Source organism: Amblyomma maculatum, chromosome 10, assembly GCF_055883805.1.
Source record: "Amblyomma maculatum isolate TAMU_Amacu chromosome 10, ASM5588380v1, whole genome shotgun sequence".
NCBI lineage: Eukaryota > Metazoa > Arthropoda > Arachnida > Ixodida > Ixodidae > Amblyomma > Amblyomma maculatum.
Genome location: NC_139353.1, coordinates 105,575,829 through 105,720,007, shown reverse-complemented (window position 1 = coordinate 105,720,007; position 144,179 = coordinate 105,575,829). Strand labels below are relative to the sequence as shown.

The 144,179-nt window shown below is 46.3% G+C and overlaps 2 protein-coding genes and 2 pseudogenes across 2 annotated transcripts; all 4 read left to right on the top strand.

Annotated features, from left to right (window-relative positions):
• The first annotated feature begins 48,539 nt into the window (after positions 1-48,539).
• On the top strand, positions 48,540-121,725 carry LOC146177187 (glutamate receptor ionotropic, delta-1-like; annotated as a pseudogene).
• LOC146177189 (uncharacterized) lies at positions 64,792-77,131 on the top strand. The gene is made up of 11 exons (XM_084583109.1): positions 64,792-64,946; positions 65,016-65,079; positions 67,486-67,675; positions 67,747-67,941; positions 68,026-68,115; positions 69,196-69,246; positions 70,254-70,286; positions 72,495-72,697; positions 73,989-74,148; positions 74,409-74,546; positions 76,006-77,131. The coding sequence occupies exons 3-11, from the start codon at positions 67,486-67,488 to the stop codon at positions 76,014-76,016; spliced, it is 1,071 nt and encodes a 356-aa protein (XP_084439235.1). The 5' UTR covers positions 64,792-64,946; positions 65,016-65,079; the 3' UTR covers positions 76,017-77,131.
• On the top strand, positions 65,515-67,414 carry LOC146177190 (uncharacterized; annotated as a pseudogene).
• LOC146177188 (uncharacterized) lies at positions 92,709-93,946 on the top strand. Its single transcript, XM_084580746.1, has 2 exons — positions 92,709-93,454; positions 93,916-93,946. The coding sequence occupies exons 1-2, from the start codon at positions 92,709-92,711 to the stop codon at positions 93,944-93,946; spliced, it is 777 nt and encodes a 258-aa protein (XP_084436872.1).
• Positions 121,726-144,179: the final 22,454 nt, after the last annotated feature.

Here is a 144,179-nt window from a genome sequence, read left to right as displayed (position 1 = left end):
TGCACCTTCGAGGCTCCGTACACTGTACGTGGGTACGTTTTATACAGCTTACACGTCTTATGTCGCATCTCTGTGAAATAACTCTTCTATGATATATTTATTTTTACTTCTTAAGTTTTCATCGATATATAAATCATTCCAAAAACACCTCCTCCAACTCGGATAGTTGAAATCGGTCTGCCTTGGTATTGTTTTATTTGTATTTGGCTTCAGTAATTCAGAAAAATGCCTTGTGCAAAACATAAAGTACGTATAGTAGGGTATGTAGAGGACATTATGAAACATATGCTGATCTAAAGCAAATGTCGCGGGTCGCCGATTTCTGTATGAGCTACTACCAAGCTCCAGTTTTCTAGAGTTAAACTCTGGCGGAGGGATAAAACCAGCGTGTAAAATAAGCGTGAAAAAGACCTGCTGACTGGACATGCGATAAAGCCCTAAAATGAAGGATGAAATGCATTAAGCAGGCGGGTAATGCAACCGAAAAGAAAAAAATATATATAGTGCAAGAAAGGAGTTGTGGACCGAATAAAACGATAAGAAAGATTGTGAAACGTCGAAAATAATAATAAGAAGACCTAACGATGCTTGTAGGCAGTAAAACACAGCAAGAAGAAAAAAATAAGTATAGGCAAAACAGAGAAACCGCAGAAGTTCTATTTCAAGCGATTCTGGTTCTGGGTATTTAATATGGGATGGTGTCAAAAGCGGCAATCATAGAAACTGACTGCTCGCGCAATTAATATGAGGTGCTTAAAAGCCATCTGTATGTGATCAGAGACGATAGATGCGACATGCGCAGTAACGAGTTGCAAGTACTGTCACCATGCGGCGCACCAGTAGCTGGCAGTGGCGTTGGAGGGAATTTCTACACAAGGTCCTTCAAAAACACGGAAAAACATATTCCTGTAACGGCAGTGTATAGTACGGCACAAATACGATAAATTGGTTGATATCGAAATTCTAGCTCCAAGGCTAGAATTTCGACGCTATATTGTGCTTGCTTACGTTTTCTTGAACATCATTGAAACATAGCTATTCAAGATACTATCAACGTTCACGGCAATATATAGACATTTTTTCACACCCATGTACGCCATCTTGCACCAGTGGCTACTGCGTTCTGATGCCCTTAGATGGAAAGAGGCGCCCTAGTAGCTTCTCCGGTCCCTATATCAAATTCGGATAAGTCTAACTACCAGAAAATTATTTATAAACTCTGGTAATATTTTAAAAAAGGCCGCATATTCGCTCATTTCAGACCAATTATAGAGTATGCCGGCGTTATGTGGGATCCGGTACACCGTACTCTCAATGATGTACCCCAGGGAACTGTCTCTCCTAAAGATTTGTCCTGGGTAGGTATGATCGCTTTCAGACCTGTACTGAGGTAAAGAAAAAAAGTTTGGCTGCGTGCCGCTTTGTGAGCAAAAAAGCCTGCTGCTGAAACGTTTTATTCAACTTACCATATCTAATTGGTAATCACTGCGTCTTATTGTTTTCGTCGACAGCGTTCTCTATCAGAACAGATCGCAGTCGGAAAGGTAAACATTACGCTTCCTGGAAAAATGCTTGCAAAAATTCGTGTTTCTGGGGTGAAGGCAATTAAAGATCGTTATGGTTTACATGTAGATGTGGTGTTCTGCAACTCAGCGGACGCATTTTACCTAGCTGTTCGCCTCCCCGCCCCCTGACGCAAAGCCAATGGCACTAGAGATAAATTTTCAAGTAAATAACGAATAATAGAATGAAACCTTTATAAGCTAAAGGTACTTCAAACACATGAGAAGGGCCTGTCGTCCTAAAGGAAAGGCATCCAAGTAAACAAATGCAACATTTCTTAGACTTCCTGTCCAAGCCTTCAGCACCCAACAAAAAGCAGACTGAAAAACCTTTAAACTGTCTTAAGAATACATGAACTAAGAAGATATAAAGGTAGCAGAATGAGACTTAGCATATATGTAAAAAAAGCTTAAAGGTAAGATATCTCAATTGCATCTAGTCAGCCAGAAGAGCACGAAGTTCAATTTTAAATTGATTGTCCATATTTACTTCAAGCGCTAAATATCAATTTCAGCGGTGAATGTTTCTGTAATCAATATCTCATTTGTGAGAACGTTTAAAGCGGAATTTGTACGGGGACTGCTAAATTTGTAATTATGTTAGCGATAGTTATAAACCGGACATGAAATCAGATATTTATCTCCCAAATCTTCTCTATTAACTGTAATTACATTTTTAATATTCATCGCTAGTTTAGTCTTGTGGCCATTTGAAAATTCTAAAAATTTATGGAGGGAAAATAAAACACATAATAAATTATTAAATGAACGTTTGGTATGGAAAGCGCGGATCTCTGCATCAAAGTCTAGATATTTTTCTCGTTTGCAGTGGTCGTTATAGCAGATGCAAGTAAGTCGTAATGCATCTAGGAGTGATAAAGGAAGCCATAAATTATTGGCTAAACCGGTCTACATGTGTGCTGTAGTGACAAACAGCAAGAATATGCATTGCACAATTGCAAGTAAAGGCACCTCAACTAAAGGTAGTCGAAGAGTAGGTATAGGCTCCTAATTATTGATGTAGTTGGAGAAAAAAATGGTTCAAAATGAGCCCAATGTAATAAAAATGGGGGGAAGCTGAAGCTTAGGACTTTAATGCTAGCGTTTAAAGCCCGATATTTTGAAGACGATGTATGGATGTAACATGTCATACAAAAGAGTTTTACTGGATAATAATGATTTGAATCAGGTGGCGACACGCGCCATGATTTGCTGCAGCGCCGCACGATCGAAGGAAAATTTCTAGTTAGCATCGCTTCGCAGGCAAGTAACACGGAAATGTTCTTTGCTACGTTAACTATTAGTTTCAGAATTAGTCTCTAACGACGCGCCTAAACATTAGCTGGCAGTCATAGGGCAATGCATACATTAGGACCACCTTATTTCGGAGAGAAGCAACGCTGCTCTGTGGCTGAGTGACTGCGTGTTCACCTCGAAATGCGAAGGAACAATTTCCGCCTCCGCGGGTTTCCGTAAACGTTTATTCTTTCTTTACGTTCTTGTAATTTTCGAGATACGGCCAAAACGCTGACACCGGCTTTTTGGAGACAAGTGGCTCATAACGCCATCGTGTTAATATGCGTCATACTTGCGTAACAGGCATAAAAATGTTGGTTCAAGCCCAGACTGGTAGCACCCAATTAGAGAAATAGAATTAGCCTAAAGGTACTAAAATGCACCGAATGTAATCAAACGAACAGCACTCCATATGGATGGAATAGAGCAAAGTGTTACGGCAAGTTAGTGAAAAAGTCAGTGGATAAAATAGCTAAATTGCTCCGAATGTAATAAGATAAAAAGTACTTGAATGGGAGGTCATATAGTTTGAATAGTGAAACCTAACAGATATATTAATTAGTTAATATAATTGGTGGACGATATGAGAGAAATTTCCACGGACGCAGAGGAAGCAACAGTAGTTGAACTACAGGAAGGAAAACCTTCAGAAAAAAATGTGTTCTGTAGGTTTATTTCAATTGTACTGCTGTTAAGCGGGGATCCAGGCACTGGTAGCGGGCATTGGTAGTGAGCAGGACCGGAGCGGGGGTGGCCTAGCTTGCAGTCAGCTGGTTTGCAAAATCACTTCCTCTTCCTCTTTCTCGGCGATACGCCCACCTAACCTGAACTTCTTCTTAACAATCTGGCCCCCGGAGAAAAGAGGAGCCATCCTGGCGACTCAAGGAGACGAAAGGAATGCGGGATCGTAGTAAGGCTTCAAACGGTCGACGTGAACAACATCACGCCCACGGCGGCGAAGGTCAGTGGAAGCGGCTAGCGGTTCAACTAGGTAACTGACGGGGGAAGTCTGTTCGAGCACTAGGTAGGGTCTGTGGTACTTGGAAATAAACTTGCTGGTCAGACCGGGTGGTGTCGATGGGACCCAGAGCCACACGTGAGCACTGGGAGAAAATTGGTGGACAGAGTGGTTGCTGTCGCTGGGCGCTTGTTTCTGGGCTTGCTCGTCCGAAGTGAGTGAGCGAGCCAGTTTGCGACATTCTTCAGCGTGCCTTGCAGCTGCTGAAAGCGATGTATACTCTAAGATATCAGGGCGGTAGGGAAGGATGGTGTCGAGTGGAGACGAAGGTTCACGCCCGTACAGCAGAAAAAATGGCGAGAATTCGGTAGTTGCTTGAACGGCGGTGTAGTAGGCGTAGGTTATAAAAGGGAGAATCTTGTCCTAATCGGAGTGATCGGAGGCGATGTACTTGGACGTCATGTCACCTAGTGTGCGATTGAAGCGCTCTGTCAGTCCGTTGGTTTGAGGGTGATACGCGCTGGCTGTCCGATGAATGGTTTGACTTTCGCGTAGGAGCGCTTCGACAACCTCGGATAGGAAAGATTTGCCTCGATCACTTAGAAGTTCACGCGGGGCCCCGTGCCGCAGAATGAAATTATGAAGAGGAAAGGACGCGATAGTGGGTCCGGTGGCATCCTGAAGTGCTGCTGTCTCCGCATAGCGAGTGAGGTGATCGACTGTCACGATTATCCAACGATTTCCTGCAGGTGTGTACGGCAGAGGTCGATACAAATCGATGCCAACACGATCAAATGGTCGGTATGGGCACGGAAGGTGCTGTAGTGGAGCCGGCTGATGGAGAGGAGGCGGCTTGCGACGTTGGCAATCGATGCACGAACGCACGTACTTACTGACGAAGGTATACATACCGCGCAAGTAAAAGCGCTGTCGCAACCGTTCATAAGTCTGAAATACACTCACATGGCCACACTGCGGTTCGTTATAGTAAGATGCGCAGATATCACTTCGGAGGTGGCGAGGTACGACGAGCAGCCACTTACGGCCATCTGGCATATAGTTGCGTCAATAGAGAAGACGGTCACGAAGGGCGAAATGCGGCGCTTGACGACGAAGGGCGCGAGGAGGCGGTGAAAGTGACGAGTTCGTTAGAAGATCGATTAGTGATGTAAGCCACGGATCCTTGCGCTGTTGTGATGGCATGTCGTCGATGGGCAAGGAAGACAAGGCAGAGCTGGAGGCAGGGGACAACGGAGCTTCAGGCGACACTGGCGAGCGAGATAAAGCGTCTGCGTCGGAATGCTTACGCCCTGTACGATAGATGACTGGGATATCACACTCTTGTAGTCTAAGCGACCAGCGGGCGAGACGGCCGGTGGGGTCTTTTAGTGAAGACAACCAACATAAAGCGTGGTGGTCCGTAACAACATCAAATGCGCGCCCATACAAGTATGGCCGAAATTTCTGAAGCGCCCAAATAATTGCCAAGCATTCCTTTTCTGTCACCGAGTAGTTGGCCTCGGCCTTGGTCGGCGTTCGACTTGCGTACGCCACAACGTATTCATCAACACGGGGTTTTCGTTGGGCAAGAACAGCGCCGAGGCCGGCGTCGCTGGCATCGGTGTGCACTTCGGTAGAAGCAGCCGGATCAAAATGGCACAATACGAGGGGTGAGGTAAGTATCGTGCGCAATTTCGTAAAAGCAGTATCGCAAGCCGGTGACCAGGCGGAAAGATCTTTGTCGCGTCAGAGGAGCAATGATGGTCGCAAAGTTCCGAACGAAACGCCTAAAATAGGAGCATAAGCCTATGAAGCTGCGAAGTTGCTTGATAGATGTTGGCTTCGGGAACTCAGCGACAGCGCGGAGTTTAGATGGATCAGGAAGGATGCTATCCTTGGACACTGAATGCTCTAAAGTAGTAAGTTGGCGAGCGGCGAAATGGCACTTTTTCAGATTGAACTGCAGACCAGCGTCGCTAAGACATTGCAAGACAGTTTCAAGGCGAGTTAGGTGGGCCGCGAAGTCGGGTGAAAATACGACGATGTCATCCAAGTAGCAGATACATGTGTGCTACTTCAAACCGCGGAGAATATTGTCCATCATGCGTTCGAAGGTGGCGGTCGCGTTACACAGGCCAAACGGCATGACGTTCAACTCATAGAGCCCGTCGGGAGTGACAAAAGCTGTCTTGGGGCGATCGTCTTCAGCCATTGGAACTTGCCAGTAGCCAGATCGTAAATCGATTGAAGAGAAAAATTCCGCTCCATGCAAAGTGTCCAGCGCGTCGTCTATGCGTGGCAGCGGATAGACGTCCTTTCTCGCGATCGCATTAAGTCGGCGGTAGTCCACACAGAATCGAATAGACCCGTCTTTCTTCTTGACTAAAACGACAGGGGACGCCCAAGGGCTACTGGAAGGCTTAATAACACCTCTACGGAGCATCTCATCGACTTGTTCATCAGTAATGCGGCGCTCTGAGGCTGATACACGATAAGGACGTTGGCGTAACGGGGCGTGCGTACCAGTATAGATGCGGTGGGAAACAGTCGATGTCCGACCCAAGGATGGCTGCTGGATGTCGAAGGAAGTTCGGAATCGGTTCAGCAAGTCGAAGAGCTTGGCGCGTTGATCTGGAGCGAGAGCACTGTCGATGGCTTTGTAAAAGGCAGCAAGAGGCGATGGAGGAGACGAGGAACGAGGTGGGCTAAGGGCACTTATGCTGTTGGAGATTGTGTCGGCACATGCGGAGAGAAGCGGCGGGACGGTAACAAAATTTTCTGATCGAACAGGGTCGGCCAGCCCAATGCACTCGCCACATTGCAACGTGAGTGGGTAGAACGAATCATTAGTAATGGCTAGTTCAGTGCGGCTGCTTCTTACACTCAGGACGGCGAAGGGCAGGGGAAGACAACGTCGTGAGACGAAAAGGGAAGATGGGGTGAAGAGCACTGTACAGTTATGAAGAGAGGCACAGTTTATAGGCACAATAGCAGCAAATAAAGGCGGGATATCAGTAGCATCCGAAACGTGACATTTGGCTTCCCCAAGAACATTAACAGTGGTCGGTGTGGTGCACAGCGGGGAAAGCTCTACTTCGGCACGAGCGCAATAAATTACGACACGATTGCGACACAAGAAGTCCCACCCTAAAATAATGTCATGAGAGCAGTCACGAAGAATGATAAAACTGATGACGTAGAGAACGTCCTGAATGGTGACTCGAGCCGTGCAGGTACCGAGCGGTTTGATGTGCTCAGCAGTGGCGGTGCGCAAAGAAACTCCAGAATACGGCAGAACAACTTTTCGTAACGAGCGGCACAGTCTAACGTCAATAACCGACACAGCAGCACCAGTATCTACAAGCGCAAGAGTACAAACATTTTCAATGGTAACGTCTATTAAATTGTTAGGTGGCGAACCAGGACTTTCACTGTTCGACGAAAGCGCAGCTCTTGCCTGCGGAACAGCGTCTAGTGGTTTTCCGGCATTGGCGAGGTAGAACGGCGGCGCATCGGCGACGAGAGCGACGGCACGGAGAGGTTGAGCGGTTGTCATAGGTTGAGCGGCTGTCACGCGAGAAGTGGTCAAAGTGAGACGAGGGCTGAGGGGGCGGCGGCTGCGCGTAGTTGACCGGGCTCTGATCGAAAGCGTACGGTGCCGGTCGACGGCGGCACAGGCGTGCAACATGGCCAGGGAGACCACATGCAAAGCAAATCGGCCGATTGTCAGCTGTGCGCTAAGGGCGTAGAATAGGTGGCGCACGACGCTGAATGAAAAATGCCCGCTGAGGCGAACCGTACGATGGAAAAGGCGCAGGAGTAGGTGGTCATGCGGCAACCTCAGCATAAGAGAGCGGACTGGGTGCGGGCGTCGGGACAGCGTCGGCATGAGTTAGCGGAGCTGTGAGTGGAGCGGCATGAAGAGGTGGTTGTCGAGGGGGCGGAAGTGCTTCGGCATCTTATTCCTGAATAACCTGGCGTATATTCGATGCGAGGTTTGAGCTGGATTGCGGAACGTTTGAAATTAATGATAATTGCCGGGCAACTTCTTCCCGTACGAAGTTTTTAATTTCCTGGATAAGTGCGGAGCTGACAGTGCCATCAAACATAGCCGCGATCGTGCCTTCAGGTTGTCGAGGGAAGATGCGTTGGCGACAATGTTCGTCGTAGCTTTGACACATCGTCACAACATCACTTACACTGCGGGGCTCTTTGGCCATGAGGATGTTGAATACGCCTTCATGGATGCCCATCATGATGTGGCGAATCTTCTGAGCTTCAGTCATCGACGAATTTACACGATGGCACAAATCTAAAACGTCTTCGATGTAGCTTGTGAAGGTTTCGCCTGTCTGCTGCACCCGCTCGCGCAAACGGTGTTCAGCGCGAAGCTTGCGGACCGCAGGGCGACCGAAGACATCCACAAAGCGAGATTTGAACGAGGCCCAAGTTGGAATGTCAGCCTCGTGATTTGTGAACCACAACTTTGCGACTTGCGTGAGGTAGAATATCACGTTGTTAAGCTTCAAGATGTCGTCCCACTTATTGTTGGTGCTTACGCGTTCATACGACGAAAGCCAGTCCTCCACGTCTTGATCGTCGGTACCGCTGAAAACCGGTGGGTCCGGCTGGCGAAGCACCCCGGAGCATGGAATAGAAGTGGCAGAGGTAGCGGGGCCGGTGGTGTTGCTGGAGTCAGTCGCGAGGTAGGAATTCGGCGGCTGCGGAGCTCCAGGGCGAGGAAATGGAATAGAAATCCCGCGACCACCACCAAGTGTTAAGCGGGGATCCAGGCACTGGTAGCGGGCACAAGTAGTGAGCAGGACCGGAGCGGGGGTGGCCTAGCTTGCAGTCAGCTGGTTCGCAAAATCACTTCCTCTTCCTCTTTCTCGGCGATACGGCCACCTAATCTGAACATCTTCTTAACACTGCATTTATTTAAGGGTGAATTCGTATCATTGTGCCCTATATTTAATATGCAGAATAAATACGTTATAAATATACTAGGAGTACAACACTGCCTACTTCTTAAAAAATCCTAAATATAAATATTTGGCAGCTTAGTGTATTTCTGTCATATTAAAAAAGTATTGCGTAAAGTTTGGCTTGTTATGCAGGGAGGAAATATGTCCTGAACATAGACTAATAGTGTACTTTCAATTATTTATTAATAAATTCATAATCTTTGTTTCTTTCATTCAGACAGTATACAAAAATGTGCCAAAAGTAAATTTCTAGCATGCTTCGAATACACTAACAATTCATCAGAATTACGATGCACTTTTCGAAACAGAAAAGACAAAAAAGATCAGGAGAATGCACCATAAACATACTCATGAATGCTGTAAGAAACGAAAACTCTTCCTGAGCAGACAAAAAATAAACAAAAAGCTATCATTCACTAATGTACCTATAAGTTACCTTGCGTGAGGAAATGTAAATGGAAGCTGAAATGATTTTCAAATTGCATGAAGTTCAGTGGTTGGAAAGAAAGGGCTTTATTAATCACGTGCGGTATTTATTTCTGAATTCTGTCGATAGAAAAAGCTCAAATCAGCTATTAAAAACGTGCCACGAGCACGTCCTCTTCCAAGCCGGGAGCGGCAGGGGCGGGACGCCGAAAACGTGGAACAGGAGGATGTGACGTCAATGCCGGAATGGCGGCGGCCAACGCCGGTCCCGCTGTTTACACGCTTGCTCCGTTCCATCCAGCGGTTTTCCTATCGACATATCAGCACAATCTGCTGCTGGTGAGGTTCGTTTTTTTTTTTGTACGCAAGCTTGCCATAAGACATATTGTAGAAACTCATGTAAATGGTTTTCTGAGAGGAACCGGAGCAGGCTCCCACTCCTAGCGTTGTCGGTGAGCCATTCAGAAACGTCCTCTTTCCTTGTTGTGGTCAGTTCCACTTCGCGCAGAATTTGCGTCCTTGATGCCCTTGCCCTGCACAAGTCCATAGCAGGTGGCGAACATCCACTTCTGCAGCTGGTGTGGAACACTTCGCGTCCGATGTCTGCTTGCGATTCCCATCGGCATTTTATCGGCGGGGTAAGGGCCGCCCCAGCTCTTATCCTTCTAAGGGAAATCTCCTCCAATCTCGTTAAGTCACAATGGAGTGGGAATGTAGACGGGGGAATGAGGGCACGTGTACTGTTCCTTAAAGAGGATGCTAAGATGGGGACAGCGGGGGGTGCATTAGTGTTTGGAGCTTCGTTTTCTCCAGTTCGGTCTTTATGTGCTAACGATTCCGCGTATTCAAAGGTTCTACGAGGTCGACCAAAGAGAGGCGGCTATTGTCGAGTAGCGCGCTCCGCGCTTCGAACTCCTCCGACGTTTTTGCTTAGTTGTAAAATAAACGTCGTTAGATGTTCGAGATGTATTTCCCCCTGTCATTAAACACACATTCTTAGTGTGGACGTAATTTAACTGGTAATGTATTATAGTTTGCCAGAAATTAAACTTTCAGCGCAGTGGTGGGTCTCTGAAATCAAAAAGAAAACTTTCCTGCCTTTGAAATCATTTGTTATGTGCACTGCAGATTTTCGTGCCGACGACGGTAATCGAAAATTGGCAGTGACTGCGGCCACTTCGGATCCTAATTAAATCAGTGCAGTGGTTATCGGGTGCCGCTCTTTCATTGTTCGCGCACTTATTAAGTTAATACCCTTGCAGCACGGCTAACTTCACCGCTGTTTCGCTTAACCGAAGGTACTGAATATAAAACGCGTGTCGCGGCTCACTTGTTACAGAGCTCGTCGCCGTTCTTGGCGACGGTAACAATTACAAATTAGGTGCAGCAAACGAAATGCACAATGTGGTGGTCGTCAGAACGAAGCTGCATTTGCAAAAGGTACTTTTAAAGCAGCGTTTTGAATGCACTACGGCTCGCACAGTCACAGCGGGCTCAAAGATCATCGGAAGGCAGCACTACATGACTCCACGTGCCGCGCTGGCTGCGTCTCTCGCAAGCCGTACGTGGATTCCTATCGCTGGCTTCAGAAAACTGCGCTAAGATTTATTGTTGCCTTAAATAATAAGCCCAGGGGTAAAAGAATATCACATATGTACTCTTATGGAGGTTCGCTGACCAGACCACTTCCTTTCCATTCATTTCTCCGACCACAAAGCCTCTTTCATGACAGCCAAGAAGTGTTGTGGATTCTTTCTTGAAGGAATACGTGTGAAAAAAAAAAGTTGTCCCTAATTGTAGATACTTGTCTTGCTCGAAATCGTTGCCTCAATCTATCAAAAAGGTAAAACAGCTGATGAGCTGCGCTCAAATGTCGCATTCTGAAGTAACATAATCGTCTGCAATTCTTTTGTAAACACCTGCTGTCCGAGTTTATTTCTGAAATTTTTAATCATGATAGTCGTGTTCAGTGAACTTAAAAGTGTTCAAGATTAGCAAATATGTTTCAGCCTCCCTTTAATGACGCATAACGTGAGCACTAGGCATCCTGTGACAATAGACGTCATCCCTAGTGGATGTAAATCTGGTGCTACTTATGAGATATATGTGTCAGGTATGTGCTCGTCACCTATTGTTAGCCCAGCGTTCCGAGTGTTGCCATGCAATTACTTGTTTAATGTAGCATAGAACTGTTACTCAAGTTATACATTGCTTGCAACAGAGATTATAGCTTATAGAAGAAGTGGGCATTTATAAATATGAATTTTAGTGGCGAGCAATACTCGAAGTGCACTTCAGAGGACTTAATTTCATAAGCTAAATATTACATTTTGTATACATTCCCCAGATGCTTAAATATATGTTGTTGTTTTTTTCACATATGTGAAATATGTTCGAAGCGCACTTCCAGGTTTAATATTTTTGTCATTTTAAAATACATATTGAATATAGAGCAAGACTTGAAAGGCACTTCAAGAGAATTATTTTATATTTACAAAGCTACATCTCAAATACATTCGCAGTGTGCTAAAATCACATATCTATTTTTCACTCTTTGAAGGATGCTTTAATCGCACTTTCAGGTCCAGAATTTTCGGCAGGTTTAAAAATACATTTCGTACACCGAACAAGACATGAAGTGTACTTCAGGGCAATTAATTTTATATTTACAAAACAATACTTTTAATGCATCGCCAACAGGCTAAAGCGAATACGTACTTTTCCCTATTTGAAATAAGCTCTAGTGCACTTTCATATATTGTAGCGTGTGCAACAGCAGCCGCTAGGCGGCAGCTCATTGAGAGTCTCGTGCGCGGACTGGAAGAAGTGGTCTCGTGGCGTTTTGAGAAGAAGCTGAAGTCGGCTGCTGTCTCTCAGTGCTCTCTGGACCTACTCTTCTGTGCCTTCTAGGTCAACCCCCCTATTAAAACCAACCTTCTGGTTACGGGCCTAAACGGCTACGTGACACTGGTGGAGGTGAGGCCTTGAATTACATGTCTCGGGCCTCTCGCAGCCGCTCATCGAGTCCCAACCGGCTTCCGCTCGTGTCGACACCCGTTCATCGCTGCAGCCGTCGCCTCCGAGGTCTGGCGCCGGAGTTCGCTCCTCTACCTGAACCGACGCCAGCTGATCAGCAGTTCGAGACATCTGTAATGGCACAGGCAAGTCAGCACCAGTTGCTGCTTCAGCAGCCTCGTACGCCCCCCAGTTTCCATGGCGCTACTGGGGAAGATGTCGATGACTGGATCGACCAGTTCGAGCGAGTGGCGCAATTCAATCAGTGGAGCCCTGCTCAGAAGCTGCACAATGTGTATTTCGCCCTTGAGGACTGCGCAAAAACATGGTATGAGAATAGGGAAGCCAGTCTTCAAAGCTGGGATTCCTTTCGCCAGCAGCTGCGGGACACTTTTTCCAGCCATGACCGCCGTGATCGCGCACGCCGCCTCCTAGAAGCTCGTGTGCAACTACCAAACGAGAGCGTGGCCATGTTCGCTGAGGACGTGACGCGTTTTTGCCGACGGGCTGATCCCGACATGACGGAATCAGCGAAGTTGCGCCACCTGATGCAGGGCGTAAAATAACCCCTCTTCGCTGGTCTGGTTCGGAGTCCACCTCAAACCGTCGCGGACTTCATCAATGAAGCTACCCTCATTGAGCGAGCCCTGCAGCAAAGATACCGGCGCACGGAGTCTGCCTGTGGTCAGCCCTTCAGCAGTGTGGCCATATTGAACGGATCCACTGACGATCACTCTCTGCGTGAGCTGATCCGCGAGGTAGTTCGCGAGGAGCTCCTCAAGTTCAACCTTGGATCACCTAACCCGACTGCCGTGGCTGTCACCGAAGCCGTGCGGGAAGAAATACGTCAGACATTGTCCCCGCCTGAGTCACCGTCGGAGCCACATTCTATGAACTACGCAGCGGCTCTTCGTCGGCCTGCAGTGCCTCCTGCGCAACAGCTTCGATTCAAAGCACAACCGCCACCCACTTTGCAGCCACCGTTCTACCAACCGTCCTTCCAGCCGCCATACCAGCAGAGCCTCGTCATACAGCCGTCCGCTCCTCAGCCACTATACTACCAGCCTTCCTACCAGCCGCCACCCCAGCAGAGCCCCGTCATGCAGCCACCGGTTCGGAAGGCAGACGTCTGGCGCACTCCTCGCCAGCGGCCGCTGTGCTACCACTGTGGAGAACCCGGCCACTTGTACCGTCGTTGTCCATACCGTGAGCTCGGTCTTCGGGGTTTTTCTCGGGATTCCCCGCGTCCCCGGGTCGGCGAACGCCCTCCAGAAATCGAGGAATACCTCGCAACCCGTGCAACCTCTTCAAGCAGCCGTACACAGTCTTCTCCCGCGCGCTACTCGTCACCTAGCCGCCGTGATTTTAATGATGCGCCGAGGCGCCGGTCGCCAAGCCCACACAGGGGAAACTGAAGGCGGCGACCTCAGGGGGGCAGGTTGCTGACGAACGGAACCGATATCCCGAAGACCCCCCCGTGACGACTCAGTCCGATGCTGTGACCAGGATGCCGCCGCCGCCACATGAATCCGAAACTCCCAATCAACCTCGAGCCGATCAAGTTGTTAGCGCCGACCTTTCCGTTCTCGTCGACGGACACCCAGTAACAGCTTTGGTAGACACCGGAGCAGACTTCTCAATAATAAGCAAAAATTTCGCAGATCGGCTCTCTAAGGTGAAAACTGAATGGCTGGGGCCGCAAATTCGTACTGCTGGCGGTCACCTTATGACGCCGATCGGACGATGCACTGCCCGAGTAACCATCGCCGATTCAGCCTTTGTAGCCGTTTTTGTTATCCTGCCACACTGCTGCAAGGATCTCATACTCGGCATGGACTTTTTACGTGAGCATGGGGCGATTATTAATGTTCCTCGCCGTACTGTAACGTTTTCGACGCCTGAAACGATGACCGCTGACTCAGAAAGACGCCACGCACCTTTACGCACCGTTGACGCGGATGTATTCATGCCGCCACGTTCGTCTGCTCTCGTCGCAGTCAGGTGCGACGATCAGTCCTGTGCTGCCGGTGTTGCCGAACAGAACATAGAGCTTCTGTTACATCATGGAGTCTGTGTTGCACGCGGTATAGTTCATCTGACTAATGGTCTAGCTCACGTACTGATTACGAGCTTCGGGAACGAACGGCAACGCATCGCTAAAGGCACCACGGTAGCTTACTTTGAAGGTGTCGCAGAAGCAGCCCACGGCTGCTTTGTTCTTGAGACCAACACGTCTGCCAGCCAAACGCCCAACTTCAACCCTGATGTGAATCCCGCTCTATCACCGGCAGAGAAGGACAGACTCGTTGGGCTACTCTTTCAGTTTCAAGACTGCTTCTCATCCGCCTCCGCGGTTAAACAGACGCCCTTGACCAAGCACCGCATAATAACCGACGACCGCACCCGACCAGTCAGACAGAACCCCTACCGAGTGTCACCGCGGGAACGCGAAGTCATTGCTCAACAGGTCGACGAGATGTTAAATGACGGTGTCATCCAGCCATCGAGGAGTCCCTGGGCTTCACCTGTTGTCCTCGTTAAGAAGAAAGACGGAAGTTTAAGGTTCTGTGTGGACTACCGTAAGCTCAATCAGGTCACAAAAAAAGACGTCTACCCGCTGCCACGCATTGATGACTCATTAGACCGGTTGCGCCACGCGCGCTACTTTTCATCGCTTGATCTCAAGAGCGGTTACTGGCAGATCGAAGTCGATGAACGTGATCGCGAGAAGACAGCGTTTGTCACGCCCGATGGACTTTATGAATTCAAAGTCCTACCTTTCGGATTGTGCTCCGCTCCAGCGACATTTCAGCGAATGATGGACGCAGTTCTACCTGGTCTTAAATGGCAGATGTGTCTAGTCTACCTGGACGACGTTGTTGTGTTTTCACCAACGTTCGAGGAACACCTCCAACGTCTCTCCGCTGTGCTACGGGCTATCAGATCTGCCGGCCTCACGTTAAAACCACAAAAGTGTCACTTTGGCTATGAAGAGCTCATGTTCTTGGGCCACGTCGTCAGCCATCGAGGAGTTCGTCCCGATCCCGCTAAAACAGCTGCCGTCACCAAATTCCCTACTCCATGTAACAAGAAGACAGTTCGCCGTTTCTTGGGCCTCTGCGCCTATTACCGCAGTTTTATTGAAAACTTTTCACGCATTGCCGCTCCGTTGACACGTCTCACCCGGGATGATGTCACCTTCACCTGGACGGACGAACAGCAAAAGGCATTCGACGAGTTACGGCACCGCTTGCAGACAACACCTGTACTTGCCCATTTCGATGCGAATGCCGAGACTCTGGTCCACACAGATGCCAGCAACGTGGGTCTAGGCGCTGTACTCGTCCAGTGGCAAGACGGTGCCGAGCGAGTTATCGCATACGCAAGCCGGACTTTGTCCCGTGCCGAATCAAACTATTCAACCACCGAAAAAGAACGTCTGGCCGTTGTATGGGCGGTGATGAAATTTCGACCCTATCTTTATGGCCGGCACTTTCGGGTTGTGAGTGACCACCACTCTCTGTGCTGGTTAACAAACTTGCGAGACCCCTCCGGACGCCTTGCACGATGGAGCTTACGGCTACAGGAGTTCGACATGACCATCGTGTATAAGTCTGGACGTCAGCACAACGACGCTGACTGCTTGTCCCGTTCACCTATCGAGGCTGCGCGGGAAGACGAAGAACCAGACTTTCCCCTTATCGCAGCCGTCGACGCGCTCACTGTTTCGCAGCAGCAACGTAATGATCCGGCTCTCGCACCACTTATTGATTTTCTAGAAGAGCGCACTACAGAAGTTCCCCGTCTCTTCGCCAGAACGCATTCGTCGTTTTGCATGCGAAACAATGTTTTATACAAGATCAACTTCGCTCCGACGGGAAGAGATTATCTCCTCGTCGTACCAGAGTCTCTTCGCGAAGAAATCTTACAGGCATGTCATGACGAGCCCACCGCGGGTCACCTGGGGTATGTTCGAACTCTGGCCCGAATTAAGAAGAGTTATTATTGGCCAAACCTTGCGGCCGCAGTACGCCATTACGTGAGAACATGCCATGATTGCCAGCGACGAAAAACACCGCCTGTGAAACCGGCCGGTTTACTACATCCTGTTCAAGTGCCAAGATACCCATTCGAACAAGTTGGCATGGATTTGTTGGGTCCTTTTCCAATTTCTGATTCCGGCAACAGGTGGATAATTGTCGCTACAGATTACCTTACGCGTTACGCTGAAACGAAGGCCCTCCAGCGTGGTACGGCAATCGAGGCAGCGAAATTTTTCATCGAACGCACAGTCCTCAGGCACGGCGCCCCGAGAGTTATAATAACGGACCGAGGCACTGCTTTCACTGCCAAGCTATTGGAATCTGTCATGCAGCTAAGCGGCACTACCCATCGCAGGTCAACAGCCTACCATCCACAAACTAATGGCTTGACAGAACGTCTGAACAATAATGCTCGAAGCCATGTTGCCCCACGACGGCCGTGACCTCGAAGTTGGCGCCGAGGAGTTCACTCAACGCGCAGAACAAGCGCGACAGCTGGCGAGGGCACGCATCCGGAACCAGCAAGGTCGAGACGCCCAGCGGTACGATCACCGCCACCGTGTAGTGACTTTCGAACCGGGCGACAGGGTGTGGCTCTGGACTCCGATTCGACGTCGGGGACTATCCGAAAAACTTCTGAAACAGTACTTTGGCCCATACAAAGTGCTCCGTCAGCTGAGCGACGTGACTTACGAAGTGCTTCCGGACGGCTTTTCTTCTACTCGTCGTCAGCAGAAATCCGAGGTTGCTCATGTCGTGCGCATGAAACCGTACTTTTCGCGAGAAAATTAGCGCACCGCCTACCGCATGTTTCTTGCTTTGTTTTTTTTTTCTGCTTTTGAATTCATCAAACTCGCATTTATTTTTTTAGAGAGGGGGTAATGTAGCGTGTGCAACAGCAGCCGCTAGGCGGCAGCTCATTGAGAGTCTCGTGCGCGGACTGGAAGAAGTGGTCTCGTGGCGTTTTGAGAAGAAGCTGAAGTCGGCTGCTGTCTCTCAGTGCTCTCTGGACCTACTCTTCTGTGCCTTCTAGGTCAACCCCCCTATTAAAACCAACCTTCTGGTTACGGGCCTAAACGGCTACGTGACAATATGTATTTTCGACGCATTTAAAAATATATTTCGAATATTCATTAGAAATTTAGCAAACCTATCTCTAATTTATTTTGAGCGCATTCTTGAGTTCATAGTGCGTTTTAAATACATCGCGAATATACCGCGCATGCTCCAAACCTATTATCTATGCTAAGGGAACTCTTACCAATATATCAGCAACCTGCCTTTAGCAAAAACGTTTTAGCTTATTTGTTGACATCAGCAGTGGCAAAAGGGCATAATTTGGGAGTGCCCACAATCTCCAGGGATAGGACAAAATATTACAAGTAGAGAAGCCTGGGATACCCTGCTGCGAAGCGCGGACCCTGCGATCCAGCACCGCACCCTCCATCTGACGGAAAAGGCCGCAACAAGCCAAGGGCTACCTGCCAGCCTCTAATCCGCGGGCGCACGACTCCCCGTCTTCCCCGGCACGCGTGCCGGGTGCGGGGAAGAGGACACCCATTTCTGCTGGAAATAAAAGTTGTGCAACCAACCAAGGGCACTGATGAGTTACAATGTATTATATTGGTCATATCAAGGGCGATGACGTCAAACAGGTTTTCTAAAAACTGATGGCACCAGAGAAGGGTCTCGAGAATGCGAGGTGGTCACCGAGCCCGCTATAGAGGAAAGGAAAACGCTAACATTTCTGAAGAGTCAGAGGTCACCGCTACCTTCGTCTGCACGCAATATGCACATGACAGCGGTGCGCCGGAAGTGTGGGAGGAATATATGATGGTGCGCGCGCTCAACGAAACAAGGAATGAACATTCCCATAGTATCACAAAATGCAATCGCAATAATTTTAGGTAGGAAAACTTAACAAACTCTTTGCATTGTTTTACACGGAATAATTGAGTGCCTTGTGCCACCACCGTGAGCGTTCCGAAGCGGTATAACGGGCTGCCTTATGTGAAGAATGTTTAGTGCCATGTGTTGCTATTATTCGCATTGCCATTTGTCTATGAAACGGTCACAACGTCATTGCATCATGACATTCGCAGGTTATATTTGCCGCCTGTTGTTACTATCATATATTCGTTCCATTGCATATATAGGCTAGCAGATGCTGTAAAAATTATCTAAGACCGAAAGAATAAAAGTCCATTTAGAGAAATCACGACACTTACCGAAAGCAGAACACACAACCGCAAGGAGGATGTACGCCTTCATTTTTCCATATGGTGGCAAAAACATGGGCACTTCATTCGCAGCTGCCACCTTTATGCTCCTAAGAACAATAGGAGAGATAAATGGCTTTTATCGACTGCCACAATACTTCCGGCTTGGGCGGAGAAGATAAACCCAGTTCGTGTAAAAGATGTTCGTGAATCCATACTTTGTAACTGTTTTCCAAGGAAGACACTTAGTCTTATTAACTATAAATCGCTATAATATCTTGTGCGATATAATTTCTATTGACAGAGCAATGATGTTCTTTTGAACAAAAAACCAAAATGAGGTTGGCTAATCAAAACGCGACCATGCTGAATCATACTGAGTTTCCCCAGAATAGTGTCAGTTGTGAACTTGGTACCTTTGCCATTATTGTGAAAATAAAATGTTTTGTTAAGAGCAAATATTTGAATCAATTACATAAACTCTTCTCAGCCGGTGGAGAAACGCAACTTGACAACTTTTTTGATAATGTAGCGTACAAACTATACTACAGCTATAAAGTAAACACTTAGAAGGGATGTTTCGCATGTTCTTTGAGTGGTGTTGCATTCTTGTAAAATAATTGTATTATACCTGAAAGCTGTCATAAAGATCGATGCATTCTTCTGAAATATCTTTATCTTTACGAAATGTACAATAGACACGTCTGAATTCGCCGGATAACAATGGCTTCGTGAACAGTGTTTAAGGATATGAAAATTCGCATGATTTATCTCTACTTTAATTTTTGTCTAACAATCTCAGGCATCACGCCAATATTATACCAGTACTATTGTTATCCGTGATAGCTTAATTCTCTCACGACAGTTTCAACGCCAGAGCACTGGAGTCTACCTCCGCAACCTTCAATTCCCACTGTGAAATCTCGCTCTCTATACGCGAACCGAAGCTAAAACCTCGTGTACTAGGTTCGAGCTAGACAAATTGACAAAGGGCATTTAAAATAGTTCACGGAACCCCCTGGAAGTATTTGTCCGTACGAAAACGCGCAAGACTAACCTGCCCTTAAGGGTGATTATTTAAAAAAATGAGCGTGGCAGAATAGCATGGCCTAGTTTCTGCAAGAAAACCTGAACCTGCTGAGCATGTGCGACCGTTTTGTAGCTAAAATTTTCCTCAGAAGAATTCGACTTTCTATCATCCTATCCCGACAAGAGCCTTCAGGCTTTCTAAACTGATGTCAAAGACTTGTAATACACACTGCCGCATGCCTCTCTGCTTGAATATGTTCGAGACAGCATCGGCCGCTTCGGGGTTGTCTTCTTCCAGACTGATTCCTGGGTTTTATGCGGCGGCTTTCCGAAACCTTTGCAGTTTTATCTGAAAAATACCTTTTTTGTCTTGGAATAACGAGCCCTTCCTACAGACGGAAGGTGTGTGTATTGGCTCCTGTATAGCAACGGTGCTTAGTGATCTCTTTTTAAGCTACCATGCAAGAGGCCTCCATCGCTACCTTGAGGGTTCAAAGGTGTTTAAGGTTTTCAGATTTGTGAATGACGTTTTTAATTGTTTATTGACTGTGACTGGACCTCCCTTAAGAATGAAGCTGGGCAGATTTTGGCAGCCTTGCAGAATAATCGCAGGCTACTAAAACGAACCCATGAACTACCATCTGACGGGAAAATACGCTTTCTTGACATTACCTTTTCAGTCACCGACAACCACATTTGCTGGAACTACGAACCTCGTGGCAATAAGCCCCTCTTAGCGTTTCGCTCCGCCTACTCAAAGCTGGTAAAACGGTGAGTCATTGCACTTCGCTTTAGAAACGCATTGACAAAATTTTGCCAAAACTGCATGCCCAGTAGTTTTCACGAACAAGTCAACCGGTTATCCGCCTTGGGCTACCCCGTTCCACTTCAAGTATCGGCAGCAGATCGCACCCTTAGGCACCTTCCCGCTCGTGAAAAAAACGCACAGAAATCTAGCGAAAGGAAAAAGGTGGCTGTGCTCCCTTACGTGCGAAGTGTCTCCCGCATCTTAAAAAAGACAGCGCCGAAAGCAGATGTGCTGTTGTGTTCCCCGCCCCTCATTTGAGGAAGCCCAACCCTTCATTCGAACGAGCATGTGGCAATAAATACCTAACCCCGTACGTGAACTGTGTAGATTGCGTTGTATATTGCATCCCTCTATTGTGTCGCATACAGTATGTTAAACGAACAGGCAATTATTTGTCTTAATTACCGGCAACGCCAGCACAAAAACAATGTCAAGAATTCTTGCGGCATGGCGACTAAACATAGCGGGCCGTCTAGATCTTGTTTCAGAAAATTATTCGCAGTATCGTGTCTGGATATATTTCAGGGTGGAATAATAAACCACGTATCAAGGCAAAGGACGAAGGCGGGAGTGTCAGAAGCAAGAGCTTCCATAGTGGTGGGCACCGGATTAACTTCGACTACCCGGGCATATTTAGCGTGCACTGAAATCACACATCACAACGACGCTTTTGCGTTTCTTCATCGAGCTGAGGCCGCCGCAATCGGGATTGAAGGCGGCTGAACGTGTTGTGATGTCAGTGCAGACAGGGCTGGGTAACATACAGTCCAGCCCACTTGTTACGAACTTGATCGTCACGCGGCATTTGTTCGTTGTATCCAAAGTTCGTACTAAGTGGACCACCTATAATACGAGCAAAAAGAGCAAGCGAGACGAAAGTTAACTTTATTTTTGAAAAAAGTCGGTGATGCATGTCTGCTTCTTCAAAGCTGATCGCATCACTGCCGTTTCTAATTTTTCCAGCGCGGTAATATATTCATCGCCAAGACCTCTGCTGGACACGAGTTCCTTAAGCGACGCGATGTAACCGATCGCGGTTGAAGCGTTCACAGCAACCGGCGGTAGAGCAGCATCCTCGTCATCATCCTCGTCGGTCTCTGGGCAGTCAGGAAGGGCTCGCACTTCACGCACAATAGCTTCGTCAGTGCATGGCTCCTCAATGTCGACGTCGTCATCAGCAGAAACGAAATCGTGCCAGGCGACGTTAGGTCCGGCCAGCTGCGTGTCAACGACGCGTTGCCACAAGTCCTCCTGCGACCGGCCTTCCGGTGGGTGATCTATGGCTTCCCCGGTGCCTGGGCCCATAAAACCTGCCTTGCGGAAGCAATTTGTTATGCACTCCGCGGTGAGTTCCATCCACGCCACTTAAATATCTCCACGGCGGCAAGCAAGCTGATGCGAACTGGCATGGCAGCGTCAATCGCGACCAACAAGAGTTGGATGACGCGCCGCCGGTAGCACACGTTGAACGCATGAATGATGCCCATAACCAGCGGGTGAATTTTGCAGGTTGCATCGGGAAGCAAGAAGAGCACTGTCACCGCACTCAAGGAAGGCTGCACATCGTGCGCCGCACAGTTATTCAGCACGAGCAGGACTTTCCTGTTTTTTCGTGCCATGTCGCAGTCGAACTCGACAAGCCATTCAGCAAATAAGTCACGACTCATCCAGGCTTTTGTATTGTTCTTGTAGCGTACGGGCACGTAGCTTCCAAAGCATCGCGGCTTACGTGACTTGCCAATGATAAAAAGCAACCGCCGGTCACTGCCGTCCGTATTGACACACAGAAGAACGGTTATGCGCAACTTGCTGTTCTTCCCTCCTGTGCACTTGCCGCTTTTCAAGGCATGCGTTTACAATGCCGACGCAGTCTCGTCGGCATTGTAAACGTCCTGTGGAGCATAGCTCGTGATTGTTGGGAGGTTGTCGGAAAGCCACGCATCGACGTCCTCGTTGTTCACAGACGCGGCCTCGCCGAAGACCGCATCGAAAACAATTCCGTGGCGAGCCTTAAACCGGTGAAGCCAACCATTGCCTGGGCTGAAATCGGGAAAGTCCAAAAGGAAGGCGAAGTATTTAGCCTTGGAGAGCATCAGCGGTCCACTGACCGGAACGTTGCGAGACCCGGTGTCAGCGAACCACTTCAGCAGTGCATCCTCAACGTCCGCGTAGGTCGCCTTCCGAAGGCGCTTTCTAGTCGTCGGGTTGGCATTCACGGTAGCACCAAGAATCTTTTCCTTGCCCTTAGCAATGGTTGAAATGGTCGATTTCGACAGTCCCTACTTCTTGACCAGTTCACAGTTTTGTGCACCTTGAGCAAGTTCATTAACAATGGCCATCTTCGTTGCAATGTCGACAGCTTTCCTTTTAGCACCTCAAGAGGTCGGCGTACAGTCCTCCATAACACCAGGCGCAAGTCAAGCCCTTGGGCTCTCGCGTTGAGGCAGCCTTCAACTCCCCGATCTGAGAAAGGCACGGATGCCACTTTCTCTTCCGTCACCGCGCGCGCGCGCTTATTCGTTTTCAGTTTTTAACGCGCGCTTTTTATTTTTTTTACTTACCGCAAAGGAGCCCCGGGGAACGCTTTTTGGGCTCTGTGTTCGCGTCGTGTCAGGGGAGCATAAAGTGCTCGAAATTCGCCAGCCGCGGGTTCGCAGTCGAGCGAAACCGCACCAAACACCGCCGGCTCGGTCAACTACGGGGGCCCGACAGCTTCGCGTTTGCTCTAACCGAGTGTTGAGGCCACAACAATTCGTTCTGTGTGAAACACTGTGCCATTGCCCCAATATATATTTTGACGGTAGCACCACCCTCGTTCGTACTAAGCGAGAGTTCGTTATATCTGCGGCTGTTATAAGTAGGCTGGACTGTACTTCAAAAAAGATCTCCGATACCGATATTCGACACCTTGAGAAATTGTATTTTCGACACCGATATAAGATGCATAATCGATTTTTATACAGATACTCGGTACTGTATCGGTGGTGAAATAAGTAACGGCGCTATGAAATGTTTCCGTGCTTTCTGCAATCTTTAGTCTATTATTATATCGTAGTTTTTCAGAAAAGGCACAAACGAATCCGACAGCAAGAAGTTATTCAAGCTCCTCTGCCTGGTCATCTGGCCTTGTAAGAACTTCACACTGGGTTGGAGCCATGGTTGCAATGCAGTGATCGCTTACACAAGCGGCCCAGCGAAACTTTTATTGTTACTACTGCTCTTCATACGAACCGAACGGCGGGCACCTGTCTGTATATACAAATATATCTGAACCTTTTTCTATTCCTTTTGATTTCATACGACACATTACTTACCCGCTGGCCCCAGCGTTTTCCCTTGTGCTAAAAGGCTCAAATTCGTGCGTTTAGAGAACTGAGCAGTTATTTTTCCATTATTACGATAGCGGACATTAGAAGCTGTGCATATTGTTCAGAGCTAGAAGGACAACGATAAAAATCAAGTGGCTGGACGTTTTTTTTTTTTTTTTGTCCGGAAAGAGCCCGATGGGGGCGTGCTAACATGAGGCAAATGAGAAAGCCTCGCTGCATACGTACACCACAGTGTATTAATGAATGAAGATCAGCGCCTAAGGCTGAGCCATAGACGCATCGATGCAAGGACATTGAATGTAGTCAGGTAACTCAAGTTTCAATGTTGTCGCTTGAGAACTACGGCTGGTTGTACATAAAAGATAGAGGTCTTTTTTTAGCTTTGCGGCTGATATTCTGTCAATCAACCGCGTAAATGCATTAAAAAAGTAACAATTTTCGCCTTTTAGATACAAATACATCTTTAAAAGTTTGTCATTCAAAGTATGCTAAAAGGTTTGACAAAATAAAGATGCTTGACAAAGCATAATTTGTTATACAAACTTATGTGCTGGAAATTACATTCATAACTTTCGTGCCGCGTATTGCGTAAAATTTTAGACGTAATATGTTTTCAAGAAAGAAAGTCTAGTGCAAGTCTAGTGCGCTGTTGCAAATAATGTTTTGTTTTCAAACACTGTAAACTACAAGAACGGCAGTTAGCCGACGGCATTGTGGCCGACGGAGGTCATGGAAGATCGTGTTCTTGCCGCTACGCAGAGCCGACACGCGGAGCGCAGGGCTTGCAGAAGGGTTGGGCATAATTTACTGCGTTCAACAGTATACCGAGCATACTGCTTGACGAGAATCAGATGCAGCAGAGGCGGACGTTTTCTTTTTTTTTTTTGGTGGGGAAGGGGGATGGCAAAGGATAGGAGAGCGGCTAGGGGTACAGGAGTGTGCATATCCCTTAATACGCGTTGCCTTCCTTGCTGTTTCCGCTTTATCCTTTTCTGCGGTTCCGTTGACGACTTAGCGGCTTTGTGGTACGCACTCAATGCTCACAAGTAAAGAACCTCGTGGACACCTACTTAACTTTGGCTCCTTTATTCTTAAAGGAAGGCAATCTTGAAATGTGGTTGATTCTGAGGGCACGGGATATTTGCAGGTAACTCAAGGAGTACTAGAAGCCGAGCTGTCTCTGGGCTTTTACTACCGCCTGTGCTTACACCCTCAACCCAAAGTCTAACAGCCGCTTCAATATTTGCAGTTTTGTTTCGTATCGAGTATCATTGAATTACATGATACACTAAATATGTATTTTCAATACTGATACTTTCGTTTTCAGTACACGGCACCTAAAACAGATACACAAAATGTATCTAAAGAAAATATCAAATACATGTATCTTCGATACTGCCCATGACTGAGTGCAGTTTAGAGATCCCCAGATTGTGGAAAATATTGCAATGTCGTCCGCTAGGGCGGCCCCCAATTTTACTTGTTGCAGTCCCGCCTTCCTCCCTTGCCTTGCGGCGCGGGTCAGATGTCCGCCCAGACGTGTGCCAGGCACTGCGCCTTCCCTTTCCTATAACTCAATCAAGCGATTTGTCAACAGAAATAGTTGCGGTTTAGCGAGAAATATGTGAAAAAAATAAACATTAAAACCAGCATTGTTCCCTATTTCAACTGAGCTATCGCCGACATTCAGTTCCACACTGTTAGCCTCCTCTAATATGTTCTCCCGGCCATAAAAGAAACCATGTCGTTCATCCCAAAATTACGACTAATAGTCTTAGTCAAAGAGATCTTATTGGGTAAAAATAACGCATAGTATTAGTCTTTATTTGTGATTTTCAGAGGAATTTATTGTTTTCTGTTGTTATTTGTTTTTTGATGTGCTGCTTGCCTAAATTATCAGAAATAATCGCCGGTTAGCGCTGAGCGCTGCGGCACACCGGCGGATCGGAGTAACTTGAGTGGCGCGCCTGCAGTGTATATGCCTAGCTTGCGGGCTGACGTGAGAGAGCCTTGTTCGGACGCGACTGGCAGTGCGTCATGCGCTACTGGCTGCAATGCAAGCGCGGCCACGATGCCGGCGCCATACCCGCTCTGGTTACCGGCAGATTGAAAGAGCTGGCACCAAAAGAAAGAAAGCAAGGATTCAAGTACTGCCGCCGAAAAGAGCGGAAAGGCAGGTGCTTGAAAGAATGCTGTCATCGAATGGTGAGGAAAAGAAGCGGCGATCCCAGCGGCACAAATGCACCCGTGCCGAGAAAATGCGCGATTGGTGCGCAAAGCGTAAGGAACGAGGCACATCGCTCAACAAAGCGAGCAACTTGTGCACGTCTATTCTTTCACGCACAAAGTGGAAATAAAGGTCTCATCTGTAGCGGAGGGAAGAGAGCCAAACCTCCCGAATACTTATGCTATTGCACCCGCCACTGCTTCGGTGGTGGACAACGGCTGTTGTTGTGGTGCTCGTCTTTCTCTTCCTCCTCTTTTTCCTTATCTTCTCTATTTTCTGTTCTGTCCGCACGAGGCAGCGGAGGTGGCTCAGCTACAAAGCCAGTAAGAGGCGCACGCATTTTCTTTTCCTTCTTCCTACAGCCGCAACAACAACCACTCACGTCGCACAGCACACGAACGCCATTTCATTTCACCTCCATGGAAACGCAGCCTCGGGTTGTCGGGATGGAACCCAGGTAGTGAGGTGGTGAAAGGTGGCTGTTCCTGGCCCTACGGTGCTGGAACTGGTAGGTCAACGCCGCCCAGTAGATGGCAAGACGTGTGTGCAATATGAGGCATTATGTACACTGTGTTTCTCAGCTGACTAGCCCAGTTACACCTCTGTGAAAAGAATATAGAAAATGAATCTAACCATTCACTTTGATATTGTCAGGTGCGCTTCATAACAATGTTTTCTATCATAAAAAGTATGTGTACTCTTGCCGTTGTCAGACTGGGAGGGGGAATGACACCCGAAGGTGCCGTGACCCAGAGTCACACATAACTCATCAGCCCATCATCATCCATTCAACACCTCCGGCAAGGTCCCCCTCCCCCAGGAACTGATCGGTAGGGAATGCTTATGGCAGGGGCCTCATAGAGAAACATCCTTACGTAAAGAGCGGATACTCCCGTAGGGCACTGCGGCCGAACTGCGGCTCTACCGTCAGCACCCCGAGCGGCTGGTCAGACCGGTAGTATCGTCCTTCAAGGTTTTAGGCTCGTGATTTCTCTCTATCTCGGTTTCAGTTTTGATAGCATTGCCTTCGAAACTGATTTACAATTGGCTAATAAAGTATTCAACTTTATCGTCTAAAGTGGAGTGCAAAGGCTTTAATTATTGCTAAGCATGCCATAAATACAGATATAATGAAACCGCGGATCGCAACCTTTTTACTCGAAATACCACCAAGCTCCTCAAAGGACCTAAGCAAGGCTCAATTAGTTCATGCAGATTAGAATAATACGATCAGAGATGTTCTCATTGTGATGTTTACCGATATTGAGCCGCTTTTCTCACTTGCACAGAATAAGAGGCAGTGGTTTCACAAAAGCAGTCTATATTTCTTTTTTACACATTGCATTGGTTAAAACGAATACTGGATCACATTATGAAATGCATCTTATTACAAACAGCAGCAAGAAATAAAGGACTGCAAAGCCTTGATCTGGAAGCCGGAAGTCATGAACAACCTGAAACAGTATAAAACTAAATGCGGGTGGCTTCATTCATTCCATATATTCTTGGGCATCTAGCTCGGCGGGGAAAACTACAAAGCCTTGCTCGGTGGCATGAGCATGCCCACACAGAACGAAAAATACTCGAGGCATTGCTTAGATCATTGTGCGCGTTACAAGCAAAGCGTTGAGGTCATATGTCCGCGGCTCTTCACAGCAGATAATAAAGATCATAATAGTTCGCGTCAGTATGACCCAGAGCCTACTATACCAGAATGAGCAACTCGGGGCAAATTAAAACAGGCGATTGCGAACCAGCCAAGCTGCACGCACCTTTCATATACTGTGGAGTAAACAGGCTTTACAAGACTTAAAATGTGCACTACACTGCTCGAGCACCGCCAAATAAAACGATTATGTCACGGGTGAGTCGCAGATAACAAATGGTGTTTAAAGGGAATGCATCGTAAATAAATTTTCGAAAATTATGCTTGCAAGAAATGCACATGCCCTCCCGTAGAAGAGCCCTACAACAAACGGGTGGATGCTTGGTAAATCTCCTTGATGGCTCATATTTTATGTTACATGTGAAAAATACGTTCACAGAGCATAACAAACAATCTGCAAACATGTTCTTAGCTCAAGAAACACTAAACTTTTCTATGAGCAAAAGAAAACAACTTACCGAAAAACCGACGCGACGCGCTATAATGCACTTTGAGGTGGGTGGCACCTGCAGCACATGACCGGTGCAAAACCAACGTCTATATAGAAACGGGACGCTTGAATGAAATCCCGTTGACGCATGATGAGCTGTCTATCTTTGAGGTGAAGTGGAAGCACAGATTGCTACGCCGCCTGGCGGGGGGTGAGACCCTTACTTGTTCGGCCGCAAAACGGCTCGAGTGTCCGCTCTTTACGTAAGTATGTTTCTCTATGGGGGCGTATGCCTAGCTGTACTTCGGCTGCACTGGCACTTTGAAGAATTTCACACAACGGATAATTTTTTGACAACCACTCCGCTGTAGTGTGGGAGCTGTATTTCAAGATACGATAAACAAGAGTCTAGTGAAAAGAAAATTATGGCCAATGCACGCTTGGCACAAGCTGCACTTATTTTATGTCTAATCGTTAGGCTTGCTTCCTAACCATTTTCTAAACTTCTTGAAGACGTTGATTTCTTCAGAATTACGGAGTGCTACCTCCATAAAAAGGCACAGCTCTATATTCCTGCGTGCTAGTATGCTGCCAAATAAGAATCTAGCCTACAGCTCGGGATCAGCTGAAGAGGATAAAGTAAAGTGTTCACATGTGTCTTCAATGGCCTGTTTCGAATAAGCGGCTTTGTAGCGATTAGTTCCCATCAGTCACGTGAAATGATCCGAATTATGCTTTATCGTTGAACGTGCATTGAATAGCTAAAGGTCCTTCCGGGTGTGGTTGTTAAAGGCAATGTTGGGGTATAGTTGGTGTTCCAGAAGTACCCTAAAAAATTACAAGGGTTCAACGCTGCTGAACCAAATATTGAGCGAAAGCATTAGCTGCGGGTGACCGAGCGTTCTTCTGTTTTTCTTCTTCCTCAGCCCACTTATAAAGCCCCGCTTTTACCAAACCGTATGAACGTGCCTTAGTGGCCTATAGGGGTAACGTGAATGCCAGGGTTCCAGCAGGCTGATTCTGACATAACCGATCCATTTGAAACGAGAGACCCAAGTTGGCAGCTCCTACCAGCCCGTGTGTCACGTGGGGTGTCACGTCAAAGCGTCACGTTGGTAAGACGTAACTGCGGAAGGGTCATCCGAAGGCTTGAAAGTGGAAGTAGTATTGCTTTCAAAATAAAACAGCACACCTCAAACCCAGCAATCTTTTGTAAATATTCTGCAGGTGTACACAAGAAGGGGTAACATTTGTTTTCATATGTGGTACCTTCATCATAGATGGTGTGAGATCCCCGCTATAACTTTGGTTTCGTGTAAACGGTGCATGCCAAGCAGAAGTCAGTTCGAACAATTGTAGCTTCAAATAGAAGCCTGGCGCAATCACTTCACCGCTTCGCACCTGTTCTATGATCGGTGGTTTTCATTATGAACGTTCCTTTTTTCGTCGGGTTTTATAGATATTTCACCCTCACCATGTGATAAAACCATATATTAGCCTCCGTTTTGGGATTATTCCTGTGAATATGTGCAAGGAAACCGTACAGCCTTCTCACAATGAATCCACCGCTGAGTGATTCTGTTTTAATTTCATTTTTCCAGAAACATATTACTTGCCCCGCTTTTCCAATGACGTCGCGCTATGCGGCAGAAGAATGTGTGCGCTGCGAAACGCCACCACCGTTTTCAGGATGGCTGCGCCGAATCTGAACTCTAACAAAACGAATCATGCAGATCGGCAAGTGCTTACTCGGCCCCTTGTACTGGTCGACATGCACTCTATCAGCTTGGCCAATGTACAGATATGTAGTTATACTGCGGACAAAGCTGGTTAGCTTTCTGTCTAAATAATACTTCTATGACACGGAAGGGAACAGCATCTACGTAGCAGCTCAAGCAAGGAATCTTGAGCTACTCGCAGCCATGCAATCGGATGTGAACTGCTTCTCATCTGTAGCTGAACGAACGTACAAAGCGTCCGAACTAAACTACTGCTGACTCCCATCGCATGTCTGCGATGTCCGCGTCGATGCAGAAAACAAGGCCTGGACCATCATCTAAGAGACAAGCAAGGTAAAGCTTTTGCACCATGCCAAAAGCATGGAGCCCGCTAATGATGACAACTTCGACGTGTAGAGAAAGCGAGGGTAGCCTGTCAGAGCAATAAACATCAACACCTAATGACGCGAGTTAGAATAGAAGAAAGCAGGTGGAGTCTGGATTTGGATTTCCGTACACCGTCGCGGACTGAGATAAGAGTTTTCGCCACTACTGGTGGGGCAGAAGATATTCATCGTGCAGATAAAGGGCAAGTTGAGGCGTTTCTTATGTCCAGATAGCAACTGAACGGCGAAGCCATGACATAGAATTGATCATGCTGTGAGCTATTTGCACGCGGGCAGTGGCTGCATACAAGTTGATAATGGTGATAATATTACAATTCCCACAAATATGTTTAACCCGGTGGGCGGTTGCGCGGGATGGAGAGCACGCGCAAGCGTCGCTGGCCTGTAAAGCATATATCATCATATTATGACGCAACCAATTCTCTGCTGTGTTTCCGTGCTCAATCGATTACACCACCTATCAATAATATACATCACGTTATAGCGACATAGATGTCACCATCTATGCAATTTAGTTTACTTGGAAATGTGAATGAACACACAAAAAAATTTAGTGTGAATAGGATTCAAGCCAGAGCTTCCGGTGCTATAGTACTAATCATGACACATGTTTTTGGGCGGCAGAGCAGCCTTCACTGTCCAGTGCTAAGCGTTCAAAAATTGTACAATATGACGCATTTGTCTCCCTGCCCACAGCAGCATTGAAAAATATATATGGAGCGTCTTTTATCTGATATATATTATCATACCCCAGTAAACCATGTTCACCAACACGTCGCAGTTCTGGCGTTTCTTGTACTTCTTAATAACGAATAAAAGCACGTTTTTCTTTTGGCTTACTTAGTTGGGGTAAAGTGCATATATTAGCTTTTTCTATACACGTTATCGTCACGTAAAATATTGTCGCACTGACGCATGCTTGGTTTGGAAGTGCTATATGCCCGCGAAAATATGGTGATGCTGAACACTTAGGCTACTGGAATGTAGAGGAAGTGTTCTACTTCCATTTCAAGCCATGAAACAAGCTGAAATATACATGTCATGAATTTTCAGGCAATCATGTGGTGCTGTTAAAAGTAAAGCATGAAATGTATGCGCAGAGATCAAACTTTCTTCAACGTGTGCTTACATTGCTACTGAAATTCTCCCTGGCGCACTTTGTCTTGTTTCCAATATAGGCACCGCTTGAACAAACTGAGCCACTTTCTCATACAGTGCACGATTAGGGAGTGTACCAATCTTTTATGTCCTTCTTCAGCCATGTCCGAATGGTTTATGGTCACAATACTTCAGATTACTATGTATATTTTACCTGAGTAATTAGATATCGGATCCCTCGAAGTTGGCTAGAGACGTATTCAGATCGGGTACAAAGCTGTCTTTCGGAACCCTGTTTTGTCCCACGGTGCAAAAAGTATTCAGTCTTTTTCATTGAGATGTCAGAGTAGCGGTATTCTTTTGTATACATTTTACGTAGAAATAATGTGCAAAAAAGATTAGTTTCTGCCCCACGTTGTACCATCATTTGTAAGGAAGCCGGTCATGAGAAATCATGTTTAATATTTAGCAGATGTTTATAGGTTCAGCTTCCTTTGATAGACTTCAAGGCTTAAAACGCATTTACATGTGTTGTATTTACAATTATTAACCGCACATTACGCCAACTCTTTCTTTCAATATCAATTCACTAATATTCGTTTCAAACGCGTACAAAGGGAACATACAGGTAGAAGTTTGAGGCGCAAGAACACCTTATGGAGAACCGCTAAGTGGGTTAACTGTGTTATCACTCCATGGCGTTTCTTCCATAAATAAATATCTATGCAATGTCTGTGAAAGCAATGTCTTCCATAAATATTAAAGCAATAACTCTCGTTAACCTTGTGAACATTGTCAACTTTTGAGTATATAATTTCATCACGAATCATCTGCTCTGCCTAGTGCTTTGCAACGGTGCGATATATGCTCGACAGAGTTCCTACATTCTTAATCTGGTTCCACATAGGTTCCAGTTATAAGTGAAACTTTTAAAAATGTCCCACTTATAAGCAAAACAGTTTTTAAAATTTGCACGTATAATTGGAACCTACGTGGAACCAGATTAAGAGTGCAGCCAGCTGTAACTTGCTCCTGTCCAGCCAAACTAGATTAAGAAATTTTATTTGCCTTTTCATGTAACGTTGACATGTATGTATAAATAACTGAAAACAACCGACTCTATTGTGCGCTTGGAGAAGTAGCAAAGACCACTGCATAAATATTCAGAGCAATGTACACCGACCTCACGCTGTCTATGCTTCGCTCGTTGCATTTAATTTCTAAAACTATGATGTTTACGCAGATACGCATCTCTATGAAAACGCATGTCCATTTGGAAAGCCAGCGACTTAAATGAAATCAAATAAATCAACCGGCCTACAGACTTCAAGCAAGAATTAATCATATTCGTCGAAATGGGGTAGCTCGTTTGAAAGCCTCCAAAATCGACCTAGCAGAACCTTATTAGAAACAACATTTACTTTCACTATTTCCAGTGAATCAATGCTTCCCCCAATTAGTTGAAGGATCGGAGTGAGTAATGTCATTCTGCACGCTAGGACATCTGCTATATAAGCAGTGGTATTCCATGTGGAGCTTGATAGGCTCGCTCATCGCTGACAAGCCTCAAGCAGGAGAGACGGACCACAATGCGTTGCCATCTGCGTGTCGGCGTCCTTCCGGTAAGCAAAGAGAAAGCGGAATAATTGGAACCGATTTACTGAATAATTAAAAAAATAAATGTAGCACAAAGAGAGAGTAACCGATGGTCACTGAGGATAATAAATTGGATTCCAAGGGAAGGAAAGTCTAGCAGGGAGCGGCCGAAAGTCATGTGTGCGGATGAGGTTAAGAAGTTCGCGGGGGGAAGTGGATGCAGCTATCACAAGACCGGGATAATTGGAGAAATATGGGAAAGGCCTTCGTCTTAAAGTGGGTATAAAACGGCTGATGATGATGATGATGATGATGACTAAATAGGTAAACATGACCTATTTCTGGTATCTAAACTTCATATTTTAAAGTATGATCTAGATATTTTCAAAGCATGTCGCGAGCGTCTGTGCAAAAGGAGGGTTCTCACATACTCTACACTTTTGTGCTTAGCTAAAAACATAAGCTAGAACATTCGCTTCGTGACTACCCGTAGGTATTGTTTAGAGAATATACGCCTCGAATTTCGACCCATAGGAAAAAGAATTACACGTGTGGCGGCAAGCTTTACATCAGGCTGAAGCAGTCTAATTATGCAGCTTCACCAAAACAACGGTGGGCACGACGATATGACCCAGTTCTTTTCGATCGTTTATTGAAGCAATCGGGAACCAAATATCTTGCATAAAGATGCTCAGGCATACGAACTAACCAGCATCTTAGTCTGTTATTTAAAATGGTCCTTTAGCTATAGTTCGCAATTTCTAAAACGTACTCATGATATATCATTTCCACAGCAATGTTAAGATCTGGAAGGGCACTACTTAGGTTTCAATGAAAACCAGCATTTTTTAAACACACCATATATTGTTAACATATGGTTAAAGGGTTAACACTATGTGTTAACCTCTTGCTGTGAGAGGATCGCACATACAAAACTGTGCTTTTGACTTGCTCTGCGTAAACCTAGAGACCAATGGCTCTTTCCACGCACATACCAGATGCGATAAGCGCATTAGCATTGCCAACACAATCGAGTGCAAGTAACCCGGAGTCACGGTGATGTGTTAGCGCGGTGAAACCAATAAGGATGACTTCTCGTTGCCCTTTTTCGTCCTGCTTGAGAAGTAGTGCCTCCCAGGACTCATCTGTCCGGTCAGGTTTTGCAAATCAAGGACACGTCCATATCATATGAATCATGTCCGCTATGCCATCGCAACGTTTGCACCTGGGGCTAAAAATTTCCGGGTGCTACTTGCTGCAAAGCTGGGGGTTCGGGAATACTCCAGTCTGTAGCTTACGCCACATAACCTCCTCACTTTTGGTGAGTTGCTTATAGGCTTTCGGTAGTACTGATCTGCCTAATTTGTAATGATTTAGGATATCTTGGTAGGTGTTAAGGTCATCGTAAAACTGCTGGGGCTCCTCATCGCGCAAGGGGTACGGGGTTGCGCATAAGTCGTCACTGGGATCCCGGAATGTAGCTAATCCTCGGGCCAGTACGTGCTCTTTCTCGTTTCCCCTCAACCCCTGGTGCGCCGGTGTCCAAATGAGCGCGACCTGCTCTACCGATAGTGAACCACTGGCCAACACTCTTGCTGCTATGGCCGAAATGCGGCCCGCGTCAAAGTTTCTAATCGCTGATTTCGAGTCTGTAACTATAATTTTGACCTGTTGTTGTGTTAGAGCTAGCGGGATGGCCACCTCTTCCGCCTCCGTTGTGGTCGAATTTCGGGTGCTGCAGCAAACTACCGAGCCCCCGTCTTCTCTAGTTGCTACCGAAACACGTCCCCTACCGTTCGCGCATTCTGCGGCATCTGTATATAAGACGTCCTGTCTTCCCTCAAAACGGGCTTGCAGCGCTGTTGCTCTATCACTCCTCCGGCTCTCATGGCAAACGGGGTGCATGTTTTTGGGGAGCGGAGGTATTTTTAATTTGTCCCTAACCTGTCTAGGTACTTTTTCTGTACGTCTGGAGCATGCTTGCGGCTCATACCCCAGTTTTTCCAAAATGCTCCGACCATTACGACTGCGCAACAGTGTCTGGTATTGTGAAGTCCTTGCAGCTTCAATGAGCTCTTCGAGAGTATTGGAGACCCCTAGTCTCATAATCTTGTTTGTCGATGTATTGGGTGGTAAACCTAGTGCGGTTTTTATTCCTTTACGAATGAGAACGTCAAGTTTCTCCTTTTCTGCCTTGTGAAGCCGTAAATACGGCGCCACGTAGACTATCCTACTGATTATAAAAGACTGGACTAGCCTAAGGAGGTTAGCTTCTTTCATGCCCGCATGTTTGCGATCCGCTTCAGGAGTCTACAGGTTTGACTGGTGCTAGCGTCTAGCCTCTGTATCGGTTCCGAGTTCCTGCCGTTGGCCTGAATTCATAATCCCAGAACTCCAATAGTTGCCACCGTTGGTATAACGTTACCGTTGACCCTGAGTGTTATTTCCGGGTTATCCTGCTTTATACGCCGACGATGGGGCGATCGCATTGACGTGAGAGCGAGCGCTTCCGATTTCTCGGCCGAACATCTGAGCCCGATCGGTTCTATCTTTCTACAACTTCGATTGCCCGCTGGAGTGTCTGTTCAATTTCACCGTCACTGCCCTGCACATCCACAGAGTCAGGTCATCTGCATATAATGTATGGTGTAGCCCTTGGATTTCCTATAGTTTTGCGGGGAGACCAATCATGGGGATATTAAACAGCGTCGGGGACAACACCGATCCCTGTGGTGTGGCTTTGTTTCCCAGTCGAATACCTTCTACTGTGTGTCCCCCCATACTGATAGTTGCCGTTCTATTGCTGAGGAAGTCGCGTATGTAGTTGTACGTGCGAACTCCAACATCTCATGCACTGAGATTCTGCAGAATAGCCGAGGACTTCACGTCGTCAAAAGCTTTTGACACGTCTAGACCAACGATCACCCTGGTGTCTACTGTTGAATTGTGTACGATCTGTTCTTTTAGCTGCAGCATGACATCGCATGCGGCCAAATGCGGTCTAAATCCTATCATGGTGTTCGGATAGATATCGTTGTCCTCCAAAAACCGGTTCAGCCGGGCCTGAACAACATGCTCCATTAGTTTCCCTACGCATGACGTGAGAGAGATCGGACGCAAGCGTTCGAAACTCGGCCGCTTCCCTGGCTTCGGGAGGAATACGAGGTTTGCAGCCTTCCATGTCGCCGGCAGTCGACCGGCCTCCCAACACTCCTGCATGAATGCTGCGAGGTGTCGGATCGACGCGTCGTCCAAGTTTCTTAGCATTCGATTGTTGGCTCTGTCCGGACCTGCAGCAGTCTTTGTTCTCAGTCTACTTATTTCTGCCCGGACTTCGGCAACCGTTATCGGGCTATCTAGCTCCGGGTTTTCCTGGCCCTTGTAATCAGGCATTTGTTGGCCTATACCCTCCGCACAGTTCAAATACCGGTCTCGGACTTGGGCTATGAGAGTAGCCGCGGTCCCATCAAAGGTATGTATTAGCCTGTGAATTTGCTGCCTGGCCTCCAGTTTAGATTTCTCGGGATCTAGAAGATGCCGAAGTGCCACGTGCTTGCCTTCCCGATATTCCTGTCCAGTTTTTCACAAATGCTGCCCCAGTTCTGCCTCGTTAAAACGAGCGCATATTATTCAATTTCTTTGTCAAGCACTACCAATTCTCTGCGCAAGTTCCTATTCCCTCTTTTCTGTGTGAGTCTCGTTTCTAGATCCTTCTTCTTACGCCAGAGCCTGTCCATGTGACGGTCTACTCCTTCAATGTCTTCGTCAACCTCCACCTCTTCCGTTGCTTCGTTGACCGACTGAATGACCTTTTCATTCCAATCGTCAATGTTACTTAGTAAACTCGTTTAATCGCTTCCTGTCTTGCAGACACGATGGACACACAATATATCTAGGCCTTGAATGGTTTCACCTTAGAATTTAACCCAGGCTAAAAATTTCTAAAAAGCAGTTACATTTAACACAGTGTTGTTCAATATAATGTGGATCATTTATTCCCCGTTTATCTTTTTCCTTTAACGATTAGGTTGGTTCATATCACATGCACATTTTGTGGCAAAAATAAAAGCCTAAAATAAATACTGAAGATATCCGGTAATAAAACAACGCCTGCGAACTACAAACGAAGCACTAAACACAACTGAAATGAACGCGACAGCATTAGGCCCTATTATGTACAAAGTCAAGCCCTGGCGGCATTTTCATTATCAGCAATGTGGGCGAAAATGCACGGACTTGACTCTGACACGTGGTAGCTGGCTGGTGGCATGGCCGTGCGCTGAATGGCTGGCGGATTGCGTAACGTCGGCAGACCATGTGACATGACAAGAGCGCTGCCATTTCGTACTTCTTTTTTGAGACTTCAATTTGAGACGTGAATCTTCCCCTCCGGATTCCTTGACGATGGGTTATACACGCTAATCCTAAGCTAGTTTAAATCAGAGCTTTGTAGGTGCCTACGTGGTGTCGCCTTTCAGATATGTACTGTTTAGCCTACAACAGTCCGCTAAGAAATTGTGCCGTGTAATGCAGGCACATAAGAACCAGTGACTGAGTCAGTACGAAGGAATGTATACGCAAACGGGGACCCAGAAATCGCTTCACTGGTGGCAGCTAAAAATGATATCGCGTCATATCCTTGAAAGTCGCTGAGTTGAGCTCGAAAACATCGAGGAAGGCTAAGATGAGTAGTCACCTGCGTTCTAACTGAAGCAAACTTACTCCTTCTTTCTGATAAGACTCGCTCGGTCGTGTCCGTGTATAAAAAGCTATAAGGGAAAGCCAACGCCAACTGCCCAACAATGCGTCACAAAAAGTAACTCTATACCCCTTTCCCCCCCCCCCCCCCCCGGGGGGGGGGGGGTATAGAGTTAGGGCACTCGGCTCCTGTGTCCAAGGATGTGGGTATGAGTCCTAGCCGCGGCGGCCGCTTTTCGATAGAAGCGAAAAGCAAGGCACCCGTGTGCTGCGCTATGTCGATTCACGTTAAAGAATTACAGATGGTCGAAATTTCGGACTCCTAAAAGGCGGCGTCTCGCATGGCCTGAGTAGTATCAAGATGTTAAGCCTCACAAACCAAACCAATTCTTTGCTCTCCTCCACTGGCCACTTGTCTCTATCGTTGTTTACGAGATGCGCGTGCTCCCCTCGGTGGTCGTCGCACTATGAATGCTCGTCGCGATAGTCAGCGGTAAGTTTGAACTCGGTGACAGAGCATAGATATATAACAAGACAAACCTCCGCAAGTTACTAGAGCAATTGAGAATAGTGTGGCAGCACATGCGAGTGGCTATGATGATTCGAAATAAATATCAGCGCCTCTTGCGCTGCAAAGCAACGAAGTGATAAAGGCACGCCCAGTCGAAAAAAACTACAGAACCTTGTCAAAAATACGACAAAATATCCTGTAGTTCTGTCGTAACCATCAGATTTTTCTGTAGTTCTGTAGTACTTTTCTGTAGTTCTGTAGTTTTTCCGTAGTAAAATTTTGTTGTCTATAGTTCTGTAGTACTTTCCTGTTGTAACTACAGAAATTTCTGATGTTACTACAGAATGTTCTGTTGTCACAACAGGTTTCCCGTCAAAAACCGCACAGAAATTCTGTCGTAACATCAGAAAATTTTCTGTAGTTTTTTCCGACTGGGCGTGAACAAAAAGCACAAGATCTTCAAGTTCTTTTGAGCGCTACAAGCAAAATTGTAAGGCTGCATGCATACAAGGCAAAATTACTGATAAAAATGTTAAATTTCTTTGCTGAAAGCCGCGAAATATAATTAAAATAATTATTCCTCTCAGAAAGTAAAAGTAATCGTATTATATCACAATTCCTTCTGCTGAGTAATGCAATTACTTTTAAACTACTTTCTTATTTTCAACCTTACAAAGACTATTCACACATGTCTACAAACCAAACAAATATCACCAGACCCCAGTAACGTCCCGCACCATTCCTTCTTCACCCTGCTGAATTTCATCCCAGATGGCCGTTCTCTGCCTGCTTCGTACTGTACAGGCTGCTAACAATATAACACGTCGGCAGAAAAAATAAAAGATTTGTCGGTCGGTCGGTCAGTCAGTCAGTCAGTCAGTCGGTCGGTCGGTCGGTCGGTCGATCGGTCGGTCGGTCGGTCGGTCGGTCGGTCGGTCGGTCGGTCGGTCGGTCGGTCGGTCGGGTTGGTTGGTTTTCGAAATTTCGACCACCTGGGGTTCTTTACCGTGCACTGACATTGCACAGCACAGGGGCGCCTTGCTTTTCGCCTCCATGGAAAAGCGGCCGCCGAGGCCGGGATTCGAAAAAAGAAACATGGGCAAAGGCTGCTTACTTTCATTGCGCTCAAGGAAGAATCAAGCGGCAAACCCAGCGCCTTGCTCACCCAGAGCTCTCTTCACCATTTATAGCCTACGAATCAGATTATTTTTTTCTTGCTTGTTTTTAGGAATCGACTTCAGCAGTTTCCGCTAAGTAATGTTCGCGTCATTGACATTTACGCATGTCTCTACCTCTAGCTAAAGTCCCTTGATAATTTGAAAGTAGCGACACTCTCCTCCGCGCCGCGCTTTCCTCCTCGATTCTCCTCGCGTGGCGGCGGCGAGCGCTGCGCACGACACGCTTTTTCTCCTTCACGCCCGCCGGCCGGCCGCAGCAGTAAGTGAAGCGCAAGCTTTTCTGCCAGGTCTGCGCTCCAGGAGTGCACAAAATTTTTGAAAAATTGCGAGAAAAGCATTAAGAATGCCGAAAGTAAAGTCCATAAATTGATTAGTTTCTACTTAGAACTGTTTGAACGGGGAATACTGATAAACAAAGCTTTCAGGCGAGTTCTGTGCTACAGACACTTTTTAAGTCACATGATAAGGTTTTACTTTGTGTACCTAATCTAGTACTGCCTCTGACTTTGTGTTTGTTTTTTTTAGAACGTGAAATCTGTCACCGCGGTAAAACCGGAAAACGATCCAGGCTGGTGCTTTGAACTTAAAGATCAGAGAAGGTTAAAGCAGGACTTAGTCGATTTCGCTACTGTCAGGCTATCTCTCTAAGCATAGTATATGTCACGTGATCAATCATGAGATTGAATTATTGGTTAATTGTACATGTATTTTGATCAATTACTGGGCCAAATTAATTGATATTTAGTAAATTACAATTAAAATCTAAATTTTAGCTGCAACATCGAACCGTATACCATTGGAAAGCTTAGGCCAAGTGTAATGGCACTCACTGTGCTAGTTAGCGATCCGCGATAATCTGCGTTAATTAGTTAATTTTGTATAAAACCAAATTTTGAGCTGTTCCTTGCTGCTTCGAGGCAAGGAACAGGTTTGTCACGGCAGTCTTGATATGATGCTGATGGAGGAATTAAATAATTTTATGAGTACGCGGCCACTCACTGACTTCGCGTGTGGTTAAAAGACAGCAGGGTACACTGGGAGAAGTGGTGGGCCCTATTGCCGACACACTGAAGTTCTGGGGCAAGCATGCTGTGGCCTCATGCGCTATGTAAAAGAGCTTGATTTCATTGAACGCAACGATAAAATAAAAAAAATTTACAAGGTGCACATAGGTCTTCAACGTGCGGAAATGAGAAAGCATATAACTGCCAAATTCATTAACTATCGCTATCCTATCTATCACTATATCTACTAATGCCACTATCCTACCACTAATGCCACTGTCCTATCCGCAACGAACACTATCACCTCACTATCCGGGCCTATTACTATAATTTACTATTATTATCCGTAACAGTCACCATCATTACCTATCACTATTCATAACCATCACTATTTAATCTGATGCCGTCCCATGACCAATTGATATACTTCAATTTTCATTGACTTACGTTGTCAGTCATGTCTCTATTATCTCATAATACCTGACGAGACAACTATACATTGATTTATAATTCTTATACTTTCTTGTTTTCTCATAAATTGAGGTGGGAAAAGAGCGAGCCACAGAAATAACTGACTACTATCAGCGCGAGGTTCATGTCTCTGTCGAGGAGGCTTCCTTTACTTCAGGACAGGTCGGTGAGAGAAAATTGATGGAACTGCGTTTGGCCTGTTTTTTTTTTTCGAGGTCGTGTAATATTGGCGGCTCAAACTGGTCTTCAGTGAAATGTAGCTAGATAATAGAGCGATGAGTTAATCACTCAGGCTAGGTGAAAAAAAAATCTTGCACACAATTGAAATGAGTAATATGTTACAGTGCTAAGAATTGTTGCTCGCAAAATGTTCCCCTATTTTTACATCATAACTATAATCATTATTGATTGTTCAAGTTTCGTAAATACAGAAAATTGATGCAATGATTCCGGCTGATTTGACATCGATGGGAAAACTTTTCTCGCAGTAAATGAATACGCGGAATCGCGGTTTTAGAGCTCCAGCTTTCAAAGCGAAGGTAATCTGCCAACGCCTAGTAGTCACGGGTAAAGTGGAGCGTGTGTGATCATGTGAACACCTCCTGCACATTGGCCGTATCCCTGATAAAACGAACGCATACTTTTTAACCCACGCGTGTGTCGAAGCATGGCAAGACACATTCAAGAATTGAAAAAAAAAAAAATGCCATACGACCTAACCAGCGCAGATTACCCGCAATACCTCGGGTTTACTTGCCAAAGAGTTTTTCAGGGCCAGCATTCATTGCTCCCGAGTAACCGACGCACACTACAAGTACAAGCTGGAAAGGCTAGCTCCTCTACAAGCTCGAATTTTGATTTTTAGTGAAGGAGGCCAGGGATCCTAGCATAATCGCGACAAATGCAATCGAGAGACTGTAATTTTCCAGTTATCTCTGACAGCAAAAAGCAGATTATAGCGCCCTATTTCTGACTGTACAGAAGTCGACAGCGTGTTATATGATGGAGCCTTGGAGCCTCGCAGAATATTCAGCATGCTGCAGAGGACAACCTTATTTTTATACAGTGAACATGTTGCCGCCGCAAAAATATTGAGGAGCAAGCAGGAATAAAAAACGCAGCGTCAGGTGACGCGTTATTACGGGAAGTGAGAAAGGTACCTTACGTCGCAAACAACTCTGTCCTTTCCAGGAATAAACGTCTTTCGACTAATCTTGTGAATCCATTGACTCGTGCGCAAGCCGTCACGCTTGCCTTGAGATATCATGAATACCGCATAACCATCTTCAGGCCGCTTGCTGCAGTTGTACGCGCAACAGCACGGCATAGAGCTTGCACGCTGCAATAAAAGCACAGCGCGCAATATTCGCTCGCCGAGACTAGGGGAAAATGGCGCGAAGGAAAAAGAAAACACAAGGAAAACGGCGGACGCGCATCGGTTTCCAAGGGCAACGGCAGGGAGACCAATCGTCGCTCAGGAAATCGGGCGGAGAGCCGGCCTTCAGCGAAGGGGCGCGCAAGGGGCGAGGAGGAGGCGAGGAGGTAGCGCGGCGGCGGCAAAGTTCAATCGTTGGCGTAACTTTGAAAGCATCAAGGGGTTTTACCCCTAGCCGCCCCAAACAGCGCTCTTCGCCCTGTGGCGACAAGTGTAACCAGGGATCACTGTGCCTTAGCCGATTTAACAGTGTGTCACTACGCGCTTCTAACTGCATCTCGTTTTGCCATCAGTTGTTCTGACCTGGGCTTGCCGAGCATTGTTTCGACTTTGGCACCACTCTACAATGTTTTGTACTGAAAGAGAAGTGGTGCACTTCAGCACAAGTCGTTTAGAAAGTAATGAATAACCTTTGCTTGCGGAAAACCTGCCCTAAATTAAATATTTACATGGAAATTACCACATTGGAGACGCAATTTGTTACATTACAAAAATACTGGGAAAAATAGTGAAGCTACCGTAATTTCATTATTGTACTTAATTACTCCTGATGGCAGCGCCAATGCCACATTCTAGATTCCGGCATTATTTTAAAACAAAATCATGGTCTACACGTGTCTGGCTGCATACCAGCTGTAGTAGGTAGCACGCGATAAATAAAGATTACTATGACCACGGCAATATGCAGACGTGTCGCGAGAGTTTAGAGCACTGCCAAGCACAACGCACCGTCATTTTACCCCTAAACGCCACAAGCGCACAACTCTCAACTAGCAGCAATGGAGACTCGGGCGCACGAAATTGCCTTCGCCGCTCGGGAGGCGGCGTTGACCACTTCAATGAATCAGTCACTGAGAATTGCAGGTACCGCAGTTTTTTCTACGCCACACGAAGCTTATTGGCTAGTTTTAATCAATACTCGCTTGAACAGCTGACTCAGCAACTCGGCGCAGCGGTGCATGCTCACGAGGCCTGCGAATGCACCACTCGTGTTGCATCAAAAAGCGCATTCCTTTTCGCACTTGGCGCTGTCCTGCCTTCGCGTGTCACGGGGCTAAGATCCCACTGTTGTGGCATAGGCTTGTTAGGTGGTAGTGCTGCGTGTGTTAGCCAAGAGATGGGCTGTAAGATTCGTTGAAGTTCGTTCACGTTCTATCTACGGTTAGGTTTCGCGTTATCCGCCTGTTCTGGTGACGAGGTCACCGTGGAACGCCGGAAGCCATAGCTAAATAAACATTAATATCCTAGCGTCAATCTCACATTTGTTTTTCAGTTACCGCTTGTTTGCAACGTCCGGCTCGTAAACAACCAAACTCACGTGACTGGAATTACGGACATCTTGCTATCGTCTGTGAGAAAGAACTTGAACTGTTCGTAAGTACCTATCAACCGTACCTATCAGCCGGAAAGTTCCTTTAGCCACAACAAGCTAGACACCTGCTAAGAGAACCAAAAACTGTGTAATTTAACGGAGAGAACAGTCTATGAGTCCAAAACGACCGTAGGCGATATTTGTTTTTGTGTTGTTGGTATAGAAAAGAGTTAGTCTTACGATGATGTTAAGGGATAAAGAATACTAAATGCAAAGGGGAAGGAAAAACAACGTGCCGCTTCGCATTTAGTATTCTTTATCCCTAAGCATCATCATGAGACTAACTCTTGTCGATACCAATAACGAAATACAGAAAAACGTATCACCAACGTTCGCCTTGAACTCGTAGACTGGTCGCTCCTTTAAATTCTATAATAATGCACCCCTTAGTTCCCCCTAAGGTCCCCTTCAATACTCTGCTTAATAACTGTAAGAAATAAGCTCAGAAAGCTGGATGTCACAAATCCTACGCAACGACGACGGGACTCGAGCCCGTTAACTTCGCTCCGGGAAATGACTTGGCATTTGGTTGCACACTTTTGTTCTCCATGCTGGTAAACGTTTACGCGAGACGACAACTATAATAGCATGCGCATCAATTTCTGGTTCCTTGTGGCTCATGTGGTTCCGTGGCTCATGAGCAACAAAGAACACCACATATCAAGATGCCTCTCGTCGTAAACAATTCGTGCAAACCCTGCAAGGAATTTATTGTGAAATAGAGCGCAATATATTTCGCTTCTCGACCAAAAACCTTTATCACGTACACTCAGGTGTCTAAAGGTCTCCTCCAGTGGCTACTAATCAATGTCGTAATGGCTCAAAATCAATTTGTTTATTGGCCGTTTATGACTATGACGTTCCTTAGGAGACATATATGAAATGTCTGAGGAAAGAGTAACAAGTTACCAGTGCATCCTTTCATATACATGTAATTTAGTTGTTGATTAGAATATATGTTTTTTTTGGTAAAGGAATTTGCGTGAGTCATAATGACTCAAGCTACTGGCCGCGTTCTGCGGCTCGCCTGCAGCCTCAAAATTGTAGGCGGTAAATGTACTGCAAATCTCGAAAAAAATATATTTCATGTTGTGAAGCGATGTCTATTGTAAAACATGGCAGCATTTGTTACATGACTGCTGAAAAAATTAATACATGACAATAATCCGTAATCAGTATTCCGAACGACTAGTTTTGCTTTTAGTGCAATTTGTTAAAAAAATACAAACGATTGAGCTTCACAAGTAACCTATATAGCTTTTTCATTTTCCTTGCATTACCTTCAGTTTTAAACGTTGTGGAGGGTAGGACCCGCTAGGAGGCGTTGCATTCTACTTCCACGCGGTTCAAGAATAAACAGGCATACATGGTTTTACTGTATGGGTGGACAGACTGTTTGGTTGGTTGGTTTGTGGGGTTTGACGTCCCAAAGCGACTCAGGTTATGAGAGACGCCGTAGTAGAGGACTCCAGAAATTTCGCCTCCATCGGAAAGCGGCCGCCGAGGCCGGGATTCGATCCCGCGTCTTTGGGAACGGTAGTCGAGCGCCGTAATCACTGCGCCACCCCGGCGGGGCTCGTAGAGTGCACCCTGTGCTGAGGAAATAATTTTTTAAAATATAGCAGTGGCTATAGGCGATGCGCAAAACGCCGACAACGCCGCCTGTCGCCAAAGCCGCAAAGCGTAGGCGGGCTCGGTCGGGCGCTGCTCATGTCAACGTCTATGCGTGCGCGTCGTGTTTTCGTCTTTGGTCGCGGTTTAACGGATATAACGCCGCTGTCAACATTTAGCAATGTACGGAAAGAATTGCTGCGCAGTTGGTTTTTCGAACACACATAAAACCTTTCCTGGAACACGTTCCTATAAGTATTCAGTTATGTTTCACGAGAACGACGGCGGCCGTGAATCGCGGCGTTCGACGCAGAAAGCAATCAATCGCACCGAATGACATTTGTTCAGGTTAATGTCATTTTTTCTACGCGCTGCTACACGACCAAAGCCAATGCCATTTCCAAATTATGGTAACTGAGATTTATATGCAAATGTTGGTGCGCCTTCAATATATATGTTGCGAAGATGACTGTGCTGTAAACGAAAGCCCCCTTTCAATTGACATTCATGTCGTGCTTCCCTTGTAAACAACCTGTTGATTAGGACTATCAGTTACGAAGTTAGCGGCAGTGTTGGCGGCGTTTGTTTACGAAAGGGCACGGAAGGTGCGCACGTCTGCGCTTGACTGCGAAACGAGTTTCAACAACTTACACTTTGCGCACTAAAGCAAGTGTCACGAGCAATACGTAAAATAGGCAGTATCTAGTGTACTGTCCGACGGCGCTCTTATAGAACCTTCGACTATCGCCCTACGCCGAGGCATACTACAGCCCCGTTGACTCCGTTTTCGCCTCATCGTTCGCTCGGCTTATTAAAGCCCGTCGAAAAATGCTTGGCCTCATCAAAAGAGCATACGGCAAATTCGTAACACTTGCCACATCAGATACCGTGAGCTTACTGTAACGACGCGACCCGCGAGAGCGGTTGACGACGGCGCTCTGGCCGTGTGCTGGGCCCTAGTCGTCGCCTAAACGGCATCAGTGCCGTAGCTGGAAGCGCTTTGGGAATGGTAAACTTCATAATCATAAAACTACCTTAGAATCAGCTCAATTGTCTCACACATTTTCTTACAGTAAACGGTATGTGTAACTTCGGCGACATCTTAGCAACGGAGCTAGAGAACGAAATCGGATGAGCTGCATTACACCTGCGGCAGCTGCTAATGTGAGCAGAAATTTAGCTTTCCAAAATCTCGTTACATAACAGCGATCCTCAGTAAAGATAATTTGTTTTAGATTCCTTCATCAAATTAAGTGCGTATTATTTAAGATCAACAGAGCGTGCTTTTCTGAAGGTGGCGAAAGAAATGCGCCGTGTCGGCGACTCGGCGGACCACGGCAGCAGGAGCGACCTGTTCCGCCCGCGCTGAGTGCGGTGGCTACGGGTTGGCTGGCAGCTATGGGTGCCAGTTCTTTTTTACGATGCTATGCGGCATATTTCACATCGATGACTAGCTGCAAAATTTTAGGAGCGAATTAGTATTTAATGCAGGTGGCACTTTTGTAATTTATTTTGGGTGTATCTTCTCACCGAGTCTCGTGTGTAGAGATAACATATTTCCTCGTTGATCGCATTCGGATGAGCAAACTCATTCGGTACCTAATGTCATTTTCATCAGATGTCATATTTTCTCGTGTAGCAGCAAACAATTATCATTATGAACGAATGTCATTTGATGGAAATGGCATTAAATTTTCCGTGTGGCAGGGCTGAGTGATAACTATGTTTTCGGTGTTTTCTGCTTGTCATTGCACCTTTCGTGTGTTATCTGGCAAGATTACGAAAACATAACATGTCGCTGCACTTGCTATCCAGACTAAGGGCTCTAGAACTGGTTATAAAGCGCACTGTAATTCTGCAGTTTGGCGCGACGGTATTACGAATGAAATGAAGATGATACTAAAATAATAGCATATAAAATTTAACTCTAATATGCCTTTGACTAACGCGTGATGCAGGTTTTCAGATAAGTCCTCTGCTGATATCTCACTCCCCCTTGAAAGTATCTACCCGCTCTGCCCTTTCGACGACGGACGGGAAATCCATGCTGGACAGGCCATGATAAAGCACGACCATGAAAAATCTGAACTCTTGGTACAGGAGCCCAATATGCGCTATTTTTCTGATGCTCAGAATGCTGGTTTGCAGGCTCGCTGGCTTTTTCTGCGGTCGCACCGGTACGAAACCGCTCGCAGTTTCGACGATGCTGCCTAGTTTACTGTAGCGATATATTGCATGTGAACGAGGCAAACGTGCATTATTAGGCAAAGAAAGAACATTGTTTCATAGGTCAAGGAATGAACGATTTGGCGTGGCGATGTAATGAAAGCGAGGAACTAAAAATGAGCTCCACTTCGTACGCAACCTTGTTGACTCTCGTCTTCAGCAGACACTTGATGCATATGGAGGCGATGTAGTCCCAGACGGCCGTGATATCGAACACGTGTACACCATTATACAGTGCGATCCCCTTGCGCACGCTATCACGGCGGAAGAGCCCGCGAGACGCGCACGAACGGCTAATCGCACGCGCGCACCACGGCCCCGCTTGCCGCATGGGGCCCGCCTCGGGTTCCGACGGCCGCCGCTAGGCGGCTTTCAGTGGCGCCCCTATAGGCGCTGCGCATGGCGTATAAGGCACCCGTTAGGAGCAACAGGGTGCACTCTATAATGCGCCCGGCATAGAGTGCACTCTGTTGCTCCTAACGGGCGCAATATAGCCACTGCTTTATTTTAAAATTTTAATTCCTCAGCACAGCCTTAGCCTATCTATCTTGGACAGCTGGCTGACCAATTATCTATTGTACTCAAGGTGAATATGTGCGATAAATATTCATCCCATTTCCTTCTCAGCGTTGCCTAGGACAGTTGGCGACACTGGTTGTTTACCTAATGCCCCCTAAGCAAACATATCACCCAATTCAACTTCTCTAGTGGCGCACACTTGACTGAACGGTAAGCTGAAGCAAACGGAACAGAATAAAGATATAGGTTGGTAGCTCCGAATCATGGATTACCATAACAATCGTTCAGGTCATCAATGTGAATTATTAATGCAGAACATAGCTTGCATGTCTTTCCACGAACTGTGGTCTCAAGAGCTGAGTATACAGGACCATTCATTTTCGTACATTTTGCTTCAGCATTATCACAGACGGCCGTGAAAGCAGGGCTCGTTTTAAAATAGTTGTCTTTTGTTGCCACAACGCCGCTCAATAACTTAGCATTCTGCCGTCTTGTCGTGCCTTCTGATTATTTGCTAACGTTTAATAAATCATTACTTTTTCACGCCAGAGCAACAACGTGCACCCGCGCTTCCCATATAAAATCCTGCTAAACTAATCGAGTGGTTTGTTGACTTCGAATTCTGTTTGTATAACTGGCTCTGTGCAGATATAAGAGTATAACGTACGGAATCGCCGCAACTGCCTTCCGTTCCAGGTCGTCGATATGACGTTTCCAAGTGTCCCGAGAGGTGTTGATGAGGACGCTCTGGCAGACCCTACGCCGCCGATTTTCAATGCGGCGATCAATATCCTGGCAGGCAGAACCCACATTCAGGACACCAATGTCACTGGCTACTTGCTGACATTTGATATACAAGTAAGCAATTGTGCAAGGTTTGCAGCGGCCTACAAAAGGTCACGGACTCTTTCGTGATATACTTACTTTTGAACTTCTTCAGAACAATTCTTGAAAACTCTAATTACTGTGCGACTCAATACAGCACCCTGACTCAAGTTTTCTGACTATTCCAACAGTGTCAGCATAAGTGATAGAGGCTTGGACACCCAGATTGGTTCAGCAAAGCACATCAGTTACCAAGATGAAGGCATTTTGTACGTTAATGCTAAATTATTTGTTTGAAACTTGACTCCTTGATTCTCATAAATATTGCGGCAATCTTATTCCTTTAAAAATGTCCACGAAAGCGAATGCGAAAGCACACGTGTTTTTTTTTTTTTTGCACTTATGTTGGGAGCATTGAAATGATGTAAAATTCCAAGTATAACCCTTTGAAATGCATACCCTTTACCGTAAGCAAATACGGCGACCAACCAGGAACCCGTTAGGAAATTCAGCCTATTTTTCACAAAGGTGAAATTTTCACCAGTGGAGATCTGATGTTTTTTTTTTTTTTTTAATGCGGGCCTCAGAAGCTTGTCTAACTTCTGTAATCGAAGTCTATATATCACTGAAGCAGGCCGGCGAAGACTGCACCATGAGGCTATGAATTCACTTTAACTATGAGGGCACTTTACCGACTGAGAAAGGGAGAAGGAGAGGGACAAATATAACAAATGCATTGAGGGTGTGCGGAGAAGTGAAGAGATAACTAGATGGCGACCAGTGTGTTACCCCACGCGTGGAATCTCGAATAAAAGGATGAAAAGAAAAGAAGTACAAGAATGTGAAATTAGTTTGAACCGTTTCGTTAACCTATAATACTAGGACACACAGGGCGCCCAGTAAAATTTCACAGCATTGACTGAACCCTTGTGCGTTTAAGAATTTGAGTAGTCCATTAACGGATATGTTGTCTAAGATATTCCAAGTGCCCGGAATCTTGGCTTCCGCTGCGGATCTAGTATTGAAACGGCAGAACGTGGAAGGTAGGTGACACCTATACGCAGAAATCGTGGGTACTCAGGTCCTCAACCACTTCACGGCCCTCTGCAGTTCTCTAAATATGGAGCATTTGCAATTATGATAGTAAAGAGTGTAACTGTAGATGCCTAAAAGCGCTTCAGAAGCAGGGGATATATGATCTTTTTAGCCTTACAAAGAACGTCCACTAAGCCTAACGGCGGAGTTTCTTGGTTTGGTGAGGCTTAGTAGAGTTTCATTAAATCTTCGTGGAACGGCCTTCTGTCTTGAGAAAAAAGACGGTCGCCTTTTCTAAACTCTCTCCTGTTTCCTAAGCTGCTATTTCGTAGGTATGGGCATTGCTTCTGTTGTTCCTGGCTCTACTGAGCGCCGTCTTGGCTATTCTGGATGTGCATCCAGCCGGATGCGTGGAGAAACGGCTGTAGCCGCTAAATGCTGGAACCAACACTTCTGGATGCTCTTCGAAAACATGTTTTGCGAAGGTGGGTGCCTTTGAAGAAATCTACTTTGCAAAGAGCTTAAAAAGAATTTAAAAAGCCAACAATAGCATCCTGACACCGGGGCTAGAGCTTTATTCGTCTGGTCTGAAAACTATTGTACAGCCATCATGATAGATCCAAAGACGCAGATGCACTATCTAGATCAGTTCGCCGATCCCCTGCCGGTTTTATAGGCTCCCCAGTGTATCCCACCGTGGGGGTGCAGTGCTCAGGAAGCCCGCCTGATGTGCCCAAAAGTGCGAGATCGAATGCCGCCCTCAGCGGCTGCTTTTTCATTACAGTGCAAAGCAAGACGCCTATGTGCCGAGTGGTGTCAGAGCACGTTAAAGAAGCCCAGGTGGTTGAAATTTCCGGAGGCAGCCTCTAAGCCGTGTTTCATACTCTTAGTCTCTTTGGGACGTTATGCCCCACAAACCAAACTAAAGATTTTCATTCAATGAATTCAAAGGAGTCGTGCGCACTCCACACAGACATTGGCTTTCGGGTATACGAACCAGTCACGTTCAATCCCCCTTGACTGCCCCTGCAACACGTGCTGGTGTCCGTTGAGACCCCTGGTGACATAATTTTCTATAGCTGCAATCTCACAATAGCCCCTACTTGATTACTTGATGCCGAACGAATTGACGACGCATATTCTGTGGTGAAATACTCGCTTTCAAACAAACTCTTATTGTTGCTTTCCTGCCTTTGAAATATTCTTATGGAAGCATTGAACCTATACTGCGAGATGGAACGTCTAGTAATTCTTTTTTACAGGCGTAAGGGCCTCCGGTCAAAGTTAAATGGCAGGAATAAGACGATTATTCGAGCAAATTTTCTTCACATCAGAGATTTCCCAGATAACAGCCCTTATGTTGTCTATTCAAATACGAATAATACGAGTATTAGAAGCATAGGTTACTCTTGTATCAAATTTTGAATATTATATTGCTTTGCGACAAACAACAGGGAGGACCTAGGCACCACCTGCGTTGGCTTTCCAATGGGCTCTGTATTCGTTCTTCTGCTGTACACTAGAGGTGAGGTCGTGGCGTGAAAGACAATAGGACGTTAGCTAGGACAAGTGGATACAGTCAAAGATATTCTGCAATGAAGATAGTCAACACAATCTTGAACGAGAACATCTTCGGCAGAACTCCGCCTGGTTGGGTACTTGAATCAAAAGGAACCGAGTTGGTCCCGAAACGTCGGATTCTAATAAACAATTTGGTTTGTGATAGGTGTTTCTCAAACATTTGTTTAAACACAATCTTACATTAATTTGTGCTGAAGCGAAGGTTCAGAAATTGAATGGAACCTGTAAAACCATTACTCACGCACAGTGCGTTGCTAAGCAGGTCCACACTCATCACAGCGGGAGCAGCTATTTCATGCCTTCACCATTTAGCCGGCTGAATCGGCTATGTGAGGTAGTGTGAACAGTCCCGGATGTATGTCTTCAGTTCCAAGTGCTCCAAGGCACAGGTGAAAGTGTCAGGATCAAAAACACTTTGACTTCATAGAAAACCCACATCGGGCTAACATGTTTGCAGCATGCAGCACTACGAGGGTTTGAATAATCGCTCTAATTGTCTTTCTCCATTGCATATTTATTAGGGAGCGAGGCGTAAAATATATTGAAAATAGCGGACGTCACACTTCATATCACAAATCGCTTTTGCAGCGTCTGTGGTAAGGCCAAATAGGACAGTGCTTCGAGTGGTAAGCGGCTCCTGGTGGTTAGCCATCGTGGTTCTCATGAACGCCTTCACGGGACACATGCGCGCCTGCCTCCTGGTGAAAAACGAGCTCGAGAGAATCAATACGCTGCAGGACGTCGCTGCTAAACCTCACCTCAAGGTTTACCTTCTCAAGAATACCGTAGTTACTCGGTACTTGGAGGCAAGAGTTTATCTAGTTCACATTACCGCGGAACCAAAATGTGAGAAAATACAGAGTGGATTGAAAAAACATCCCATTGAATTTTTAACAGCCAGACTGCACATAAAATTGAAGACAAAACAATTTTCAGCAAGTACCGTGAGACGTTTCTCCCATTCAGTTATAAATTATTTGAACACGGTTGCGCCAACACACCTTAAATTATAAATTGCAGTGCACGCAGATCTTGCTTATATTTTAGCTCTAGAAAACAATTTCTCTCGTGGTGAATAATACAAAGAATATAAATTTGATAGAAACCTGATTTTTGTTCCAGGCGAAAAGCAAGACGCTTGTGTGCTGTGTAGTGTCAGTGCACGCTAAAGTACCCAGGCGGTCGATATTAGCGGAGTTTTACATTACGGCGGCTCTCGTACCTTGATTTACTTTGCGACGATAAACGCCATTAACCAAACCAATTTCCTCCCATCGCACAATTTAGAGACATTCGTAACTTCAATGCTTATAAATGGATATAATTTCTATAATTTTGGCTTATCATATTGCAATTGTCAATGTCGCCGTTAGTATCACTCAAAAGCGGCTTCTTTCGGGTCGCCAAAGGTGCAGACGCTGCGGATTTTGAATTATTTCCGATCAAATCAGTCACGTAAATCTTCTAATTCTGGTATTGAAGGCGATAGACGATTGCATGCTACCTGCGTGTCAAACTCTAGAGCAAATATGTGAGCATTTTAGTCTATACAAGCATTTTATAGTAATAAACCTTAGTGAAAAGTAGCGTTTATGCTTGAAAACTTCCACATGGTGGAAAAATGAATATAATTGTTTTCCGCGTCACTTTTAAAGACGTCTAGGGCTCTGAAAAAAAAAAAAAACGGTGTCTATCGTCAGGCACACAATCTTGCTATTAAGACAAAAAGACCTCATACGAGTTCTGTTTATATATATAAAGTTTAAGGACACATATATTTGCATTACTATGTGAGCATTTATATAATTGAGTTTGGTGATGGTGTCGGCGACGGTAAAAGGCCAAGCCAGACGTGTAATCAATGGTAGCTGCCGCATAACAAATGGAAATCTTGCCGCCGCTTGGCAAAATTGTCAAAGCACTGTAGTATGCGCCAGCTCTTTAATTCCTAGAAGAGACTACCCTTGATGAGGGCGTCCACGGTATTCAAGACGTTGCTCGTCTTTTCTTACACCGAAATGGCGGTATCAACTTGGTGGCATAAGGCTAGCCCGTCTTAAATGTAGGTGACGTGGATTTCAGGTCAGGACGGCGCACGCGACTGAAGGCATTTTGACCGCGAGCATCAGAACATCTGTTTGTACAAAGAGAGCGCGAAGCTTTTCTTTGAAGATATCCCAACTGAATTATTCTTCCTCCTCGGTGTGGTGCCATAGGATCGCTGCGCAGGGTTAATAGGAAATGGCGTTTTTCAGCAGCACGCTAAGTCCCCCTTTAATACTGCTGACACAGTACATGGATATCCATTTGTCGACATTTTCACCTGAGGCGACGAAAATGCTGTCGGGGTCATGGGGATGAGCCCTGATCATAAATGTAGGGGCAGTGAGGTTGCGCCAGTCGCGTCATGGTGGCAGTTCTGGTGTAGCACATCTGTGAAGCACCGTAATGCAATATTCTGGGACACGGAGAGTGGCAAAGTCGGCACCTCCACCAAGATAGTAGGCAGCAGGAAGCGTCCACAGCAAGTAAAACACGTATGCACTCTCACAGCGCAATGGCCAAGTAGAGAGCACACAGGACGTCGAAGCAGAGACCACTGCGAAAGATTCAGGCCTCGAGTAACATCAGACTGCCACACACACACTACGTCTGCAGTTTGAGTCGAGAACGAAGTCAGGGAGCTGTCATGCTGTACCCGCTCCCGCTGCGAAATCTGTCTGGTTTTCTTTTTATTTCTCTCTCTCTCTTTATATATATATATATATATATATATATATATATATATATATATATATATATATATATATATATATATATATATATATATATATATATATATATATATATATATGAAGGAAAGAAGCCAACAGTCGGCGAGGCCAAAGAAAGCGTTGGGGATGGTACTTTATGTCTTTTTTTTTAATGTTTACTTGGATAATCACAGAAATTAGTAGTGTAATCTGTTTAGGGGAAAGATAATAAACACAAAGTAGAAGAAAAAACAACGTGCCGATGGTGGGAGCCGAACCCACGACCTCCGAATATCGCGTCCGGTGCTCTACCAACTGAGCTACATCGGCCGCTGTCCCCCCTGCTACTTGCTTGGGTATTTATGTTGTCTGTATACGAACCTTGAGAGTGTTCACCAGCGCCACCCTCAGCCAAAGCGGCAGACGTGGAACGTCCTTTGTTACCGCCAGCGTCACGTAGAACGTGATCAAGAGCGAGGGCGAAAGCTGTGCTAGAACCCTCTTACGCTACCTATGGCTTCAAGACTGCCAGAACCGAGACCCTCGTAAGCTACAAGCAGATCAATTAAGGGGAAATGAGGGTGCTCGGTATAATACATGAAGGAAAGAAGCCAACAGTCGGCGAGGCCAAAGAAAGCGTTGGGGATGGTACTTTATGTCTTTTTTTTTTAATGTTTACTTGGATAATCACAGAAATTAGTAGTGTAACCTGTTTAGGGGAAAGATAATAAACACAAAGTAGAAGAAAAAGCAACGTGCCGATGGTGGGAGCCGAACCCACGAGGTGGGAGCCGAACACTCTCAAGGTTCGTATACAGACAACATAAATACCCAAACAAGTAGCAAGGGGGACAGCGGCCGATGTAGCTCAGTTGGTAGAGCACCGGACGCGATATTCGGAGGTCGTGGGTTCGGCTCCCACCATCTGCACGTTGTTTTTTCTTCTACTTTGTGTTTATTATCTTTCCCCTAAAATATATATATATATATATATATATATATATATATATATATATATATATATATATATATATATATATATATATATATATATATATATATACGTCTTATATAACCTATATTGCAAGATCCTAATATGTTGTCTGGATCGTCACCTGAGTGTTCTCACGTCGCGTCAGGCCTGCCTCGGCAGTCTGCCTGCTCTGCAACCTCACCTGTCATCTCAACCTGTATATCATGCGATCAACGGCCCTATTGAGTACTTCAGGAGTCCTTTTGTTTGTCCGACATCTACAACACGCACCTGATCATTCATTTCATTTTATTACTTTAAATACCTCGTTGGAGGTATTACATAAAGAGTGGTACAAAAACATAACAAACTTCTTTTGTATATATTTCTTTTATTTTTACCTATCCTTGTCTTTCTCCCTATCACTCACCTCTTTGATTTCCTCTACCTTCTCCTAGCTATCCCTTTATTTCCGCCGCCCCAGTTCAGGTGCTTCAGATATAAGATAGCAGATACTGGGGCTGGCAAACATCTTTTCTTTCCTTTTGTACGTACAATAAATAACCACTACAACAACAACAACAACATGATGCACGGCAGCACTTTGTCGGAACATCAAGGGACACATGATTCCAACGATGTGGTGGGGAAGCTCGTTCCAGTCGGCTGCTGTTCTCGGAAAGAATGGAAGAATGGATGAATACATGCTGGCATCGGGTGATACCTGTAGGTCCGGACGATTTTCTTCATAGCTCAGATATGTCATCTACCATACCCTAAGTAGAAACTGCTGCGAAGTCTCCTGAAGAGCCAGATGGATTTTCAGTGTCGCGAAGCACCACGATTCCTAAGCGCCCAAATGGAACCTTACGGTAATCATAAAACCAGTCGATGCCAGATTCTGTATAACTCACTTTATCATGCTGTGAGATGACAATCTGTATGTCTGGTTCCAGATGGCTACTTTTAAGTTCGCCCCAGCGAACAGCTAAAACGTTTTGGTAGCTAACACTCAAACCGCGGACACTGCTGAGCGCGTTTTACAAATACGATCGACAGCAGGAATCGCAGTGCTAGCATACTAGTTCCAGTCAAACAACTGTGGCGTAGGAGTAATCAAGGGTATGTCCCCGGATCTTTCTCAAGGAGGTGTCTGCTCGGCGTTAGTCCAGAAACTTTCGAAGAAATTGGGGTGCCGTTTAGGAAATTCAGAAAATATCCGTATAGTTTTTATGATTGAACCTGCGTCGGAAACGTTATTCTGGGATATACACGATACCGTGTGCATGATTACATTCAAACACCCGAACAATGTGGCAGATGTCAGCGCTTCGGTAATGTGACCCCTGCTTGCCGACTAACTTTGCGTTGTTCTCGTTGGTGGTGAAACTCGCTACCGAACCAACCCCATTTGCCGCAACTGTGGCCACCAGCACGAGGCGACGTCCTCCCGCTGCACTGCCTACAGTAGGGAGAAACTAATCTATAAATACACGACATCCAACAATACAGACTAAAAGTCACCAGTAGCTGTTTTAATTGAGCAAACTCAAATCAGCACTCATCACAGAAAATACTAATTGATGTGAAAGAAACAGCCAGAACAGTCACAGAAAAAAGATGTCAGTCAACAACAAATATATGACGTGGCTGGACCTCTTAATCCACACAGATGAACGGTTCACCAACCATCTCTACCTACCACACAAGATATCACTGCGTAGCAGTCTCACTCGAGGTGTGCATCCCGGAACCGTTCATGCGAAACATCTATTCGCGCAAAATCTGATTATCGCAGTAGCCAACTGCTTCAATCGTCTACTCTTCCCAGCGTGCAACTCGTCCGAAAGAAGGCCACCATCTTTCAATATAATGCCTGTAGCTTTTCTGCATTTTCTGCCCTTCTTCTTCAAGCATAATTTCTCTATTATTGCTATATATTCGAATCGCGGCTCTGTACTCTGTACACTTGTTGAGGCTATTGATGCTCTCATTGTACCAGTCTCCTTGCTGATGGCGAATCATTCTTACAATTCTTGGCTTCATCTCCCCTCTTCTCGCGCAATGGCGGTCGCAGTGCTTCAATCGTCTACTCTTCCCAGCGTGCAACTCGTCCGAAAGAAGGCCACCATCTTTCAATAGAATGCCTGTAGCTTTTCTGCATTTTCTGCACTTCTTCTTCAAGCATCATTTCTCTATTATTGCTATATATTCGAATCCCGGCTCTGTACGCAATCCGTCTTTAAGGTTACATAGTACTCCAATTAACAACTGGTATGAACCATAGCAACGTTCTTCGGATTATCCGGAAAGACGTCAACTTTATCCAGCAGCGCATACCAACTGATATACGTAACGCCTACGTTGCAGCTGCTGTTAAGTTCATGAACGTGCAGTTTACAATAATTGTTGCATATCTACCATCTCGTGCTGATTTATAGCGTGCGAGGCACGCCTGTTCCGCACATTATAATTGGGGATTTCAACGTGCATCATCCTGCTTGGGGAGTTCTCCGATGGACAGCCAGAGGCAAGCAACTATTTGACTTTGCTCTGTCCAATAATTTAACATTTCTCAACGACGGCCAAGCAACGTACTACGAAGGTGCAAGGTCCAGTCCGCTTTACATCTCCATGATCTCTGCTGAGTTTTCAGCTTCACCAACCCGGTCAGTGGACATCGAGACTTACGGAAGCGGTAACCTACCCACATCGCAACGGCGTAAAGGTTGCTACGTGAATTGGAAAGCTCTTGCTGACACTGTAGAGAAGCTGGATCTGTCAAATCTAAATTATGACTTTTTCATCGCTGTGGTAGCACGTGCTCAAACGTTGCACACGTAAGTCCTGCACCTGCCAAAGGCATACGCACCTGTCGACATTGTCTATGAAAAACTTCCACGAATACAACGTTGATCCCATTCTGTTCACTAAAGAAATTTGAAAGACATCGCTAAAAAAGACACCTATCCGCGGCCTCGTATTGACGACTCGCTCGACAGATCACGTTCCGCCCAGTACTTCTCAATCGACTTGAGAGCGGCTACTGGCAGATTAAGGTCAATGAGCTAGACCGCGCAAAAACGGCTTTTGTCCCCAGACGGACTGTATGAGTTTAAAGTGCTGCCTTTCGGCCTATGTTCAGCGCTGGCTACTTTTCAGCGCATGGTGGACACAGTTCTTGCTGGCTTCAAATAGCAAATTTGTTTAGTTTACCTCGATGACGTCGTCATGCTCTGAAATATTTGTCGAGCAACTTGAACGCCTGCGCACAGTGTTAGCGGTCAGCTAACTTAACACTCAAGCCAGAGAAATGTCACTTTGGCTACAAAGGATTGAAGTTTCTCGGTCATCTCATGAGCGCCGATGGCGTGAGGCCAGACCATGACAAGTTTTTTGCTGTCGCCGAATTCTCCGTTCCTGGCACCAAGAGAAGTTTGAAATGCTTGCTGGGTCTCTGCGCGTCCTACCATCTATTCATCGCAGATTTAGCCAAGGTTGCTGACCCATGACTCGCCTACGTACGAAGATACACAGTTCGTGTGGGGTGCCGAGTAACAAGACGCTTTTGTGGAGCTGCGAAGACGACTGCAAACAACTTCTATTCTTGCGCACGTTCATGCACACGCTCACACCGAAGTCTACAACGACGCCTGAAATATCGACCTCGGCGCCGTACTCGTTCAAACCAAGCCGGCGTCGAAGAGGTCACCGTGTATGCCAGCTGAGACAAACTATTTCACTACGAAAAATGATGCTTCGCGGTTGTGTGGGCAAACATTAAATCTAGGCACTACCAAGATACAGCTTCGCTGCATCTGCTGATAAACCACCAGCTGTTCTCCAACTCGCACCGGTGATAGCTGTCGTCGTTCACTGAAGCTTTGACTCGGACTCATGGAACGCCTTCGTCCTCCAGGCACCACGTCTCCCACCAAATGAGCTGCCCAGCTGACATCTGAGTCAAACATGCCTCCAAGGAACTGCCCACGAGAGGAACTGCCTTTCTTCTAAGCCTGGGCAATCACTGCTTTACAAGGTGGTGGTGAAGCCGTCAGAGTGCTTTGATGTTACAGCTTTGTCCATTGTCTTTTCCAACCTTGACAAATGCCTTGAAACGGCAGGATTTCACAGTTTCGCTATTCATCGTCCTACTAACAGTATAATCGTCTGGGTGCGTTCCCTTTCCGATATTGATCGGCTCCGGGAATTGAAAACTCTGCCAGCCTCTGACATACCCGATACAACCGTGCTGACAGTACAAGCTTATCTTACATCTAGATCGGATCTTCGGCGTTATGTTGTGTCTGGTGTCGACCCGGATATCGCCCTCAAAGATCTTGCGCCTGTATTAGACTGTACTACGCACAAGGTGGTAGAAGCACACTACATGGGTAAAGAACGTATATGTCTGGTTACTCTGCAAGGGCCTCTGTCTGCTCCAGCTCGCATCTCACTTTAAGAGGGCATCTTGCAGTCCCGCCTGTACAAACCCGGCGTGGTGCATTGTTATCGGTGCTTCCGCCCGGGCTATATGAGAGCTTCTTGCCCATGTCTATCGCCCATCTGATTCCAAAGAATATCGCTGTGGCCTCTGTCGTCAAGACGGCCATGACATTACTTCCACAGACTGCTCAGTAAAGGGCCGCGCCATAGAGAAACGCCGCATGAGCTCCCAGAAACATCGCTTGAAAACAACATTAGTCACCAAATGATCCCTTGCTAACATCGAACCGTATTTCACTGTTTCAGCTTCACGAAGATGAGACAATTGCAAACCCTGCTGTAAATGAAGGTTCCTCCGGGACACGAAGATATGATCAAACATTACGGCGCGGCAAAACACGCTCCGCTAGAAGACCCCAAACCTCGCAGCTCGATGATGAACCTAAAGAATAAATTGTCGAATTGGACAAAGAACTTACAGCTCTGCAGGAGCAGATTCAACGTCTCTCCCAAAGACGAGCCTTGCTTGCACGATCGTTCATTCGTCCTTCTGATCATCCTCTTACTACGTCTCAATCACCTGCTCACAGTTCGCTTGCCCCTTGTGAACTACAAGCACCTGCCACATTGTGTCCTGTGCAACTGCTCCATTTCGTGGCACAGCAACTGCAACAACTCATAAAGGTGGTAATTGCTAACTTTCCTCCAGTTTTCTATTCATGGATCCAACATTGAAGAGCAACAGCTGTGTGTTGAAATGAAAATGCCGTGGTTTTGACAACAAGGCAGGCGAGATCCGTACACGAGTGCGCATTGGTAAACTTCCTAAGTGGGTATTGCTTTTAGAATAAACAAATGCTCTACCCCCGTTTTCCGGCTTCATTGCCTACTCTTGCCTGAGCACTCCAGACTGTCGATGCAGTGCTACGTCCAAGAGACCTGGCAAAGCTGCCATATATGTAGCCGACTGTTACATCCAAACTGAGGTTTCACTGGCATTATGGTGCAACAAAAGGCAAGAGGTAGTGGCTGGGCTAGTTCGCCTCCCCCGAACCGATATAATTCTTGTCTCGTGCTACATGCGTCCGTACGCTGGTGGAGGATCTAAAATAGAGCTGGGATGGACTTCGCACCTTCGTTACAAATAGCCGGGACGTCCTATTTTGGCCGGAGGTGAATTAGATGCCCCGCATCAAACTTGGGGTTATCCCTCTTCTACTGTGCGGGAAGGTGTAGTGTTGGACGCATTTACTGATGCAGATTTTGCGCTCCTTAACTCACCAAGCACCGCAACACGACGTTGGGATGGTTCCCGTTCAGCGCCTTCCTCTCCAGACCTCACATGGTGGTATGGTGCACGTGCTGTTGCATGAGATCGAGAACTAGATTGTAGGGGTAGTGACCATTATCCATTACTCATTGGTTTAGACCTACATTTCAAGCGCCGCCGTAGAGGCTGGTGCTTAGTCACAGCATGGGACTTGTTCAGAATGCTACTAAACAACTCCGTGCTGGCAACTGTGGATCTACAAGAAGCTTTGCGCACTGCATTGCAAGCTGCAACTCGTTCCAGTTGGGTAGAGGAAAACAGACCGCCTCCGGATCTGCACCTTCTTCGACTATGGGCGGCTGTTCGCATCGCAGAATTGGCGTTTATTAGAGAACTAACATTTCAACGCCGAGTTACGCTACACCTGCTAACAGCAGCGGCACGCCAACATGAGAAGCGCCTTTCTCGTTAGCGATGGCAGGACTGGTGTGCATCTCTAAACGCAACGTCTACTACTTGACATGGTGCAAATTTAGGTCCATGAAAATCGGCAGGCGTTCAAAGTACCCCGCAGGCAATGCTTGTCTAGCATCTGGACAGACTCCAAGCCAGTTTGCATCAGTGATGGTCAGGAATTTATTTCCGGATTTCGACCACATTCTACCTCCGTTCATAGGCCTGCATAATCTCCCGTCAGAAGCGAGCTCACCCCCAAGCGTAGAGAACCTTGAAGGTATTGAAAAACATTTCACATTGCAGTTTATTGCAGCTATTGACAGAACGAAACCGCGCAAAGCTCAAGGGCCAGATGGACTGACATACGAAGTGTTTAACAATATTGAACAACCTGGTATTGAGTGGCTGCTTGAGGCCCTGAATAGAATTCGGACCTCTGGAGATTTCCCGACTCCTTGGAAACATGGCGAGGTGGCGCCAATTCCGAAGAACAGGAAGCCTTCCACTAATTTAAACAACCTTCGCTCAATAGCGCTTACGTCCACGCTTTGCAAGCTACTAGAACGCAAGTTAGCTATGCGCCTGTCATGGTGGCTTGCAGGATACAACTTGTATCATTCAGCTCACATTGGCTTTAGCCCTCATTTGGGCACTGAAGATGGTTGGAACATCTTTCAAGTATAGAACTATTAGGATGAAGATTCTGCAAAATCCGGATCATTTCAACAATGCACGTCCACAAGGCCTACGACAATGTCAGCCATTCAGCGATTCTAGCCATTCTAAGCTGGCTACGTTTCCCACCCAGAGTATGTAACTTTGTAAGATCATTCTTTGAAGACCGTTATGTTTTCATATGGATTGGTACAGAACGTGTTGGACACTTTAGCATAACGGGGAGTGTTTCTCAAGGACTTGTGCTGGCACCAATACTGTTTAACACGGCGCTCCTAACTTTGGCCTGGCAACTAGCAATCATTCCGGACATATGTTTTGCTGGTGTATGCAGACAACGTCACAGTATGGTCCCTACGCACGGATCTAAGCCTTCAAGAATTATGCCTTCAGACTGCTGTTGACAAGACATCTGAGTGGTGCACGAAAATTGGCCTAGCCCTCTCAGTCGAAAACACAAACTTTATGTCTATCACAAACCGCTGGGTAGACGCAAGCTTTTATAAGCACCACTACAGCTGTCGTTGAACGGGCATCGGCACACTACCACTTCGTCGATGCGAATCCTTGGTGTCGAATTGGACAGTTGTGGTTCAGCAGTGCCATGGGTTCGATCTGCACGACGGAAGGCCGCTAGTACACTGCACTTATTTTGGCGCATTGCCCAGAAAACAGGCTGCGCTTGCCGCAACATGGCTTGAACGTTGGCGCGTTCTGTATTACAGCATCGGCTTGTCTATCAAGTCTAATTTCAACGTCTCACAATAATATATTGGGACAGCTTAGAAGCAATCAATAGAGAGGCAATGCGAGCCATCAGTGGGCTCCCTCGCCTGACATCCCTTCCCACTCTCCAAGCCGAGGCCCAGATGAACACCATTGACGAGCTCTTCGAGTAGCATCGTGAAGCGCGCTACCTGACGCGCGAAGCTATTCCTGCAGCGTCTGCATTAGCGCATTGTTTTGATTCGTCTTGTACGCTGCTTGAAGCAACGCCTTCGGAACCTTCATGGAGTCGGCCACAGATTACAAACAACCGTCCGCTACGAGAAAAGCGTCGGCGGTTTATCTCGCCGTGAGGAGATGGCGCTGAGAAGAATCCGCGTGGGTGCTGCTTTAACGCCTGCTGTAAAATCTTCCCGGACCACATAAACTGCTCCCCTGAACTACCCTTCCTGCCCAGCCCCAGCTACGGAGGCCACACTAGGCCACTTCCTAACAACTTGTCCTGGTCTTAGCGTGGCCCGCATGTGGCGGATACAGATCGGGGCCTAGCGAATAAAAAGCCAGCGATGCGGCTTTGGGTGACCACGCAGAGGACATGGACCACGCATCCTTCATGGTTGTCTTAGAAGTCGCTCTTACCATCCTACCAAACCGCCAGACACAGGGGTATTATGGACACATGACCCTCTGTCTGGTGGTTTGGTAGGATGGTATGGTAGGGGTATGGGCACATGGCGAGAAGAAGACGATAATTGGCTGATCGGCTGTCTGAGACCGGTCTCTAATTTTTGGTGCTTTTCGAAGTTTTAGAGTATTAAGTGTTCCTGTGATTTGTGTCCTCAACGTGCGATGATCTGCGGGTCTCTGGCCACCGGCGGAAGCACGTTAAGCGACCTTTTAGGCGCTCTGCGCCGTATGCACTCCGACACGAAACACCGCTTCCAGCCGCACTCCATGCAGCACTAATGGCAGCAGAGCCATCGGCTAGTCAAGCGGCCTCTGTAGTGGCGGCAACAGATCGGGGCCCTGCGAACAAGAGACCTAGCGAATAAAAAGCCAGCGATGCGGCTTTGGGTGACCACGCAGAGGACATGGACCACGCATCCTTCATGGTTGTCTCCTACAAGAAAAAGAGAGCTGCTGGTGTTCCGGTTGTCTTCAGACCCACCGAGGTAGGAGGCAATCTACGGAAAGCCAACCCTAACATCGTGGCTTCGGCAGTTGTAGCGTCGGCACAAGAAAAGTTCTCAGCCATCGTCTCAATAAGGATGGGAGCTTAATGGTTACAGTATCAACATTGCCGGCTGCAAACAGTTTGCTCACAGTAACTAAACTGGCTGGAGTGGCTGTAGAGACCCGGGTACCATATTCTTACCCAGCCAGCTACGGGGAAATTCAAGACGTACCTGTCACCTACTCAAATGAAGATCTGCAGGAGTATCTATGTGACCAAGGTGTCCTCTCAGATTGGAGGCAAACAACATACATTCCTGAGAACGGTGGCAAGTTCAAAGAGGTACGCCGTCGTTCTGCTATATTAGAATTCTCAAAAGATGCACCACTGCCTAAAAGAGTCACGCTTGGGTTCTGTAGTTACCCTGTAACTCAGTACGTTGCAGCAGCGACACAATGCTACAAATGCCAAAGGCATGGCCACATATCGAGACATTGTACCAGCCACGTGCGGTGCAAAGTGTGTGCTAGCCCTCATTCGCAGAAAGAGTGCACCTCGAGAGCGCAACCTAAATGTGCAAACTGCGATGGCCTACACCCTGCTTCATATGGAGGTTGTGTTAAAAAGAAAGCTGCTACACCCCATTGGACCACAAATGACCGTCGGACATCCGATTTAGATCCGAACGTCCGCGACCGCATTGGGCCGTCCAGTGGGCGTACACTGAACGTCTTTTTCCGGACATTAACAAAGCCCACCGGTAGTAAACCATCGGAGGTCCTGCGGATATTTGTTTTTGGATGTCCAGCAACTTCAAACCAACGAAAGTCCAGCGGATTCACTATTTTGGATGCATGAACAGTCCGTCGTGTTATAATACTCTGGACGTCCGTTGTACGTTTCTGCACGATTGACATTTTTGAAATGCACTCATATGTGTTTTCGTTATAAAGTAGAATGTTACATGCGTCAAAAAAAAGTATTTTTTGCATTTGAAGGTACCATATGTTTTCTGCTCTGTATATCTGTCTAGAGTTAATACACGTCCATCTCCGTACGGCGGCCCTCTGCTACAGCCAACAACAGCCACTGCTAGCCGATCCGATGCTCGAGCGCGCGCGCGGCGCTCGTATCGCTGTCTCGCTTCTTCGAAAGTCGTTGCTGTCGAACGTCACTTGCGTGACTCCTGAGAGCGGTAAGACCGATTTTTTCGTTCTGTAGCGTAGCCCTAGTGCGTACTTTTGGGTATTTCTTTTCTTTGCAGGTTTCGTACGTTAAGCTAGCTGGAGCCAACTTGTTGCAACCAGCCGGCGTCAGCAGTACAAAACGTGAGTTCGTTTGTGGTAAGAATTGCCCGCCATTGTTTCAATCTTCAGCCGATTTAGGTTCGTTGTAAGTATGAAAACGGGACGTACTGTTATGGCGGAATCGTGTAGTTGCTTTTTTATACACGTGGCGTTAATTGGTTGTTCAGCTAGTTTTATTTATCCGGTTGCATACTCATTATGGCTATGCAGCAACGAAGTGATGCTCGCGTATGTGAAAAGGCCACCCGGGAGGCGAAGAAGTCATTGATGCTGCTTGACTGCGCAAGTAAATGCACACCGAGAGGACGAACCTCTCGCGAGTTGGGGACTGGGCCTACTGTGGTGGTTGCTGGACGTTCTATAGAAGGTTATAGTAGTGATGGAAGTTGTGATGGCAGCTTGGTTACCTCAGCTGCTTTGAGCGCAAGTTTGCATCGCTCACGGTGCAATAAGCCCATGCAGGATTTAGAGTTTTGTCCTTGTGCCGAAGACGGTGACAGTGGAGCAGCGACGTCGCAATGTGATGGTCGAGATGAACAAGATTTCCGAAATTATCTGCGGGAATGAGCAGTTAAGCACGGAATCAAAAGGCGTGCGCTGACAGCTCTATTGAAGATATTGAGAGGTCATCCTGCTATGTCGGACCTCCCAAAAGATGGTCGCACGCTTCTGCGTACTCCTCGCAAACCACGGGAACAGTGCGCGGTTACCCCATTAGCACCAGGCCACTACTGCCACTTTGGTTTAGCAGATGGACTGCTTCGTTTGCTGCGCCAAGTAGAAAATCCGCCTGCCATGATTACTTTAACATTCAATGTTGATGGTCTTCCACTGTCAAAAAGTTCAAGGATGCAGCTCTGGCCTATTCAGTGCCTTGCTCATGGCTGTGTTGATGAAACACCATTTCTTGTTGGTGCATTTGCAGGGCATTCAAAGCCAGACTCTTCCAGTGATTTTCTGAAGCCATTTGTTTCTGAGCTGCAGACCTTGCTGTCTGAAGGCCTCATTGTCAATGGCAAAATTTTACATGTGACCGTGAAGGCTATTGTGTGTGATGCTCCTGCACGAGCCTTTATAATGGCTACAAAAGGGCATGGTGGCTACAGTGGCTGCCCCAAATGCACTGTGGAAGGGCAGTATTTGCATGGAAGAGTTGTATTTCTGGAAATGGACTGCTCGCTGCGTACAGATGCAAGTTTCAGAAACCAGCATGACAGTGAGCATCATAAGGGAAAGTCAATTCTTTTGGACCTCCCAATCAACTGTGTCGATGACATACCCTTGGACTATATGCACCTTGTGCTTCTTGGTGTCGTGAAAAAGCTTCTTTCTTTGTGGGTTTCTGGACCGTTAGGAGTACGTTTTGGACCACTTAATCGTCAAAATTTCAGTGAGCAGAGCAGTCAGTTGCATAGCTTCATACCTCGAGAATTTCCTCGCAAATCACGAGGGCTTGAAGATCTAGAGCGTTGGAAGGCTTCTGAATTCAGGCTTTTTCTCTTCTACACTGGCCCAGTCATCCTAAAGTTTTGTTTGTCAGACAACTTGTACCAGCATTTTCTCTTTCTTCATGCTTCCCTTTCCATCCTTGCTAACAAGGTTCTCTGTCGTCAGCATGCTGCATATGCTGGTAAGCTTCTGAGGTGCTTTGTTTCAGATTTTGGTGATCTGTATGGAGAAGAACATATTTCCTTCAATGTACATTGCTTAATACATCTGTCTTCTGATGTTGAAAGACATGGTGAGCTGGACTCCTTCAGTGCATTTCCATTTGAGAACAACATGCAGGCCATTAAGAAATGCCTTCGCAAACATGGGAAGCCACTAGAGCAGTTGCAGAATAGGATGGCTGAGGCAGATCTCAAGCCATGCAACTGGGAGCCATTGAGTGAAACACCTCTTCCGCTCCATCAGCACACGCAAGGTCTGCTGTTGCCAGAGTGCTCCCCTCCTGAGTACAGAACGGTGAAATTTGAAAACTTCACGATCTCTCTAAATGACAAAGACAGCTGCTTTCTGCAAGATGGCCATGTCATTGTAGCCAAAAACATAGCGCACCTGAAAGACTCAACAGAGCTGTGCATTATTGGCTATGAATTCTTAGTTAAAGAGGACTTGTACACCATGCCCTTCAATTCCTCCAGGATTGGCATCTGTCTTGTATCGTCCCCCTCATCACCAAAGATATGGCACCTGCATAGGTTGCAAAAGATGGTTAAACTGCCGATGGGTGACAAGTTTTTAGTGGTGCCGGAGCTACACACGGCCAACTGACATGCCACTCAACCATATTTCACCTCTGTTATTGCCTGTTTCTTTGACACAAATATTGGTTAGTGCATGTTTTAACAATTTCAAAAGCAGTCTCAGTTGTCCTTCTGTTTATGTGGGTGTGAGATTTATCTTTTCTTTTTTCTCATTTTTCAGATGGCATATGCCATTGTTGAATTTTTGCACCACGACCAAGTGGAGGTTGTTCCGTCTTCATGGATCAGTGACAGGCAGTGTGCTTGGCCACTTCATGTAAAAGGGGACAGGATTGTGTCGTTAGTTCGAAAAGCAGCACCACCGGACTCATCTTGGCAACTGTTCGACGTATCTGTGAAGGGGCTGTTTGGTAAATGCAGTTGACATAGCACTTTTGCTTGTGATAGTCTGCAGCACTGTATATCTGAAAATTTATTCCAGGTACTTATGATTTGGCTAGAAAGAAGCTCGACAGAAGTCAATATACTTCTGAGCTTAGTAGTGACACTGAAGTGCCACAAAAGAGGATTAGAAGGCCACCCCAGGCATGGTCTGATGATGAAGAATCAGACTACCCCAGGGTGAAAGTGCGGCATGTGACGAACGCTCCATCAGTGCCCCTTGACTTTCCTCAAGGTTATTGATCATTCACTTGAAAAATGCTAAGTGGCTGCATTGTTATAGTTATCATAGGCAACCTTCGTTTTGTTTTCTTTTCAGGTCTGTCCTCTACTGTGCCTAGCACCGTGACTGAAAGTGCTGTGCAAAGTGCCACACAGAGTGCTGTACAAAACGCCACACAAAGTGAGGGTAAGCAAGTGGGGAATCTGCTTTCATTGGCATGTTTATTTCCTTTCTGATTTGTCCTACCCAACTCGCATAAGGGCAGAAACGAGTAAATTATAGTTAGCCACCTAAAAGAACACACTCTTTCAGTACTAATCCAGGTGATGAAACAACCACACATATGGCAGAAACTACTTGTATGTACTTTCCTGGGCTTCTGTTTTTTAATGAATGAAGTGTTAAGCCCATGAAGAATTTGCCACTTGAAACATAGCATCCTGATGTGATGGCTTGAAGGTTAGGGCACCTAACTCCTGGATTCTAATACATAACAGTGATACATAACAGTGATCCAGGCTGCAGTGGATGCATGTCGATGGAGGCAAAATGCAAGGTGCCCATGCATTGTGCAATGTTAGCAGACATTGAAGAACCCCAGGTGGCTCATATTAATCCCGAGCACTCCACTATAGCATGCTGCATGTTTCATATTGCTTGGGGTGTTAAACCTCGTATTACATACAAATCAGTAAGTTTCGTCAACAGAAATAGACGTATCTATGTGTGAAACTTTTACACCAGCATCATGATATGATAGGCTAATTTGCTTAAGTAACTTTTTGTTTTTGGCAAGGCCCTATTGTTTTTGCATAATTGTAGAACTTAATGTGAAAGACATAGATGAAAGTTTTACACAGATTTATTAGCTAAGATAACTTCAAAAATTGGTCCTTTCACTCTTCATCTGAGGCAGATGGAAAAGGTCGATGTGGCAAAGCAAAGTGAACATGGCAAAAGAGTGTGGCTAAGGTTCGGACAGATTAGATTACTTTGCTTTGCTTAGTTTTGTATGATTCGTGGCCATGCTTGCATTTCATTTGCACCTGGGCAATAAGCATTAAGAAGTTTGAATTTTTTCAGCTTTTGAAATGCATGTAGCAATTTCATTGTTATGGGTAACAATTATGAATCCGACATAAAGAGTGTGCAAATTGTTTTGGTCAAGACTTCACCATTGTGCCGAATAGGGGTAAAATTTGGAGAATTTCTGGTGTTGTGTAGCCAAACAGTGGTGTAATGTCTGGTTGTTTTTTCACTGTCCAGATGATTGCTTGGAGCTGGTATCTCTTGGCGACCGTGATCTTTCAGATAAAGGTGAGTTAATACCGCTGTTTCAGGATTTTTCGGAAGTGTTTATTGGAGTACTTTTTCAGATGCTGTGGTGTCATCGTACTGCTCTAGAGGGACACTATGTTTCAGTGAACTACAGTTAAACCTGGATTTAATGAACCTCCACTTAGCAAATTCTTTTATATTATGATGTTTCTAAATCTCCCATAACCGCTTCTATTCAAGCATGTTTATTTGAGAGCTCCAAATAGTGAAGGTGTTGCAGTGTTTGACTGATATAAGAAATTTGGTGTGCCAACTATCTGTTAGCTAGTACTGAGTTGCTGGAAATTTAGCCGAACCACGTGGAAGTTTCATCACTGTACGACGTTAATTGAAATGAGAGGAACATCTGCAATATCAAGGAGGGACTGCAATCGTTCCAATGCACCGCATTCCAGCACGGTTTCCATATCTATATGGCAGATGCAGTGGTCTCCACTGCTTTCCCCTTTACACTAGCAATAATTATTACTGTTCATGCTCAAAAGCAGCAAAAATATGACAAAGATGTGAGCCTGTGCACCCATCTTCACTGCACATTTGATCCTGAGAATCCAGTGCAGAAACCTAACGCAAGGGCAGCGGGGATGGCCGACAGCACTGATGATGCAAAGAAAGAAGTCCGTTCCTAAAGGCACTGGTGACGGGAAGCCTGACAGCGGAAACATGTATGAAAAAGCAGGTGTTTTCGTGGCCAGTCTAGTGTTATACCCATGTTTAACTGCATACTTTGGCATAAAAGGCACTGCAATGTAGTCGCATTTCTGCCCATTTATTGAAAGCTTAGATGAGCATATTAGCACAGTTAGGACAATTCAGTCAAAAAAAGAGTTGAAAATGAAACAAAAAACATGCACTCATAATGCTGGCAGTTTGCATAGTTACACTGTGAAATGTTAGAAGTGATGGATTTTGCTTCAGTTTTTTATTTTATCAACAAATTTATACATTCAATGCTAAGGTTCGGCTGCTCGTTCTTCCATTTGCAGATAAGGCTTCTAGCAGCTTTTCTGTTGATGAAGGTAAGTTCAGATTTTAGTCTTTGCACTTCTGGTAAAAATTTACTGTTTCCACTTAGTAGTATGTGTGGTTAAGCGCTTAGTATGGAGAAGCCTTTGTTCCATTCGTCAGCACATCCAAATAAGCCTCAAGGTGAGATTTCTGTACTTTGTGAGCTGTCCAAAGAGATACATTTTAAATGTTATGGTAACCAACAAACTGTTCTGGTTTGGTATTTATCTTATTCGGGAAATCGACTTTATTGAACTGGCACTATCTTTTACGAAGTAAAAAAAAACCGTGCCTGAAAAGCGCGGAAAAAATTGACACGGCTATGTTCTATGGAGCTGACAGCAATTGCTTCGTGCTTTTGTCATTTTGGCCTTAAGAATCTTCGCTGACCAAAATATTAGCATTTATCGAAGAAAGGGCCCGTGACTGTGAAATAATGGCTATCATCCTTGTTACGAGCGTATTCAACTTTGCATGCACTTCCAACGGGGACAGGGCACTTCAACGCTGCTTCTGCCAGCATACTCCTTTTTCTGAGGGTTGGGCGTGACTCTTACTTTGTGCTCCCTGCTATGCAAAAAGGCAATAAAAGTGCTATTTTGGATTTTTCAAAACACTCCAAGCTCAACTTCCTTATGTCGCTGTACCCTATTCGGTCAAAAACTAGAAAGTAGGCGGTGAAGGTATTTTTTTCACTTTCTATCTTGCGCTGTGCAACAGCTGGATAGAGTACCTATGAGACGGAAGTGCTGAGGAGCTTGCACAGAAAATTATTTTGGGCATGGCGGCCTTCCAAACCGACGTCGCAAACAGCCTAATTGCATGCAGTAGAACACCTCAGAAATAGCGCGGTCGACCATGTAGTGAATGCCCAGTGCCTGTCGCAATGGAGCCTAAACCGCATTTAATACTGACGCTACCATTAGGTACAATGGCTACAACCACTTGCCGGAACATGTCAACACACTGAACTCACAGCGCTGCCGTCGTGAAGGATGCACAGTGAAGTGTCGGATTCAAAGTGCCATCTTTTTGTGCATGCCTGCTCATAGTAATTGCTTTGACCTTTTAATAAGCGTACTCTGAAGTGACTGAATTAAAAATTTGAGCAATAATCCGTTAACCATCTTTTCAGCTCGATACTTGCTAAGGGCGCTCGCGCACTTTCTGCTGGTAGTATGCATTACTTTTTCTGTATTGAGGTGACCTGTCCTCGAATGGGGACATCGCAAATGACTATAAAAAATAAAATGATTTCTTTCAGTTTATTCAGGGCACATCATTTGAAGCTTGGAGAACCAAAAATGGCTCTTAGATATTTTGTTCGTGCCTGAAGGGGTTAAGTTTAGCTCAAAGTGCACAGTGGCCCCTGTATGGCTACCTGGCATGGTAGCATTTGTATGTAGCACTTAGCTGGGTTGTTGCTTTTCTTCTGTACCTTCGCCGTTTTTGTACTGGTGACCTAAAGTCTGGGTTGCTGGCAGTTGACACATTCCTTTTCTTTTTTCTCATTGATGCTTTTGTGCTCTTTGCCTGAATTTGCTGTTCTCTTTTCCACCTTTATCTCTAGTGTGTGGTAATGTGAGCACAGTGGCTTTCCTTCATGTGATGTTTTCTTTGTCATTGATGGGACATTCCTTGCTCGGGCAGTAATTTTTGCAGTTAAAAAGCAATCTAACTATGAATACATTCGGCTCTTAAAAAACTTACTTCTGCTTTTCGTAGACAATAATTTAACCAAGGGTTATTTACAACCGTTTGTGCAGGTATAAAGTGAGACTTTTTTTAAAACTTGCCTTATAGACTCCTATATGGGCATTAAGTAACATAGGTTAGATACAACATTATGATTGAAGAGTAAAAATAATAGTGTTACTAGGTATTAGGATGGTAAATTACTGTCAACTTTCTATTAAATTTTACCACTTGCATCATTTTTTGCTGCAGGGTATAGGGTGCTAGGCATTCCAGCATATTTAAGACTATATTAAGGAGAAGGGCAGCATCAACAAAATAAAAGGTTGTGACCAAGGAACCCGTAGGGGTTCCGAAACGTCTTCTTTTTTCATGTTGACTTGGTCAGTGACTGAAACTCTTTTTACTCAACTACCATGCCTGACCAGACGAACCTTCGTCGAACCCTTGACTACTCGTCAACAAAATATTTTTTCCGTTTCTCAATTATATATTTTTTCTTGCGTCTCTTTCACTACTTCCAGACTTCAAGCAGCACGTTATCCGGCTACTCAATATCTTGCGCTTTACGCAGCAGCAGCATGGAGATATGTTAAACAAACTATGTGAAGTTCTTCCAAGCCAAGCAGTTATCACCAAGTCCCTTCTTATCACTGAGCCATTCACTTCGGTGGATGATCTGCTCAAGTTCAACGAGCAGCTGGATAAAGAAAAATTTGCACTTCTGGTAAGTGTTCATATAATGAACCAGGAGAGCTCTAAAGGAGGCATATTGAAATTTATTTATTTTTATTTTAAAGGTCCTCTAGGGATATTACATGAGAGGTGGGCTAACAAGAAGCCATTAAGGATACAGATGGTTGGTCTTCAGTTCTAATGGCACAGACCAAAAAGAAAAAGTTGAGAGAGAGCCATGAGAGGAGGAGACCGCGCATCCATCGGCGCACACCACCACCATTTTACGTGACCCCCTACTCAGCGCACGCCGAATAGCTGGAGGGAAAAGCGCTTTTATGCCTTTCTCATTAAGAGTTGCCACATAATACTTTTTGAAGCAATTTCAAGCTTTAATGCTCATTTTCTATAAGTTGAAGCAGCTGCAGTATGAACCATATTTGAGGTTTTTTTACAAAGCTACAAGTACAAATATGTACTGCACCTTTTTTTTTTTATATCAAGGGGTGAAAAAACTTGAAAGCTATGTCATTCACTTTGTAGAGTTGTTGTTAGTACAGTTTTGCTATTTATATTCATGTGAAGCATAGAAAATTTTGTATCTGAGTAATAAAATTTGTCTTGAAGTTGTGTGACCCAATCATCGCTGGCTGTCTCCAGTGGTAAACTCTAAATTGTAAACTAAAATAAATATATACATGGTTAATATTGCAAAATATTTTAAACTGCAGAACTCTATACTTGTACTTGTAGTGCAAATGGGCTATTTTTGTGCTATTTCTTGTGTGAGCTATGTAGTACGCTTTTAATTATGCTATTTGAGCATCGGCTTTATTTTAACATAGTACCTTTAAAAGTCCCGTTACTCAGAAAATCTGGTATTGGTGTTGTGAGTGAAAAATCAAGGGCATGGCACTGGCAGATGGTAGCTGGCATGGCCGGGCTTTAATTGTTTGGTGGTTTGTACGACTTAACGAGACCAAATGTTTTAGAAGGTTGGGAGGAGCTACCAGCTTGGGTTGCCGATTTGAGGCAGGACAGTGAATTGAGTGTCAACCTTGCAGTGCTCTTAGATGCAGAGTCAGACATGCTATACCTAGACGATGCAGCCACATTCATATAGCTTAGTTAAGTCGGGGCTTTACGTGTTGGGTCATCGCCTATGCTATTGCATCATACCGTTAAAAGGCAGGGCTTAAGTGTCTACCATAATTTTTTAAATGTGGTGCACTCTTGACATTTGTGCAAATCAGCTTGGCAAGGAAGAAAGTATTTTGTAAAATGATATGTGTCTTGTGCACCTAGAGGTGCATATCTTAAAACAGGACATGATTTTTTTGCAGGTACGCGAGCTTGTGCAGCTTGGTGGCAAGAATGCGAACGTGGCCGCTAAACGCATGCTGGCCTATGTTGTAAGCGACCAGGTGGCAGCAAAGTTCTCCTGGGTTGGAAGGAAAAACAAGCTGAATTTTTCAAGCTTGAAAACATCAAATGCAATTATAGGTAAGACAGATACATGTGGAAGATTGTGCATGGTTTCTTTGCAAGAAAGCCTCCTGTTGAGGCAGGAGAATTTTTCCTATTTTTCCAAAACAGGCCTGACAAGACCTAGTAAGTCCCCATTTAAACCTGGTATAAAATAAAAATTACTGTTAAATTCCACCTCTGCACAAAATTTCGCCCAAATAAGCAAACAATGCTTCAGTGTACGTTGATGTGTCTGCATTCAGTTTGAACACAACACTCTAATATCTTATCTTTAGCTGCTGCAGGAGAATTTCCGCAAGGGAACATGGCCAATGTTGAGGACGTCATCAAATCATGGTTGAGGCATGCACCTGAAAGGCTTTCTGGAATTCAAAGACAGAAGAAACCAGTACTGTCTGCTGATCCATGTGCAGGTCTGTTTCTTATGCTAGTTGTAATCACTAGCTGCAATAATTTGATTAGGCAAAACCAGTGCCATTTGCCATTGCAGCATGCTTGTACTTCACGATATCAACTTCTAGTCTTGTAGGCAAAAACAAAGCAAGCTATCCTTAGCCATTGTATCGTTATGACTCTACAGTGGAGGTTTTTGTCAAAAAGTTTTGAAACATTAAAGCTGTTAAAAAAATGTGAGTTTACAGTTAAGGTTTAGATTAAGTGCACTTTATGAGCAGCTTTTTGTTGACCAAACTTTATGGGGATTAGCCTGATTGTCTTTGCATGATACATGAGATTTAACATCCAAGAGAAACGTAGCTATGAGAGACACTGTAATGGAGGACTGCTGTTTAATTTTGATTACCTAGGGCTTTTCAATGTGTAGTGTCATGGCACAGGGCATGGATGCTTTGCATTTTTCGGCCACACGGTACAAAGCGTTTGGCTGTCAGTAAATTACCCCCTGTTAAACGATCTCGATACTGCAGTTATTTGTCCGATTCTGCGGGCTTCTTATATTTCCAGTGATTTTCCTCATGCTAGTTTACTGTTCTATTTATTGCTGGATGTGCAACTTGTTTACTCAATTGCTACTTTGTGTTGCAAAACACTTTAGCAGGTACCATATTTTTCTTTTACTTTCAGACTGGTAATTTAGATATGCAATAATCAATATGCTAAGCATTAGAGGTCTTGTTTACAAGAAAAGCCAGCGGCATCATGAAATAATCATTGCTTGACAGGGTTGTGATATCATCCAGCCATCATTGCAAAGTGTTGCCAAAGAAAGCAAACACTTGCTAAAAAGATAAAACGGCAGTTGCGTTTCAATTGAGGCAAAACGGAATGATGTGCCTGTTTAGTGTGCAACATGAATGCATGCTAGAAAATCAAAGGGTGTCGAAATATCTAGAGCCTCCTAATTTGCCATCCTCCATAGCCAATTTTGCCTTGGGAGTTTAAATCTACAAACATAAACCAGACCACTTTTGTTGGGAAAAGGTAACTGAGCGAGAATAGTCGTCAGGCACGCTACTGGTGAGGAGCATTCTTGGCGTGTTTGCCCTGAAGGGATCTCTATTGCTGTAATGTTGTACTCTCAATGATAGCTTAAGCATCGATTAAATTTTTCTGCTTTGTTGCTGCTGAGATCATTCGATAAATTTCCACTTGAAGTATGAGTTGGCAAAGGCAAAATAAAACAAGGCTGACACCTGAATGCTGGCTGACGAGTGTGGTAAAGGCCATTTGATAGTTAAAGAAAAATGAAGGTAAAGGGCTTACGTGCTGAAACAGCTCTTGGTAGAGCTTAATGTTACTTTGTCATAGCATGCATTGTTTTTGTGATGATTATTTTTTCTAGAAAATATGCTATTTATGTTCCCTTGCAAAAATAAAGCATAATAAACTTGTTTTGTTTTTCTTGTTTTTCAGGTGCTGAATGAGACGTGACCCGTGTTTCTCTTGTTTTCACATATGCCACAGCAACTTTTGACCAAGAGTTAAAAAGTTCCATTGCCATCAGATGCCAAGGTCGTCACGATATATAGGTCTCCCAGTTACTGACTTGGTTTCTCAGCCGGTTGTGCAGACAGTACTTTGACGGTGGTGAAAGTAGGCAAGAGAGCACACATGCTTGATCATAGTCATCCATCTCGAACCAGGTGTTATCTCAAGATGTGCGCTTAGCCCGGTGCAGACCAGAGAACAAAGTTTGGCCATTGTAGAGAACCATTCCCCCTCTGTACATTTAATTTCAGTTTTATGTTTGCATTTGTTTTCTATGTGATCTATTTTACGTTTAGTTTGGCAGGTTTTGTTTGCAATGGCCTAATTTTTTAGCTGCATCATGATGGTCTCATGACATTGTGTGTTACTTTGAGGTTGTATTCCTGAAGTGCATTAATTTCTTGTAGTGGCGGGGGGCTTATGCACGACCAGTCACTGCTTATGCCTTCAAGGGGAAACTTATAGCAATGCTGTCCTTTTAAAGGTTTGCTCACCGCCTAGTCATCCATCTCGAACCAGGTGTTATCTCAAGATGTGCGCTTAGCCCGGTGCAGACCAGAGAACAAAGTTTGGCCATTCTAGAGAACCATTCCCCCTCTGTACATTTCATTTCAGTTTTATGTCTGCATTTGTTTTCCATATGTGATCTATTTTACGTTTAGTTTGGCAGGTTTTGTTTGCAATGGCCTAATTTTTTAGCTGCATCATGATAGTCTCATGACATTGTGTGTTACTTTGAGGTTGTATTTCTGAAGTGCATTAATTTTTTGTAGTGCTTATGCACGATCAGTCACTGCTTACATACTATACTCAACCAGCTCTGATTAAGCCTGCAAGGTGAAACTTATAGCAATGCTGTCCTTTTAAAGGTTTGCTCACCGCCTAGTCATCCATCTCGAACCAAGTGTTATCTCAAGATGTGTGCGTAGCCCGGTGGGTGTGGACCAGAGAACAAAGTTTGGCCATTCTAGAGAACCATTCCCCCTTTGTACATTTAATTTCAGTTTTATGTTTGTATTTGTTTTCCATATGTGATCTATTTTACGTTCAGTTTGGCAGCTTTTGTTTGTAATGGCCTAATTTTTTAGCTGCATCATGATAGTCTCATGACATTGTGTGTTACTTTGAGATTGTGTCTGAAGTGCATTAATTTTTTGTAGTGCTTATGCACGATCAGTCACTGCTTACATACTATACTCAACCAGCTCTGATTAAGCCTGCAAGGTGAAACTTATAGCAATGCTGTCCTTTTAAAGGCTTGCTCACCGCCTAGTCATCCATCTCGAACCAGGTGTTATCTCAAGATGTGTGCGTAGCCCGGTGGGTGTGGACCAGGGAACAAAGTTTGGCCATTCTAGAGAACCATTCCCCCTTTGTACATTTAATTTCAGTTTTATGTTTGTATTTGTTTTCATATGTGATCTATTTTACGTTCAGGTTGGCAGGTTTTGTTTGCAATGGCCTAATTTTTTAGCTGCATCATGATAGTCTCATGACATTGTGTGTTACTTTGAGATTGTATGTCTGAAGTGCATTAATTTTTTGTAGTGCTTATGCACGATCAGTCACTGCTTACATACTATACTCAACCAGCTCTGATTAAGCCTGCAAGGTGAAACTTATAGCAATGCTGTCCTTTTAAAGGTTTGCTCACCGCCTAGTCATCCATCTTGAACCAGGTGTTATCTCAAGATGTGTGCGTAGCCCGGTGGGTGTGGACCAGAGAACAAAGTTTGGCCATTCTAGAGAACCATTCCCTCTCTGTACATTTCATTTCAGTTTTATGTTTGCATTTGTTTTCCATATGTGATCTACTTTACGTTTAGTTTGGCAGGTTTTGTTTGCAATGGCCTAATTTTTTAGCTGCATCATGATGGTCTCATGACATTGTGTGTTACTTTGAGGTTGTATTTCTGAAGTGCATTAATTTTTTTGTAGTGCTTGTGTGCGACCAGTCACTGCTTACATACTATATTCAACCAGCTCTGATGGGCTTGTGATTAACAAAATACTAGTCATGGTTTTTAGTCTAGTTTTAGTTTTTAATATTTATTTAATACAGTCTGTTTTAATGTTTTTGCTGCTACCTGATTTCTTCCAAGTGCATCTAGTTAAGTGGTTTTATTTGAGTGTTCTTTCAATATCAAGGCCTGTATTCAACACTGGTAATATTAGTCATTTAATCTACGCGGACCTCTTGTTCTTTCATTTTGTGCTTCATAGATAAGGAACACTGTCAGGATGAGATCGAGAGCTAGTGGGTGTACTTGATGTTCCATAGCCCGACAAGATGACGAGGGACAAGACGCAACCACTTTCTTTCATTAACTTTTTATTTGGCACTCACAGAATTTAAATGCAGAAGTCAAGAAGGGGAAAGATTGAAACGGTGACATGAAGTCTTTAGTTGAATTTCACATATCACAGTTATAATGTTTCACCTTGTTCATTCCTGTGTAAATTCTGTGAGCGCCAAATAAAGAGCAATTGTGGCAGTAAGTGCTTGTCTTGTCCCTCGTATTCTTGTTGCGTTACAGAACACTGCCAACTGGTGGACGCTGTCTCCTTGTCACGTGTGGGTTCACTTGCGTCTAATTTAATGATAGACCACTGTTCTTGCTTTCAGTAATGAAGTCTGGAAGCAAAGATCTTATATTTTGTTCCTTTTTGTACCAGTTTGTATTCCTAATGTTATGTATGTCAGTTCACTTGGATCTAATTCAATGTTTAGACTGCTATTGCTTTCAGCAAGGAAGTCTAGAAGCTAAGTTCTTCTAGTTTTTTTTTGTGCAAATTAGTATTCTGAGAACAGATGTTACGTGTAGTGCATTGCAGGCATTTGCTTGGCAAATGTGTTTTTTTGATTGCTATGTGAATTATTTTGAGCCTTTTTCTAAATGTTACTTTTTTGGGTAACCGTTGCAATAATATAGTAGCTGAGCTCAAAGTGCAGCTCCAATTTTAGCTTTGGTACTTAGAAATAAAGCACAGTTTGAGTACTTGCTTCAGCAAAATATGTAGTAGCAATTCTGCGTGTGCTTCTGCACCCAGCTTTTGGCGTGATTCAATAAATTCCTTGTTTTACTTTAAAACATTTCCTGCGTCAGGTACTATCATTTCTAAAGTGAAATGAAGTGTCAATTTGGCTCTATGTTCCTTGGGGCCCAGGAACTGAAAGCTGCTGAATCAGCAGGAAGCAATTTCAAAAAGGGATCCCTCATTGCAGTTACATCTTGTGCTCCTATCTAGGAAGTCAGTTTTCATGTCCTGATGCAGCCTGTAGTGCAGAAGTGTATACAGTTGGCTTCCTGATCAAGAAAGCCGATTTGTGAGTGTCGACACGATTTACATTCTGCTGGCTCGGTTTGTGCTTTCAATGTCACGAGCGCTGTTTGCAAAAGGCATAAGTGAAAACAAGCCATGCCTGCTGCACATATTTGCAAGGTGGTAGGAATTGCATGTTACTGCTCTTTTAAGAGCACCCCTGTCATCTAGCAAATCAGAGAAACAGAACCAGGAAGTCGCAAAACATTGTCTACGTGTAGAAACAAGCTGTCGCAAGCTTAAAAGCCAATCATGTCACTGATACATGCCACGCCACTCCAAAATATTGTCTGGATCTAGACATGACCTGCAAACGTACCATTGGCCTTTTGGTTTGAGAGAGCTTGCTTCAGTGTATAGACAGTTTTGCATCCTGTCTGGTTCTCTTTTACTAATGTTTTGTTGGATGCCAAGGGCGCTTTTAGTAAAGCAGTAACATGCAATGCCTATGTTTGCAGTGCATGCAGCAGGCATGACATGCTTCTGCTTTCACTGTTTGCAGAGAGTGTCTGTGGCATTGAGCAAAGCATGAGCTGAACCAGTAGGATGTGAATCAGGTTTACACTCCAAAATGAGCTTTCTTGATTAGGAGGTCAAAGATATGCTGCACTACAGGCTGCATCAGTACTTGGGTCAAGTGTCCTGCGGACGTCCACCGATCATAAAGGTTGGTCCGCGGGACAGTGCTTGGACGTCCAGCATGCGACGATCAACTTCTCACATCCACTGGACGTCCCTCGATGGAACAGAATTTTCCGGTGGACGTCCTGTGGCTGTTTCAAAAATGCACGTCCGTTTCTGGACAATTCACGGATGTCCGAGCGTCCGGGTTTTGATGTCCACCGGATTTTCCACGGACCGCCATTTTCTTTGCACCGGACGTCCCTCGGACGACCGCCGCATGTCTACCGGACTTTCGGCGGACCTTTGGAGACGTCCGACGGACGTTGAGTATCCGTTGTCGGACATCCGCTGGATGCTCAACGGATTTCTTTGGTCCAATGGGACTTGCACGCTCAGTGGAGCAAGCACAAGGGAAACCGCCAATAAGCCTCATGATCCACCACCTAACCCTGACGTGGTTTTTACAAAAACGTTAGATATATCCCAAAATCAGTCACCACAACATGGAAAATCACACGATGGAAAAACGTGGGATGACACGTACGCGGCTGCAGCCAAAAAGAAGCATGGAAAGTCCGCTGGCTTTTCTCCTCCAACAAAGTAGCAGCGACACTTCGCACACGACCCGACAAACAACCTTTCTAACTCTCACCCTAAAGCAACGCAATGTAACAAGAAGATCAGCGAAAGGCAGCAAAGCGGAAGCACCGAACAAGAAATCACAAGTCTACTGATTCCGACGCGGTTTGCCGCCATCAAGGCACTTGTCCGCGGTAGCCCTTCGTCACAAGGACTCTCAGAAGTACAAGCTGTTCTAGCAATGGAGCCGTCGCTGTCGGTCTCTTACGCTCCGCAGGGGCCTAATAGCACACGTCGGTAATCATGGCTTCGACAAGAAGAGCTTCACCACAGTTAACCATCCACAACATCTATCGCAATGCACCATTTTTCAGTGGAACGATGGTGGTTTACGCTCGAAGCTCTCTGATTTTCGGCAACTTGTACGAGCGTACCACTTTCCTTTCATAGTCATCTCTGAATCGCGCGTGGAGGAAACGCTTAGACTACGCGGATACTATTTTCATCATTCACAACGACTAGATGACGTTAGCTGATTGCTGATAGGCTTTCGCAAGAATATCCCGGCCTCCTTGGATGAAGTTCCGCCTCACAATGATAACGAATATGTGTGCGCCACAACAGTAATTGGGAGGCAAGAGTACACTCTTATTGGAGTATATCTTGAGTCAGGCAGGCCATTCGATGCTTCGAGGCTTGAAAATTTTATAACAATGACGCCCAATCCACATATTATTTGCGGATACTTCAGCGCTTACAATGAAATTTGGGAAAGCTCACACACATGTGTCCGAGGCGCCAAGCTGGCAGAACTTCTGGCAAAACATTTAATTGGACTGCTAAAGGACGACAGCATAACCTATCTCCGAGGCCTGACGACTTCCAGCAGCATTGACGTGACCTTTGTGACCAGTTCAGCTGCCCACAACTTTGGCTGGCGCACCGATCTCCAAACACGTGGAAAAACCATTACCCAATTCTCAAATCTACAAACTGGGATACGTACAAAGATGCTGCTAGCAGAGGAATTACTGCCGCAACCCGGCATGAGTAACTACTACCGACAATTGCTTATTGCCTGAGAGAACGCACGCGAATCAACTACAAGCAATGGCTTACCCAAAAATAATGAGACATTCCAAAGGCTGTGCACTATTCGCAGACATGCTAAAAGGAAAGCTAAGCGCACAAAAAAACATTGAAGACCTTCGTGCCTGCCGACACACACAACGTCACATTCGACGCTACCTGGATAAGCTTAGTCGGCAAAGATGGCGTAACTTTTGTTCTACACTGGACGTGCGCCAATCAGTAGCCACAATTTGGCGGATAGTTCGCGGTATGCGCATGCCCCTCCAACAGCTTTTCCCTTTAACAGCACTATCTCTGCATGAGCGAAAATTGATCAAAGAAGTCTCAGAAGAACACTGCAGACAACTGTCCGCAGGGTCAGTGACTTCCACACATTCCACAGATGGTCTGTCAAACATCCCCCCGGCGGCAGTGTCAGCGATGGACCTTCCATTCACTTTTGAGGAAGTAAACGTCAAATGTCTTCTTGTTTCTTCTTTAAATCTTCCGAAACTCTCCAAGGTGCTCCTCGATTCGGTAGGCGACGTGCAGTTCACACACAAACACACTGAGACGCAGGACGACGAACTTGCCGTAACAAAACGAATATTAACTTTATGTAACAAGAACACGAAGCACAGGGTACAGAAAACTTAGTTATACGAGACAGAGAGGCGACACATTTTACAAACGAGACTGCAAAACCAGCGCATCGCTCTTTTTACGACTTCTCAGGCGGGGCCTGCCTGCTACGCTGTCTCCTCCGAGCGAGAATCGAATCAGAACCAGAACCGTCAATGGCTGCGCGGCGCGCTCTTAAATAGCCAGCGCAGAAGCTTCTAGGCACTGAGGAGGAACGGAAAACAGCTTAGCGCTGCCAAAGCTATGCCTCCCCCCCTCGGCCCTCTGGAGAGGCCTCGAATTTACTCGAACGTGGTCAGCACGCGCGACCCTCCCGCGCGAAGCGAGGAGGAGGGCGGGACCATGCGGGGGAATGCACGCGTGGCTCCGCGCATGACGACGAGGGTGAGGAGGCGCAGCGCGGTGGCCGAGATTACGTAATCGGTCGCGTCACTTTTTTGTAGCTTGGAGAACATTTCATCGCCGTTTTCTGCGGCGCGCGAGCCGAAACATTACAGAAAGGGCCACCGCGGCCTTACACGCCCCACCATAAGAGGATTGCTGGGCTTTTTTGCCCAGCCAAACCGAACAATAACAAAAAGCCGCGACTTTCCGTTCACAAGAACACGATATACATGCACAGTTCCTTTTCACAGTCGCCTTGTTGCATGCATGACGTTTAAAGCTGGTTACAGTTCCTGGCGCACAAAGTTCACGTGCAAAAAGTTTAAAAGCACTTCTATCGCTACAGCTTTCGCAGCTGTTTTGCCGTTGTTTACTTCCTTAGCCGGCGACGCGCCGTTGATGCCAACTGAATTTCCTTAGCGAAGGTCGTCTCCGCCGCATCTATGCTCGCGGTAGTGTCTGGCGCTGAAGCTGTAGCTCTACGTGACACATTCCCTTTGAGTACTATTCGGGGCCGCTCTTTCGAAACACTCTTTTTAGTTTCTTCTACTTGCTCCAATTTGGCGTCCGAGGGGCATTTGTCTTATTTGTAATAACTGGATCGCTTTTTGAGCTTCCAGTTCGTACTTTCTCAATTCCGTCTCCATCTTTGCGATTTCGAACTTAGCTGCTATCTCCATTTCTCTGATTTCTAATTCGATTCTCTATTTTCGCCTCTGTCTCTCGACGCTTCACTAGGTGCTTATATTTCGTCTTCGCTACGCAATCCTTCCGTCTAAGTGAGGCTACGGGGACTCTTACGGACACTCTGGTCCATCCGGAAAACACTGACTTTCTGGTGTTCATGTTTACTAACCGAAGTAACTACACGTCGACACCGCACACCTCCTGCTCCTAATGCCTGAGCCACGCACACCAACGGACGCAAGAAATCACGCTCACCTGATCAACGGTAGCGCCTTCCTCGCCGCGTCGCTCCTCGCTGTGGGGCACTTCCGATCGTCGCGGCCTCTGACCGTCACCGCTGGGGGTCCTTGGGTCCTTGCACGCGTCGATGAAGTTCCTACCCCGAACGACCGGGAGATCTCAGCACCTCAGCAACGGTTGCTCCCTCCTTGCCGCGACGCTCCTCTCTGGTGGGCACTCTTATTCGCCGCTGCCTCTGAACGTCTCCTCTTGGGGTCCCTAGGTCCTTGCACGCGGCGCGGCTCTTACACCTTGAACGGCCGGCAGACCGGTGAGCGCCGATAATGTTGCGACGGCTCGAGTAACGGGCTGGGCTTGCTGAGTGCTGCAGTTCCCGAATAGTAATGTCGACTGCGCCAGTAAACGTCAAAAGGTATTCTTGTTTCTTCTTTAAATCTTCCGCACCTCTCCAAGGTGCTCCTCGATTCGGCAGGCGACGTGCAGTTCACACACAAACACACTGAGACGCAGGACGACGAACTTGCCGTAACAAAAAGAACTGGTGTTTATGTTTACTAACCGAAGTAACTACACGTCGACACCGCACGCCTCCCGCTCCTAATGCCTGAGCCACGCACACCAACGAACGCAAGAAATCCCGCTCACCTGAGCAACGGTTGCGCCTTCCTCGCCGCGTCGCTCCTCGCTGTGGGGCACTTCCGGTCGTCGCTGCCTCTGACCGTCACCGCTGGGGGTCCCTGGGTCCTTGCACGCGTCGATGAAGTTCCTACCCCGAACGACCGGGAGATCTCAGCACCTCAGTAACGGTTGCTCCCTCCTTGCCGCGCCGCTCCTCTCTGGTAGGCACTCCTATTAGCCGCTGCCTCTGAACGTCTCCTCTTGGGGTCCCTAGGTCCTTGCACGCGGCGCGGCTCTTACACCTTGAACGGCCGGCAGACTTCGGTGAGCGCTGATAATGTTGCGACGGCTCGAGTAACGGGCTGGGCTTGCTGAGTGCTGCAGTTCCCGAATAGTAATGTCGACTGCGCCAGTAAACGTCAAAAGGTCTTCTTGTTTCTTCTTTAAATCTTCCACACCTCTCCAAGGTGCTCCTCGATTCGGCAGGCGACGTGCAGTTCACACACAAACACACTGAGACGCAGGACGACGAACTTGCCGTAACAAAAAGAACATTAACTTTGTATAACAAGAACACGAAGCACAGGGTACAGAAAACTTAGTTACACGAGACAGAGAGGCGACACACTTTACAAAAGAGACTGCAAAACTAGCGCATCGCTCTTTTTACGACTTCTCAGTCGGGGCCTGCCTGCTACGCTGTCTCCTCCGAGCGACAATCGAATCAGAACCAGAACCAGAACCGTCGATGGCTGCGCGGCGCGCTCTTAAATAGCCAGCGCAGAAGCTTCTAAGCGCGGAGGAGGAACGGAAAACAGCTTAGCGCTGCTAAAGCTATGCCTCCCTCCCTTGGCCCTCTGGAGAAGCCTCGAATTTACTCGAACGTGGTCAGCACGCGCGGCCCTCCCGCGCGAAGGGAGGAGGAGGGCCGGGACCGTGCGGGGGAATGCACGCGTGGCTCCGCGCATGACGACGAGGGCGAGGAGGCGCAGCGCGGTTGTTGTTGAAAACCTTTTATTTCCACCGAGATAAAGCTCCGTTTCGGACTCCCCGGCACGCAGGCCTGATGGAGCCTTACTCAGGAGCCTCGCAAACTAAGGTCTGATGAATATACATTGTTGCTTCACGGCCTCAGCCGCCAGGCGGATGGCTTGCTGCTGCTGAGCGGGGTCCTCGCTTCGCAGCAGGGTCTCCCAGGCGTCTCTATCTATATTTTTGTTAGCTCCTGGGCTGTTGTTACATTCCCAAATAATATGATCTAGAGTGCCCCTTCTCCCACATGTTTTGCAATGTAGATCCTTTTCATTTTTTGAAATTGTTGCATATATCCAAAAGGGGCTAATATGATTGCCCCCTTGTAGCCTCCTCCATGCAATTGCCTCCCCGTTTCCGAGGGAACGGTCTGGCGGCAGATAGACCCTTCTGCTTAGTTTATAGTGCTCTGTAGCCTCCTTATACGAGATTAGGCTATCTTTTATATCCATGCAAAAGGGCTGCTCGGCAGCCGCCCGGTGATGGAGAGCTCGGGCAAACTCGTGAGCAGCCTCATTCCCTGCGATGGATTCATGTGCTGGTATCCATATAATTTCCACGTTGCGCTCAAGCGGCCTCGATTCGAGGACTCGTTTAGCTTCTTCTGATATTCTTCCCTGCCCAAAATTTCTGACCGCATTTTTGCTATCGCATAGTATGAATTTAGCCTTGGTACCGACACAAGCGAGCGCTACTGCCAATTCCTCCGCCGCGTTGGCGTCTCTCGTGCGGCTTGAAGCCGATACTACAGGTGCTCCTGTTCCGTCGACTACTGCGGATACGGCTGCTCCTTGCCGTCCACATGCGGCATCTATGTAGGCCACTTGCTCTGCTGGTTGTTCTCCCATTCTTTTCTCGTAGGCTCTGGCTCTATGCCCGAGCCTCTCTTTGTTACATTCGGGATGCATATTTTTTGGCATATGCGGGACGCGTATCCTGGCTCTTATCTCTTCCGGGATATCCACTGTCTTATGAGCAGTGTATCCCGGTTTGATGTCTATCCATTCTAGTATTTTTCTTCCTGTTTCAGATTGGCTAAGTCGCTCCAGCTGAGCTATTCTAACTCCCTCAGCTAGCTCGGCCCATCTCTGTGGATACCCATTTTCTCAAGACGTTCCGTTGATGTGGATATGGGAAGTCCTAGAGCCCTCTTGGCCCATTTCCTCAGTATCCTGTCTAGTTTATCTATGTTCTCTTTGTTTATATTTAAGTACGGCGTTGCATAGCAGATTCTGCTTGTTATGTACGCCTGTGATATTCTTAGGAGGCTTCTCTCTTTTAGGCCTCTCCCTTTTACTGCTATCCTTCTGAATATGCCTTGCACTTGATCTGCATATGTTGCTAATTTCTTAATGGTATTGGTATTGTTGCCTTTATGATTGATAACCATACCCAGGACCCTCATCTCCTCGACCTGCGGCACCTTTAGGCCCTCTACTACCACTTTGATGTTTATTGGCTTTTTGTCTCTGCTGTGGTGTTGTACCTAAAGAGCTCCGACTTCTGAGGTGAGCATGCTAGTCCTCTGTCGGCTGCATACTTCACCACGGCGTCTGCAGCTCTCTGCAGGCTCCACTCAATTTCTGCATCACTTCCATTGTTCATCCAGATGTTAATATCGTCAGCATACATGCTGAACTTTATTCCAGAGATCTCATTCAGCTTAGCTGGGAGGCCTCTCATTGCTATGTTGAATAGAAATGGAGATAACACGGCACCTTGAGGGGTTCCTTTGCTTCTTAGCCTTATGCTGGGAGGCTCTGCGTCCTGAAATTTAATCACCGCCCTTCTGCCCTGAAGAAATTTCTTAATGTAATTTTATGTTCTTTTGCCTACGTTTACTTCCTCAAGACCTTTTAGTACCGCGTCATGTCTGATATTATCGAAGGCCTTCGTGAGGTCTAGGCCTAGGTTCACCTTAGTGTTGTGGGGGCCCACGCCACATATCTCTAGCGCCCGTGGCACGCCGCGCTTTCAACGGCCGCGCCACCTTCCCAAGGCTCCTTGCGCGCTGCCGGTTTCCCTCTCCCCGCTCGTTCGGGGATAACCGGTCCCGCGCGAGGGGTCTATAAAGGAAGGCTCGTGCCGCCGTCTGGCCTTCTTGGTTCCTGGCTCGTCGCTCCCGCTTCTCCCCTGGCTCTCTCCACGAGAACGACCCGCAGCCACCCGGACGACGACCCCGGACGGCCTCGACGACCCCCGCGCGTAACGTGAGATAAAGAATGTTTGTTACACGGCCCACTGTGTGTTTTGTCGTGCGCATGCCTCGGGCAGAGGAATCGCCCACAACTGGCGCCCAACGTGGAGCCGAATTAGCACCCATGTGGACGATTTTTCTGCCAACGTGGCAGCGCACGGCAACACGACGGGCCGGTCCTTTGTGTGTTAGGTACGACGCCATTTTGAGTTTAGGGCTAGCGTGTGTGCATATGAGGCGGAGTGTAGTATAGTGGTGCTTGTACAGTGTTTTAATTTTGTTTTGGGTTATGTGCGTGTTTTTTAGTGACGGGCGGTTTGTGTTTTAATTTTTTTTTGTGCATATGTTAGTTTTATGAAGTGTTTAGACTTTGTGAATAGCCTCCTGACGCGGGCTAGGTGGTAGTCGTGCGCGTGTAGCAGTTCTGCGGCTCTCGGCCGGCCTTAGTTGTTGAGTGCAATGCCTCCGAGAAAAGACGTGCCAGATAGGGCCGCCGCTTCGGACGCCAGTGCGTCCGGAAGTGAGGTGAGGGATGCGGTAGAGTCTGTGCAGGTTACCGATGCGGCCGCCCTGATGAGGCAGATGAACGAAGTGTTGTCGGTGTTCACCCGTCAGCTCGGTTCGGTGGCTAGCGCCAACCAAGCCACAGCTGCGACGACAGTCTCGCGTCCGCGGATAAATGTAGAGGTTCCCTCTTTTTCCGGCTACACGGACGTGAAGTCAGTCCACGAGTTCTTGCAAGAACTCGAGGATTATCAGACGGCACTGGGTTCCCCAGACGACGTGGTGCTAGCGCAGGTAATCCCCGTGGCACTTGTTGAGAGCGCGGCGCGGTGGAGACGCTGCCAGCCGGCCTTCCAGTCGATGGCAGACTTCACAGATCGCTTCCGCGCCGAGTTCTTGCCGCCCGATTACGAACGTCGGATGCTTGAGGAGCTAGCGTTGCGCACACAGCACCCAGAGGAGAGCCTCCTCGAGTATGTACGCGCAATGCAGGAGCTCTACAAGAGGGCAGACCCCACGGCAACCGATCTAGAACAGGTCACGCGCGTGATGAGGCAATGCCATCCGCGCTTCAAGCCGTATTTGCGGGGACGTGGTTTTGCAAACCTCGAGGCCCTAGCACAGGAAGCGAAGGTAGTACAGGCGGATTTACTCGCTGAATTGCGCTACCAGCCACCCCCCAGGCCAGCCGAATCGCTAGAGCCGCGATGCGCCTGCGCCGGAGGCCGAGACTACGCGCCGCGCGCCAGGGGCGCAGACGTAATGACGGTTGGGCAGGAAAGGCCAGCGGAAGGCTCCGATATTCCTCGCGCTCTTGACCCGTACGCGTTCGAGCAGCGGCGTCGAGCTGGGCTCGCCAGCGACGTCCGCATAGGCGCGGAGAGAGGGGAAATACGTCCCCAACCGCTTCGTGGAACGCGGCATCCCCCGACCGCGTGGCAGGTGAACGATCGGCTTTGCTGGAATTGCAACCAGCCGGGCCACGTGGCACGAGAGTGTCAAGCAAGGCGTACGCAGGGAAACGCGGACCGCCGGCGGCCATAATTGGTAACACCAGCCTGTCGCCGTCGGCGGGAGAATTTCGTGGTAGCCACGGCGGAAAATGGGAAATGTACCCCCACGCCGCGTCACCGGGCGACCGCCCCGGGGGCGCAGAGGCTTTTGTCCCCCTCGCCTGTAGAGCGCAAGGAATGATGTCGCGCTCAAGCCCTTTTATGCTAGTGCGGTTAGTTGGTCAAAGCTACTCGGCACTCGTTGACACGGGCTCAACTCTGTCATTGGTCGGTGATGATGTTTTCGAGGCCTGCCGTAGATGTAACATCCGTGTAAGGCCAGCAGAAACCCCTTTGAGCTTAGCAGCAGGGACAACAAAAGCAGAAGGAGCGGTGCGTCTGGTCCTGCGTTTCGACGGCAGGAAGCGCAGGCATCGCTTCGTCTATCTGCCCGGCTTAGCCATACCAGTTATTCTGGGAAGAGATTTTCTTTCGAGCGAAGGCATTGTGCTTGACATGGGGGAGAACGGCTATCGCTACAGCCCCTTCACCCCCCTCATTCCCTTTGTTAGCGCACCCAAACAGGAATGCGTCGCTGAGCGAGCGAGCGTTCACGCTTTTGTCGCAGAGGGCTCCCCCGCAACACTGAATGGTAGCCCATTAGAAGCAATTATCGCGTCCTTCTCAGGAACCGGTAGTCAGCGCCGAAGGCTCGTGGAAACTTTACTCCCGTTTTCGGATTGCTTCACAGAGAAACCAGGCAGAACCGACTTGTTTCAGCACGAGATCGAAACGGGTGATGCGCGCCCTTTCAGATGTAACCCGCGGCCGTTAAGCGCGCATAAGAGACAGCTTCTCGACAGCGCCCTTGACGAGATGATAGATACCGGCGCGGTGAGACCCTCACAAAGTCCCTGGGCGTCCCCAGTGGTTCTAGCGCCAAAGAAAGATGGTTCGGTCAGGCTGTGTGTTGATTATCGTAAGCTCAACTCACTGACGCCTACGGTTGCGTACCCTTTCCAGTCGATCGAGGCTGTGATGTACGCGTTAAGGAACGCAAGGTTCTTCACAGTCCTGGATGCAAGCAGAGGGTACCTGCAGATTGAGGTGGCGGAAGGTGACATTCAGAAAACCGCATTCACCTGTCACCGCGGGCTCTTCGAATTTACTCGACTCCCGTTTGGTTTGTCTAATGCACCGAGCACGTTCATGCGATTGATGGACATCGTGCTGGGCGATGCAAGGTTCAACTACGCGATGGCGTACCTCGACGACGTCGTGATATTCTCACAGTCGTTCGAGGAGCATCTCATTCCCTTGAATTCCGTTCTTGAAAGAATGAGACGTGCGGGTATAACGATCAACCCAAAGAAAGTGCAGTTGGCATCGAAGAGAGTGAACCTCTTGGGATTTGTGGTTGATGATGGCACTTTGAGACCGAACGATGACAAACTGCAGGCAATTCTGAACTACCCCTGCCCGACGGACGTGAAAAGCTTGCAGAGGTTTTTGGGAATGGTTGCCTTCTACAGACAATTCATCCCTAGTTGTTCAGAGCTCGCTAGGCCGTTGAACCAGCTGTTGCGAAAAGGCTCGAAGTGGGTCTGGGGCAAGGAACAGAACGACGCTTTTGTTGCCTTGGCTCGCGCGATAGCGAACACCGCTAGTTTGCGCCTCCCCGACCTGAACAAGCCGTTTGTCTTGCAGACAGATGCTAGTGATGCCGGTGTAGGAGCTGTTTTGTTGCAGGAACACGAGGGCAAGCTGCGCCCTGTCGCGTTCGCTAGCCGCACGCTCACATCAGCGGAGCGGAATTACTCCGTGTCCGAAAAGGAATGCCTGGCGATAATGTTCGCATTGTCAAAGTTCGACATGTACCTAGACGGAGCGGTTTTCACCGTGCAGACAGATCACCAGGCACTTTTGTGGTTAAAGAGGCTGAAAAACCCCGCAGGCAGACTCGCGAGATGGGCGCTGACGTTGCAACGTTACGCGTACGCCATTGAGTACCGCCGGGGCAGCATGAATAAGGTGGCCGATGTGTTATCGCGCGCACCGTTGAAGGCTGGCAGAAGCGCAGAAGAGGCGCAGACCAGCATTACTGGAAGCGGCGTCGCCGCTAGTGGAGAGGAGGAGAGGGCGGACGCGAGTGTCGCGCCCTGCGTAGTTAAAGAGAGAAAGGAGGTGGACAGAGTTGCCGCGCTGTGCTGCGAGAGAGAGAAGGCGCAGCAGCTGGTGGCGGCGACTACTCGCCTGCCAAGAAGCGAGGCAGAGAGAAATCTGTCATGGGGAGTAGCGGTCAGTAGGGAAGAGCTAATTGAGGCCCAGAAATCAGACGGTCTATGCCAGCGGGTGCTGAAAGAGCTAGCGAGTAGTGCAGCTTGCACCGGGAACGCTGAGGGCAAGTACGACGCGTATCTGCTGGGCGATGACGGCTTACTGCTCCGCTACATCCCCCAACTTGATGAGGAAGAGGCGATTGCATCCCCCTTCCGAGTCGTGGTCCCGAGGAAGTTGCGGAAACGGTTCCTCCAGTACTTCCATGACTCAGCGCTGGCAGGCCATGGCAGCGGCAGTAAGACTTACGATAAGTTATGCCGTGTCGCGACCTGGCCAGGTATGAGAAAGGATGTGCTGGGTTACGCCCGTACATGTCCTGTTTGCCAGGTAGCCAAGCCTCGGGCGGGGAAACCCGCTGGCATGATGAAGCCGGTAGTTAGCAACTATCCGTGGCAAGTGGTCGCGTGCGATATCATGGGACCCCTCCCTCGCTCCGCGCGCGGACACCAATATATCCTGGTGATAACGGACCACTATTCCAAGTGGGTTGAGGTTTTCCCCCTTAGGAAGCTTGTGTCAGAACGGATTTGGGAGAAACTGTTGGAGACATTCACTCGTTTCGGTTTCCCTTCCGACTTGATTACAGACAATGCTTCGTATTTCACAAGCAAAGTCTTTGTTGATTCCTGTCGGGCGCTTCAAATCCGCCACAGGAAAACGAGTCCCTACCACGCTCAGAGCAACATAACCGAGAGAGTGAATCGGAATGTTAAGAGTATGCTGGTCGCGACGACCGAGCAGCACAGAGATTGGGACGCACGGCTGTCCGAACTGGCTTTCGCCACTAGAACAACCGTGAACAGGTCGGTGGGTATGACACCTGCTTACTTGAATTTTGGGAAAGAGATCGCTTTTCCGCTAGAGAACGCCCTACTTGACGCGGCGGGGCCCGCACCCCCTCCGCTTACGCAGTACGCGGCAAAGCTCCGCGAGCGCCTTGAGGCAGCGCAGCGCGCGGCTCGTGAAAACCTCGATGTCGCGCGCATGGAGCAAGCGGATCAGTACAACAAAGGTCGTCGTCACGTCGTTTTCAACACGGGCGACTTGGTACTGAAAAGAACGCACCCGCTTAGTAACGCGGCGCGTGGTTTCGCCGCGTCGCTAGCGCACAAGTGGGTTGGACCGTTCGAAGTTACGGCACGGACTACGCCACTCACCTACCAGCTGCGGTTGTTGGCGAGCGGTGAAACCGCTGGTCCGGTGCACGTCGCAGACTTGAAAGCTTACCACCTTCGCAAGGACGATAACTGCGAAACGGTGGAAGCTCAAGGCGATTCAGCGATCTCTCCCCCGGGAAGGCGAGCACGTAGTGGTACGGTTTGCAACCGACGCTACAACCTGAGGACCAGGTAAAACCCGTGCTTCTCGTCTAACCCCTCTCTGCCCCTCACAGCATGCCACCCAGGCGGTATCCCGGCGCCCGGATCGAGGGCACCCACCAGGTGCACAAGCAACAGAGGCTGCGCCAGCGGCCTGGAACGAGTGGGCGCGGTGCCCATCGCCACCGGCCTACCGGCCCGGAGAAGCACTGGAGAAGCCCCCCCAGTGATGTCGGACACGGAAAGCGTTCGGGGGGCCCACCCCCAGGCCTGGAGCCGCAGTCCAAGCGGCACAGGACTGTGCGGCACACCGCCACCTGGACCACGGTCGCCGACGGGGCGGCGGTCTCCTACTGCGCGGGGTCCAGGTGGCGAGACCAGGCCCGGCCTCTCCGCGGAGAGGCCGCGCAGTCGGTGCCCCTGCCGTTCCGGGGCCTTGCCTTAGAGGACCGGGACAACGAGCCCCCGGCCCACTATACAGAAGAGGAGCGCGCAGGCCTGTGCGGTCTCTGCGGCACCCTGCTTGTGTGCCGCGCCGTCCACGAGGCCGGGGCGCTGCATAGGAGCCGTGCAGAGGCGGCGGAGCGGCTGCACCGGGCAGTGGTCGCAGCGACCGCTTTGGCAGCCGGACGGCCCGTCCAGAGGGGCAGCCCGGAGGAGGCAGCCTTACGCCTCCTTCAATCGAGCCGGCCTGAGCTGCTGTCTCCGGCGGCGGAGGCCATCATCGCCCAGGCGCGGGTAGGGTCCCCAGCGCCCCCTTGGGTCTCCACGGACGTCAGCCCGGACCCGGACGAATTGGATCGCCTGCTGGCGGACTCCGGGTCGGACGCTGAGGGGGGGGGGGGAAGATGTGGGGGCCCACGCCACATATCTCTAGCGCCCGTGGCGCGCCGCGCTTTCAACGGCCGCGCCACCTTCCCAAGGCTCCTTGCGCGCTGCCGGTTTCCCTCTCCCCGCTCGTTCGGGGATAACCGGTCCCGCGCGAGGGGTCTATAAAGGAAGGCTCGTGCCGCCGTCTGGCCTTCTTGGTTCCTGGCTCGTCGCTCCCGCTTCTCCCCTGGCTCTCTCCACGAGAACGACCCGCAGCCACCCGGACGACGACCCCGGACGGCCTCGACGACCCCCGCGCGTAACGTGAGATAAAGAATGTTTGTTACACGGCCCACTGTGTGTTTTGTCGTGCGCATGCCTCGGGCAGAGGAATCGCCCACAGTGTCTAGCCCTTTCTTGTCTATGATATCATGTCTTAGTCTGAGCATTATGTCCTGCGTGCTGAGCTTAGGTGTGAAGCCTACAATCTCATGGGGCCATAGGTTTTCATCCTCCATGTATTTTGTTAATCTCGCTTGCACTACGTGTTCCATGAGCTTCCCCACACATGATGTCAGAGAGATTGGTCTTAGGTTTTCTAACTTTGGTTCTTTCCCCGGCTTAGGAATGAGAATCACTTCTGCCTTTTTCCATTCTTCCGGTAATTTACTTTCTTTCCATACTTTGTTTGTGTATCGTGTGATTGCTTCCGCCGAGCCTTCATCTAGATTTCTAGCATGACATTTGATATCTTATCTGGTCCAGAGGCCGAGCGAGTTCTTAACCCCGCTATAGCTGCTCCGACTTCTGCTACTGTGATATCTGCATCTAGTTTGCCATTCTCTGGACCCCCATATTCCGCTTGTTTAATTTCTGTTGTTTCTCCTATGTATATTTCGTTGAGTCTCTCCATTAGTTGCTTATCCGTCCCATGGAAAGCGTGTCTCGCCTTCACTTGGTTGATGCTAGCTGTCTGTTTTAATTTGTTCGGGTCTAGGAGGTACCTCAGTAGGTTCCATGTTTTGGCTAAGCTCATATTCCTATCCATTTAGTCACACGTGCTGCACCAGTTTTGCTCGTTAAGTTTTATCGCGTAGGTTTGGCCGAGATTACGTAATCGATCGCGCCGCTTTCTCGTAGCTTGGAGAACATTCCATCGCCGTTTTCTGCGGCGCGCGCGCCGAAACATTAAAGAAAGGGCCACTGCGGCCTTACAGAGAAGTTAACCGCAGCTATGGCAGAATTAAACAGACGGACGTCTCCGGGCCATGATGAAGTGACCTATGACGCAATCGCAAAGCTACCTCACAATTCCCGCCTTCGACTCCTGGAATACTACAATTCTTCCTGGATGTCTGGTGAAGTTCCAACGGAATGGAAGTTGGCGAAAATTGTGCCCGTTTTGAAACCTTCTAAACAGCCAACAAGTTATGCATCCTTCCAACCCATCGCCCTACTGAGCTGCGTCGGTAAGCTTATGGAGCGAACGATCTCCAAATGCGCCACCTGGTCCTCGAGAGCAGAAATGAATATCCTCAAGAAATGAACGGGTTTCGCCAAAATAGGTCTGCGACTGATAATGTTATTACCCTTGTCTCATCACTTGAAGAGTACCTTCACGCTGGATACATTCCGACAGCCGTTTTCCTTGACATCAAGGCTGCTTTTGACTCTGTATTTCATCATGCAATTCTCGCAGCCTTGGCGAGCCTTAGCCTCGGAGGAAAGCTTTACAACTGGAGTGAACACTACATTTACAAGAGCGGCAAATTTTTGTTAGCACTCCACATGGTCAAACTGCCTTTTATGCAGTGATGAGGGGCGTACATCAGGGAGCTGGGCTCAGCCCTCTCCTGTTCAATATTGCCGCGAAACCTTCAAAACAGTATTTGTTGTTTTTTAACAGCCGCCGGCATACAGGCTTATCACTCTGATTCTGGACCGCGTATCAGTTCCATAATCTTTGTTTGTTAATGCTCGATGTCGCGAGTCACACCTTTATCAGTTTTGTTGTAGCGCAAGATGCACCGAGATCTGTCTCGAAGGTTCCTGCCACTTGGGTGTCTTTCCACAATGTTCCAGCCCGTGCTGGTAGCTGTTTGCGACGTTATATAGATTGTTCTGTGCAGCCTTTAAATTGAGCGTTGCCGAGTGTGACGAGCATTCTTTGTTCGACGATCGACGAGCACGTTTGTTTCTATCGCCACCGCCGAGTTGCTTAGTTCTTTTGCGGGCGCAAGTCAGCCCAAATAAACAGTTTCTTTAGTGCAATCATCGACCCCTTCATTTGTGTCGTGGACCTCGTCACCACTACGTGACATCTGGTGGAGGTGCTGCCTTTGATCCTTCAAGCGAAGACCCAAGCCATGTTCCTGTCGCCCTGGTAGACCAGCCTACAGGTCACCGAGCCAGCCGCCGACTTCAAGGCCTACAACCAGAACACGGTCTGCTGCTTGACCCCAGTCGATCTCGGAAGGCATCGACGTTGATAATGGCCCAGCCTACAGCACCGGTTATTTTCGTCCAACCCTGGGAGCCCCCCTGCTTCCATGGACTACCGGATGAAGATGCGGGAGATTGGATGGACCTTTTCGACCGTGTGGCAGATTTCAACGGCTGGAATGACGCCGCGAAACTTAGGCAAGTCTACTTTGTTCTTCAAGGACATGCCTGAGTTTGGTTCGAAAATTATGAGGCAACTATGAAGGATTGGGAGACTTTCAAGGACGCGTTTCTGACTGCCTTTTCATGCATCGTCCGAAAGGAAAGAGCCCAGGCCCTCCTTCAGTCAAGACTGCAACTTCCTAACGAGTCTGTCCTGGCATACGTTGAGGAGATGAAGCGCCTCTTTCGCCGCGCCGACCCTAACATGACTGAAGGTGAGAGAGTCAAACTTTTAATGCGAGGCGTCAAAGAATCGCTTTTTGGAAATCTTGTCCGAAATCCGCCAAAAACAGTGGCGGAATTTGAAACGGAAGCGTCTGCCATCGAGAAGACGTTGTACGCCCGGATGCGCCACTACGAGCGGCCACTTCAGCCAGACTACTCAAGCCCCAGCGCATCTACAAGTGGAGAGAACCTTCGTGACCTCATCCGGGAGATCGTGCGAGAGGAGCTCCGCCGAATGCAGCCATCATCGCAACAACCCCAGGTGGCGACGCTCGCGGACGTCGTCCGTGAAGAAGTCCAGCAGGCGCTTGGCGTTCCTGAAGCGACGGCTGCGACTTTTCCAGCACAAGAGGCAACAGCGATGAACTACGCTGGTGCATTACGTCGCCCTCCGCCCCGACGTGATGACTTTCCGAGTCCTCGCCGCTACCGGCCTGTTCCTGAAAACCGCCCCTTGGCTCCGGCCCGCCAAGCCTACCAACGACCAACAAGCCCCACGAAGAGCGACGCATGGAGGACAGCGAACAACCGGCCATTATGCTTCCACTGCGGTGAGGCCGGCCACATTTCTGCGGCGCTGCCGTACCGATGAATCGGTCTCCGCGGATTTGCAGTCGACGCTCCACGACCACGCCCAGGTGAACGACCGCAAGAAATCGACAACTATCTGCGTAGCGGTGAGATTGCGCCACCAAGCTGTCGATTCAGGTCTCCATCGCCGTACAGGGCCCGCTTTGCGTCGCCAGGACGTAACTATGATGATAGTTTGCGCGGAAGATCCCCAAGCCCCCGTAGGGGAAACTAAAGGCAGCAACCTTTGGAGGTGAGGTTGCTCAACGGCGAAAAGACGAAGATCCTCCGCCGCTGACGACCACTAACGACGACGCAACCATTTCATCGCCGCTCCACACGACGACATCGACAACACGACCAGAGTGCAAGCAGACACCGCCGCCCAGCGAAGTAACAACGGTATGCCACGGCCATGACCTGAAGAAAAGACGGAACCGAGATCGGACACTAAGGCCCACGTGCAATGCGAGGACGCAAACAAGTGACCTTGAAGTTGATGTCGACGGTCGCAGAGTCACTGCCCTAGTAGACACCGGAGCTGACTATTCAGTCATTAGTGGACCGTTAGCCTCTCGCTGAGAAAAGTTACAACCGCTTGGGATGGCCCGCTGATTCGCACAGCAGATGGCAACCTGATTACTCCATCGGGACGATGGAGTGCAAGAATAACCGTAAATGGGCGTACTTACCCCACCAGCTTTGTGGTCTTGCAGCAGTGCTCCCGCGACGTGATTTTAGGCATGGACTTCCTAAATGAACATAGGGCTATCATCGACCTGCGATCCAAGCTCATCAACCTCTCTGCAGACAAAGCCATTCCTGCTACGACGACGTCGATGCAACACATCCCTCTAAACGTCCTCGACGAAGAATTGAACATCCCGCCCCGATCAAGTATCGCAGTCTGAGTAGGTAGCGCCAACATCGAAACCGCTGAAGCCATCGTCGAAGGAAATATCCAATTGCTCTTAGAACGAGGTGTCGGCATCGCAAGAGGCATCACGAAATTCCGGCGAGGTCAAGCTCAGGTTCTGGTAACAAACTTCACCGAAGAATATCGGCATCTCAACAAGGGCACGACGATCGCCTTTCTCGACGAATTAGCGGACCTCAAAGATGTATTCACCCTCCACGACCAAACGCTGGAAGACGCATCGGACCTATTCCGTCAGCCTACATTTGACATCAACCCGGCATTGACCCACAACAGGACAGACCAGATTCTCAGTCTGCTTTGAAGCTACGGGGAGTGCTTCTCATCGTCATCGAAGGTACGACAAACACCACTGGCCAAGCATCGCATAATAACGGACGAACACGCCCGACCTCTGCGCCAGAGCCCTTATCGTGTATCGCCGCGAGAACGCCAGGCCATTCGCGATCAAGTTGAGGAAATGCTGCGTGATGACGTAATCCAGCCATCGAACAGCCCCTGGGCGGCACCAGTCATTTTGGTCAAGAAGGAAGACAGCACACTTCGCTTCTGCGTTGATTACCGCCGCTTGAATAGCATAACGAAGAAGGATGTCTACCCGCTTCCCCGCATCGACGACACTCCCGACCGGCTCTGCAATGCAAGGTACTTCTCATCGATGGACCTGAAGAGCGGATATTGGAAAATTGAGGTCGACGAAAGAGATCGCGAGAAGACCGCATTCATCACACCGCACGGCCTTTATGAATTTAAGGTGATGCCATTTGGCTTCTGCTCCGCATCAGCCACGTTTCAACGAGTAATGGACACAGTCCTGGCAGGCTTGAAATGGCAAATTTGTTTGGTATATTTGGACGACGTTGTTGTCTTCTCGTCAAACTTTGAAGACCACCTAAAACGACTACAGACAGTGCTGGAAGCCATCAAGTCATCGGGGCTAACGCTAAAAGCAGAGAAGTGTCACTTCGCCTACGAAGAACTCCGATTCCTAGGTCACACCGTTAGCAAGGACGGTATTCGCCCAGACCCGGAGAAAACAGCTGCAATCGCACAATTTCCACTGCCTGCCGACAAGAAAGCTGTGCGCCGATTCCTTGGGCTGTGCGCTTATTATCGGCGATTTGTCAGAAACTTTTCGCGGATCGCCGATCTGTTGACGCAGCTTACAAAGGCTGACGTACCTTTTAAATGGGAAGCGCCGCAAGGAGAAGCCTTTGACGAACTTAAGCGCCGCCTGCAATGCCCTCCTGTACTTTGATGAAAATGCCGAGACCGAAATTCACACCGACGTGAGCAGTGTAGGCCTGGGAGCCATACTCGTCCAGAAGACTGCCGGACAGGAAAAAGTAATCGCCTACGCTAGCAGGTCTCTCACAAAAGCCGAAGTCAATTACTCGACCACCGAGAAGGAGTGGCTTGCGATCATCTGGGCTACTTCTAAGTTTCGTCCATACCTACACGGCCGACCATTCAAGGTGGTAAGCGACCATCACGCGCTCTGCTGGCTGGCTAATTTGAAAGATCCTTCCGGCCGCCTTGCCAGATGGAGCCTACGACTTCAAGAATTTGACACGACTGTAGTCTATAAGTCGGGCAGGAAGCATTCCGACGCAGACTGCTTATCCCGCGCTCCCGTCGATTCTCCCCCGAAGGACGATGACGATGACGCCTTTTTGGGACCGGTAAGCGCCAGCAGTTTCGCAGAACAACAGCGATCAGACCCTGAGCTGAAAGTGCTAGCCGATTACTTGGTGTGTTCAGGCGACATTTATCATCCTTCACGTTAAGCAATGGCCTCCTCGTGAAGAAGAACTTTGCACCCAACAAGACCGCGCAGCTTCTCGTAGTGCCTAAAACCCTTCGGCAAGAAATTCTGCAGGCGTTGCACGATGAGCCCACAGCAAGCCACCTCGGATTTGCGCGCACGTTGCGTCGAATCCAGGAGAAGTATTACTGGCCGCGACTGCCTGCCGAAGTTTCCCACTACGTGAAGATGTGTCGTGAGTGCCAACGACGCAAGACGCCGCCGATCAGACCAGCGGGACTACTAAACCCGATTCCGCCCTCAATCCTACCCTTTCAACAAATTGGAATGGATCTCCTCGGCCCCTTTTCATCTTCGTCTATGGGTAACAAGTGGATGATCGTGGCCACTGACTACCTTACCCGTTACGCCGAAGCAAGAGCACTACCAAACGGTACCGCGGCCGAAGTCGCCAAATTTTTTGTCGAACAAATTCTCTTGCGACACGGCGCCCCAGAAGTGCTCATCACGGACAGGGGAACGGCGTTTACGGCAGAGTTGACGCAAGCCATCCTGGAATACAGTCACACAAGCCATCGACGAACAACTGCGTACCATCCCCAGACCAATGGCCTTACGGAGCGCCTGAACAAAACGATCGCGGACATGATCGCTATGTACATCGACGCTGAACACAAGACCTGGGACGCCATCTTGCCGTACGTGATCTTCGCGTATAACACGGCAGTCCAGGAGACGACTGAGCGACCCCGTTTAAGCTTGTGTACGGCAGGGAGCCCACGACAACGCTCGATGCAATGCTGCCGCACGTAACCAACGAGGACAACCTTGACGTCGCCGCCTACCTGCAGCGTGCAGAGGAAGCTCGACGACTCGCACGGCTGCGTATTAAAGACCAACAGCGCACCGACAGCCGACGATACAATTTACGACGACGCCACGGAGAATAGAATACAGGAGACCAAGTGTGGGTTTGGACACCAATTCGCCGTCGCGGATTAAGTGAAAAGTTGTTGCGTCGATACTTTGGACCACACAAAATCCTTCGCCGCGTCGGACCACAGGACTATGAAGTCATTCCCGACGGAACGTCAGCATCACAACGGCGACGCGCACGCCCAGAAATTGTACATGTTGCGCGACTGAAGCCATATTACGCGCGTTAAACAATCTGTGGTGTTTAAAATTTCCAGTGTTTATGTTTCAGTTTCTCTGTTCTGGAACATCGAGTCGATGTTTTCTTAAGGGGGGAGTAATGCCGCGAAACCTTCAAAATAGTATTTGTTGTTTTTTAACAGCCGCCGGCATACAGGATTATCACTCTGATTCTGGACCGCGTATCAGTTTCGTAATCTTTGTTTGTTAAAGCTCGATGTCGCGAGTCACACCTTTATCAGTTTTGTTGTAGCGCAAGATGCACCGAGATCTGTCTCGAAGGTTCCGGCCACTTGGGTGTCTTTCCACAATGTTCCAGCCCGTGCTGGTAGCTGTTTGCGACGTTATCTAGATTGTTCTGTGCAGCCTTTAAATTGAGCGTTGCCGAGTGTGACGAGCATTCTTTGTTCGACGATCGACGAGCACGTTTGTTTCTATCGCCGCCGCCGCCGAGTTGCTTAGTTCTTTTGCGGGCGCAAGTCAGCCCAAATAAACAGTTTCTTTAGTGCAATCATCGACCCCTTCATTTGTGTCGTCGACCTCGTCACCACTACGTGACAATATTGCACTTATAGATATAACAAAAACCTTCCCCGTGGAGTACGCATTGCAATTTTTGCAGATGATATTTGCATCTGGAGTGCATCACGTTCGCGTTATACAACGCAGCAATGAATTCAGAGAGCGTTAATGCACATCTCAATGTACCTGGCTCCCCGAGGGTCTTCGGCTCTCACCAGAAAAGAGTGTTGCTATGGCTTTTACAAGGAAAAGAATTACTCGATACCCGCTCCTTCTGGGTGGACGGTCACTGTCCTATGTACGATCACACCGGTTCCTAGGGGTTATAATTGACAGTAACCTCTCCTGGGCCCCTCAGATTAAAAAACTCCATGAGATAATCACTGCAGCGTCACAGGTTTTCAGATTCATGGTGGGAACACGATGGGGCAGCAACTGCCGATCGATGGTTCTGCTCCAAAAGGCCTACATTGAAGGAGCTTTACGCTACTATTTACCGGTACTTCAAAGATTACATCCAACAAGCAAGAAGATTTTTAAGGCTGCACGGAACAACTGCTTGCGGATATGCCTTGGGCTCCCAAAGGAATCATCTGCATCAGGAACACTTGCAGAAGCAGGATGCCTCCCGCTAGATGTGATTGCCACCCGAGAAACTCTGCGCACCCCCTCCGACTACATAGTCAAGGAATACACGCACCACACCCACATATTCACTGACGGTTCAACAGCTCAAGAGATTTCATGCTGTGGCCTTTATGTACCCCTAACAAACAATGCCTTGTCTTACTGGCTGCAGCGGAAGACATCATCTACGACAGCTGAGCTCCATGGTAATAAAGAAGCTCTCTCCTATATCCTGTGCCAAACTCCCGGAAAATGGGTTATCTTCATTGATTCCAAAGCATCTCTGCAAATCTTGATTAACCTGCTGAAGAAAAACAATCATCATCCTGTTTTCTTTGACATCGGGTATCTTCATCATTTTGCTATTACGGCAGGCCACAGTATAACATTTCAGTGGATACCGGCTCACTGTGGCATTAAAGCTAATGAAAAAGCAGATGAAGCGGCTCGCAAAGGACACCAACATCAAAGATACATTAGGACCTTCTTCACAAAATCTGATGCATCCCAACTGGCTAAACGAATTGCTTCCGAAACAAAGTATCGACTTTTCGAGTATCGAAACAAAGCTTGCCGACGCATCACTACCAATTTCCATATTCTATTGACCCACATCTGAAATCAAGACTTCCTTCGAAATATCTTCGCCAACTAGAAACTCTTTACCACCGACTTCTTCTAAACTGTGCATACACAAATGGATTGCGCTACCGTTTCCGTGAAATGAACAGCCCGTATTGTGACAACCGTGGCTCGATTGAAACTGTGGAACATATCCTACTTGAGTGCACTACGTACGCTGACGAGCGTGCAAACTATGAACACAGCATGGAGAAGCTCTCCCCACTGCCTTTAACAATGAACAGTGTTTTAGGTCCCTTAGCCTGCCATTTCCAATTCACCTCATCTGTCCCCTCAGGAACCTGTACGAAGGGCAAGAGGCCACAGTCAGAACTGGGCATGGTCTTACTGATTGGTTTCCGATCGAGAAAGGAGTGAGGCAAGGCTGCATACTGTCGTCCTGCCTATTTAACCTATATGCAGAGTGCATCATGAGGAAGGCCGGTCTGGACGAGTCTTCAGCTGGAGTGAAGATTGCTGGAAAACGTATCAACAACTTTAGATATGGATGATACCACTTTAATGGCAGAAAGTGAAGTGGAACTCGAGACTTCTGATGCGCGTACAAGAAGAGAGTGAAAAGTTTTGGCTTAAATTGAACGTTAAAAAGACAAAGATCATGGCGTCTTGCCCTATCAAGTCCTGGAGCATCAATGGACAAGAAGTGGAGGCTGTGACAGATTTTCTGTTCTTGGGCTCCAAGATTACCTCGGAAGGAGACTGCAGCCACGAAATTAGGAGACGCCTGCTTCTGGGAAAGAGAGCGATGGTTAGCCTTGACCGCCTAGTAAAGAGCAGAGACATTAGTCTGCCAACCAAGATCCGTATAACTCGTGCTATGGTCTTTCCAGTTGTGATGTATGGATGCGAGAGCTGGACTGTGAAAAAGGCTGACCGCCGAGGAATTGGCGCGTTTGAATTGTGGTGCTGGCGAAGACTCTTGAGAGTTCCTTGGACTGCCAAAAGATCAAATCAGTCGATATTGTCGAACAAAAACCCTGACTGCTCATTGGAGGGTCGGTCATATTCTAAAGTTAAAGCTCAGCTACTTTGGTCATCTGATGAGAAAAGAGGAGTCGCTGGAGAAAGATTTGATGTTGGGAAAGGTTGAGGGTCGCCGGAGAAGGGGTAGGCAGCGAACGCGATGGTTAGATGACATCCTCGAGGCACTGCAGATGAAGTTATGTGATGTTAGAAAGATAGTCAGAGACCGGAAAGCGTGCCGTGACATGGTCCATAGGGTCATGAAGAGTCCGACATGACTAAACGACTGAACTGAACTGAACTGAGGCTGCTATAGGCAACAGAGACTCGCGATGAACTTTTTATTTACATATTTGAAAGACATTGGACTCCTTGACAAACTCTAAATTCACCTCTCATATTTCCCTCTGGTAAGCTGTGAACACTATAAGCACTTTTTCGGATCATGCATTTCATTATTTGATTTTATATCATTTCTCCACGAAGCACCTTAAAACGTATTTAATGGCCATGTTTTATCTCCCCTTCAATTGTATTATTTCCTTCACCATTCGTTATTCAATATTTCCCTCCCGAATTCCCCTACCCACACAGAGTAGCATGCCAGCGAAATCTAAACGCTGGCAAAATTCTCTGTTTTTCCAATAAAGAGTCTCTCTGTCTCTCTCTCTCTCTCTCTCTCTGGACACATGGCCCACACCACCGATAGCTGTAGGCATTCATTGGGGCCACAGGCCTGTATCTATATATTTAAACCCTTACGCCGAAGGGCAAACTCGCGCAACAAAAAAAGGCGCTACCTCTATGGCCGCCCGTTTAAGTTTTCACAGACTATCATTATTTGCACTGGCTCGCCAACCTCCACGACCCATCAGGACGCCTAGTACGATGGAGCCTTCGCCTACAAGAATTTGTGTAAACCATTGTTTATAAATCTGGCCAGAAGCACGATGATTCTGACGCACTGGCGCGCACACGTCCGTTTAGTCGATGTGAGCAAGGACAACGAGAACCTTTTTCTGGGACTGGTTAGTGCCTGAGACGTAATGAACCGACAGAGAGATGGTCCGAAACTTCAACCAGGCATGCTGAAGGGACGCGCTGCTGATATCCCTCGCGAATTTGCGTGGAACATGTCTGATCTCTGTCTCTGGAATGGCGTTGTATTTAAGCAAAACTCTATCACTGCTTACCGAGCATACCTCATCGTAGTGCCAGCCGACTTCCCTGTCGATATTCTTTTTACTTGCCATGATGAGCCCACCTCTGGCCACTTGGGCTTTGCACGCACTTTTGCCCGAGTTCGTCAAGCTTATTATTTTCCTACACTTGCTGACGCCGTTCATCGCTACGTCAGAGGCTGCCCTGGGTGCCAACGTCGAAAGGCGCTGCCTCTCAAGACTATTGGTTTGCTTCAACATATTGGGCCTCCCCGGACGCCTTTTCACCAAATCAGCATTTAACTTGTGGACACATTTTCGCTGACATTGGTGGGTAACAAATGAATTATAGTCGTGACCGACTATCTCACACGGCATGTGGAAACCAAGGCGGTGCAGGGTGACACATCTTATGAGATTATCTAGTTTTTTATGAACCAATTCGTGTTGCGCCACGGGGAATCGTCTCACCTCATCACGGATTGAGCCACGGCGTTTAGGGCACAACTTAGTCACAAGGTATTTGAGCCTTTTGAGCTCTGTCACATGAGCCATCGCGAAACCACTGCGTATTACCAACTGACGAATGGCCTCACGGAGAGGCTCAATAAAACGATCGCCGACGTGATTGCAATATACATAGGCTACCAGCACAAAACCTGAAGCGCGATTCTGCCATACATCACCTGGGAGGTAAGGCGAAGCCTTGTTAAGAGATGGAAAAGACAGAGAAAGATGGAAAGATCGGCCGCTGTCCCCCCTGCTACTTTCTTGGGTATTTAATAATGTCTGTGTACGAACCTTGAGAGTGTTCACTAGCGCCACCCTCAACCATGTTGAGGGTGGCGCTGGTGAACACTCTCAAGGTTCGTATACAGACAACATTCAATACCCAAGAAAGTAGCAGGGGGGACAGCGGCCGAAGTAGCTCAGTTTTAAGAGCACCGGACGCAATATTCGGAAGTCGTGGGTTCGGTTCCCACCATCGGCACGTTGTGTTTTCTTCTACTTTGTGTTTTATTATCTTTCCCCTAAATAGGTTACATTACTAATTTCTGGGATTATCCAAGTTAAAAGTTAAAAAAAGACATAAAGTACAATCACCGATGCTTTCCTTGGCCTCGCCGACTGTTGGGTTCTTTCCTTCATGTATTAAAACGAGCACCCTCCGTTCCCCTTCATATCTATATATATATATATATATATATATATATATATATATATATATATATATATATATATATATATATATATATATATATATAATGTCACCCACTTCCCGCGGTTGTATTTGCTCACCCGATCGTAGTGGGTGAGCCAGTAATCCACTTCTTCCCCGGGCTTGCCATAGAAGTGCCGGGGTTCCCGATAAGGCTATGCGGTGGTCGGATGAGTTGCTGGCGTAGGCTGCGTTGAACCATCTGCTTGCGCCATCTCCGTCCGAAGGGGGGGTAGCCCAGCAATTCTGCTCCGGTGAAGTAGGAGAGGCTCTGTGGTGATTTGTAGCCCGCCAACTCCACCACACTTGTTACGACGTTTATTTACACAGATGCTAGGATACGCTGGAGATTAGCACACCACAGCGGACAGACCCAGCTTCCTCGTCCTCTTCTGCTTCTTCCGCCAAACCTCGTCTTCCTTCAATAAGGACCGCGGGAAGTGCGTGACATTATATATATATATATATATATATATATATATATATATATATATATATATATCTTCGTTCGCTCTGTTCGCAGCAGTATGACAAAATCGCTTTTAAACAGCAGTCATAATAGTGATTAGATCACTTCGCCTGCATTAAAGGCTTTTAAATATAAGCACACAAACACGAAACCCCCTTTAAGTGACTACTACTTGGCTTGTACATTCCGTAGAAAGTCTTAAACTGAGCATGCGGCTAATATAATAGGCTTGCACGCAATGGAAACAAAACTAGAATGCATAGCAAATGAGCGATAAGAACACTACGATTCACTGAAGTAAATCAAAAATTAAAAAACCTATGTTACATCATGTATCGCGGCTAAAATATCGTCCCTTGACAAATTGATTGCTTAGTACTTGGTCACCCAATTTTAAGTGAGCTTTACATCACTTTCCTCATTTTGTGTTAAACCATGAATGAGGCTAAAACCTCATCCAAACCATATCCGCTAACCTTGGTATCTCGAGACTATAAGTTGGTTCGATTACTCATAGGATTGTGATTTATTGCCTGATTGCGATACAAAAATAATAATCTCGAAAGCTGTGTGAGCAGTGCAGTATAAGAATAAGGTTAAGTAATTTCATCTGATTGCTACGCTCTTTGCGTCGCGCGTTAGAGCAATCTTTTATATTATAATATCTTCCGGTCCCAATTTTTATGGCGTCACTGAAAATGCGCTTTGCCATCTGCATTTCGTGCTTGGAGTACAAACGTTCCATTTTAGTATAAAAATAAATAAATAAGTAAAATATTGTTTGTTCGTAGGGTTTAATGATCCGAACCGACTCAGGGTATGTTAGACGCTGTAGCGGAGCGCTCGGGAGATCTCAACCGCCTGCAGGTATTTAAGATGCGGGGACATCGCACAGTACACAATCGCTTTGCTTTTCGCGTAGGTAGATCTAAAAGCAACTGCCCTAGTCTAACTTGATCCGCATCTACGGGCTCGGCAGTCAAGCGCCTAACTACTGAGCCACCACGACTGGCCTGACTAAATGAAGGAGAGAAGGGAAGCAGATATAAAGTTCGACTGTATTGCATAAGGACGCGACCACTAAAGTAGGGTGCTCATGTATGTACGGTCACAAAAACAAAATTTCGTAGGTGCTGAAAAAAGATTTGCAACTCCTCCAAGTGTGCGATTGGACGGTACACTGTCGCTCCTGTCGCGAGGTGTTCCTTGGCGCGCGTTCTTTGCAATGCTTATTCAAGTATGGGATTGGCGGTGGGGGTAACTCCTGTCTTGCTGCGTTCTCATAGCCAGGTGACATTCTGAAACAAACCGGAAGGGCCGGAAGCGGCGGTGACGCGCTGAAACTTTCTAGGTTTTGTTGCGAAAGCAACACTGCGCTAGTCATCGAGACATTTCGCGTGGCATAGCTGGGCCAAGCTGCGCATGCGCGATGAGCTGCGTGACGTCAGAGGCAGCAGCTAGTGTGTCGGAACTGCCATCGCGGCCACGCTCTGCAGCGCGATCCGCTGGTACCGGAGAAGTGAAGTCATAACCACAGCCGGCGCCAGCTGCGCATCACTCCCTGCGTTGGTTGTGCGGAGAAGAGATAGCTAGAAGCGAGGGGCCTGAATCGACCAACTATGGAGGAGAGCCCGGCCGCTGCTCAGCGCGTAGCCTAAGCTATCCTAAGCAAAGCAATGTAGCTATTGCTTTTGCTACTCAGCTAGGTTTAACCGAAGCTAAACCATTGCCATTTTTTTCCATCGCGCACGGTTCTCTCCCCGCCACGTCTTGATGCCACCGCCCTTCCCCATGATGCCACGTTTTTGCTAGGATGCGCCATCATGTGAGCAGCGGCGGTCTCCATGGTAACCGCATTGACATGGCGTCACGATGAGCGCACCTCTTTTGATGTTTTTCATTAAAATCTGTTATAAATATTATTTGTTAATTCATGATAAATAATCATTTTTACATATATTTGAGATCTTTATTCGCATTTCTTGGGCTCATTATGCCGCAGCTTCACGACTTCCGCTTTAGTCTTTCGTTACTACCGGTTGTGCACGTCCCTGTGCTATATGGATGTTCGTGGCTATTACGACGTTTAATAGACTTTTTTTTGCCTATAAATAATTACCTGATTACTCCAAAGACACCAAATTTATTATTTAGTGATAATTCTTCACCTTCGATCTCACCAATAATATTTCCCCAACTCTTCACAAAACGACGCAAGCGCGTCACGTTTTGCGTCCACTTTCAGATGACACTGAATCGCACACATACTCGTGTAAGGCTTTATCTTTAATAAACGCTACATAAGTGTGTTACCCGTAGCGAATGAGCTGCACATCTCAATATAAGCGTGACTTTACGTCACACTTCCAGTCAGGTTGCTTTTGTGTGAGTTCATATTTAGGAGGCTGTAACATCAATAATAATTATATGTTAGTAAACTTGTTCAATCGTAGAATGAACACTTTCAGGCGTTTGCCCTAAGTATAACTGAAGCCAGCACATTGTTATTAATTTTTAAAAGCTGTCTCTTTTTATTTTTTCAATTTTCTGACCTACTGGTCAGTGTGGAGTGGTGATTTTTGGTTTCTGTCAAGGATGCACCACAAGTACAGTGATGCCGTGGTGAGTGACAGGCCACCGGAAACTACCGTTCACTGCAGCCACGACAGCCATGCTTCCTATAGCCGATGAGCCCCTCGAGTATGCGAGAGCAAGGCCAGCGTTGTCATGCATGCGATTCTGATTTACCACTGCACCACCTTTCTGTTGGTGCCAGTTTTGCTTTGAGCTCCATGCACTGCACACAATGTAAGCTAGAAGAGAAACGCAGTGACTGACGAAGGTATTGGAGGGAGAAAGCCCACACTCAGGAAAAATGGGTGCGACAACCAGAAGTCGGCAAACCAAACATCATCTGGTAACATATTAATGGGCAGGTGCACTCCCCAATTTGTTTTTCTTATTTTCTTTTCGTGTCTTGGAGCATACAAGTTGCGAGCTGAGGAGGGTTGGGAGCGTTACGGTTAATTACCGATATCTATTGCAGTGAAGCTAGCTCAAAAATTCTAGCGGTGGAGTGAAGAATGATGGATTGCCTCACTCATTTGCTTTATTTAGCCTCGGTAAATGGCATTTCATTCTCCGTTTATAGGCAACACAGGGCCAACAAGTGTGCAGGGAAGCTTTTTTGGCAGTGGCATTGGCTGCTGTTAACCATGGGGCTGCACTTCAGAACACGTGCATCTGTATTTGCATTCACTGAAAGTTTGTTTCAGCATTCCCATGCTTAAAGCTTTTTCTATTTTACTACATAGAGTGATCGCAAAAAGATGTGCTCAATGCAGGCAACAGTCACATATATAGGATAATATATAATACCGTTGGGTACAGCGACGTTTTGTGAAACAGGCAGTTTAAATTGGCAGGATTTGTGGTGATTTTGCACCAGGAACTCCAGAAAATTATACTGTGAACATGCAATTGCCATGCTTTTTCTTTCAGAAAAAGTGTGAATGAGAAAAGCTGGTACACCTGCAGCACCTGCAGAAGTGTTTTTGCTGTGTCTGCTTGTCTATTCATGTGCATATTTTAATACACATCAGTAGGTAATGTACTAAGTGTAGTCAAGCATAATTTGTTTTATTACTGCAGAATTTAAAAGACGCTTGTCTTGCTGTGTATGTCTGATAGACACACTGATTTTTAGGTGGAATGTACAAAACAATTGAGGTGATACTCCCCTTGAATTTGGAAACCAAGAACCCCCCAAAACAGCTGTTTAATTGCATTCACCTTCTGAAATGTAGTAATCAAGTCTCGCTTCACGTCCCTGCTGGCTTCACGGGATGAATGCAGCCAATGCCACTCAGCCTGACCGATGTGAAAATGGCAGAGAAGCTGCTTGCTTTCAGGCCAAGTTGCACACAAGGCAGCCTTATCGGCTGCGGAATTGTCCGGCATTCTGTGATGCCTGCAGAATATAAAAAGCAATATTTGAAGCTTTATTGGTTCAATACAGAACTGCATCATATATGCTAAATAGCACAAAGAGACTGTTTAACAAGTGAACTGGACCTCCGTGATGACCCCCCACCCCCCCATCGTGGCTTAGTTGAGTGACTCGTGTGACTGGTGGGACCAAAATGTTAGACGCCCTGTTTTGCCCCTTACAGCAATGGTGCTAATATAACAAAATGCATGAAAAAATTTTTGATCGGCAGTCTTGTTCCTTTTCGCTGCAGGGTATATATACTTTGCTGATACGTGAATGCTTTGAACATTAGTTGTTACTTACATGAGTAACGCCAAAGCAAGGTGGGGGGGTCTGCTTCAGAAGACCAAATTCAGCCTTGTAGCTTTCACTGCTCTACGAACTATGGAGAAGCACAGCCAGGGACACTGCACAGACTGCAGTTGCTGCTAGAATAAATGTTAGGCTGCTGTGTGTCTCGTCACATGATGCCGTGGAATCCACAAAAATTATTTCCCTCGCAGCGCTCAATCTTTGGGTTCTTTCCATAACTTTCATCACCACAAGAGCTGCCCAGCAGGTAAACGTAAAGCTTGGATGGATCTTCACGAGTTCTTCCTCATAGTTCCTCTTTTGGGGTTGAGGAATCGTCTGGCAGTGAACTGCAGGAGAACTGGAGAATATCACATGCACAGACATATATGCGAAAATAGAAGGGAAGAATGAGAAAGCTTTTGCAGTCCAGTAGTTTTCAGATCGAGCCACACTAATTTCACACACACACAAAAAAAAGAAAGTACACATACTAACATATAATATACAACTTACCCTTCTCAAGATACTGTGCCTGCGCTCGGATTCACCGCTCCATTGGCAAGCTTTCGGCTGCGCTATCACAGACGCAAGCTTCTGCTGAAGCACTGTCAAGTCCTGTGCTGCCGTGAAGCCATCATGAAAGTAGCTATGAAATTTAGCTCGCGTGTCCGATGGGGTTCAAGAGAGTAATTGCGGTCATCTCTGACCCTCACTATGCCATGTAAAGGTCTTTCCCTCTTCAAGAATGGATCACGCAGCCTTGTGTCTCTTGTGATGTTTTTTTTATCTTAATATCCACAAAAGCAAGGCATTTGGTGACTGTTTGGCCAGCAGTCTTATTTTTGTTGCCTTGTTGACATTTCCACTCCTTATAGAATGTGATGCTGGGAAAAAAAGGTGCAAGTTTGTTTATTCTCGCGGTTAACAACCAATTTATTGGCTTTATACGATTGAATGTTATAGAAATGCTAGTAATAACGATGTAATTATTACGCGTTTCTTCGTACGACACTGCGGCTATGTGATGGTGATGAAGCCAGCTTATCAGGTGATGTATTGATATTTAGGATGATTTACTGTTCATAATTGCGCAGTTCTTTTATGACAGACGTAACAATTTCGGCACTTAACGCACAATTAATTCATGTACGTCAAGCAAGATATGGCAGCTTCAGCGCTGTGTGGTCGCTTTTCTAGGGCAGGTGATCGCGAACCATCAGCATAAATATATGGGCCTAAATTGAATTTGGTGGCGGCTACGGGACTAGCAAAACTATACTAACTATACAACGTGGAGTCTGGCTCTACTTACAGCTACGCTCTTCTATTCCTGGAGCAGCAGGTTTCAGCGTGCCAGTCTGGAGTTCGGGTTCCTAACTTTCGTTAGCCACTTTAACGGTTGACAGTCGGTAACAAATTTGAAAGGGCGGTCCAAAGAGGTAGCAAAGATAGTGGCGCAATCCCCAGTGCCCACACGACTGCCAGGCACTCTTGTTCAGTTGCCCCGTAATTCCGTTGCTCTGTGTGCAGGTGCTCCTAGACGTACGTTAACCTCTAGTCGAAATACTTCTATCCCTTTCATTTGTCTGATTGATCCGGGGACACAGGTCTATAGGCCAGCAGGCACTCGCTCATCGCTAGGAGCAGCGTAGTTTCGATTAGCATGACGAGTACGTTCCTTTCAGGCTTACCGCTGACATAATCTTGCATCGCCGAGTTCTCGCAGGTCCGGTTATCAATCGAGACCCAAGATTTGCCCACTCCAAGCATGCCCTGACTGAACAGCATGTCGACCCGCTGGTCTCTTAAAATATCATGTCCGATGATGGCGACCACAGGGAGCATGACACTGTCATCGCACACACAAAAAAAATTGGATGTGAATGCATGGCTGCTCAGTGCCACATGTATGCGGTAGACGCCAAACGCGTCAGTGTGGTCTCCGGCGATGCCCATAAGAGTTATGTGGCTTTCGCACTTCTCCAACGCATCCCAGTTTGCGTTTGTGCCTGTCAAGGCGCTGCGCTTTAACAGACACACTTTTGAACTTTTGTCCACATGGCATTTTACTGCTCTCACTGCCACCTTGCGCTTGTGATTGGGCTCGTCTCCCGGCACAAATTCATAACTGCTTAGCACGACCCCCGTCCGCCTCGGTTGACGACAGAGGCCGTACTCAGTTTCCATGCACCCCGGGAGCGGTCTTTTGTTTTTTTGGTCAAACAACACTTGTTACAAAAGGATGAGCACACTACAGGATATCGAATGCAGTATACATGCATGGTGTAAATTTGCACATGCATGTAACTTTACAACATATATAAATGCTCTTCACATCATGCGACACCAATGACATTGGCAGCATGCTCTCCTGACAGAAGAAACAAAACCATTTTTCCGAAGGCACAAGGACTGGCCTAAATAAAATGATTGTGTTATTGAAAAGTGTGTTTCGAATTACAGACTGCTTTTATGCCGCCTGGTGAGTGAAAAAAAATGACATCAAAGCTCATAGTTGTGAACTTTGAAGGCCTCCGCCTTCTCTCAGGGGGCTCGGGAGCCGCACACCGAACGACGAATGACCACAAAAGAATGCTGCCTCAGGAACAAAAACACTTTTATTAGGTTAGGGAAAAATAAACAAGAAATCAACTGGGTTAGCGTATATCAAGGGATATATGCAAAAGAGGGGTCTACTGGTACTGCAAACGTTGTACCGGCGAGTCAACAAAGTATCCGTGTTCTCGAAGATAAAAAGATACACACCGCTGGCGGATACACAAGCGGCACGTTAAAGCGCGCGCGAGCGAAAACAGCAGCGTACGCACATTGCGATGTCTCGGAGGGGTCTTTCCCAAGGTCCCGCTCGGACGGTCGCGCGAGCGCGGCCGTAGAAGCAGTGCCGTGTTCCCGCTGTTGCCGTTGCCGTTGGCGGTGCCGTGTTCCCGCCAAAAGGCGCCAATGAGAACAGCAACTGGGACACCGGGGTGGAGCTGTGGCTGAACGACAGTGACAAGTCGTCCGGACACCTCTCCGCTGCCTAAGGCGGGAGAAAAGGAAAGAGGGGAACAACAGGAGCGGGCGACGGCCGCGCAACAGAAAGCCGCGGAAAGCCCGAATCCCACAATAGTAACAACAATACTTAGGTTTAGAGTTTAGTTAGCATAGCAATTAGTTGAATATTAAGAACTGCACAAAAACAATGGAAAAGACAAACTGAACCACTGCCTAATTACTAAGCTGTGTTCACCTCTTATAGTTATGGATAAAATGGCACTTGGTTTGGCAGTACTTGTGTGGCAGACAGTGCAGCGGTGGCGTAGCGGTAGAACATCCGCCTCGCATGCAAGAGGACCGGGGTTCAAATCCCGGTGCCGCGCAATTCTCCACCGGATGACAAAAAAAATAAATAAATAAATAAAATCCGCGTGTCGATGGAATTGCATATACAGGTTTGGGGTGCGACCTGATGCCGGTGAACACCTCCGGCAACGCACTCCCTCACCAGAACAGGAGTTGGCCACCCTGGTGCAGTAATTGGCCACAACCTCCTAAGATACGCTCCATAAAACCCCGGCCCTCAGTCACCAGCGGCTGCGGAACAACTGACCACGGCGGCGGTCAGACCTGTGACGCAGCAGGAGGTGCTAGGAAAGCCTGGCTCCGCTGGACAGGCCGCCATTGGAAACTGACCCTGGCAACGTTTAATGCTAGAACCCTTGCTAGTGAAGCTAGTTTAGCAGTGCTGTTAGAGGAACTCCAGGCATGAAATGGGATGTCATAGGGCTTAGTGAGGTTAGGAGGCCGAATGAGGCATATACTGTACTGAAGGACGGGCATGTACTGTGTTATCGAGGTTTACCAGAGAGGCGACAACTAGGGGTAGGTTTCCTTGTCAATAAGTATATAGCGGGTAATATAGATGAATTCTATAGTATTAATGAGAGGGTTGCAGGCATCGTAATTAGGCTTAATAAGCGGTATAAACTGAAGGTTGTACAGGCCTATGCACCTACATGTAGTTATGATGACCAGGCAGTTGAAAGCTTCTATGAAGATGTAGAATCGGAAATGCGAAAAGTAAAGACGCAGTATACTGTACTAATGGGCGACTTCAATGCCAAGGTAGGGAAAAAACAGGCAGGAGACAAGGCAGTAGGTGACTATGGCATTGGTTCTAGGAATAGCAGGGGGGAGTTTCTAGTTGAGTTTGCAGAGCGCAATAACTTACGAATCATGAATACCTTCTTCAGCAAACGGAAGAACCGGAAATGGACATGGAAAAGTCCTAACGGAGAGACTAAAAATGAAATCGACTTCATAATGTGTTCAACCCCCGCCATTGTGCAGGATGTAGAGGTAATCGGGAAAGTTCGATGTAGTGACCACAGGATGGTGAGGTCCCGAATTAGCCTAAATCTGAAGAAGGAACGCAATAGATTAGTAAGAAAGAAACCCATCAACGAATTAGCGGTGAGGGGGAGGGCAGAAGAGTTCAGGATCTCGCTACAAAATAGGTATTCAGCTCTAACTGAGGATGGCGACATTACCCTAGAGGCAATGAACAATAATTTCAGAGATATCATTACTGAGTGCGCGGTAGAAGTAGGCGGTAGGATAGTTAGAGAGGATACCGGTAAGCTGTCTAAGGAGACGAAATATTTGATTAAGAAACGGCAGAGTATGAAAGCTTCCAATCCAACAGACCAGATCGAATTGGCCGAGATATCAAAGCTAACCAATAAGCGCAAGGTGGCCGATATAAGGAAGTATAACATGGAGAAAATTGAGCATGCTGTAAAGAACGGGGGAAGCCTTAAAGCGGTAAAGAAGAAATTGGGCATAGGCAAAAACCAGATGTATGCGATAAGGGACAAGGCGGGCAATGTCATCACTAATATGGACAAGATAGTCAAAGTAGCCGAGGAATTCTATACAGATCTCTACAGTAGCCAAAGTAGCCAGGACCGTAATGAGATTGGCGGTAGGGAAAAACAGTCAGGCGTTCCACCAGTGACGAAGGACGAGGTCAAGAAAGCACTAGAAACTATGAAAAGGGGGAAATCAGCTGGAGAGGATCAAATAACTACAGATTTGCTGAAGGACGGGGGGGATATCGTGCTAGAAAAACTGGCCACCCTGTATACGCAGTGCCTGGTGTCATCGACGGTACCGGAAGCATGGAAGAATGCAAACATTATCCTCATTCACAAGAAAGGGGACTCTAAGGACCTTAAAAATTACAGACCAATCAGCTTACTGTCTGTTACGTATAAGGTATTTACTAAGGTAATCGCTAATCGAATCAGGACAACCTTAGACTGCAATCAAGCAAAGGATCAAGCAGGGTTTTGGAAACGGTACTCTACTATCGATCATATCCATACCATCAATCAGGTGAAAGAAAAATGCTCGGAATATAACCAGCCCTTATACATAGCATTCATTGATTACGAAAAAGCACTTGACTCAGTTGAAACCTCGGCGGTGATGCAGGCATTGCGAAATCAGGGGGTAGACGAGCCGTACGTGAAAGTGCTGGAAGATATATATAGTGGCTGCACAGCAACCATAGTTCTGCATAAAGAAAGCAACAAAATTGCCATAAAGAAAGGTGTTAGGCAAGGAGACACAATCTCCCCAGTACTATTCACAGCTTGTTTAGAGGAAGTATTCAGAGACTTGGAATGGGAGCAGTTAGGGATAAGGGTAGATGGAGAATACCTCAGTAATCTGCGATTTGCTGATGACATTGCCTTGCTAAGCAACTCGGGGGATGAACTGCAAATAATGATTGATGACCTAGACAGAAAAAGTAGAATGGTAGGCTTGAAAATCAATATGCAGAAGACTAAGGTAATGTTCAACAGCCTCGGGAAGGAACAGCAGTTTACATTAGGTAGCGAAATACTGGAAATAGTAGGCGAATATGTCTACTTAGGACAGGTAGTAACCGCAGATCCAGACCATGAAAAGGAAATATCAAGAAGAATAAGATTGGAATGGAGCGCATTTGGCAAGCACTCGCAGATTATGACTAGCAGCTTACCGGTATCGCTCAAGAGGAAAGTATACAAGAGTTGCATCTTGCCTGTACTCACCTATAGGGCTGAAACGTGGAGACTAACCAAGAGAGTTCTACTTAAGTTGAGGACAACCCAGAGGGCTATGGAACGAATAATGGTAGGGGTAACATTAAGAGATAGAAAGCGTGCAGAGTGGGTCAGAGAAATAACTCAAGTTAACGACATTCTAGTGGAAATTAAGAAGAAGAAATGGACATGGGCAGGACATGTAGTGCGAAGAGAGGATAACCGATGGTCGCTGAGGGTAACAAACTGGATTCCAAGGGAAGGAAAGCGTAGCAGGGGGAGGCAGAAAGTTAGGTGGGCGGATGAGATTAAGAAGTTCGCAGGTGTCATGTGGATGCAGCTAGCACAGAACCGGGTTAAGTGGAGAAATGTGGGAGAGGCCTTCGCCCTGCAGTGGGTATAATCAGGCTTATGATGATGATGGCTTATGGCTTATGTCATCATGATCTTGCTTTCATGGAAGAGTGTAAAATTTATGCGCCCTTGTTTTTAAACATTGCTACGCAGTCGTCTCAAGAGTCAAGACACTACTGAACAAAAAGTGTGGAGTATGATTAGTCGCGACAAAACGGACCTTTACGGTCTCCTCCATTACCCGGAAAAGATGCTCCACGAGGTTCTCCAGGAGAAAGCGATAGTCATACATGGAGACTTGTTTTCTCAAACCGAGGTACGCCCTTCACTTCTATACTCATTTTTAGTGGACTTTTCATTTCTGAACATCTGCCGAAAATAAAATCCCCCCCAAAAAAAGAGTTTGATTTCACCCTCATGAATATACATTTCTTTTATAATCAAGAAGCATAGAATACATCCTTTGCTATAAACGAAAATCCTCGAAGGAGTCTAGAGCAAACGCACCTTTTTTTTTGCCTCAACGTCGACATTCCGTCAGATTATCAACGAATGGGGGTTGCTTATGAAAGATGCTGTTTTAGAGTAACTGCGTAATTGAGTGGCAAAGAACAAACCAATGGTAAGTGTAGTAAAAAAGCTACAGTACATATTAGACTGATTCCGCATGTTGGTAAATTAACCATAACTCTTCTTTATGCCGAATAAAATCCGAGGCGTGCTCATTGGTATTAAAATTCATAAATAGCGTATCGCTTCGACATAAAATTTTATATATGCCTGGGGCAATGCTTTCGTAAAGTAGAAATGTCCGCAAATATGAAAAGGAATAAAAAACAACATATATGGCAAGCCGAATGACTAAAACTGAAGAGTATATCCCTCGGCCATACAGTACTCAAAAGTATACTTTTTATTTCACTGTAATTCGAATACGGAGACAAATTTTATTATGTATCTTTTTTTGCTGAAGTCTGAATCCATTAGGTCGAGTCACGACATATTAGAAGAACAGTTTTATGATGTTTTTCAGGGATCTCCGCAGTTCGCGGTCAAAACCATTTTCAGTTTAAAAGCTACGGTACCGGAGGCTATGTATCTGCCTGCGCTCTATTTCCCTCCGCGCAACAGATCTATAAATTCCACTTCCATTTACTATTTCGATCTTCGTTGCTATACTTTAAGAAGCTCAATGAAAATAATATTTTATGCACTACTTCAACCTGCGGTTAGCTTTGGCTCGAACACATATATAATATCTATATCGTCACTGCATCTTAGCGGGTAAAAATTATAAATTGATTGAGTTAATTTATTAGTCCGCATTGATGTTTTAGAGCGTAGAATCCCCATTCCACCCCATAGCCGACAAAGCAACTGAGCCATTGAACCCGAAGCACATGCTGAGATATATTTGTTATTTCGCCCTTCGCTATCAAGTCGTAATGGAGGAGACGCTGAGTGAGTCTCTTTTTTTTTCCACAAAACACGCGAGATTTCTTTAAGCTAAAATTGGCATAATGAAACAAATTAGGCACGGGTTTAATTTGTGTTATCCTCCTGAACGTTCATAAAAAACTTATATCTCCTCACCACATCAGATGTTTCCTTTGAGACACAAATAATCCTTTCTTTTTTCGTTTTTTTTTTATGTTCTCCTTAGCAACTTTATTTATTCAAAAAGGGGAAAACGTGCTGTCGAGACACACAAAAACGCCCACATGTATGAATGCGAAAAGAGGATCACGCGTTGGGGGACTGTGAAGCCGAGTCTTCTAAACTTCCTCGGTAATGTAAAATAACCCTCTTCCCTGGGCGTGCTTTCTCTTCGTTTCCCTTCGTGCACTGGCTCCCAATGAGACACTCGCACGCTTTTTCGTCTTACCGCCCGCAGGCTGCCATAAGCATTTATTGCAGGCGTGTATTTTTATACTGGCTGGTGACCTCACTGACTTTGTAAATCTTCACAGAATGTGGTAAAAGCATTCTTAGCGCTGAAAATCACCTTGTGGGTATTATGGTTTGTTTTCATCCAGCCTTAGCACGACGTCATTTGAGCAGTAAAGTTTTCTATGGCGTTGATGCTTTATAAAATTTTCTGCTCTAAATGAACCCGTTGAAAGACATATATCGAACTTAGCTTTAAGGATGACAACGGCCATCCGTGTAAGGGTTCGCTCACTCCGTTCACGCATACAAAGGGTGCTTCTCTTATGTCCTGCTGGCCTTATGATAAATTAGTTGCGAGTGCAGCGCAATAAGAAGTGTTTGCTTTCCTTATCTGAACCCTGCTCGAACACTTCACTGAATCAGAACTACATCGCGGAGTACCGCATGGGAGAGCGCCAGCGACGCCGCCGATCGCTTATCGATCGCAGTAATAGAAGCTGGCATGCAAGACCTACTAATGTTAATGCGAAATCATTATATAGACCACTGTGCGGAAACACTGGCGCCGTGCGCCCGATGTCATTGGTTGAGTGCCGTCGTACCGAACTGAGTATGATGCGATGCATGGCAAATAAGCATATATAAGAACAGTAATCATGAGGAGTGCATGACTAATACGCGAATGACTAAGTAGTCACTGCTCATTTTTGACCATTAATTTGTGAACATAAAAAGCATAAAACGCCAAGACAGGTAAGATGCGCTGAATGAAACTGTAACTGATAGTGCTTGAGTTATGGTCGTTAAAGGTGCAGCCACTAATTAGCGTCCTCTATTTAGTGAGTAAAATAGCTTTAATAAAATAAACCACCGGTAGCTGAACCGGACGAAGTAAAGGAGCATTTTGCGACCGTTAAAACTCACACCTTATTAGTCAAATATATGTCAGTAAAATAGCATGTAATTGGCCCCTCTGGTGGAAGCGCCCGATTGCTTTCTTCTGTAAATCTCACATTTCCACTCACTGTAAAGTAAGCGTCCCCCATTTTAGAACGGGAAGTCCTGCCGAAACGGTTCCTATTTAAATATTCGCTTTTGAGTGCGCATGCGTATTAATTGAAGCCAATTCGGGTCCATTGTCCTTGTCCACTCCACCTCTCCATCTGAAATTCGACAGCACCGAGAATGTTTTGGCTTTTGTGTGCAGTGGGAATTCGTACTCCGCGCAAAAAAAGTCAGATGTCGTGCACAGGCATAGGCAGAGTGGCAAAAACAGGTATCGAATGTCTCGTGTATACAAGGTAGATTCTAAAACGTGCGCGAACGGCACTAGAAGTGGAAACCACGCACTCTAGACAGACTGAGAAGGGCGAGCTATACTTGATCGGCTCGGCGAGATTTGCGTCATCTATTAACCTAGAATGAATGGTCTAATATCTTATGCATTATTCTCGTTGCTGTGTTCAATATAAAGGAACACTTTGATAGTTTTTACTGCGGCTAAAAGAGGGTGGTGGTTCTCTCGGGACTTGGGCTCTGATCTCAGAGCCAAACACCAGACTGCTAGCTCGGGACACAGGGCCGTGAAGACTGGAACACCGAGAGACACTCAGCGGGCCAAGCTGTTTATTGGGAATGGCCAATATTCATCTTCGGTCATAGCAGCATCCGCGAGCTCGGGCTTCGCGGCGTCCTCTCTCTGGATGAAGATGCTGTCCGTCGAGATGAGAGTGGAGGGGGAAGGAGGAGCCACCCGGAGCGCTGCGCCAGTTCTCTCACTCCCGCCCTCTCCGCCACAGCTCTGGGGGAACGAGGCCAGGAGGGGAAAGATGAGGGCTCCCCGTGAGAGAGAGAGACTGGTCGCCCCATCGTGCGAGCGAGGGGAATGTTGAATTCGCACAAGAGGAAGGCCGCAGCGAAAGTCGCGCAAAGCTGTTTCGCTGACTGAGTGCAGACAGCATTGCATACTCTCAGAGGCCGCAATTTATTTTGAGCCGGCCAAAGCGGTGGCCTTGTGGTAGAGCATCCGCCTCGCATTCGGGAGGTACGGGGCTCGATCCCCAGTGCCGCCTGGTACCCACCGGTTTCCAAAGGGTACAAGAGTTCCCCCGGCCTGGTGTTCGGCTGTTCTGGGGTGAAATGCTTGGGAAAAGGGGCCATGAACCAAAATGTTGATTCAAATGTTGGTACGTGAAATAAAAAAGGGGCCCTCATATATCTTACTCGATTTATGTCATATGTAGAAGAGGGCGCTTTCTCGGTGTTTTACGGCAGTGACTAAAATAAAGAATCAGTTTCGACATCTTCAGTCCCGCATTTCTCACATTTCCTTCCGGCTCAGAGCCACACATCATTTTCTGAGCTTTGGGACTTGAAGTCTAACATGTCATAGGCTCAACCAATGTATTGCTATTTTCATCATGTAAGCATTGACGTGTTCCTTCTCGGTTTTCTTAGAAGGCTGCAAGGTTTTCTTAATGCATTGCATTTCTCCGCTTTCTTCTTCTGCCTTACAACCGTCCTAATGCATGCTAGAGATCACACATGCTCGAGCAATAACTTAAACACCCTTCGTAAACCCTCGATATAGAAAATCGTTTTGTTACAGGCTGGCAACTTCTGCAGCCGGGGTCAAACCGGCGAATTTTACTTCGGGACTGAAAACATGTATTCCTTGCCCTGCGGAGCCTACATGAGCCGCCTCATGAATGCGACACTTCGACAGCGCATCAAGAGAATGTGAGACACTTTCGTTGGCAGTTGCCGGTCACTTTGTTAGTATTCGAAAAGAGACAACATCCATTGTGTTGAATGTTTTTTTCGACATAGTGCATTGAAGAGGAATTCTTTGCTGATAGTTCGTGTGCATATAGCAAAGTAAAGAAAACAGTGCAAAGATGATACGGATATTGCTACGTAAGCGCTTTAGCGATACATTCAGAAAAATAATTTTAGATATACCTTTGTCTATACATGCGCAGTTACAAAAAAGGTTTTATTCTTCTCGCGAGCCAAACGCCATTTTATAGAGGAACAGAAAGAGTCATTAACGAGGCGCGCGGGGCTCGTGGCTTTTCTTTTGCTTCTGAGAAATTCTCTTTGATCTTGATTTACTTTCGCTTCGTTTACACCATGCAGAGCTACGATGCAGTGTACCCTTGAAAAAGGGAGTAAAATCTGCTCGAAAACAACCAGGTTCTTAGGACACACGAATTCACTTACACCTCATGACACAGAAACGTAATTGTGCGTGAACGCTGCTACAGCTCTGGCGAGAAGGAGCTGGACACGCATTGTAAAAGCTTGAAGACGTACCTACTCGAAACAAAATTGAGCGTAAGCATGCGTCCCTACTCTTGTAAATAAGAATAGTAATTGACTATTCAAAGCCCTGCCTTCCAAATGTGAAACGCGATTGTCTTCGTTTCATAAAGTGGGTCTTGCAAACATACCGTGATCTAAAAGGTTACAACGGCTTCACATGGGCAACAGAGGCTGCTAAAGAACAAGGTACAATATAATTAAGGGGGAAAGTATGCCGCTCCATGAGATGAAGAAAAAACTTGGTCTCATCTTTTTATGCGTGTGACTGCGTTATTTTGTATTCTACGTAAAGTCTTATTATTTGCAACCCGTGGGGAAGATGTCCTTCTAAGCGAACCGTTTTATTTGATACCGTTGGCAATCGGATTCGGTGCGACGTTAGTGCTAAGTGTCTTGACCATATGATCGACCTTGATATACCTTGCACCAAACTTACTTCGCACACTGCTTCCTACTTTCGTATATTCGTGTTTAAATGCACATTCTGTTCAGTGGCCCGGTCTATTGAATGCTACCACGACATGTGGAGGAAACGAATGAAGATTTTTATAAAAGGTTGCTGAGGTTGTACGCTATTTAACCAGGTTTGGCGAACGATAGCTGTGTGTCCATTGCGTAAAGATCTGCCGAGGTCGCTGCGATGCATCTGTTACATGTTTTGCCACGTGTTCCGCTGGCGTCATCGCGCACCTGTCACGTGCTCTCTCATGCTTTTGAAGATTAACTGTCTTTAAGGCTGAATGTCAATGTCTAATGGCAAGTTTAAATCTCATTATTCATTACCTAGGGGTCCGTTAGTCATGAAACCATGCACGAGCTTGCCATATCATTTAACACACTAGGCAACACTTGTAGCTAGACAGCATAAGCCCACATTTAACATTGGTTCAGCTTCAATATCTTCATGCGGTAGCCAAGCAATCCCCAATTTTTTTACTTGAAAACGTAGCGGCTAACGCTCCAAAAATATCAAGTTTGTTTTGTTTTTTTCTCGTGTTTGTACACAAATTAGAAACATGTTGAAGTTGGTATGCGCCGAAATCGTCTATGCACAACTAATCCCCATTCGTTGTACATGTATATGCATCAGTAATCATTGTGCCTGATGATATTACTTTAATGACTCTGCGTTATAGTCCTAGCACGTATTAAATAACGTATTATCTCTTCAATTTCTTCCAGCACGACTGCAATCGTGGAAGCCGGCATCTTTCGTCAGAAGTTTATCCTGGCTATCCCGTCCTTGGATCGCTGTCAGGTGGTTGCAGAAAAAGCTGCTCTCGCGTTGTGGGACATGGTCTCCATCTTCTACGCGTACGCCGCTTTCATCGTTGCAAGTATCCTCGTCTTTGTAGCTGAGATAATATCTGCCTACGTAACGCGTCATGCACGTCCCTGAAAACGCCTATATCAAGAGATGTGGCCGAAGCCTCTGTGGAGCTGCACTCTTTCGCGGCCAGTTGCGCTATATTTACTGCGTGACGATTTCAAGCCGTTTTCGTCAACCATTTTAAATGTTTGCATGAATTGTTTAAAGTTGCACTGGCCCTGCCGACTAGTAGTCAATTGTTTGGAGATTCCCCTCCTTCCACTGCATTCTTAATTAGAAAAAAGCAAGCGACTCCCCACACAACTATTGCATAAATAAATGTTCTTGCTAATTATACGATAATTATTTTGTCTATTGCAGGAAACTTGCACTACGCTATAATAAAGCCTCATTTCCTAACGTCCGAACGCATGACCGATTCAAAAACTGTGTCTTGCATACGCACCTTGGGATGCTGTTTCCATAGTTTTGATATAAATGACAATTGAATCTCTTTAAAAACCCGTATGGTATGACAGTCGCATCCCTTGCTGCTATATTTTACATTTCTTGCCATTCTACAAGGTACGGCTGGCGGAAACATTTCAACAATGCTGAATGTTTCAGCGGTATCCTAAATACATCCCTTCCGCTGGTATTTAGTTCTGATTTCGCTATAAGCAATTGCCATTTTTCCGTCATTGTCATATAAATTTTTATCAGACGACCAACCATTCCTCTTCAGTGAGAGAATCCCTCCAAACGTGCATTTCATGTACATAGCAGTCAAAAATAAGACTGCAAAGTTGATGCCTCGAAGTGAGATCAAAAGCTCGCCACTCTGTAAACTAGACGAGAAGTAGCGTTTTCAAAGCTTTTACATACATTCCCTTTAAATACATATTTGTGGCATCATGTTTGTGGCAAATACCGAACAGTACATTAATTTTGAAGGACACTGGAGCGAGTAGAGACAAAAAAAAGACAAATTTTACGGCACAACAGAAGCCAGCGGTGAACATGTTGGTCACTTTTCAGTATACTGCTCTTACGTCCGGTAGAAACGTTTGTAGTATTGACGAGAATCATGCTACCAAATAATATTGACCGCAAAACGACCTGTCAAATTTATGTCATACTTCTTCATTTTTTGTATATAGCAAAAATATATCTGCGCATTATGGTTACCACATAATAAGCTAGACGAAATGCAGTCACCAGGGAAATATGTTCTGTTAGCTTGGTTAATTTGCGTCGGCCCTTTTATTGGAGGGAACCGCTGGCTACTTACCACAATAAAATTATCATGCCTTTCAAATACTGTGTGTTGTCGTTTTGTACGTGCTATATTTCAAAGGAACATGCATCTTGGGATTTAGACATTGACCTGCTGCAGCATGCGCTGAGGAAAATGTTTAACCATTAGATCAAACACTTTATAACATTACTATGCTGCCTTCGTAGGGTAACTTATAGTTCAGCACCTGTAATACTCGATCCAGTTTGTCGTAAACAAAAACTAAATAGTAGATGGGTCTCTTTCTCCGGGTCACGAGGTACATGCACATATCTGCAGAAATACGCGCGCATTTTTGCAATACTTTACTAATATTTTCCCGTACAAAACAAGTGTACCAGAATGAATGAGCACATCACAGCTATAACTACATATTCAGGTCCTCGAACGGCATTGACCTGACGCACGCTCCACTGCAGCCAAACTTGGATTTTGTAATTTTCAGTATGTGCGAAGCCTAAGTCATCTATCGGTCACTACATTGGACGCGAAAACATTGGTTGTGCCGCAGAAAGGTAAATGAGTTCCTTTAAACGAGGTCCATTTGCTCTCTGATTTGTTCTGTTCCTAAATTTTGTCTAAACAAAAGAACTGAGTCTCCTTCACTCCAGTGAATGCATGGGAGTGTTTGACCCAAAAATGGAAAACAGCGTGTACTGACGTCCTGCTTTCAATCAATGGTCGTCACATTTGCATTTCTATGCAAATGTTATGTTTAATGAAGCCACGTGTGCTCATTTTTCCAATGACTCGTTTTCGAAGAAGTAAACTATTTTAATACAAGCATTACGCACTCCTTTTTCATATGCAGGATGGAACTGGGCTACTGAATTCCCTGGTTGAGTTATTCACATTCGTCAGAGCTGAATTCATTTGAAACTAATTGCACAAAAGTGTATCGGATCTCATATACTTTTTCTCTTGGTGACGCTTGTATAGCACAGTATTAACCATAATAAAGGAAAATGCCGTACCGAATGTTTTACGTACGTCAAGAAACCAAATTTCACCAAACCGTGGAAAGATGTGAAAGACATGGCATGCAGAATAATAAGATATTTTTACTATGCAGACAATATGCAGCTATAGAGCAGAGTTCCGAGCATGAAACAGCCGGCCTTTAGTGACGCACCTGTATCGCAAGCAAGCACGTTCGCCTAACATTTGTCATCTAAGAATGAGTACTCGTCTGTGATAATTTCGAGTCTTGATCTTTGCTCTACAGCACAAAGATTGCCGTACAACATATCTAAAGTCTAATCTCAAACTCACTAACTAAAACTTAGACACATGTAAGTTCTCTCGCGTACCCGATGTGTACACATTGACCTACAAATCATGTTCTCTACTTACCCGTTATCATTCCAATTCGGAACAATCGCAATAATAACAGAAACTACATACTCTCTTCAGGACCACGTGCAAGGCATTGCTTAAAAGGATCAATTTATTCTCTTTAAACACATAGATCAAATTATAGACAGTATTAGGAAGAGAGATCTTTAAAAATGCGTCTTGGGTATACAGCTTCGGGCAAGCGGCACGTGGCGCCCCATTATTAGAGTTATTTCTTGTCAAGAGTTTTTTTCAATCTACCATGCACTGCCTTGTAAAAGAAGTGAAAGTCATACGAATGATTGAACATCGGAACCTACTCTTTTCATAATAAGCGTCCTGAGTTGCAAGTAATTTATTATTTCAACTGAATTTTAACGCATCAGGGTTAAGAGCCACATCCAACGAATCCCGGGCTCGCATTTTCTCCGTAAACACAGCAATGGTTTGGTTTTGGTTTGTGGAGTCATAGCCTCCTTTATACTCTTTGCCTGTCAACGCACCGCGCGAACAATAGAGCGGCGCCGTCGAGTTAAGTCCCCTCGCTGAGGGCGCCGCTGACGTAGGGGTCGAGGTCGAGGCGCACGGGTCACACGGGTACGAATGTCAGCGCGGGGCGGGAGCGCTGTTATTCGCTAGCGGGATAACTGTTCCTAAGCATGAGTCGTGCATATTCAGCATATTTACTTATAAGGCCGACATCCACTAAGCATAACAAGTGATCATGATACTTGTTAGGCAATAACACCAACGCTATATGACATTATATGTCAGGCAGTTTCAAGAAATTGCGCATGGCTCGAAAAACTGCATGACTGCTCCGCTAGCACCAAGGGTAATAGAAAAATTACAATGCTAGTCTACACTGCAATAAAACAAAATTTAAGAAGAAAGACATCAACATTTATTTACACATATCACAACAGCAATTGTGCTTCAAGAGTACCATGTAGAAGTGGACTGATGAATAGCTGCCACAAGTAGGGAAAAACGTTCACGGTGACTGCTGCCACTGATAGCACTTCAGAAGCCAGCTTGGTTTACAGATGATGGAACAACTGCATCGCAGTATGCCATTGAGATCTGTAAAGAGAACAATTTTGGTATCAGCTGTTAATTTCAATGATTCAGCGCGTCGTACAAACGTTTTTTTTTTTAACTAGAAAAACAAGGAAAGACAAATATACGCGTTGCATCTTTCTGTTTCGATCACTCCAAAATAATCGTCACAATAGGCAAAGCTCGTGTTTTTATTTTTTCACAGAATTGTGCAGTTAGCGAAACAAAAAATACTACGCTGGAGCACATGTAAGATACCACACAGACGAGCTAACCAGGGAGGAAGTTCGCATCGCAGTCCAGAAAATACACGTGCACATTTAATATTATTATTACCTTACTCGACGCGTAATAAACACACTTCTGGTGCTGTCATTATTTCTCACAAGCCTTTATGCGGTTGAGTGCGAAAAGGGAAATTAATATAGGCTTTGCAAGATTTGGTTTAACTCACTTTAAAGTAGTCATCTTCACAATAGGTAAATGTTGTGTTTCTATTTTATCACAACTTTTCTTAATTAGCCCATATACTACAAAAAAAAGCTTCGCAGGAGCACACTAACACACCACGCAGACGAGCTAGGCAGGGAAGCAATTAGCATTTAAGTCCAGAAAGCACAGGGGCGCATCTAACATTACTATTGCAGTATTTACGCTTAATAAACTTATTGGTGCTGTCACTATTTTTTACAAGCTTCAAAGCAGCTGAATACTACGCAGCGATCGCCGGAAGCACAAAGCAAAGCTGGCACTTACCAGTTGGTGCAATGCTGTATTCCTGCAGCAACAGAAGGCAGAGAAAAGTAGAAGCATGACCTTGCACAAAGCAGAACAGTCCACGAAACAACGAGACAGCGGCAGCGCGTGGCTATCCGGACCGCTTTGCAACACGGCGCACCCGGCACTCGCCTGGCGAAGGTGACACTACGTCGCTGTCGCCATCTCTCGGCAGCCAGCGGCGTAACTTGTCAACGGAGGAGGAGCGGTGGCGACGGCCGCGGAGCGCGGAGTTGACAGGCACAGCGTGTATAAAGGAGGCCATGGTGGAGTTTAACGTCCCAAAGCAATTCAGGCTATGAGAGACGCCGTAGTGGAGGACTCCGGAAATTTCGACCACCTGGGGTTCTTTAACCTGCACTGACATCGCACAGCACATGGGCGCCTTGCTTATCGCCTCCATCGAAAGCTGCCGACGAGGCCGGGATTCGATCCCGCGTCCTTGGGAACAGCAGGTGAGCGCCGTAACCACTGCGCCACCTCGGCGGGCTAACAGCAATGTATAACCTCGGTCATCCGTCTGGTAGGTGGTAGAGGTGATGATTTCCAGGTGGCATGCTCATGCAGTTGAGTTGTATGACGTCACCACAGCGCATGACATGGTGGAGTTGCCATGCACTGCGAACTCGGGCCTCGTCTTTGAGATGCAAGGAAGATCGAGTCCCAGCTTTCCACAGCATTTGGATTTTGATTTACACTAACGGCTGGCAAACCACACTGACATATTCATATAAAGCGGGCCTCTTACGTAGGGTAGTACTTAGTGTATATAAAGCGGGCCTCTTACGTAGGGTAGTACTTAGTGTAATATGATATCTTATGAGGCGTATAGTCAGTATACGCGGTTACCTGTATTTGTGTTCGCGTTGCCACTAAGGCTGCAGGCATCTCGGCTTTCGATTGGCGCTTAAGAAGGCATGCACCTCCTCAATATATATATATATATATATATATATATATATATATATATATATATTTGTGCGTGTGTGTGTGTGTGTGTGTGTGTGTGTGTGTGTGTGTGTGTGTGTGTGTGTGTGTGTGTGTGTGTGTGTGTGTGTGTGTGTGTGTGTGTGTGTGTGTGTGTGTGTGTGTGTGTGTGTGTGTGTGTGTGTGTGTGTGTGTGTGTGTGTGTGTAAGGTGTCCCTGATAGCAATGGGTTTATAGTTTTGCGTCGCCACTTTTGAGTTGCCCAGCAAAAATACACACGACGACAATGCAACAGCGTGGAAATGAAACATATGTTCATGACTATGGTCTTACAGTAAATTAGTGATCTATTAGAGAATAGTTTGGAAATGAATATGGCTCTGGCACACACGTTGGCCATGTTCATTTACAAATTGTTCGATGATAGGCCGCATGTTTGCCTTAGTGGAGTAAATAATGTAATTAACACATGGCGCTTTTTTCAAGACGCTACTTAGGCATTGTATAAAGAATTCTTGCGCAAAGTAAACCAAAAAAAAGTTACAAACACTTTGGTTTCAAGACCGCGACCTAATGTATTAGGAATTCGTATGGCTTCGAAGGCGTCAAATGAGTAGCTTCTATCACTAGCCGAAATAAAATATTTCGAGCACGGAGAGGTAAAAAAGCCGAAGGAAACGAAGATAACAAACGCATTACAACAAATATACGCAATCAAAGAGGTCAACTATATACCTCTGCGGTGGTGATGAATATATCGGACCGCTCGTCCAGAAGTGCATAATGAAAAGTTCTGGAACGGGTTGAAGAGCACGTTGCCCGATCTAGACAAATTAGTGATTTGATCACGGGTTCTGAGACGTATTTGTTGTGCGTTAGTTTTTTTACAAAATTGGAAAGTGTGCTTCTCCACCTTTTTCGTTCTTGCAGGAAGAGAAAAACGTGCGCAAGCACTGAAAATGTGACTCTGACAGCTTATAGTGCGTGCAAAACAATGAAATACTTCGCCGAAGCATCTGCAACACGTGGTAAATTCCCAACACACGTAAATCTTCAGTGCTTCACCGGCATACGTTGGTGAGTTAGCACACACTAATTACTCAGAGAGCGAAATGGCAAATAATTACCAACAAAAACCCTTCAGATGCAAAAGCAAGCATAGCATGCTCTACTCCGATTCGTCTGTAGTAAATACCGGCAAACGAAACGATTAGGGAATTACGGCACGCATGTCGTGAAAGAGCCGATGTTAAGGTAAACGTATGTTATCGGGCGCTAAGAAGGCAAAACGTACGCAGAAGAGTGCGTAGTTCAACCATATATTAACGCCAGCGTCACGCTTCAATCCGGCAAATGGTCGTCTGCCGCGCCATGATCTGCAGCGCAGCGAAATCCGAAGAGGAACCGCGAATGTGTGTGCCACACTATTAGAGAGCGCGAACGAAGTAGCCGGACTCACTCTCAGCGTGGTAACTCGTCCCCGGCTCGCGGCGGGGCCCGCATCTGATAGCAGCGCCGCGATAGCGGACGGAAGCCGCTTCCCGGAGATTTGGAGGGGCCTGGGAACTTTTGACTAGACCTGTACATTCGAATATACCCGAGAATCTGCATCGACTGACATTGGGAGGGAAAGGATAATATCGCTACGAATTCAGTTCACGCAGATCGTACTTCTTATACTACTATACTTTTAAAAACTGAGACATGTGGTTAGTGCACTCATTTGATGTCGGCAGACACAGCCCATGTTATCAAACTGGCTAGTGGATGATAACTAAATACATGACAACATAAATGATCGCATCATCTACAAACCCCTTACATCAATGTCATGGTAAAGAACATGAGTAATCGCTGGTAGGTGCGTCTTCAAGGTACGCCACACTGCAGATACTATGCTATTAAAATGATCTTTCATGCAGTGCATGATATCTGTCACCCCACCATTTCGGTTGATGAATGTGCCATAGAGGTCATTCAGAAATTTGAAATTGCTGCGAGAATGTGATGATACCGCCAGTGGCTATGTCATAAGGTGAAGAGTGTTTCACTGTGGTCGTTGATCAGTCGTCTGTATTGGCTCGTGCAGAGGGTGAAAGACCGCTCAATGTAATATATGACTAAAGTATAAAAAAACGCTCATTCACGAAGATTTATAGCCACCGATACAAGAATGTTCATCTAGAATTTCTTCTTTACAGTCTCAGAAATGCCTGAGCGTCTCTTGTAAGTTTTTAAACAGAGCCTCTGATTGATACGGTAAGTCATTTCTTTCAAGTGGGTAGGGAAGCCAGATAAAAACTATGATTTCACCCGAGTAGCGTAGACATGTACGAGTCACATCCAGCAACGGAGGAATGTGTCTAACATAAGAACAAAGGCGGGGACGCAATAATCAGGCGGAATGACAAAACGTTAAAGTCATGCAATCAATCGGGAGTGCCGAAAAAAAAATCTCTTCTGGGCTAATCAGCCTCTCCAGTTCGAAGTCTCCAACGTCGGGAAAGTGAATTGATAATGTAGAAAAACATGGCTCCTCGTAGAAACTCAAATGCATCGTCAATGATTTGTAGAGTTAAGACGTTTTTGTTTGGGATCGCTTTCAGGTGGGGACAATGAGGGCAGAAATTGGAATCGACTTCCTCGAATAAATATATCCCAGCCAGACCTGCATATTTGTAGCGAGGTGGCTGCAGGACTAGGCGGCCACATCTGTCAACCTAAACCTTTTGAACAGCTCTACTGCAAGACATCTGCTGGTGCATATTTTCAGAGTATTGATGATATACATATAGAGCTCTTAAATATTTCTTGCTTCGTCATTTAAGTTTCTCTGCTGAGTGTTATGTTCATAATTGCTGCAGGGAACATATACCTGCATACGGTTTTGTCATTTCAGAAACTAACACGGAATTGAGAGTACACTCAAAATTACGTAAATACATGTTAGCGGCTTTCTAGCCTCACTGGGGCATGTTTTTTGCAGAACAAGTTGTAACCTTTATGATCAAAAGCTGACGAAATTTAACCGAGTATGATTCAGACGACAAAAACATTAATGCAGTTTCGTGTTTTAATGCCTCAACCACTGAATGTATGACCACATCTGAAACGTGCTGAGATTTTGACCCTAAATTTAGGAGGTTCCCAGAGCTCCTTGTTAGGGCGTTTTCATTTCGGACGAAAACATTTGAGGTTATATGTTTCGTCCTGTCAAAGGTGGTTACAAGTAACGGCGCGTTGTTCTGCTTCAGTAGAGGTAGTGTTATGCGAAATCAGATGGTAAATTTTTACCTCTCTCGCAGCAACTACGAAATGCAAGCAAAACTAGTAGAGATTACCGAGCCATCAGTATCGAAATAAGTACGATTTCAATATTCATTGTGTAGCATGCATAGTGTCAATTGCCGAAGGGCTGGAAGTATTTCGATTTCTTCGATATCCTCGGAGTAGAAAGTTACGCACATGACAGCCGTAGACACAATATTGGCAACGGAGGTAGTGCTGCCGGAGTGAACTGTTATGGGATGGATGACTGGTGGGCTGCTATGATCGTTGCAAATGCAGAGTGTGGTCTCTGCAGAGGCATCTGCGCAAGGAGATGCTATGGAACCCTTGACATATGTCGTATGTGCGTTCGCAAGGAGTTTAGGGCAATAAACGTCGAAAGATCTTAATTTCGATGCGCTCCGAGGGAGGCCTAGGCATGTGCGAAGGGTCTGACGTTTGACTGCCTGGAGGGCACACAAATGATTCTTGCATGCATTTGAACATACGGGCGTGCTGTGCCGCAAGAATTCTGAAAATAGTGCTCTGTAAAACTGCAGCACTGAATGAGCTGACGAGTCCCATGATTGTCCGCCAAGAAAGCGGAGTAAGTTAGCGACAGATGCTAGCTCTATTTCATTAGGACGCAATGCGGGCTCAAATATAGATTGCGTCTATCAGAATCCCTAAGAAATCATGAGATTTGTAGTAAAAAATAATATGACCATCAATGCGTACAGAATATGGATTCATAGATTTGTATGTAAATGCCACTAACACGCACTTTTATGTTGAAACGCTGAGACCTTGCTTCTGAAGATAAGAGGAAGTCAGTACTGCGGCCCATTGACATCTTGCATGCCCCTGGAGACGCTTCAGAGAGGAGGCCAAAATGCAGATGCTATCACCGTAAATTGACATTTGGACGGTGCAAGGGAGGTTTTCTGGGAGGGCAATGAATGCTAGATTAAACAAAGTCGGGCTGAGCATAGCACTTTGGGGCACGTCACGGTGGATATAATGTGCTGGAGTCGAGACAGCTTCACACTGAATAAAAAGTTATCCTGTCAGATAGCTCTCGCCACGCAAACAACCGACAACCAATGCCCACTTTTTCAGCACATCAAGGATGGCTTCATGGGCCACGTTGTCATAGTCATCTCTCACGTCAAGGAAGAGTGCCTCCGAAAAATGTTTGATTCTGTTTTTAACCGTGAACACGATGTCAACCGACGCTGTCAGTAGAGGAGCGGCCGGGCCGAAAACCTGCCGTTGCTTCGGTCGGGTATATTTTGCAGTACTCGAGGTACCACTCGAAGAGCGTAAATCCATTCATTCCATGACTTTTTCCACGCAACTGGCTAAAGTTATTGGCCTGTAGGATACGAGCTCGAGATTTCCCTGGTTTTAGTAGGGACATCAGCCGAGGCATTCAATAGAATCGTTCAAGAGCATTTGGGACTAATTTCGTAGTTCCTCTGTTAAGCAAGTTGTCTTGACTTGCTTTATTCTTTTTGCTGGTAAATAATCCGGTGACCTCGCTCCCCTCCACTAAAATATTTGGTAGATATAAACAATGTACATCATGTCAGTGCATTCTATAAAAATCCATTTCTCCTATACAGTTTAGAGGTTTGAATAAGATGAATTACGTGCGATGTATTTAAAGTTTTCAAATTATTTTTACCCGATCAAATAGTACTTGAAATTAAACTTTGCTGATTCGTCGGTGCACTTACAATACCTGTTGATCAACTAATACAACAATATAGATGAATGAAAAATGAAAAATCGAAATTTAATAGGTACATAAAATACATATGTTTTCAGTTTACTGATCAAAGCAGCTAGAGGTGTTTTTCAGTTTCTTACAGTAGCGCCAAAATCAACAAAATATTTTCTTTATGTAAACCTGAAAAAGAAATAGTTTGGTGGGATTACAAAGAAGTTTAAACAGAGACAGAGAAAAATGAAAATAACTTTGTAGTTCGTTATACGTTATTTTCATGCTCGTTTGCACGAAAAAAAAAATCAGGCAAAGTAGTTCACGAAACACTTGATTTTTAATCATTTTATTTTCCAAGCGCTTATTTGCTTAGCTCCAAACCGCAGGCTCCACATAGGGCTAAATGATGAAAATATTACTTAAAGTAGAATTCGCGTCAAACCGACTTTACTATCAGATACAAGAACATGTCAATGAGAACCACTTGAGCATGTCACATATGGCACCTTTGTTATGAAGCGAATCTTGGGCACTGCGCCGTATCTACCCTTGCAAAGATGGTTGACACCGGCTTCCCTTAGTGGGTGCGGCTTCCACTTAAGCAGTTTATTATAATTTCCTTGGTCTCAAAACAGTGTGCTCTAGCCTCCAGACAAGGATTTTTATACTTTACATTTTCCATAAGTCATATTTTAGTATAAAATGTGACTTATGTTAAAGAATTTTAAGCTCGACATTTCAGCCGAGCATCGCCAAATACGCAGTCAGTGCCTGCAGTCAGTGCCTGCAGTCAATGCCTGCAGTCAGTGCCTACTCTGAACCCCTTCATGGATCACTGCCTTGTCGTGGCGGAGGGGCTTGCGAAACTCGATGAAGCCGTGAGCTCTGCTGTGTAGGGCCACCCAAGCTATATAGGTCACGGCAGAAAGTTCTGACAAAATGTGATTCACTGGAGAAGGTAATGGCAACCCACTCCAGTATTTTCTGCCAAGAAAACCTTATGGCCAGTCACAACATCATTAATGATATGGTACCGGACGATGAGCCCCCCAGGTTGGAGGCTGCCCCACATGTTATTGGGGATTAGCAAAGGGCGATTTCGAGTAGCTCCAGGATGAATGAGGCGGCTGGGCTAAAGCCAAAATGACGCTCAGTTGTGGATGTGTCGGGAAGTGACCGGAAAGTCCGATGTTGCAAGGAGATATATCACATAGTAACATGCAATGTAAGATCTGTGACGCCAGATAAATTGAATGTCGTCAAGCAAGAAATTGACAGATTGAACATTGATATCTTCGGTATCAGCGAGCTCCAGTGGACCGGAATGGTCGAATTTATTTCCGGCGACCATTATCTCTTTTATTGTGGGCAAGAACCCAGGAGAAGGAATGGGGCCGCTATCATAGTAAACAGAAGAATGGGCAAAGCAGTGCTAGGGTACAACCCCAAAAACGGCCGAATGATTTCAATTCGGATCCAAGGTGACCCTTTAAACATAACAGTTATCCATGTCTATGCACCAACCACTACTGCTGAAGCTGACGGTGAGACATTTTATGCTGACCTGCAATACTTTTTAGACCATACTCCATCATCAGACGTCCTTTTTCTCATAGGAGACTGGAATGCTAAGGTGGGGAGTGAAGAAATATCCGGCATTACAGGCAAGTTCGGTCTTGGTGAGCCAAATGAAGCTGGGCAGAGGCTAGTAAAGTTTTGTCAAGAAAACAACCTGACCATAGCGAATACTCATTTTCAACAGCACAAGAGGCGCCTGTACACATGGACTTCACCGGATGGTCTGTACAGGAATCAGATTGATTATATTCTTTGCCGGCAGAGATTGAGAAGTGCTATACAAGCAGTAAAAACAAGGCCTGGGGCTGATAGTGGCACCGATCATCTGCTGCTTGTTGCCAAATTTAAGCTTCGATTGAGGACAACGCAGAAAACTAGAAGGTATTTCCATCAGAATATACAGTAGAAGTGAGAAATCGATTTCGAGAATTAGATCTAGAAGACAGAGAGCCTGAAGAGATGTGGACTGATGTTTGTGATATAATACAAGAAGTTGCTACTAAGGTAGTTCCAAAGCAAAAGAAATGCAAGAAAGCAAACTGGTTATCTGAAGAGGCTTTACTTTGCAAATAGTTGAGGAAAGGAGGATGGCAAACGTTATGGGAGAAAGAGAAAGATACAAGGTTCTCAATGCGGATTTTCAGAAAATAGCAAGAAGAGATAAGAATGCCTTGTCAAGCAGCTGAGGACAACAGCCAATTGAGGAACACGAGAGCTCTGTATAAAGCAAACAAAGATATTAAAGGAGGCTTCTGTGCTAAGACGGGCGTGATAAAATACAAACGAGGCAGGGACCTCACTGAAGCCTCACAGATAAAGAATAGGTGGCAGGATTACACAGAAGAACTGTAAAAGAAGGACCCGGATGTGCAAACCCAACATAAGACAGTTTTCATTACTGATCTCGAGCCGGGCATCCTGAAGAGTGAATGGCCTTAGCCAGCCTTGCTAAGAACAAAGCTAGCGGAATTGATGGCATTCCAGCTGAGTTGCTTCAAGCCCTCAACCATTACGACGCTGTTAACGTTCTGTGTACATCATGTAAGCAAATTTGGACAACCCTGCAGTGGCCACAGGATTGGAGGAGGTGAGCTTATATCTCCATTCCAAAGAAAGGCAGAGCCAAAGATTGTTCCAACTACCACGCGATCGCGCTTATTTCGCATGCTAGCAAGGTGATGTTCAAATTCCTGCAAGGTAGGCTGCAGCAGTATGTGGATCGGGAGCTTCCAGACGTGCAAGCTGGGTTTCGCAAGGGCAGAAGAACTAGAGACCAGATTGCCAACCTTCGCTGGATCATAGAAAAAACAAGAGAGTTCCAGACACCCATCTACTTCTGCTTTATTGATTATGCGAAAGCGTTTGACTGCGTAGATCACAGCAGATTGAGGCAAGCTCTCCAAGAGATGGGAGTTCCAGTTCACCTCATCTGTCTCCTCAGGAACCTGTATGAAATCCAAGAGGCCACAGTCAGAACTGCGCATGGTCTTACTTATTGGTTTACGATTGAGAAAGGAGTGAGACAAGATTGCATACTTTCGCCCTGTCTGTTTAACCTATATGCTGTGTGCATCATGAGGAAGGCCGCTCTGGATGAGTCTTCAGCTGGAGTGAAGATTGCTGGGAAATGTATCAGCAACCATAGATATCCGGATGATACCACTTTAATGACAGAAAGTGAAGTGTAGCTCAAGAGACTTCCGATGCGCGTACAAGAAGAGAGTGAGACGTTTGGGCTTAAACCGAACATTAAGAAGACAAAAATCTTGGCGTCTTCCCTATCAAGTCCTGGAGCATCAAGGGATAAGAAGTGGAAGGACAGATTTTCTCTTTTTGGGCTCCAAGATTACCCCGGAAGGAGACTGCAGCCATAAAATTAGGAGACTCCTGCTTCTGGGAAAGAGAGCCATGGCTAGCCTTGACCGCCTAGTAAAGAGCAGATACATTAGTCTGCCAACCAAGATCCGTATAACTCGTGCTATGGTCTTTCCAGTTGTGATGTACGGATGTGAGAGTTGGACTGTAAAAAAGGCTGACCGCTGAAGAGTTGACGCGTTTGAATTGTGGTGCTGGCGGAGACCCTTGAGAGTTCTTTGGACGGTCAGAAGACCAAATCAGTCAATATTGTCGACCATAAACCCTGACTGCTCATTGGAGGGTCAAATTCTAAAGCTAAAGCTCAGCTACTTTGGTCATCTGATGAAAAGAGAGGAGTCGCTGGAGAAAGATTTGATGTTGGGAAAGGTTGAGGGTCACCGGAAAAGGGGTAGGCAGCGAACGCGATGGTTAGATGGCATCCTCCAGGCGCTGCAGATGAAGTTTTTATTAATTTTTTTATTTAGTAGCACTGCGGAGTCGTTTGACTATAAGCAGGGGTGAGCAAAGATACAATCGAAAAATGTGCAACAAAGTTACACGAGCTTCATTGAACTGAAAGCAGATGATTTAAAAAATAAACAAAGTTTCTCATGCGTAAGGCTCTCAAGTTATCAATAAACATTTCTACATTCGGGCTGTTGATTACACACATCGGCAGATTATTCCATTCTGCAATTGTTTTGACAAAAAAGAATTCTTAACTCTAATAGAGTATACCCGCAATTCTTCAAGCATTTTTCCGTGATTAAAACGCACTTGCGCGCGAAACAGGAGTAATGTAGTTATGGGAGTTAATTTTATTCAAATTGGTTAGATTGGGTACAAAATTTCAACCTTGCTTCAGTGCGCCTTGCCTGAAGGGATTCTAAACTTAGGGAGTTAATCATGCCTGAAACACTATCTGTGCGCTTGAATCTGTTACAGATGAAACGGGTTGTAATCTATAGCACTCTTTCTAATTCTGAAATATTCTTGGCTGTGTAAGGGTCCCATAGACAACGTGCATATTCGATATGGGGACGCACCAAAGCCTTGTACGCTACCAATTTCACGTTTGCTGGGGCCTTTGACAGCTTACGCCACAAACACCAGAGAGTCTTCAGAGCTGTTCCGCCAATAACGGCAATGTGAGCGTTCCAACTTTGGTCATTGCTTATCTGGACGCCAAGGTATCTTACAGACGCGGATTCTGGAAGTTTTACGCCTGCTATACAATATGGATGTGTCGGGACAGTTTTCTTTTTACAAACTCTGAGGACCAAGCATTTATTAATGCTAAGAAACATGCCCCATTGGGTGCACCAATTAGAGATCTTCTGCAGATTACTGTTGAGCTTAATCTGGTCCACTGTGGAGTTAATTGTAGAGCCTAGAACGCAGTCATCAGCAAATAATATAACTCTAACTTCTGGGTCAACTATATTCGTTAAGTCGTTTACATAGATCAGAAATAGAATATGACCTAGAACAGATCCTTGTGGGACACCAGATAAAACCGGTAGTGCATCAGAGTATTCATTGTTAACATTAACAATGAGATTAACATTAATGAGATGTTAACATTAACAAGACAGATTTCAATATGTTAACATTAACATATTGAAATCTGTCTTCCAGGTAGGCTTTAATAAGGTCAATAATATTAGGATTGATTCCGGCAATGTAAAGCTTTTCTACGAGTTTAGTGTGCGGAACCTTATCGAAGGCTTTGGCGAAATCTGGAAAACAGCGTTCATTTGTAGTTTGGTATTAACTGCAATAAAAAAATCATGACAAGTGGTAATCAGTTGTGAGACGGTTGATAAGCCACGCCTAAACCCATGTTGTTCATTAGAAAAAAAATTGCTGGCTTCCAAACATTCTGTCAAGGTACGGTAAATCACATGTTCATTTTGCAACTGATCGAGAGCAAAGAAATCGGGCGATAATTAGATACACAAGTTGGCTCGTGTTCCTTAAAGATTGGTATGACACGTGCAGTTTTCCATTCTGACGGTATTGTGCACTGCGCCAAACAGGCATTGAAGATAACAAAGAGATAATGGGACAACCATTCGGCATAGTGGCGAAGAAAAGCTGGGGGAATGTTATCAGGCCCACTGGACTCTTTGGCGTCAAGTGTCAAAAGCAAGTTAAAAATATCTTCGCGGGAGACGACAACATCTGGCAATAAAGAGGAATAGTCGCCTGGCTTAGAAGGAAAACCGGAGTTTTTATCAGCATACGCTAACTTTGTGCAGCGGCGGCGTAACGGTAGAATATCCGCCTCGCATGCAAGAGGACCGCGTTTCAAATCCCGGTGCCATGCGATTCTCCACCGAAAAAAAAAATTCGCGCGTTGATGCGATTGCATAAACGCGTTTGGGGTGCGACCTGATGCCGGTGAACACCTCGAGGAACGCACTCCCTGACCAGAACAGGAGTTGGCCACCCTGGTGCAGTAATTGGCCGAACCCTCTCACGATTACTTCCATTACTTCTATAAAACCCCGGCCCTCAGTCACCAGAGACTGCGGAACAACTGATCACTGCGGTGGTCGTACCTGTTACGCAGCAGAGGGTGCTAAGAATTTCTGGCTCCGCTGGACAGGCCGCCATTGGAAACTGACCCTGGCAACGTTTAATGCTAGAACCCTTGCTAGTGAAGCTAGTTTAGCAGTGCTGTTAGAGGAACTCCAGGCATGAAATGGGATGTCATAGGGCTTAGTGAGGTTAGGAGGCCGAATGAGGCATATACTGTACTGAAGGATGGGCATGTACTGTGTTATCGAGGCTTACCGGAGAGGCGACAACTAGGAGTAGGTTTCCTTGTCAATAAGTAGATAGCAGGTAATATAGATGAATTTTATAGTATTAACGAGAGGGTGGCAGGCATCGTAGTTAGGCTTAATAAGCGGTATAAACTGAAGGTTGTACAGGCCTTATGCACCTACATGTAGTTATCATGACCAGGCAGTTGAAAACTTCTACGAAGATGTAGAATCGGCAATGCGAAAAGTAAAGACGCAGTACACTGTACTAATGGTCGACTTCAATGACAAGGTAGGGAAAAAGCAGGCAGGACACCAGACAATAGGTGACTATGGCATTGGTTCTAGGAATAGCAGGGGGTGTTACTAGTTGAGTTTGCAGAGCGCAATAACTTAATAATCATGAATACCTTCTTCAGCAAACGGAAGAATCGGAAATGGACATGGAAAAGTCCTAACGAGGAGACTAAAAATGAAATTGACTTCATACTACCGCCATTATGCAAGGTTTAGAGGTAATCGGGAAAGTGCGATGCAGTAATCACAGGATGGTGAGGTCCCAAGTTAGCCTAAATCTGAAGGAGCGCAACACATTAGCAAGAAACAAACCTATCAACGAATTAGCGGTGAGGGGGAGGGCAGAAAAGTTCAGTATCTCGCTACAGAATAGACACTCAGCTCTAACCGAGGATGACGACATTACCCTAGAAGCAATGAACAATAACTTCAGAAATATCATTACTGAGTGTGCGGTAGAAGTAGGTGGTAGGATAGTTAGAGAGGATACAGGCAAGCTGTCTAAGGAGACGAAAGATTTGACTAAGAAACGCCAAAGTATGAAAGCTTCCAATCCAACAGAGCAGATAGCATTGGCCGAGATATCAAAGCTAATCAATAAGCGCAAGGTGGACAATATAAGGAAGTATAACATGGATAAAATCGAGCATGCTGTAAAGAACGGGTGAAGCCTTAAAGCGGTAAAGAAGAAATTGGGCATAGGCAAAAACCAGATGTATGCGATAAGGGACAAGGCGGGCAACGTCATCACGAATATGGAGAAGATAGGCAAAGTAGCCAAGGAGTTCTATACAGATCTGTACAGTAGCGAAAGTATTCAGGACCGTAATGAGATTGGCTTTAGGGAAAAACAGTCAGACGTTCCACCAGGGACTAAGGACGAGGTCAAGAACGCATTAAAAACTATGAAAAGGGGGAAATCAGCTGCAGAAGATCAGATAACTACCGATTTGTTGAAGGACGGGGGACTATTATGCCAGAAAAACTGGCCACCCTGTATACGCAGTGCCTGGTGTCATCGACGGTACCGGAACCATGGAACAATGCAAACATTATCCTGATTCATAAGAAAGGGGGCTCTAAGGACCTTAAAGATAACCGACCAATCAGCTTACTGCCTGTTACGTATAAGGTATTTACTAAGGTAATCGCTAATAGAATTAGGACAACCTTAGACTGCAATCAAAGGATCAAGCAGGTTTTCGGAAACGGTACTCTACTATCGGTCATAATCATGCCATCAACGATGTGATAGAAAAACGCTCAGAATATAACCAGCCCTTATACATAGCATTCATTGATTACGAAAAAGCATTTGACTCAGTTGAAACTTCGGCGGTGATGCAGGCATTGGAAATCAGGGGGTAGACGAGCCGTACGTGAAAGTGCTGGAAGATATATATAGTGGCTGCACAGCAACCATAGTTCTGCATAAAGAAAGTAACAAAATTCCCATAAAGAAAGGTGTTAGGCAAGGAGACACAATCTCCCCAGTACTATTCACAGCTTGCTTAGAGGAAGTATTCAGAGACTTGGAATGGGAGCAGTTAGGGATAGTAATCTGCGATTTGCTGATGACATTGCGTTGCTAAGCAACTCGGGGGATGAACTGCAAATAATGATTGATGACCTAGAGAGGAAAAGTAGTTAGGTAGGCTTGAAAATCAATTTGCAGAAGACTAAGATAATGTTCAACAACCTCTGGAAGGAACAACAATTTGCATTAGGTAGCGAAGTACTGGAAGCGAATATGTCTACTTCGGACAGATAGTAACCGGAGTACCAGACCATGAAAGGGAAGTAACAAGAATAATATATTGGGATGGAGCGCATTTCGCAAGCACTCGCAGATTATGACTAGCAGCTTACCGGTATGACTCAAAAGGAAAGTATACAACAGTTGCATCTTACCTGTACTCACCTATGGGGCTGAAACGTGGAGGCTAACCAAGAGCGTTCTACTTAAGTTGAGGAGAACTCAGAGGGCTATGGAACGAAAAATGGTAGGGGTGCGTAACATTAAGAGATAGGAAGCGTGGAGAGTGGGTCAGAGAAATAACTCAAGTTACCAACATTCTAGCGGAAATTAGGAAGAAGAAAGGGACATGGGCAGGGCATGTAGTGCGAAGAGAGGATAATTGATGTTCGCTTAGTGTAACAAACTGGATTCCAAGGGAAGGAAAGCGTAGCAGGAGGCGGCAGAAAGGTGTGCGGATGAGTTTAAGAAGTTCGCAATGGTTCTGGAGCTTCTCTGAGAAAACGACCAAGCGTATTAGTAAAAAATGAGTCCCGGGCTTGCTTGATATTACTTCTTAATATGTTGCTCAACATGCTGACATTTGCCTCATTCCGTCTACTAGAACGCCGCATCCGCTTTAATTTACGTTTAGTGTGGGTTATGTCCCGCGTAATCTATGGGTTATGTTTCTTTTCTTCACAATGTTAGGGACACACATTGCCAAGCAATCACGGCCTAGTTTTTTAAACGTGCATCATAACACATTTATGGGATGTTAGGAAGATAGTGAGAGACCGGTATGCGTGGCGTGATATGGTTCATAGGGTCACGACGAGTCGGACTCGACTGAACGACTGAACTGAACTGAATTGATGAAGGTTGAGGTAAGTGGAACAATCCGGGAGTCTTCATTTCAGAATCACAAAGAATCATGCTAACCATTGGCAATGAGGTTACGATCCTAAGGCTAAGATAAACGGGGCATCATTTATGCCAGCTAGTCTTACACACGAAGTGGAAGCTGGCGATTGTATTTTAATGAATATGCATGAAATATCAGAGGTACATACTGCTCAGTTAAAAAAAGGGTAGCGAAGATCAAAGAAGTGCACGGGTGTCGCACATTGTTGCCTCATGCTGTATAATATGAAGCTCAAATGTCCCTCGGTGTTTTCTTTACTGATTGTGGATCTCGCTCTTCATAGAACCTTTTTACAACTTAATTCCCAAGACTTGATATTATAGCGAATATCTGCAGTTGTACTTATTATTTTTAAGTGTAATCTCTATTAGTCGGGCTAAACATTCGAATTTCACCTCGCAGAGTCAGAACTATCTTGACGGAAGACAGACATTGCGTTGGGCAGAGTACGACGCCTGACTACTGTGCCGGAGTACCCGTGTTCGATCCCGACCGTCGGCGGCTGCGTTTAGGTCGAGGCAAAACGAAGAGGCGTCCGTGTACTGTGCGATATCAGTGCACGTTAAAGATGCCAAGGTTACAGTGCCCTAGAAGGGCACTACCGAGGTGGTTGAAATTACTCAGGAGCCCTCCATTACGGCACCTTTTTCTCTCTTTCAGCTTTCCCACCCACCCTACTCCCTTCCTCACGCGCGGTTCAGGTGTCCGCAGAACAAACGTGACAGATACAGCGTCTTTCGTTTCCTGTGAGCCAATTATTATACATTCCCCCAAACCTAACCTGAACAAAAATATAGAAAATCGACAAAAAAGAAGTGGTTTAAGTTTGATATAAATTAGTTAACCGAAACAAGGCAGATACTGCGCCTTCCTTTTGCTAAAAAAATAAAGAGCACTGCAGAATCTGCATTGGACTAATGCAAAAGCACGAACGCTTCTGGTTGTTTCTTCCGATATCTTCTAGTTGCTTAATTCACTTCTTGCTTACCCATTTTAGTAATTGGTACTTTCAA

What these genes read in the sequence shown, in the direction of transcription:
- LOC146177189 (XM_084583109.1), top strand. Translation starts at nt 67,486, where the DNA reads ATGGCATATGCCATTGTTGAATTTTTGCACCACGACCAAGTGGAGGTT. An exon ending in ATCTGTGAAGGGGCTGTTTG is followed by an intron (nt 67,676 to 67,746) that starts GTAAATGCAGTT and finishes AATTTATTCCAG; the next exon opens with GTACTTATGATTTGGCTAGA. An exon ending in GCCCCTTGACTTTCCTCAAG is followed by an intron (nt 67,942 to 68,025) that starts GTTATTGATCAT and finishes TTTTCTTTTCAG; the next exon opens with GTCTGTCCTCTACTGTGCCT.
- LOC146177188 (XM_084580746.1), top strand. Translation starts at nt 92,709, where the DNA reads ATGCCACCCAGGCGGTATCCCGGCGCCCGGATCGAGGGCACCCACCAG. An exon ending in CGCCTGCTGGCGGACTCCGG is followed by an intron (nt 93,455 to 93,915) that starts GTCGGACGCTGA and finishes TGCTGAGCTTAG; the next exon opens with GTGTGAAGCCTACAATCTCA.